The 144,179-nt window shown below is 41.7% G+C and overlaps 2 protein-coding genes and 3 pseudogenes across 2 annotated transcripts; 3 read left to right on the forward strand and 2 right to left on the reverse strand.

Annotated features, from left to right (window-relative positions):
- Positions 1-10,408: 10,408 nt before the first annotated feature.
- LOC142434030 (something about silencing protein 10-like) lies at positions 10,409-11,827 on the forward strand. Its single transcript, XM_075538703.1, has one exon. The coding sequence runs from the start codon at positions 10,409-10,411 to the stop codon at positions 11,825-11,827; it is 1,419 nt and encodes a 472-aa protein (XP_075394818.1).
- An 8,780-nt stretch (positions 11,828-20,607) lies between these two features.
- On the forward strand, positions 20,608-20,760 carry LOC142433658 (dolichyl-diphosphooligosaccharide--protein glycosyltransferase subunit 4-like; annotated as a pseudogene).
- Positions 20,761-46,527: 25,767 nt separating this feature from the next.
- LOC142433660 (E3 ubiquitin-protein ligase SIAH1A-like) lies at positions 46,528-47,956 on the reverse strand (the record flags this gene model as incomplete). The annotated part of the gene is made up of 2 exons (XM_075538438.1): positions 46,528-47,693; positions 47,812-47,956. Coding segments are annotated over 2 exons (777 nt in total), but the record flags the coding sequence as incomplete, so codon positions are not given.
- A 19,562-nt stretch (positions 47,957-67,518) lies between these two features.
- LOC142434261 (KATNB1-like protein 1 pseudogene) lies at positions 67,519-68,495 on the reverse strand (annotated as a pseudogene).
- A 1,479-nt stretch (positions 68,496-69,974) lies between these two features.
- On the forward strand, positions 69,975-112,757 carry LOC142433661 (ubiquitin-conjugating enzyme E2 variant 1-like; annotated as a pseudogene).
- The last annotated feature ends 31,422 nt before the right edge of the window (positions 112,758-144,179 follow it).

Genomic DNA, 144,179 nt, shown 5'->3' on the forward strand with positions numbered 1-144,179 from the left:
TTTGATCCCTGATTTATATTTCCCAGTTTCTAAGAAACACCTCTCCTTCCTAAGACTGGTCCACAGGTCTGGTAATTTGCAGTTAAACTGGCCTTTCAGAGTGGATGACTCAAGTACTTTCTCCTGCTCACCTAACAGATGTGTCCACTAATAAACATGTATAGAGTAAAGCCATTTCGTTATTTTTCTAATGAAAGGGCTCTCTAAATATCAGGCATTTTATATCAAATTTTCATGTTTCCAGTTTTGAGATCTCAGCATAAAACGGTTGATGTGGGTCCCCTTTGATGAATTCTAAGGGTCAACTCTAATAAAAATCGCACAGGTTCGCCTTTCCTACTTGGAGTAAAAGAATAAAATAAAAGAAGCAAACACATTTTTCTTACTGCCACAAGCTTTTCCTTAATCATTACTCTCATCTCTTCTGCAGAAACAGGTACTGGGTAAGTCTCATTAAATTACCTTACTGATGGAATAAATAGATAGACCATAGCTCGGCAGTCCATAGTAAACTGAGCAAGGGTCTTGATATCTCAGAGTTCTGCTTATTTACAGATATGTAAATTATTCTGGTTAAAATTAATGCTAAAGTCTACACGATTAGTCTTCCACTTCATGATCTCCACATGGGGCTGTTAGAGGGTGAGTGAGTTTATTGTGCCAACCTGGCAGATAAACACATGTGGGGTTAATTGAAGGGCGGTGGGATAAATGGCTCTGTGAGCCTTGCCTTTCTAGTTCTCAGTCCCTTGCCTTAGCAGTTCCCTGCTTTAGCTGGAAAGGCTGACTTCCTGCAAGACATCCCCAAGGAGAAGCCACATGAACCTACCCCAATGCAGCCCTGGGTGCTGGAGCAGCCATGTGGAGACCTGTGCCAGCACTGAGATGCTTACATATTCACTGACTCGGCTTTCTTCCTGCATTCGGCATCATTGCATCTGTTTTCTGAGATGAAGGAGGACTTCCTGGTTTGGTATTGGACATATGGGTTAATGGATTAATGTTGGACTTGTGGGCTTGGGCACTGGGTTGGGGTGTTTTCTTGATGCACACGTAACCTTTATATAAAACTCTCTCTTATACATGAATTTCTGTCGATTTGTTTCGCTAAAGTACCCAGACTAACACAGAGGGATAATGTACCATACAATACACGGTTTACTTTTAATTAATAGGAAAAATGTGAAATGAATATTAAATGTAGCCTAATGTGAAAGAAAGCTTAAATCAGTTTGGTTACTTATTAATTTTAAAAAAAACTACTCAGTCCTGCTTCATCATTAGCAAATATGTAACGCATTACCAAACCGGGTACCTGGCTGGGTCCTTTGGAAGAAATGGGAAGCTTTGAGATCCTAGCAAACAGGCACACGGTACTGGGCATGACAGACACAAAGAGTGTGCCTGCTTTAAGGAGACAACCAAGGAGCTACGCTCTGACCCTTTTGAATTGTAACAGATTTTCTGCTGTGTGTCTGTACTACCTGCTGATACTGTCCTCTGCTTCATACCATATGAATTGTAGGATTTGGTATTAAATCTTAGACTAAAAAATCATCAAACATAGCATTTAATTAAAACACAAGATCTGTTTGTGTTATAATTCAGTGTGTCAAAATTAATGCCTGTTTTTAATAAATGAAATTACCATTTCGCAACAGTTTATCACACTGTTACCAACCACAGACTTGAATTTTAATTATTTAACATTATTTATGGCAATGAAATGATTGTTTCATAATATTTTGCCAACAGCACAAGTTAGGATTTAAAAAGGAAAGCTCTATTAAATAATCACTTAGTGACGACCCTTTTGTCTCACTTGGCTCACCTAGGACAAGGGCAGGACCCTAGGAAAAGACAGAATGTGAACAATTCTGGTGAGGCGCTAGGAGATAACAAAGTCATTGACGATGGCACTTATTTGTAAGATTAAAGGGTTTGAAGTAAAGCCTGACATTAGTAACTTTCCATCTCCTTTTACCCAGACAGCCAGCATTTTGTAATAAAATAAAGACCTTCCACTTCCAAATCTTCATGGAAGGCAGACTTGGGCATTGAATGCTACTAAATTTTAAAATCTTCATATATTCTCAATTGTGATGTTATCCTTATAAATGATAGTAATGGTACCATTTAGAACCTAAAAACCAGCAGGCACCTCCAGTTGAATGGTTCATTTAAAGCACAGCCAGTGAATCCTTAATAGGAGAGGCTAATCAAGAAGACTCAGCTAGGACAAAGTCAGTAAGACATTTGACTTTACAGTTAGGAATGAGGGAGCTCGATGTGATTAGCAGAAGGAAGGGGAAATGCCAGTGCTTAACTTACAGAGAATCTACAGACCCCTTGGCAAAAAAAACACCCTGGCCTTGGAGACTAGTACTTCAGAAAAAATATCTGTTAACTTTTCTTATAGGAACACTAGCTCCAAATAGTTCTTTTCATTTTATCAGCAGGGATCAAAATGTACTGTGAGACAAAGATATGTGAGGCCATGAATGAACTAAGATATAAATACGTTTTCTTAAAAAATAAAATAAAAATAAATGTTTACTTTCGTGTGTGCATACACATGTGTGCATATGTGAATGCTTAAAAGAGCTTGTTAAGAAATATCTGTCCAACAATTCAGGTATGTTCCTCTGATTATTAAAACAACTTGATTTAGAATCTTTCAAAACTAGGGTCTTTTCAAGACATATTCTACCAGTCTTTTAATTGTCCTCATCATTAAAATAAATGATGTTGCTTTGAATTGATTGTCAGAATCATTTTAGTGATATCAACACTTGTTATGGTGTTAGAAGAAGAAATGTCTCTCTGAAATGTGGCCATTTTTTTGGAACATACTTGCTTAAAAAAAGAAAGAAAACATTAGAGGCTGTATTGTTTTTAGATGAACATTTTTACAAGCATAAATTGTGTAACCTTTAGAACTTTATTTTTGCTTTTTTCCTGTTTGTGACTTCACATTAAACGGTTTTAATAAGAAATAAAGAAAAATAATCTAGCTGTTAAATATTTTATTCAATGATCACTTTTGAGACAGACTAAATAATGAGATTAATAACAGATTCAACTTTAAGTCCAGGACACGAGTGTCTCCAGGACTTTCATGATACTGTTTCAGGTCTCATTAAATGGTAGTAACTTGCATATTATTAAAGAACTGCTGTTAGTGAACCATGTTTGGAAATGTAGAAATGGGTTATTTATTCTTAAAGCATTTTTATATATCCACCAATAAAGAGTTGTCACTTGTCCAGTAATTAGAAATCTGAACAATATGAGATCTTAACACAACTGCCAGCAGAGCCCCACACAAAAGAGCATTTGTTGTTAATTGTTTATTAATCCCATGTACCATTTATATACCCCATTGAAGTGAACATCTTTTGTACATGTATGTATATTGACAAACAGCATTTCAATTTACAGAGGACATTGGATATGACAGTGTTAGGGATTAAATTGTTTGCTCCCCAAATTTGTGTCATTATCTTGACCTCTATACCAATGGATGTAATACCATTTGGTAATGACGGTTTTTTTGTTTGTTTATGAGGCCATAATCAGTGTAAGTATATTCTGAACCTTATCGCTTTTAAGTGATATAAAAGAGTAGTTTATACAGAGACAGGAAAACCCTAAAAGTGGACCATTCCTGCCACCAACAATTGAAACTGGAAGCGATGAAGATTTTCCTCCAGAGATCAGAGAGAGAGATCAGGTGCCCTGCAAGCGGAACTCTAGCCTTCTAAACTGTGAGAAAATAAACTGCTGTTCTTTTAAGCCATCTACTTGTGGTATTTCTGTTACAAGGGCTCTAAGAAATTAAGCTAAATGGTCAGATAGAAAGCCAAAGAATATCTTAGGCCATAAAGATAAAGTGTCTCAGATCGGTAATGTATCCTTTTGTGATTTAGCTTTTTAAAAGAAACAGCCATGTTCCAAAGCAAATATGTATGACCTACATGGTTCAAGCATGGTCACTTGACTCAAAGTGATTGTGTAAAAATCTAACTTGCATTCATACCCTCTTACTTAGTCTCTGAATCCTCTGAGACCCAATGAGCACTACGTGAGATCAGATGATGACCTCATTTAGATCAGTAACACATCAGAAGGTATGGATTTTGAAGATAAATTTTAAGGGAAAATCAGTTGTGTGCATTCCTTTACATGGTTTTATGAGTGTGATCTATGACCACATTAAACAAACAGGACACAGTGAGAGGATCATGAAACTTTCTTTCTTCCATTGCTTTTCTAAATACTCTAGGAATGTAACTCATACCTTATCCCTGGAAGAAAGTTCAGGAAGGCCATATATCACTTTCCTGTTCATTTTTAAATTTAAAAAAAGGTTCTATTGTTTAAATGAATTCCAAACCCAATCTTAATCCATTAATTAAAAAATACAACACCCCAAACAATAAAAATAAAATTTAATCTTAAATCTTCTCCCAAGAACTGGAGGAAATCATGCTAAGTGAAGTAAGTCAGGCACAAAAGGACAAGTACAACAACAGCCCGCTGAGGTAAACTTTAAAAATAATGCAAAAGGGGCATAGGGAAAAGCTACTGTATACAAACATTCTTGGAGTGAGGGCCGTGTAGTATGGCAGGGACCAGATCAAATGCAGGGATGCACATGGTAGACAACTGGGGAGGAGGGGGGGAAAGGGGAAAAAAAGAATGAAAATAAGGAAGAAATGGGTAGTGGGGGCATGGGGCGCTAACCCACCCAAGGGGAAGGTATTGTTTATATCTCCACAGGAAAAGAGGGGCCAGACTTCAACCCAGTGCCCCAAGGTGTGAATGCAATATTCCAGTGTAGAGTAGGAAACTAGTGGAAAGGTCTGGTGGGCTGGCCCCAGTACCAAATACTAAATGGACACCTGTCCCTCCCCCCTGAAGAATTTATTTCAAAGGAAGGCATTGAATCTGCAGCTATGGGATTGGAGCACACGGGAGCAGATGAAGGGGGAGTAGTAGAGAGTTGAGCACATCCTGACCCTCCAAGTCTTGAGGATGATGACCCCAACTAGAGCAGCCAGTCCACAGAGAGGACCACATGGCCAGCCCCACTATGAGACAAGACGTCCCCCACTGACGCATAGCCCTGAAAGAGACAGCACCTGAGACACAGTGTAGGAATTGCGCCCAACCTGATCCCACCACACCGAGGCAAAGCACTGGGGGAGTGCAGCAGGACAGCAAGGGCAAGGTACTCAGGGAATGCTGAAGGCGGACTGGGGCCAGCGCGTGGTGCCCCAACAGACTGAACTGAAAAACACTCCTAAAGGCCAACAAACGATCCTTGACCTAACTACAAGCTTTTCTTTCTTGTTGTGCTTTTTTTTGGTTCTTTGTCAGTGGTTTGTTGTTGTTGTTGTTTTGTTATATATTGTTGCTTCGTTTTGCTCTGCCTTGTTTTTGTGCATGTTATTATCTCCGCAGGTGTGTCTAAATAAGATAGGCTGGATGAACAATCTGGAGGAAAAACAACGGGACCAACAGTTCCGGGGGGAAATTGGACAGGGGAAGGTGGTGGGTAAAGAAGTGTTGTTAACAAACCCAGGGACAAGGGAACAACAAGTGATCCAAATTGGTGCTGAGGTGGGTGTGGAAGGCCTGGTAGGGCATGATCAAGGGTAATGTAACGAAGATGTATTGCTGAAACCCAGGTGGGGTCAGAGTATGATAGAGGGGCAGGAGGAAAGTCAAGGGAAATAGAGGAAAGAGCTGGGAGGCAAAGGGCATTTATAGAGGTCTAGACAAATATATATATATATATATATATATATATGATGGGGAAATAGATCTATGTGCTTATATTTATAAGTTTAGTATTAAGGTGGCAGAAGGACATTGGGCCTCTACTCAAGTACTCCCTCAATGCTAGAATACTTTCTTCCATTAAATTGGCATTCTATGATGCTCACCCTCCCAACACAACCGCTGAACACAAAGTGGGTGAATAAGCAAATGTGAAAAAAACTGATGGTGCCCGGCTATCAAAAATATAGAGTCTGGGGTCTTAAAGGCTTGAAATAAACAAGCGGCCATCTAGCTCAGAAGCAACAAAGCCCACATGGAAGAACACACCAGCCTGTGTGATCACGTGGTTCTGAAGGGATCAGTTATCAGGCATCAAAAAACAAAAAATCATATCATTGGATACACACCTCCATGATACGATTGCTGAGGACAAATGGGTGCATAAGCAAATGTGGTGAAGGAAGCTAATGTTTCCTGGCTATCAAAAGGTATAGCGTCTGGGGTTTTAAAGGCTTGAAGGTAAACCAGCGGCCATCTGGCTCAGAAGCAACAAAGCCCACGTGGAAGAAGCACACCAGCCTGTGAGATCACGAGGTGTCAAAGAGATCAGGTATAAGGCAGCATCATAACAAAAAAATCTTACCAGGGTGAATGAAGGGGGAAGTTCAGAGTGGAGACCCAAAGCCCATTTGTCAGCCACTGGAGATCCCCTTGCAGAGGGGTCTAGGAGAGGAGATGTGTCAGTCAGTGTGCCATGTAGCACCGATGAAGAATACAGCAACACAGCTTACCTTTAGTTCCTAAATGCTTCCTCGCCCCCCCTCCACCACCACCCACCCACTATCATGATCCGAATTCGACCTTGCAAGTCTGGATAGAGAAGAGGATGTGCACTGCTGCAGATAGGATCTGGAGCCACAGGGAACCCAGGGCAGATGATAGCTTCAGGACTAGGGGTGTGAGTGGCGATACTGGCAGGGTAGAGGGAGAGTGGGTTGGAAATAGGGAACCGATTACAAGGATCTACATGTGTAGGAGGTCGGCTGGTCAAGGTGTTTATTGGTGGGTGACTAATTAGTCTCCTGTGCCTCTGTTTACCTTGCAACTAAAAGCATGATAAGATAACTCAGTTATTTATTACCTCTTTAAGATTCTCTAGAACCCTGCATGTCATTGTGCTTATCTTAGGATGTAGTGCTGTTTTTATTCAAGCGTTTAGACAGTGTGCCTAGTTAAATAATGTTTACATAGATAAGAGATTCAGAATGTTTTTCTTTAAATACGTGCTTTATTGTTTACTTTGTAAACATTCCCTTGTAAGAAGAGTATAAAAACCAAGCTTTGAATATACTAAGTACTTCAGTCCATCAGACTGTTGTCCTCCCAATCCCATACTTTGTACATGTCTCTTTTCCTTTCATCCGCACGCCTCATTTCAGATGCAGCTTGATGCGGGATAGCTGGTGTAATCACCCTCATACATGTGACCTCCTCCCTGGGGGATGGACAACAGAAAAGGGGGAGAAGGGAGACGTCGGACAGGGAAAGATATGACAAAATAATAACTTATAAAATATCACGGGCTCATGAGAGAGGGGGCAGTTAGGAGGGAGGGGGATAAAAGGACCTGATGCAAAGGGCTTAAGAGGAGAGCAAAAGCTTTGAAAATTATGAGGGCAATGAATGCACAGATGTGCTTTACACAATTGATGTATTATGGATTGTGATAAGAGTTGTGTGAGCCCCTAATAAAACATTTTTTTAAAAATCTTCTCCCAACCCCTATTTTGCCATAGGTGCATCCCAGGCACCTCTTTCGCTAAGTAGCTCAGCTCCCATTTCACCTTTCCCATTGCTAACTGAGATTTATGTTCTGGCAGCATTACAAGATGGGGCTTGGAAGAGAAGAAAATAGAAAATTTAAGTCTTGAAGTTTTTATCTGTGCATTATTGACCTCTGGAATATATTCAGTTTTGTGAAGCTTAATCTCCTTCGCATTGTTGTTTTAACGAACTAATTTTTATGCTCTGCCTTCATATAGTTTTCCTTGAAATCTTCACTCAGTATTAACTTCCTACTTGTTTTGTGATACATTCCATCTTCCTTTCGGCCTTACTTTATTATGGCATTTAATACTTAACATCACAAATAATTATTTATAAATCTGTATCCCTTGGTAGACTGTGAACCTGTGTTTGGGGGTTCTCCAGACCCTAGCACCTCTCTATGAATATAGGGAACAATTAAAATATAGCTATGTTGGATTTTTAAAACTCTCGTTTAGATAGTCTGGGCTGTTGTTGTTCTTGTTGTTATTATGTGCCATCCAGCCACTGCAGACCCACAGTGACCTTATGCACAACAGAATGAAGACATCCTCACAATTGTTCCTATGCTTCAGCCCATTGATGTAGACACTGTGTCAATCCACCTCTTTGAAGACGCCCCCCACTTTTTTATTTTTCCTGGTCCTCTACTTCTTGAAGTCCTTCTCCAGGGACTGGTCTCTCCTGACATGTCCAAAGTACGTAAGATGAAGTTTCATCATCCTTGTCTCTAAAGAGCACTCTGGCCTTCTTCTGAGACAGATCAGTTTGTCCCTTTAGCAGGCCATGGTACTTTGAATATTCTTCTTAAACAGCACAATTCAAATGCATTGATTCTTCTTCTGTCTTCTGTATTCAATACCCAACTTTCACATGCATACGTGGCAATTGAAAATATCATGGTCCAAAGCAGGTGCCACATAGACTTCAAAGTAGGATCTTTGTTTTTCGTTACTCTTCAGAGATCATGTGAAGATTTACCTAATGCAAGTGGGTTGTTTTGATCTCTTGACTGGGGCTTTCATGAACACTGATTGTTATTACAATCAAAAGAAAACCATGACAACTTCAATTTTTTTTCTCTATTTATTAGCATGTTACCTATCCGTGCACTTGTAAGGATATTGGTCTTCTTTACATTGAGTTGTAATCCCTACTGAAGAGTGCTGCAGTCCTTAAACTTCATCAACAGTGTTTCAGTCCTCCTTGCTTTCAGCAAGTAAGGTTGTGTCATCTGTGTATTGCAAGTAGTCGATAAGCCTTCCTCTAATTCTGATGCCACATTCTTCTTCATATATGCCAGCTTCTCTGATTATTTGCTCAGCAAATCAATTGAATAAATATGGTAACAGAATACAACCTTGTCATACATCTTTCCTTATTTCAAAGCATACAGTATTCCCTTGTTCCATTTGCAAAATTACTTTTTAATCCATGTACAAATTCTGCATGAGCTCAATTAAGTGTACTGGAAATCCCCCTTTTTCCCTCAGTTATTCATAGATTTCTTTGATCCAGTTGAATGCCTTGTCATAATCAACAAAACAAAAGTAAATATATCTCTGGTATTCTTTGTTTGCAGTCAACATTCATCTGACATCAGATATGATATACCTCATTCCACATCCTCTTCTGAATCCAGTTTGAACCTCTGGCAACTTTCTGTCAATGTACTGCTGCAATCACAGTTAGATGACTTGAAGAAAAATTTTATTGGCATGTGATGATATTAGTAATATTGTTCTATAATTTGAGCTTTCTGTTGGGTCACCTTTCTTTGGAATGAGTACAGACATGGATCTCTTCCAGGGCGTTGTCCAAGTAGCTATCTTCCAAATTTCTTGGCATAGGTGAGTCAGGATTTTCAGCTTGTTGAAACATATCAATTAGTATTCCATCATTTCCAGGAGCCTTGTTTTTGGCTAATATTTTCAGTGCCACTTGAATGTCTTCCTTCAGCACCATTGGTTCTTGCTCATATGCTACCTCCTGAAATGTTTGAATGTCATCTACTTATTTTTGTATAGTGGCCCTTGAGTATTCTTTCCATCTTCATTTGATGCTTCATGTATTGTTCAATATTTTGTCCATAAAAGTTTCCAAGATAGCAAGTTAAGGCCTGGATTTTTTTTCTTGAGGTCTTCCAGTATAAAATATGCTGAGCTGATGTACTGGACTGATATTTACCCTAAATAGAGTAAAATTTTATACTTATAACTCACTTGCTTTCCACTGTTTTATCTGTCCATAAAACTTGTGCTTAATGTTTGGGTTGATGAAAATGCTGGCACTCTCTAGCATCTTTCTAGAAAATACAAACATGTCATTCTCTTAGTTTAAATTTCCATTAAGCAGATAATCTTTGGATAGGAATTAATTTGCTTTGGGATAGTTTTGATATTAGATCAACATTTAAAAATTAATATGAAATTACATAATTTGTCAAAATACAATTAAATAAAAATCCAGCTCACTGCTGTGAGTCAATGCTGATTCACAGTGACAAGCTGTGGGTTTCCAAGACTGTAACTTGGAAACTGTCAATAGGAAAAGAAAGCCCAGTCTTTCTCCCTCGGAGCCGCTGGTCGTTTGGAACTGCCAACCATGTTGATCTCAGTCCAACACGTAACCAATAGGCTATAGAAAATTTGGGAGAGACCGGACCACAGAGCCAGAGGACTTGGCGTGCTCGGTGAGCTCCCGGCCTGTTGCTGACGCGCGTGGTGCGTGCGTCTGGGCGAGAGGTGACCGAAAATGCGGCTTCGGTTGTGGTTTCTGATACCGGGTGTGAAATATGGTTGGGCGATCCCGGCGGCACGGTGCGGCCAAGTGGGCAACTGTGCGAACCAATTCGGGCCCCGACCCTGCAGGCAAAAAGGAAGACGACTCCGAATTGCCACCATCACCCGGGGACTCCAGCTACTACCAAGATCAGGTAGATGATTTTGATGAGGCACGATCCCGGGCCGCTTTGACTAAGGGCTGGCATGAAATAGGCAGTGGAGACGAGGAGAAGGATGGTGATGAAGAGGAGGAGGTGCTTGGCCTAGATGGTGACGATGAGGATGATGAAGATGGTGAAAGTGTGGGGGAGGAGGATGGCGATGATGATGATAGCTCCATGCAGAGCGAGACTGAGGCATCTGTGGACCCCAGTTTGTCGTGGGGTCAGAGGAAAAAACTGTACTATGACACGGACTATGGCCCCATGTCCCGAGGCCGGAAGAGTCAACAAGACTTAGAGGAGGAAGAAAGAAAGGAGGAGGAGGAGGCACAGCTCATCCAGGAACGCCTAACCCAAGCCCTGCAAGAAGACGATTTTGGAGTCACCTGGGTAGAGGCCTTTGCAAAACCAGTGCCCCAGGTAGATGGGGTCGGCACACGGGTGGTGAAGGACCTGACCAAAGTTTCCGTGAAAGAGAAGCTGAAGATGTTGCGGAAAGAAGCACCAGAGCTCTTGGAGTTGATAGAAGACTTGAAAGCCAGGTTGGCAGAGATGAAATATGAACTGGAGCCTTTGCTACAGATGGTGGAGCAAGGACTTATTCCATTCAGAAAAGGAAGCCAATACCTGAGGACCAAGTACAACCTCTACTTGAACTACTGCTCTAATATTAGTTTTTATTTGATCCTGAAAGCTAGGAGGACACCTGTACATGAACATCCTGTCTTAGAAAGGCTTGCTACCTACAGAAATTTGATCAACAAACTGGCTAGTGTAGACCAGAGGCTATCTTCCGAAATCCGTCATCTACTCAAACTCAAGGATGGGACTGGAAAGAAGGAACTGCGTCTTAAAGTAAAATCCCTGACGGCTAAGCTAAAGTCTGCTCCAAAGGCTTTAGCTGCTGCCTCTGCTGTTACAGATGTTTCCAGTGATTCTGATGTTGATGAAACTGCACTGAAGTACTATAAAGAAATGGAAGACAGGGAGAATTTGAAGAGAGAGAAAGAAGAAAGCGCCACAGAGCAGGCTCTTGAAGATCCGAAGGCAAAGAGAGCCATTACCTATCAGATTGCTAAGAATAGAGGACTCACACCTAGGAGAAAGAAGATAGATCGGAATCCGAGAGTGGAACACCGAGAAAAGTCCAGAAGGGCCAAAATTCGCAGAAGAGGCCAGGTTCGTGAAGTTCGTAGAGAAGAGCAACGTTACAGTGGTGAATTATCTGGCATCCGTGCCGGAGTTAAAAAGAGCATTAAGCTTAAATAAAGTATTTTGCTTACTCTTTGTGACACTAAAAAAAAAAAAAGAAAATTTGGAAAAAACATTAATAATGCAGCTGCTCACAAAGAAATAGGAAAAACATTTTGATTAATAACTTTGGTTTAAGATGGCTTCCAGGAATAAGAATTGACTAGGTGGTAATGGGCTTGGTTTGGTTGATTTCCAGAGCTGTGTGTTGGGAAGGACTCTTAGGCCACATCTAGCTAGAGTTGTTGTCAACCATCAGGTAAAATGGAATGTCATGTGTACACCATCCTTAACCTCATATAACAAACTAATAATGACATTGGAATGATTTCTTTACACTCATATTCCCTTGTATGTGACTTATGCAATAATAGTTATAATGTTAAATTAAAGTGTCTTTTTATAGGTTGCCTTTTATAAGGATAATCATTTCCATAATTTAAATCTCCTTCTGAATTTATTAAAATCACCAAATATCTATGAATTACTCTTTATACCACTCCATCCTTTTAAAACTATACACACAAGCAAAAGTACTCATATGAAACCTGCAAAGAAGCATCTTTATTATGATGAATAGAAATATTTCATTAATATGCCCAACTTATCATGGAGCAAAAGAATGGAACATTTTTTATAATTTTCAATTCTAGTCAAAACCAATTAGGATGACATATTTTCTTTATGTTCAGATAATTTTGAGAAATTTTAATAAACCTCTGGAGAGAATACTTATCATACTTCCATATTTTCCACATAAAATAATAAGCTTTAAAATATTCTGGCAAAAGTTTACATAACAAGTTAGGCTCATAACACAATTTCTGCAAAAATTATTCTGTGATTGCACACTGCCATGTTTCAACATTCTCTGTTTTTAGGTTCTGCGTCCTTAATCTATTTCCAGTACTCTAGTTTCCCAGCTCATCTTTGCTTTCTACTCATTGTTAAACAGTTGTTCTTATATAAATGACATTGAAGAAGTTCAGTGACCTCATGGGTAATATTATTTAGTGTACCAATCTGTTATTTTGCTAAAAGGAGACCTCAAGGGATTGGTTGAATTCCAGGTTTAAAGAGTTTTATGAGTTTGAATTGAAGATATTGCATTAAGTTTGGTTCTCCTGTTTGGAAAGGTGGTGGTCTCCAGGAGTTTTCTGTACTGTTCCAGTTTGTCTGGCATATTTGTTGTTGTTTTCCTTTTTAGAATTTCACTTTTGTTCAACATTTTTCTCCCATTCTATCTGGGACCATCTATTTTGGCAATGGTTACAACAGTCAGTGATAGGATGGTAGCCAGTCATCTCTACTGTATTTTTATGCAAATGATGTTCATATTCTGTGTGAGCTTGTCAACCATGATTTTTTACCTGCCAAGGTTATTTTGGTAAACATGTTATGCCAATTTTTGTGCACATTTCTGTGTTGTTATTGTTGATGTTGCTGTTTTTAAAAGATTACCATCCTTACTGTGTTAGGTCAGGTTGACAAGAGAAACAAATCCAGAGACCTTCATATATGTAGAAGAAAGAGCTTCATATCAGAGAGTAATTGTATATTAAGTATATTAAGACAACATCTCAGCCCAGTCCAGATCAAGCCCATAAGTCCAATATTAACCCATAAGTCCAAAAATCCTTCTTCAGACTCACACAGCACATGTAATGATGCAACATGCAGGAAGATCACAGGCCAGTGGGAGCAAAGTCTTGTGGCTCCAGAGGTGGTGGAAGCATCTACAAGGCTCTCGCAAGCCTCCATGTGGCTTGTCAAGAGTCAGACAAGGGCGGAGAGAGGAGCTCCATGAAGGTCTCAGCAAGTCTCTGCATGCCTTGTCAACAGAAAGAGCAGAGAGAGAGGAATTTCCCAGAATCCTCATGAGACGTCCATGCCAAATAGGGGGCTAGACTCCACCCCTCCACTTATTTATCAAGGTGACATGAATTATGAAACTACCATCATTACTGAAACAGCCCATGGGGAGTAGATAGGGAGTCAAAAGGAACATTTGACAAGCAAAGGTACAGTAGGGATGTTATTTGGGTCAAACTATGGCAGTTCTTCTAATCTCAGGGTAGATGTCATGGCTTGTGTAGACTTGTTTCTTCTCTGAGATTTTCCTTCTTACTGTTTTGTTCCTGGTGAGGGAAGTCCAGTAGTTTTAGTTTAGGTGGCTGATTGCATATTTTGTTTTTTTTACGATGCAAACACTACACATTTCATGAGGCTTTTTGTGATTCATGCAATGGTGGTAGATTGAGTTGCCCATATGACAATGGTCCAAAGCTTTCAAACTCAGAGAAGCAATCTTAAAATGTGTTTAGTTATGTCCAAGAAATATCCATATTTTTTCCTTTAATAAATGTCTACCTTCACCCACATGTTTTTATTTACATGGACCTTTTGATTATTCTCTGGAGAACGCTCATAAAGAGTTTCTACCCCATTGTATAGGGTCACTATGAGTTGGCACCAAAATGGTAGTGAGTATAGCTACTTCTGATAAGTCCTAGTGGTGCTATAGGTTCAAACACTGGCCTGAAAACCATGAGGTCAATGTCTCAGGTCTGCTAGCTATTTGGCAAGGGGTAAGCAGAGACTGCTCCCATCAACATTGACAGCATAGGAAACCCTATCTGGGGTCATGATGGGTCAGAACAGATTTTATGGCAATGAGTATGGTAGGTTCGTAGATACTTCTCACCAATTATACACCATTACCTACCCATATGTAAATATGTTTATAATCATCCATCTGAAAAGTTTGGAGCTAAGAGATAGAAGGAACAGTGAAATTTCCATTTATAATTTTTATTACATCCATTAATTTAAAAATTGTGGCCTATCTCTTAATGTTACCCTTATAGTATCATTATCCATCAGTTGTGTATTGATTTTTTTCACTCTCTGATAGCTTTGCATACTCATGTGAACCTGTGTATCACCGTTTTAATATTATGGACTAAAGAACTTAGTCAAGAGTGTTGACAAAAGGAGACAGCTTGATTTAAGATAAGGTCTTGAAGATGTAGGCCAACATTATCCCTGTTCAAGATTTTAATTAATATATACTTTTTCTCATTTATTATTGCCATATTTCACACCATCCACTATACCCATTCTCATACAATTCTGTTGTTCACTCCCCTTGAGTGGAATTACACAGTCATCCATGCTATCAGCTACTCTTTCCCCCCACTCTCTTACTGTACCCTCGGGGCTGTAATTCTGATGTTTGGAGTTGGAAGGGGATGCAAGGATGTACAATTTAATCACCTTACTGCCACTGCCTGGGGGTGTCATCAGAAATTGACTTAGTTCAGTATCCACAGGCAAGGGAAGACAAGAGCTCTGTGGTGGATCTCCCGCCTGATCAGATGTTTCTGGCCTGCTCTGGATCTCCATCTAGAAGTCACAGTCTCTTGATTTTATCAGCATAAGGGTAAGGAATCTTGCCTCCATAATTTCATATTTTGATAGAAAACTGACACTGCTTGCTACAGAGCGCCAAGTGGAGAAATCGCACGGGAGGTGCCCACTTAATTAATGTATTTACTTATCCTCATGTCATTCTCAAATCTTTGATGTTCACTCTAGGTAAACTGATCTCTGTAAAATAAAATGGGATCACTTAATTCTTAAATTCTTATCCTGATTTTCCATAGTCTATAAAGATAAAAAATACAAATACTGTAAGACAGGTTCCATGATCTGATCTTGCCAACCCTTTATCTCTACTTTTTGCTAGTGTCTCCAATGTTATGCTCACAGCTTTGATGCTCTGGCTGTTCTTTAAACATGATCATTTCTGTTTTCCTAGCCTGTACTGTGATTTTCCTAGAGAGTCTTTGTATTGTCCCTTATAACTTAACCTAAATGGTTTCAGATATGAGGTGAATACTCTTATGTTGTTTTCCTAAAAAACTCAAAGTAAGTTTGGGTTTCCCCTTCTCTACAACTCTCTAGACAAGTCTCTACCACCCCATTAATATTACCACAAATTGTAGTTGGTTCACTTGTTCTCTTATTTTTCTTTTGTGTCTTTCTCCACTTAAGGAGTCCTGTGGCAATGTCTGTGGTTCATCACTCATTGGAAACCTTATGTAGCACAATGCACGCTGACACACAGGGGTCACCATGAGTTGAAAAGTCTCAATGGCAATTGGTTGATAATACATTAACATCATGTAAACATTACCTGAATAAATATATAAAACTTATCAGGGTGATATTTTCAAAAGAAGATCAATTATGTGAATGTGATCAGGATTTTGGAGTGCTCAGGAGATATGGATAATAGAGACTACTGGAAAACAAAGGCATGTTCAATGTGTCGAAGATGAAGGAGTAAAATATAGCTCTCTTCTTCCACGTGGGCTTGGCTGTTCTCACCTAGATAGCTGTTTTTTTACCTTCAGGCTTTAAGACCCCAGACACTATATCTTTTGATAGCTGGGCACCATCAGCTTTCTTCACCATATTTGCTTACACTAGTCTGTATGATAACGAAGTGTTGAAGGGATCAAGTTTCAGGAATCAAAGAACAAAAATTATATCATTGTTTGTTCACCTTCCCTATACAATAACTAAAGACAAATGGGTGCACAGCCAGATGTGGTGGAGAAAGCTGATGGTGCCCAGCTATCAAAAGATATAGCATCTGGGGTCTTAAAGGCTTGAAGGTAAACAAGTGGCCATCTAGCTCAGAAGCAACCAAGCCCACATGGAAGAAGCACACCATACTGTGTGATCATGAGGTGCCAAAGGGATCAGGTATCAGGAACGAAAAATCATATAATTGTGAATGAGGGGGAGTGCAGATTGGGGACCCAAAGCCCATCTGTGGGCAACTGGGCATCACATTACAGAAGGGTTGTGGGAAGGAGATGATACAGTCAGGGTGCAGTGTAGCAACAATGAAACATACAACTTTCCTCTATTTCTTAAATGCTTCCTTCTGTACCTCTCCCCACCTTCTGCTATCATGATCCCAATTCTACCTTACAAATCTGACTAGACAAAAGAATGTACACTGGTACTGATAGGAACTGGAAACACAAGGGAATTCAGGACAGATCATCCCTCCAGGACCAGTGGTCCTAGGAGGGTGGAGAGAAGGTGGGGTAGAAAGGGGGAACTGATTACAAGGATCAACATATAACCTCTTCTCTGGGGGATGGACAACAGAAAAGGGTGTGAAGGGAGATGTCAGACAGTGTAAGATATGACAAAATAATGATAATTTATAAATTATCAAGGGTTCATGAGGAAGGGGGTGGGGAGGAAGGGGGAAAATGAGGAGCTGTTACCAAAGGCTCAAGTAGAAAGCAAATGTTTTGAGAATGATGATGGCAACAAATGTACCAATGTGCTTGACACAATGGATGAAAGTTTGCATTGTGATAAGCATTGTATGAGGCCCCAATAAAATGTTTTAAAATATATGTAGCTCTCTTCAAATAGTCAAAGAATTATCATTTGAAAAAGAAATTAAATGACTTCAATACATACTTCAAGAACAAACAAAGAGGAAAATGTATGAATATTAGGGTCAAATAGTTTTTATGTTAACTATGCTGTTATTCTTAGATGTTTTAAAATAAACAAAACAAACTTCCTAACAGCAAGTTGATTTTGACTCATGGTGATGCTATAGGGCAGGGTTGCAACACTCTGTCCTACAAATTCTACATCTACAAAGGGTAGAACTGCCCTTGTGTGTTTCTAAGACTCTAATTCTTTACGGGAGTAGAAAGCCTATCTTTCTCCCAAAATTCTATCAAGTCGGTTCCAATTCAATAGCATTCCTGTGCACAATGAAACAAACAACACTTGTGGATTCTGCACTGTCCTCACAATTGTTATGTTTGATTCCCTTTATGCAGTTACTGTATCAATCAATCTCATTGAGGGTGTTCCTCTTTTTCACTTACCCTCTACTTCAGCAAGTGTGATGCTCTTTTACAGTGACTGGTCCCTCTTGGTTACATGTCCACAGCATGTGAGATGACGTCTCGCCATCCTCTCATCTAAGGAGCATTTGGACTGTACTTGAAAAAGGCTTGCACTGCTTACAGTTTGTCATGCTTTCAACAGTCTTCTCCAATGCCGTCATTTAAATGCATCAGTTGTTCTGCTGTATTCCTTCTGAATCGTCCAATTGCATATGAGGGAGCAGCCAAAAAAGCCCTGATTTTGTTTTACAAAGATATGTATTTAAATATTTTTACAAAACCATCTTATCCCCTTCAAAATACTCTTCATTACACTATGCATTTGCCAAATCTGTGATTGTATTCTTGGAAACACTTTTGAAACTCATTTGTTTGGATGGTGGACTGAACCTCCCTTGTATTTTTCTTTACCAATTATAAATCATCAATTGCTGTCTGTTCATATCCCTCTTCATTCACGGAAACAAAAGCAAGTCACATGGATCAAGGTCAGGTGAGTAAGGTTCATAGGGCAAGTCGCATTTTTGAGGGTGGGCGACAAAAACTGGTGCACTGAGATGGTTCATTGCTGTGGTGGCAAAACTAGTCCCTGATTTCCCACAAACCAGGCATTTTGTCGCACACTGTTAGGCAATCTTTGCAGAACCTCTAAATAGAAAGCTTGATTAACAGTCTGACCTGGTGGAATGAATTCCAAATACACTATGAGTTGACATTTTTGTCCATTTGGGAAGTTGACAGACATCCAGAACAAGGTTTGTCATCAATTGACATTTCACCTTTTTTGAAAGGTGAAAACCACACTCATGCACATGAGTTTTTCCCAAAGCACTGTCCCTGTACTCTGTGTTCAACATCACAACTGTTTGGGGACATTTTTCTCAAGTAGGAAACAAAAATCCACAACCTGACACTGTTTTCTTAAAACAGTCATCACAAAAAAAATGAGCTTCCAGCTGAACTGTTTTTCCAAAAAAATGTGCTGTGACCAGAGAACCTTCCCAGGTGATGTCACTGGGTGCACTCACAGCAAGTTTCTCATGGTCACTTAGGGTGGAAAAAATGTGTACTAGAAAAGCCCTTATCAGCTCAGTGCAACAATTCCATTTTTGAGGGGGTTTAACCCCCTTGTATGAGGCAATTGAAAGTAGCATGCCTTGCTAGTCAGGTGCACTATTGTCCTCAAAGTAATAATTTGTTCTTTAACATTTTAAAGATGTGTAGTAGCCCTGTGGCATAGTGATCTCTGTCTGGGGCTACTAACCACAGGTCAGTAGTTTGAGCCCACCAGCCTCTCTGAAGGCATAATATGAGGCTGTTATACCAGTAAAGATTTAAAGACCCAGAAGCACAAAGGGATAGTTCTACTCTGTCCTGTAGGGTCCCTATTAGTCAGAATTGACCCAGTGTCTTTGAGTATGAGGGCAGCAGATTTGCTCAATGCAATACATTGTTTGATTTCTTGACTGTTGCTCCCATGAGTCTTAGTTATGGATCCAATAAAATGAAATCCTCTACAACTTCAACTTTTTCTCCATTTGTAATGGTGTTTATTAGTCTAACTGTGGGGATTTGTAATCATATTGAAGGATGTAGGCTTTGATTTTCATGAACAAGTGATTCATGTCCTCCCAATTTAGAGCAAATAATGATGTGTCATCTGTCTACCACAGGTAGGTTGTTAATAGCTTAAGCAAAGCGACAGAATTTTAGGAGTTGGTGTCTCACAGAGCAATGAGTTCCCTGGAGTGGAAAGTATTTAACCAGCAGTATAATAATTAGGTGCAGAATTTCTTAAATTTGGTAGATGTTGGAGAAGTGATTGATAAAATGGTTCATGTAAAATCGTTTTTGGACAGATGAGATCCATGTACGGTCTAGGAGAGCTGATTAGATGAAATGTTCATGGGCTAAATGAGAAGCGAGTTAAAGTAGGAGGAGTATTTCAGGTCAGTACAGAGAAGGATAGATGGAAAAACTATTCAGAAGAAAAGGTATTAGAAAGTAAAAGTATGTACCAACACATTTCCGCTCAGGTTGGGATATTTTAAATAACCACTTAGATTTTATGGATCACAGACCTTTGAAATAGGAAGAAAAAGAAAGCTCACATGCATTGCTTTCCATAGCTTTCTCTTTATTCCTCAAATGGATATTGAGGTAAGAGGGGAAAAAATTATCTTCTTGCACAAGCTCCCTGATTTTTAAAGTGGGACTAATGACCTTAAATTTACAAATAACACATAGCTACAAACAAATACATTTTTTCATTTAAATATACCATATGGGCTTGCTTTTCTTTCAGGCAGATAATGGGTCATTTCCCTCATAGTTCAACTGACAAAGAATTGGTAGTTTTTCTCTAAAATTTGCTGTTATCCTAAAACTCAAAAGCAAACTCAAATGCCATCAGTGGTTTTAAGCTGTGATGTGTTTGATCATGGAAATTTGACCACTTCAAATAGCAAAATCTCCATTTCCATTAGAATATTATGAACTATGTGATTATAGATCAGGATAAAAGATGCACTGTTCTGTAGCCAGCTACTGTGCACCAGGCAAGCTGATGAAAACAAAGGCAATTATTTGTACTAGAAATGGCAGATTTTTTTAAGCATTCCATGCAAAAATATAACCACATTGATGTATATATTATGCATTTTTATCTATAATACAACATTTTATAAATTACAAATATTTCAGTCAATTGATTTGGAATTATTCTTAAAGTTGACATACTTAGAACTACTCATAAAAACAGATAAGTTGCCCTTCATTTTGTCATCAAAGGAGAGTAAAACGAAAATATTAGGAGAGCGTTGGAGCCAAGCCGGGCTGGTCAGGATGATCACGGACGTGTAGCTCACCATCTTCGCCAATACACTGGGCGTGTTGCTCTTCTTGCTTGTCGTTCTCTATCACTACAAGGCCGTCAACAATCCCAAGAAGCAGAACTTAAGAGTGGCGCTTTCTCAGCTCCAGGGTTCCAGGACCTAGTCTCAGGCAAGATGGAGGGTGTGAGGGCCCGCCCTCACCCTTCACTTCATCGCTTCTATCCATCACAACATACAAAGAAACTACATCTGGAATTTTACAAACAACTTTCATTTCCTCAGTCTTCCTTAACCCTATGGAACAATAAGCCACCACTGAATAGGGCCCACTATATGGGCTGCTTGCTTTTCTCCCCCCAATATAAAATTATAGATATATATTAATAAAATATTAATAAATTATTTCTACAGTTCAGGTAGTCCCTGGTTTAGAAACATCCAGCTTACATACGATCCAAGTTATGAACAAACCCCATACTCCCGAGAAAATTCTATCATATTTAAAATTTAAGGTATAACCATCCTGAGAATAACAAATAAATGATATTTTCAAAACATGGTTGCTATTGTCCAAATATTTCTTTAATTTTTATGCATAAAAGGGTACACAGAGTATATACTAAGACACACATTTAACTAACTGTGGTCTGATGGATATATAATTTTATGGCCGGATCAATGCCAGGCCGGCTTCTAGCAGCAAGTGACTTTGAATCTCCCCCACTCGTGCGGAGCTGACCAGAGCTGGCTGAAACAACTAGCACAAGTGGCCTTGACTCTCCCACCCACACCTGCAGAGTTGACCAGAGCTGGCTATGTAACCTGTCAGCAGCTTTGCAAGTTTTTTTCTTTCTTTTACTTATGGCCCGTTTTGTGCATGGCCCATTTGGCTCAGGGCTGACTTTGCTCTCCACCCTCCACTCTGCACCTGGCATGGCCCGTTTAGCTCAGTGCCTGCTTTCTTCTCATACACTGCTCTGCACCCGGCACAAATACACCCAGAACCAGGAAGACACCTTACATTCCAGAAACCTGGACATACCTGTCCATATGTAAGCACCACCCCTGTTGCCTGTAGTGTGACTCCCCGGCCCAGATACTGTGGACCATCGGACTTCGCCAAGGCTGGGTTTTTCTCCCCAATAAAGCCTGTTTGCTCTAATTTGACTGATTTGGTCTCTGGCGCCTCTCAACTTCCTTACAATAATCTTTTTCACTACAGTGTTATAATTCCCAACAAATGTCGGGTACGGACATTGCAAATAAGATGCTTGTGGTCCATGAAGGGGACTGGACAGCTTGCCACTAATGAAAATAAGGAGCATGATGACACTTTATGGTGATGGAAATATGAAAATAAGTTGAATGGAATCCCTAGCGGTGAGGCCATGCTTATAAGGTGTTTGGAGCTTTAAAGGGGAGATTGGTCAGAGGTTTTTGGCTTAAAACAAACAACCACAAACTACCACCAAAAAAGAATAATTAGGGATGGAGTGTTTCCTTTAGATCCACAATTGGATTCCTCCACTGAGCAATTCCTAGACTCAGGAGAGGACAGTGTGTGTGTGTGTGTGTGTGTGTGTGTGTGTGTGTGTGTGTGTGTGTGCGTGCGCGCGCGCTGGGGTGGGGAGTTGGAGTGGTTGGATAAGAAAAACTGAGGGGAGGTGACTTGTGACACAGAAGACAGTGGGAGATGGCAGTACAATAGTAGCCACAGCAACAGCAGCAGAAACTGACAGGAATGAAGAGATCAGTGAGACAGGTGTGGTGGGGTTTGCTAGCCCACAGAACTAAGAGTTGTAATAGCTTGCTCAGGAAGGACCCATATAGCAGAGGGTAGGAAAAGGCTGTCCTGATCAAGAATTTTATGTTCAGTTGGCGCTTTCCTTCTGGGTTGTTCTTGCTCCTGTTATTTCCTTAATAAACCCCACAATCATGAGTATTATCTGTGAGTTCATTGTGGCCATTGCAATGAATTACTAAATCCAGCAGTGAAATAGAAAATGCTATTGGAAAGGTGGTTGATGTCAGAATTGGTAAAAAGTTTGGCAAGAGGGGGTATATCTGGCTTCTACTTTATAGGACTCAGCCTTGGGCTGGTGCTGTATGTTTTTCTTCCTCTCCTGAAGTGACAGGAGGTCAGATGCCTCCACCACATCATTTTTACACTAAATGATGTTAGATATAAGATGTATCTACCTATTGTGACTTATATCACAAGAAAGGTTTCATAGATCTTTTACAATTTGCAGGAGTGTTAAAAATCCTTAGTAAGAATAGAAGGGGGCACATATGGTATTGTAAAATATTTGGACACATTGAGGCAGTTTTAGACTGCTAACAATGTAATTACACAATTATAGTTTGGAATTCTCAAGGTAGATATCAATGAATATAAAATCTAGACTTTTGTTTTAAAAAACTATGTGAATATAAAACCAAAAGTTTTAGACTTTTTAATCTTTTGAGCAAAATGATGAGCGTTGCATAATTAGCAAAATTGAAGGTGTCACAAAGTTTGCTCTCTTTAACATTCATTATTACTATTTTTTGTGTAGTTCAGAAGAACACATTTTCAAAGGAGGAGCTTTCTTTTTCTTGATTAAAAGTCTCCTAATACCTCTATTATGGATATAACACTTCACCTATTAGCAGTCTCTTATTGGTGCTTGTTGTCTGCATATAGATTATTGGAATGTTGATCATCACCAGAGTAGAACTGCCCCTGTGAGTTTCGAGGACTGTAACTCTTTATAATAGAAACCCTTATCTTTGTTCCACAGAGTGGCTGATGGTTTTGATCTGCTCACCTTGAAGTTAGCTTAGCAGTCCAACTCAAAGCCTCTACACCAATAGGGTTCCTGTGGTTGATGACCTAGACAAGCTGATTTTTTTGTTGCTGTTGTTCCTATGATTGTAGATTCAGAAATATTCACACTGCATAACTCCTGATGACACCCCCCCACCGCACCCCATGCAGTAGAGTTATGCTGTATCACAAAAACGCAGTTCTATGATTAGACTGAATTTGGAAGTTGCCTTGCCACTTCTTAGCTGTGTTACTTTGGCCAGTTACTTAACCATGCTGAGTTCCAAGTTTAACAATTCTGAGCTCCAGGCTTTTCACCACGGAATGTGGATACTAATACATAGAAAAAGTAATTATGTAAACATTATGTTAATGAATAAAATTAATGTAAGTCATTATGTTTGCTATTAGATTTCACATACATGTTTAAAAGGAAGAAATGTTGGCGAATTGTTGGATTTGGGGTCAAAATTGCATAGTATTAAGTTCCATTATATCGAGGCCTTCAGGACTACTGCTTCTTCATTTTCTTCTTTTTGTTCATTGCTTGGTCATTCATTCAACAAGCATCTGCTAAGTACCCAATAATGAGTTTCTGACATAGATCAACACCCAAAGTATATAGTAATGAATAGACTAAAGTTCAGTTCAACTTTCCATGTGCTTCCAGTGCTAGTGGGAGGGACAGATTCACAAACCCACAAAATTATGCTAAGTGAAAAGCTGAAGATGCAAAATGCTGAGAAAGTCAGGGAGCAATATTGAAATCTTAGAAATGTCAGGGAAAGAGTCCAAGCCTTGAACTCAGTCTTAAAAGATAGGCAGCATTTTGATAAGCAGATAAGGTTGAGTAAAACATTCCCGGAAACGAGTGCAGCATATACAAAAATCATGAAGCTAAGAAAAATTGCAACTTGGGTGTGGTAGTTGCATAATCTGGTGTCAGTTTAAGGATTTAGAGTGAAGGGGTGGAGTCTAGTCTGTCAATCGGGTAGTAGATTGGTGACCTCATTTGGAGGTACTAAGGAGATAAATAGCTTGGTGGAGGCAAGACACATGCTCATTCCCTGCAAGACATCCCTGTGGAGAAGACACATGGAGACACATGACGGTCTGATGGAGCCAGACCTCTGGAGCTGGAGAAAGCTACTTGGAGACCCCTGCCAGGGCTGAGATGCTTACAATGCCACTGGATCCATAAGACTTCCCACCCACTGGTTTGTGATCTTCCTGCATTTGGTGTCATTGCATGTGTTTCATGAATCTGAAAAGAGTTTTATAAATTGGAATTGGACATATTGGCTACTCTCAGACTTAAGTACTTGATCTGTCCAGGGCTAGGATGTTTTCTCAATATTCAACTACTTTTGTATATAAAGCTCTTTCTTACACACATCTGAGTGTCTATGGATTTGTTTCTCTAGTTTATCCAGAATAACACAATTGGCTGAATATGATTTTCTTATATGATATGAATAGTAGAGACTGATATCTAAAAAGTAATAAAGACCCTGATATCATTCCATGAATTTTGAAGGACGCTTATAGGATGTTAATGAGGAAGTGGATTTTAATTTTAATTTAGTATAAATTCACTGGCTCTAGTTTTAAGATATATCTGATGGATTGGGTGTAGATAACATGAGTAAGGTATAAACCATGAAAATTATTTGTGATGATGTACTATTAAAACACTGTCAATCCAACCCAATGAACTCTTACATATTGACATTGTTGATACTTGTAACTGTATCATTGAAATAGTCACTATTACTTTCAAAGGAAATCTTAAATATTTTGTTCTTTATAACAACAACATAAAAATAGAATTATGTGGGGAGAGGGGGAAGATGGCCGACAGGGACACCCGCATACTCTGAGAGCTCCTCCAAACAAAGCGGGATTGGCGACCAGGTAGCTGAATAGTAAGAGTCTGGTGAGTGAAATATCCCCCTGGGACAGCACCCCAGTCCTACCCCACGTATTTGTCCGGAGTAGGGGTCTAGGTCAATGAGGACCGGACTAGTGGGACATCTCTGGCCACTAAGCTGCCGTGAGCTCACTGGCGACCGGCTTAGGCTCCATCCCCAAATGGACGCCAGCCCAGAGCCACTTGCCTGCCCTGCCTACTCCAGCGGCCCACTCCCCACTCCCCATACGCGGATCTCCACTGGGAGAGAAGCTTTCCTCTCCCGCAGTTCCCCTCTCCCCGCAGGGCAGCGATCTGCCCTCGGGCCCACGTCCCTCCCTCCATTCATCCAAGCTCAGGGGAGCGGACCCGCGGGTTGTCTGGCGACCCCCACGGGGGACCATCCACCCGCACCGCTGCCGCGGACCTCTCCACCTGCCCTCCGTGCGCTGGCCTCCCACCCCCGCCCGCCCCCGCCAGCCCCTGGCAGCCTAGCGCCAGCTCCACTCCTGGCCGGGACCCTGCGCTGAGCACTTCCCGCCAACAGGAGCCATAGCCCAACCCGCGCCTGTCCCGGACCCTGAGCTTCCGCGGAGCGCCGCGCCCCGCGCTGCTGAGTCTGCCCACCAAGGGCCCCCCCCTGCGCAAGGCACAAGAGTAGGTGCCCTCCCCAGGGTGCTGCGGGGACCCCGGCGGCCGCGACTCTGAGCCTGAGCAGAGGAAGGGCGCCATTGCCCCCTGCGGTTTCGCGCCAAGCCTCCTTTGCCGGCGCCATTACCCCCTGCGGTTTCGCGCCAAAAGGGCGCCATTGTTCCCTGCAGTGTCCAGCCCGGGCAGATCAAACACTCCACCTGCAGTCTAGGCTTTGCAGTCCCTGAGGAGCCCTCAGTGAGCTCCAGCCAGCTCTCACCACCTGGGGCCCTGTTGGGTCCCCAGTGCCAGCCCTAAGCCTGCCGCAGCCCGCCCCAGCCACCCCAGGAGACGGCACAGTGGCCTGAGCCTCCACACAATAAGGTTACTCCTGTCTCCCAGAAGCATGGGGCCTATTAAAGGATCAAGGAAAAATCAACAGACCACATCACTCCCAACAAAAAAATCAGAAAAACGAGGCACTTTAACAGACCTAACGTCACTCATAGAAGAAACAGATATAGATCAGCCACAAAAGGAAATCTTCAGAACTCTGCTTGCAGTAATACAGGAGCTAAGAGAAGCAAACCAAAATAAGGATGCAACGATAGAAGGGATGAAATGCACAATAGAGGGGATGAAGTCCACAATAGAGGGGATGAATACTATCCACCAAAAGGAACTGCAGAAACTAACAGAGGAGGTAGCAGAGGCCACACAAAAGGTCACAGAAGCTATATCTAGGCTTGAGGAGGCTGAGAACCGTATCAGTGAACTCGAGGACGCTCAAAACAAACGAAGCAAGCGAGAAAAACAATCAGATAGGAAAATTAAAGAAACAGAAGACAGCCTGAGATCAATGACAGATGCTATGAAGAGGAAAAATATTCGAATAATTGGTCTACCGGAACACAACATAACACACAAATCGACCGCCAAGATAGCAAAGGAATTCCTGGAAGAAAATTTCCCCAACCTAACAAAGGAGAATCCGACTCTCATACAGGAAGCAGAGAGGACGCCGGCTAAGCTAAACACCAAGAAGAACACGCCAAGGCATATAATTGTAAAATTATCCAACTTAGAGGAAAAAGAGAAAATTCTACGAGCATCAAGAGAAAGGAAGACAGTCACATACAAAGGAGCGCAGGTAAGGGTATGCTCAGACTTATCAGCTGAAACCATGAAGAGGAGGAGAGAATGGAGCAGCATCTTCCAAATTCTGAAAGATAAAAATGCCTCCCCCAGAATCCTATACCCTGCCAAGTTATCCATTAAGATAGAGGGTAAGATAAGGGTCTTCCAGGACAAGGAAGAACTCAAAAAATATACTGCAAGTCACCCGACCCTGCAGAACATACTGGCTGACTCACTATGGCCAGAAGATCAAGCTCCAACTAGAACCTCCAGGAGACCACCATATATCCCATCTCCATCTAGAAGCCAACATGCCAGCAACACGTACCAGGACAACACGGTCTCAGATGGAAAAGAGGACAGGATAGAAACCCTCCACTCAAACGCAGTACACTGATATGAAGGAAGATAGGCAAAGACCCAAAACACAAAACAGAATATGGCAACCATGAAGCCAGAGATTGTAATAATCACTTTGAATACAAATGGGCTCAATTCATATGTTAAAAGAAAGAGGCTGGAGGATTGGATTAGAAAACATAACCCATCAATCTGCTGCCTGCAAGAGACACACCTTAAGCAAGCAGACAAGCATATGCTGAGAATAAAGGGCTGGCAGAAAGTTTACCAAGCAAATGGTAACTCCAAGAAGGCAGGAGTGGCTATCTTAATCTCCGACAAAATGGATCTCAAGATCCAAAACATAAAAAGAGACAAAGAGGGACATTACATAATGCTCAAAGGCTCAGTAAACCAGGAAGCAATAAGCATACTGAATATTTACGCACCTAATAATGGTGCGGCAAATTTCGTCAAACAAACTATTAAAAAAATGACAGAAGAAATCACGGAAACAACAATAATAGTGGGGGACTTCAACACTCCACTATCAGAGAAAGACAGGTCACAGGGAAAGAAGCTCAGCAAAGAGGCCAGAGAGCTAAACAATGTAATTAGGCAACAGGGCCTGATAGACATCTATAGAGCCTTTCATCCAAAAGCAAAAGGTTTCACATTCTTCTCCAATCCACACGGATCTTTCTCAAGAATAGATCACATGCTGGGGCACAAGGCCAGCCTGAGTAAATTCAAACACATAGATATTATCCAGACGTCTTTCTCAGACCACCATGCCATAAAGCTGGAGATTAATAGAAGGGCACCCAGAAAAGCAAGGGCCACCAATTGGAGAATAAACAACGATCTCCTGCGACATGAATGGGTTAAGGTCCAGATCAGAGAGGATATCAGGAAATTTCTAGAAACTAATGAGAACGAGCATACAACATATCAAAACTTATGGGACACTGCAAAGGCAGTTATCAGAGGTAGCTTGATATCACTGAATGCATACATGAAAAAAGAAGAAAGGCGTATGACAGATATGTTAACACAAAACCTCCAACAACTAGAACAGAGTCAACAGAACTACCCCTCCAATAGCAAGAGAAAAGAAATAATAAAAATCAGGGCGGAGTTAAACCAGTGGGAAGACAAAAGAACAATGCAAAGGATTAACGCAACTAGAAGCTGGTTTTATGAACGAATTAATAAAATTGACACTCCCCTGGCAAAGCTTACCAAAGATAGAAAGGAACAATCATCAATAGCCAGGATGAGGGATGAATCGGGGGCAATAACAACAGACCCCAATGAGATAAAAAGGATAATCACAAAGTACTATGAAGGTTTGTATTCTAATGAATTCAGAAACCTGGAAGACATGGATAAATATTTAGAAAAACAATCTATCCCTAGATTATCTGAGACAGAGATCAAGAACCTCAACAAACCCATAGCGAAGGAAGAAATAGAGAGTGTCATCAAAAACCTACCAAGGAAAAAGGCCCCAGGGCCAGATGGCTACACAGCAGAATTTTACCAAACATTCAGGGAAGAGCTGACACCGATCCTCCACAAAGTATTCCATAACATAGAAAAGAACGGCAAGCTCCCAAACTCATTTTACGAAGCCAGCATTACTTTGATACCCAAACAGGGAAAAGACCCCACAAGCGTAGAGAATTATAGACCAATATCTCTAATGAACATAGATGCAAAAATCCTTAACAAAATATTGGCCAATAGAATACAAAGGAACATCAAGCATATCATTCACCACGACCAAGTAGGATTCATCCCAGCGATGCAGGGATGGTTTAACATCCGAAAATCCATCAATATCATTCACCACATCGAGAAGAAAAAGGATAAAAACCATATGATAATATCCATAGATGCAGAAAAAGCATTTGACAACATCCAGCACCCATTCCTAATCAAAACACTCATGAAGATAGGATTGGAAGGTAAGTTCCTCAAGCTCATACAAGCTATCTATGAAAGACCAACAGCCAACATCATAGTCAATGGAGAAAAGACAAGAACAATACCACTGAAAAAGGGTACAAGACAAGGATGCCCCCTGTCCCCTCTTCTATTCAATATCGTTTTGGAGGTTCTGGCTAACAACATAAGACAGCGGAAGGACATCAAAGGGATCCAGTTGGGAGAGGAGGAGGTGAAACTATCGTTATTTGCAGATGACATGATCCTATACATTGAAGACCCCCAAAACTCCACAGTTGGAATACTTACAGCAATAGAGGAATACGGAAGAGTAGCAGGATACAAGATCAATAAACAGAAGTCGGTAGGGTTTCTATACACATCGGACAGGGCCATGGAAGAGGCGATTAAGAGGGAAGTACCCTTCACAGTAGCCAAGAACAAACTGAAATACCTAGGAATATACTTAACAAAAAATACTAAAGACCTATATAAGCATAATTATAAAACCCTATTACAGGAAACCAAAAGTGACCTTCACAAATGGATGAAGCTCCCCTGCTCATGGTTAGGTAGGCTGAACATAGTAAAGATGACAGTTCTTCCTAAAGCACTCTACAAGTTCAATGCTATACCAATCCAATTACCATCAACCTTCTTCAAAGAATTGGAAAAACTGACCACCAACTTCATATGGAGAGGGAAGAAACCCAGAATTAGCAGAGAACTCCTCAAGAAGAAGGACACAATTGGAGGACTCGCCCTGCCTGATTTTAATGCCTACTACACAGCTACAGTGGTCAAAACAGCATGGTACTGGCACAATGATAGACACTCAGACCAGTGGAAAAGAATAGAAAGCCCAGGAGTAAAATCATCAGCATATAGACAACTGATCTTCGACAAGGGCCCCAAAAACGTCAAGTGGGAAGCAGATGCCCTCTTTAATAAGTGGTGCTGGAAACAATGGATATCCACATGTAGAAAGTTGAAACAAGACGTCTACCTCACCCCATGCACAAGAATACACTCAAGGTGGATCACAGATCTAGAAGTCAAACCCCAAACCATCAGGACCATTAAGGAAGGAATTGGGACTAATCTCAGAGCACTGGCCCAGGGAGCACATAGGCTCACTGCAACAGGGAAGGGGACACACACAGGTGATCTGGAAATCGACAAATGGGATCTAATAAGAATAAAACACCTGTGCACCTCGAAAGACTTTGCCAAGAGGGTGACAAGGCAACCCACAGACTGGGAGAAGATTTTTAGTAATGACACGTCAGACAAAGGGCTCATTACTAAAATCTACAACACCATCATGACCTGCAAAAAGAGGAAAACAGTTAACCCCCTAAGGAAGTGGGCAAAAGAAATGAGAAGAACTTTCACTAGAGAGGAGATCAATATGGCCAATAAATATATGAGAAAGTGCTCGAAGTCCCTTGCCATAAGAGAAATGCAAATCAAAACAACCATGAGATACCACCTAACACCCCTGAGGCTAGCCCAGATCAGTAAATCAGAGAGCAACAAGTGTTGGAGGGGCTGTGGTGAAATAGGAACCCTCCTCCACTGCTGGTGGTCGTGCAGATTTGTACAGACACTGTGGAAAGCAATCTGGCGATACCTAAAGAAAATGGAAATCGATCTACCTTACGACCCAGCCATCCCTCTACTGGGCATATACCCGGTTGAAGCAGCAAATAAAACACGACCAGTCATATGCGCTCCAATGTTTATTGCGGCACAACTCACAATAGCAAAGACTTGGAAACAGCCTAAGTTTCCATCGATAGACGAGTGGATTAGCAAACTTTGGCACATACACACAATGGAGTATTATGCAGCATTGAAAAGCACCGATGAGCACATGAAACACGTTATTTCATGGGAAGAGCTGGAAGGAATTATGCTAAGCGAGGTAAGCCAGTCCCAAAGGGACAGGTACAACATGAGTCCCCTGAGGTAAGTACAATCAGCATGACAGAAATGGGGCATTAATCCACCCAAGGGGAGGGTATTGTTTATATCTCCACAGGGAAAGTGGGACCAGACTTCAACCCAGTGTCGCAAGGTGTGAATGCATTATCCCGGCGTGGAGGACGGAACCGGTGGAGAGGTCTGGGAGGCAGGCCCCAGCACCATAAATTAAGTGGATTCCTGCCCCTCCCCCGAAAAGAACTTGTTCCAAAGGACGACATTGACCCTGCAGCTATGGGAGATGGTCATATTTGACCAGAGCACACGGGAGCAGATGAAGGGGCAGGAGGAGAGAGTGGAGCACAGCCTGGCCCACCAGGCCGTGATGATGATGTTCCTGAGTAGAGCAGCCAGTCCACAGAGAGAACAACATGGCTGGCCCTACTATGAGACATGATGCCCCTCAGTGACTAAGGGCGATACAGGGGACAGCACCGGAGACACAGTGTGGGAATTGCACCTGACCTGATCCCACCACACCGAGGCAAATCACTGGGGGAGTGCAGCGGAACAGCAAGGGAATGGAGTGGCAAGGTCCCCAGGGAATGCTGAAAGTGGACTTTGGGGCCAGGGCGTGGTGCCCCAACAGACTGGACTGGAAAACGCTCCTAAGGGCCAGCAAAGATCCCTGAACTAACTACAAGCGTTTCTCTTGTGAACTGTTTTGTTCTGTTCTTTTTCAGTGGTTTGTTTTGGTTGTTTTGTTGTCCGGTTATATACTGTTGCTTTGTGTTCCTCTGTCTAGTTTTCGTGCATGTTAGTGACTCCACAGGTCTGTCTGAATAGGACAGGCTGGATGAACTATCGGGAGGAAAAACAACGGGACCGACAGTTCCGGGGGGACTTGGGGTGGGGGGTAGGGGGGGTAAGGAAGTGGTGTTAACAAACCCAGGGACAAGGGAAAAACATGGGACCCCAAAGGGTAGAGAAGGGGGAGTGGCAGGCCTGGTGGGAAATGATCAAGGGTAAGGTTGATTAGAGAAGAGGTATACTCTAGCCCAGGTGGCAATGAAGCATGGTAGTAGGGCAGGAGGAAGGTCAAGGGAGATGGAGGAAAGAGCTAGGAGTCAAAGGGCATTCATGGAGGTCTAGACAAAGACATGTACATGCAAATATATATAGGAGGTTGGGGAAATAGATCTTTGTGTCTATATTTATAGATCAAGTATTAAGGTGGCGGAAGGACCTTGGGCCTCTACTCAAACACTCCCTCTATGCATGAATACCTTCTTTTATTAAATTGGAACTCTATGATGCTCACTCTCCCGACACAACAGCTGGAGCCTACATGGGTGAACAAGTAAATGTGGTGAAGAAAGCTGATGGTGCCCGGCTATCAAAAGAGATAGTGACTGGGGTCTTAAAGGCTTGAAGATAAACAAGCGGCCATCTAGCTCAGAAGCAACAAAGTCCACATGGAAGAACACACCAGCCTGTGTGATCGAGTGGTCCCAAAGGGATCAGTTACCAGGCATCAAAGAACAAAAAATCATATCATTGACTGCACACCTCCATGATAGGATCGCTGAAGACAAATGGGTGCATAAGCAAATGTGGTGAAGAAAGCTGATGGTGCCCGGCTATCAAAAGAGATAGTGTCTGGGGTCTTAAAGGCTTGAAGGTGAACAAGCGGCCATCTCGCTCAGAAACAAATAAGCCCACATGGAAGAAGCACACCGGCCAGTGCGATCACGAGGTGCCCAAGGGACCAGATATAAGGCATCATGCAAAAAAAAAATATATAAGTGTGTGTATGTATGTGTATTTATGTGTATATGTATATATGTATGTGTATATATATATTATATTAAATGAAGGGGGTAGTGCAGAGTGGAGACCCAAGGCCCAAGTGTCAGCCAATGGAGATCCCCTCATAGAGGGGCTTAGGAGAGGAGATGGGTTAATTAGGGTGTGAGGTAGTATCGATGAAGAACACAGCTTTCCCCCAGATCCTGGATGCTTCCTCCCCCCAACTACCATGATCCGAATTCTACCTTGCAGGGCTGGATAGGACAGAGGCTGTACACTGGTACATAGGAGGGTTGGAGATACAGGGAATCCAGGGTGGATGATACCTCCAGGACCAAGGGAGTGAGGGACGATGCTGGGAGAGTGGAGGGTGAGTGGGTTGGAAAGGGGAAACTGATTACAAGGAGCCACATGTGACCTCTTCCCTGGGAGAGGGACAGCAGAGAAGGGGGGAAGGGAGACCCCAAATAGGGCAAGATATGACAAAATAACGAGGTATAAATTACCAAGGGCATATGTGGGAGGGGGGAAAAGGGAGGGAGGGGGGGAAAAAAAAAAAGGAGGACCTGATGCAAGGGGCTTAGGTGAAGAGCAAATGCCTTGAGAGTGATTGGGACAGGGAGTGTATGGGTGTGCTTTGTACAATTGATGTATGTATATGTATGGATTGTGGTAAGAGTTGTTGGAGTCCCTAATAAAATGTAAAAGAAAAAAAAAAAAAGAAAATGATTAGGGCAAAATATGTACAGATGTGCTTTATACAATTGATGTATGTCTATGTATGGATTGTGATAAGTGTTGTATGAGCCCCTAATAAAATGTTCAAAAAAAAAAAAAAAAAAAATAGAATTATGTAATATATCGAGGAGTTGCACATGTGATTTTATGTCTATTTAAGATATTTTCCCCCACCAAACTTTTCTATTTGAAAAATATAGCATATACACAAAATGGTATATCATATGACTATAAGAATAAAATGATACAAAATCATAGAAAACATAATGCAAAAAATATCAAATTATAGAGGTATTTTTTCACTTCTTTATATATCCATGATCAAGGTCTATATACTGCTGAAGGAGTTGTTTCTATCGCTGACCTTTCCCCAAAGAATTCTGTACTCTTTTGTTTTTAACACACCATTCTAGAAGGATTTAGATTGTTTTCCTTCTAAATGTTTTTTTGAGTTTGGGGTATGGATCCTTTCCTCATTGTAGTGTTAATGAGGTAAGGTTAACCTATGAAATTCTAGTATGGAAACCCTTGCTTACCTTCTGATAATTAGCAGGTGCATTTTTGTGATATATATATAATACATATTATATATATTATATATATAATTGATGAAGAAAATTAAGGAAAGCCAAGTTTGCTCGCTTTTTTCTCATCAATTCATTAAAAAAAATCTTTGAACTTCCTCATTTTAACCCCTATTATCAACCTTTGCTACTAGGTTAACTCTTCAGAATTCTAGAAAGAGTTGCCATATCTTTGTGTGCTGACCTGTCTGCCTTGAATTTAACTGGTCCAGGAGATCCCTGTGGATGCTGCTGTTTTGATTAGCTCTCGCTCTCTGGATTTATTAGAGTGGTAGTTACATAAACTGGTGTTAATTTGAGGATTAAGAGTGTAGGGCAGGAGTTCATCCTGTCAATCAGGATATAGCCAATGAGCCCTCTGTGTGGGTATGGCCTTCTCGTGAGGAATCTGGGAACTCCTGTATTTACTCCTGGAGGTGGGAAACACTCTCTCTTGGCTCACTCCCTGTGGAACACCTCTGTGGAGGATACACATGGAGAGAGGTTGATGGAGCCAAACCTCTGGAGTTGGAGAAAGCTACTTGGAAAACCCTGCCAGTGTTGAGATGCTTACAATGCCACTGGATCTGCAAGATTTCCCACCCACTGGCCTGGGATCTTCCAGGATTTGGTATCATTGCATGTGTTTCATGAATCTGAAGAGGGCTTTATAGATTGGTATCAGATATATGGGCTAATTTTGGATTTATGGACTAGATCTGGATTGGGCTGGGATATTTTCTCAATATTCAATTGCTCTTGTATATAAAGCTCTTTCTTATACACATATGAGTGTCCATGGTTTTGTTCCTTTAGCAGGGCAGTACTACTTTGACTTAAAATAAACTTTGAGTTTCTGTAAATTTGCCTTCACTGTGAAACAATTGATCCAAACCCTCTTGGCAACTAATTATTCATCACAACCACTGGTGACACTTTCAAATCATTGGAAGGATTCAAGACTCTTCTTGATCTAAAAACCAAAAGAGCTACTGAGTTAATTTTTACTTATAATAAATTTAGGTAAGCTTTCTGAGGCTTCATAAATTGTTTGGGGTACAAACCGGGGCTAGTGGGTTTAAACCACAATCCTGGCTGATAGTGTCATCTGGGCTCCTTTCTGAATAAACTCAGGTCAATAAGATCCACATGTACCTGTTCCAACTGATCTGATTTATAACTTCTTAAAGACACAGCGAAGAATGCATCTTGTTCTTCATCAGGGGACTACCTACAGATGCATTGTTAAAAATTTTTAAACATACTCCTGTGTCCTAACGCTAGTTTAAGAAATAAAAGTTTGACCAGTACCTTTGAAAGTCCTCTGTGTTTTTCCTTAATGAACCTTTCTTTTTTTAATGTTTTATTAGGGGCTCATACAACTAATCACAATCCATACATAAATCAATTGCGTAAAGCACATCTGTACAATCATTGCCCTCATCATTTTCAAGGCATTTGCTCTCCACTTAAGCCCATTGCGTCAGGTCCTCTTTTTTCCTCCACGCTCCCCCTTCCCTCATGAGCCCTTGATAATTTATAAATTATTATTTTCTCATATCTTGCCCTGTCTGATGTCTCCCTTCACCCCCTTTTCTGTTGTCCATCCCCCAGGGAGGAGGTCACATGTAGATCCTTGTAATCGATTCCCTCTTTCCAACCCACTCTCCCTCTACCCTCCCAGTATCGCCACTCACACCCCTGGTCCTGAAGCTCTCATCCGCCCTGGATTTCCTGCATTTCCAGTTCCTATCTTTACCAGTGTACATCCTCTGGTCTAGCCAGATTTGTAAGGTAGAATTGGGATCATGATAGTGGGGGAAGAAGAAGCATTTAGGAACTAGAGGAAAGTTGTATGTTTCATCGTTGCTACATCACACCCTGACTGACTCGTCTCCTCCCCGAGACCCTTCTGTAAGGGGATGTCCAGTGGCATACAAAAGGGCTTTGGGTCCCCACTCCACACTACCCCCCTCATTCACTATGATAAAAGTTTTTGTTCTGATGATGCCTGATACCTGATCCCTTTGACACCTCGTAATCACACAGGTTGGTGTGCTTTTTCCATGTGGGTTTAGTTGCTTCTGAGCTAGATGGCCACTTGTTTACATTCAAGCCTTTAAGACCCCAGATGCTATATTTTTTTATTACCTGGCACCATCAGTTTTCTTCGCCACATTTGCTTATGCACCCATTTGTCTTTAGCGATTGTATCAGGGAGGTGAGCACACAATGATATGACTTTTTGTTCTTTGATAATGGATCCCTTTGGCACCTCATGATCACAAGATATTTGATCTTGTAACATCTTTGTGTATGCTCTTTCCTCCCCACCATCCTAAGGTATGATTAAGATTTCTGGTGTCTATCCTAGGTCTGATTGACACACATGAGAATATTTCCTAGTTGGTATTATAGCACAGAGTTGGTGAGGTGAAAACCCATTTTATGTTAGCACAGACTTTCAAAAATACTTGGAACACTGGAATGTACATATGTTATCTTTGAAGTACTGCCAAATCATAAGGAAATGTAAACAAATATGAACACTACTATATAGAATGGGATACTGTCCTTGATATCAAACATTCTTTGTTGTGAGTCATTCATATTTGCTTTGAAAAATGACATTATTAATTACTACTTAAAGATTTAAAATTTTCAGGGTCAATACTATGTGACTCCCTAAGTAGGACACATTAGATAAAATCATCCTTATAAAGTTCATTTTACAGAAATTGGCTCCTAGAAATGCACTGATAAAGACTAAAGTACCCAGAACAGAGTAAGCACACAATATCTGTTATCTAACAATGTTTCAGCATTGTTGGTATCTTTGACACATCAGCTTCTCTAGTGATATACTATTTTATTGAAAGAAACCCAATTGTGGGAGATATTATCATATTATTAGGAAAAATATTGCTCTATGAATGTGCTTTCAAGATTTCAATATTTTTCATATCGTTAGGAATTCAGTGACCCTAGAAATAAATTTCTGTTAAATATTTCCCTTTTTTCCATTGATGTACTATCCCCTTTTATGTTATCTTTTTTCATATTGTTAAATATAAATAATCAGAAAGTATTTCTTCTGTTAATTGTTCTGTTTCATTTCATTTTGTGTTTTCCCTTCCTGAGTCAACCCTGTTGGAGCAGTAGGTGGGGTCACGTGGTTCATGCTGGCCAATGAAATCTGTTAAGTGTGGGTGGTGCCAATTAAAAAGTCCCCCAAAAAACTCTACTCTCCAGTTTTTCAATAGCAATCACAGAGGTTGTTCCTTTAAAGCATGACAGGGAATCCTTTTTTCCTGCCAAGGACCATTGGGATGTTTATAATATCATTCTAGGCTATTCAAAATTATCAGCTTAAATATCAGCCTCTTATATTTGGTCAGATATCCATTAAGTCACTCCTAATGAAAGAGTAAAATGAAGAAGCCTAAGGAGACCCAGTGGCATAGTGGTTTTGCATTGGGCTACTAACTGGAAGGTCTGATGTTCAAAACCACCAGCCACAGGAGAAAAATGGGGCGTTCTACTCCTATCAAGATTTACAATGTTGGAAACCCATGGGGCAGTTCTACCTTTTCCTTTAAAGTTACTATGAGTCCACATCTACTCGATGGCAGTGCATTTTTAAAATATTTTGATAGGGTCTGTGGGCCAGACATCCCTGCTTTAAACCATTGGTTACCAAACTTATTTGGCCTATAGCACCCTATTCAGAAAAGAAGTTTGCTTGGTTCCCTACTGGAGATGAAAACTTTTGAACTATCCAGGATCAAGTGCTTCACGTGGCCATCGAGTTGAAGCGACTCATAGTGACCCTAAAGGATAGGGTAGTAGGGTCCCTGTGCATTCCTGGATTATAACTCTTGGCTGGTGTGACTTGGGGGGTTTCGAAATTGCTGGCTTGCAGTTAGAAGCCTAACATGTCACCACTACTTGATCTGCCCAGTGCTCCCCAGAGGGCAGTATCACTCACTTTGAGAAACACTGCTTGGGAGAGTAGAGCAGCAAAATCAGAACAGCATAGGTTGTTGAGCTTCCACATACAGGACAGCTGCCCACGAGGGTGACCTGACCTCTAAACACTTTGTGTGAACCAAAAATAAAGGATAAGTTTGGAGCTCCTGAGATTTCAAAGTGGTTTGTTACCTACTCTAACTTGACTAATACAGAGATTGGGGCTGTGTTTCACGTACGACTCATACTGGCATTCTTTCCTAAAGAAAAAGATCACATTACTCATTTTAATGTACTATCTCTGTGCTTGTACCAGAAGGATGAAAATGTGGGAGAGAGATATTTATTGTTGCTGTGGCCACTTGTTTCCATTCAGCATTCTAATGGCTATTTCCAAATATTTAAGGAGATGTAATAAACAGACATCAACATTTACCAGTGTAAACACATGACACTGATAATAAGCTAATGATTTCCTGCAGGGATTAATGTAGACTCTGAATGTGAGTGCACATAAACAGATTAACATTTCTCTTCCTTTGGTATCATCAATAAAGTCCTGAAGATGAAGATCATCTTGTTATCATTCATGAGAAATGGGCTGCACGATGTAACTAACATCACTATAAACAGTTTGTGGATGACAGGGCTTTGTGGATGGAACACTGTTTACAACCACAACAAACGCTGATTAAACAGTTTGTGTCCAGCAGATTAGACTGCTTTCCTGCAGTGAGAACCAGCCTCAAAAGAAGGGGCTTACAACAGGGCTAACACTCCCATGTATTAGAAACTCATTTGTGTTGACTAGCCTCTGCTCTGGGTCATCTTTTTCTAGGAAGTAGAAAGCCTCACCTCTCCCCTGAAGACCTGGCTACTGCTCGAACTGCTGACCCTTGCAGTTAGCGGCCCAGTGCAAACACAGTGTCACCAGGACTCTTGTGTCATCTTCATTCTAGCATCCAGGCGGAAGGGATAACTTCTTTTTGGGATGTTGCTGGTCTTGTGACAGGCAGAAATTACAACACTGGAATCTTACGCCGGCTCTTAAACCTCTGCTTTGAAATCTCAAACATCTACTTTCCTTACATTTCATTGGACAATACACATTATATGTTTAGATCTGGTCAGTGGAGCAGGAAAAGATACCCACCCCCACCCCTACTCCACCCTCATAAGAAAGGGTCACAGATACTTTGGAAAATTATATATGTAGCCCCAAGATTGAGTAGGCAAGAGGACAGTATCAGAAAGGTAATCCTTGTGGTATTTTAAAGAGCATATGGCTAGTGCTGGCAATCCTTATAGCAAATTGAGCAGTTTAGCAGCCGTGATAAATAGAGCCTGTGAGAATATTGCAAAGCCTCTCCTGTCTTTCTTTCATTGTAAAATCAGAGAGCAGAAAGGTTGTAGCAATAAGAATGATAAGCAAAAGACACTTGGCAAATCAAGACCAGAAATTCTGGGAGAAATTCTAGTTTGGACTCAGAACTTTAAAAAAAATGCTCATTTCAAAAAAGAATAGCAGTGTTTCTCTTTTATACACTTAATCCATATTCAACATTTATTAAAATTTATATCACCGCACACTCTGTCTCTTGGATGATTTAAAGAAAAATTCAGACAACTTCAGAAAATATTTTATTGTTTATTAAGGTAAGTCTACAAATTCAAAGAAACGTTTATTAAGCAAAATATTAACATATCCTGCCATAGAACTATGCAAAGGAGCCCTGGTAGCGCAGTGATTACATATTAAACTGCTAACAGAGAGGTCAGCAGTTCAAAACCACCAGTCATTCTGTGGAGGAATGATGAGGCTTCTACTCCCATAAAGAGCTAGAGTCTCAGAAACACACAGGTACAGCTCTCCTACCCTGTAGGGTTGCTGTGAGTGAGAATTTACTTGGTTACAGTGAGTGAGGTCTACACACTTCTGAAAGTGGAGTTTCCATACCTCTCTAACACATCCAGAAGCATTTTCACTTCTTCATTTAAACAGCATTGAAACAGCAGTTTTGGAATCTTCAAGGTATTCAAATAAATTGACTGCCATTTATAGAGTCTAAGACTTTGAGGAAGACAAAGACATTTGAAGTGGAAAGATTGGGGCTGTAGGGTGGGTGGGGTAAAGTTAGTCTCTACTACCAAGCAGGTATATTGTGTGATTCAAAAATAAATGCTCATTACAACTTTCCTAGTCTTTTTTTCTCACCAATGCAGTTTTCAATTTTCCTAAAAGTTCTTCATAATAGTACTTCTTGATTGTCTTTTTTCCTTTGAAAATATTATTAATATTACCCTTTGGAATCCACAAACACATTCACTCAAACTTTTTAAGCTGATCTCTCTGTATTGATTAAGTGACTAGGATCCCCTTATAACCACTGCTTTGATTGCACCTTTTGTAAAGATACCCTACTGAGGAAAAGACAATTGAATGACTACAGAAAACATCCTCTGATTGAAGACACTTGTTTAAATATGTTTTGTTTGCACATGTGAGCTGGAACCTGACACGGAATATCTTTTCTTTTTAACCTGATGTACCTAAATATAAAGTGTCATATTTAAATAGACGCTATCATAATCACAAAGTTCAAAATCATAATTTAGTATGATCACAAACTGAGTTAGAGTTATCATTTCCCAATTATCTTTTCTTTCTTTTTCCTCTTTTAAAATATTTTATTTGCCTGAATGATGATCTAAATCAGGTTCACTTTTGATAACATTTGATTTGTCTCTTAAGATACTTTGAAACTCCCGGGCCCGCTCCCTTTTCATATTTTTTTTTGAAATTTTGGTTTTACTGTTGAAAACTGTTAAGTTCAGAATTTGTAATGGTATTGATTTCAAACGATAGACATTTAAGCAGAAGACCTGTGAGTTGCTAAATGGGAACATCTAATTTAACAGTGGAATATTTAGGAGCATTTCCTGAAGATTTCAGACAGAAATGGAGAGGTGAGACCCATAGATATGACCTCCACTTCTAGTATGCTAATGAATATGTGCTTAAGGATTTTGTAGTTATTGCTGTCATCAGAAACTAGAAAACTGTGACCTTAAAGCATTTCATTTCTCTCATTCACAAGTTTTAAGCAGAGAACATTGGGATCAGTCAATTAACCACATTGCCATTATAACGACGGTAGACTATAGTTTCAAAAACGACCTCAGCAATATGTTCCACTCTATATGTAGATACAGAAAATATGAGACAGGTAATGGTGAGCCACTGTTTTGGAGCTATCCCAGCTGACAGCCAACCGAGTGAGGGGTTCTCAGCAAGCCCTGCCTAAATTGTCATTTGTGACAAAAATTCACTTTGTTTTACTTTTAAATAAGCTCAGAGGTGCTTTGCTAGGGAACGCTTGATAAATGGAATGATAGTTAATTGTGCCTTGTGATTTTTGTGCTTTGACCATGCTATTATTACCAGAATTAGGTTCTTGCCTTACCAAGAGAAAGATTTCCTTTTGGAAGGAAGACATAGGGCATTATAGGAGAATTTTATGTAGAAGCTCCTAAGGGGACGCAAACTTACCAGCCAGCAAGGCTTGACTCTGTGTTTCTTGCTTCATGGATACACATCAAGATTTTTTAAAACAGTTCTGCTTGCATGGGATCCTCAGAAACTTCCATCAGGGTAGTAAGGACTTATGGGAAATGTGCTTGTGAGAGAGTCTCATGGACTGCAAATTTCCACTTCGCACCACACACCCTCTGTTTCAGAAAGATAATATGGACAGTTAGATAATTCACTGTATATGTAATATAAAAATCAAAAATGTGGGGGGGACGTTAACTGCTATTGATATTAAAGATAAATCCTGATAACCAAAATTTGTTTCTAAATTTTTGGATTCTTTATTTTTCTCTTTGTATTGTGGTGTGACTGTTAATCATACCTGATCAATATTTTTTAGGGGAGGCTAACTCATATAGTGAGCATAATACAAACTCAAATGAAAAATTCTCAACTGAGTTTATCAGAAATTTTTAACTGTAGGTTACTCTAGATATGAAAATTTTAGTTTATAGATTTATCATTTGTTTTCAACATTTTGTTTAACTATTTTAATGATATGACATCTGGAATTAGAATTTAATTCTCATACTCTGGCAAGTTCTATTACCTTTTAGAGATTGCGATTGATTAGGAAAAATCTTGATGTAGTCATCAGAAATGATCACACAACAATGACTGCATTTTCACTATTAAGCACCCCCCGTACCTGTTCCCACCAGGTATAGGTATAAGGTCTGTCACTCTGTTCAATCTTTATGCAAAATAAGCTCCCTTCTGCATGTTAGAATCTTGTTTCTACCTAACATGACCCCCATAAGAACCACATATACTGCCATGGGATCAATTCTCACTCAAAAGATTCCTGTAGAGCAAGTAGAATTGCATCATTCAGCTTCCATGACTAAATCTTTAGGAAAACAGTGAAGAAAGCATGAAACACTGCATTACCTGGAAGAATGTGGATACCACTATGCTGAGGGAAGTTCGTCAATCACAAAACGACAACTATTTTAAAAGTCCACTACTATAAGGAGAAACACCAATTTAGAGACCAATTCCCAAACAAAATGGGAAAATGTTTACCTACCAGACAAACCCTACATCACCTCTCATAGATACTTCTTTAGATCAAGATTGCTATTAATTTTATAGATATATAGATAGATAGAACACAAGAAATGAACTGTAAAATTATATACAGATAGATATATAATACAAGAAATGAACATTTAAATTATAAAGCAGTACAAATGGCTCTGTGCAACTCACTCCTAAGAGAGAGTTGTGAGACACTGGCAGTCCCTCAAGTCTTGAGGGCCGCCAGGTAGTCCTCTGTACAGAGAGCTAGGCTATCCCAGCACAGGCAGCTAACTGCAAGGCAGGTCACCAACTGTCAACCAGGTCAGCAATAGTCAGTCCCCAGCTCAAGAGATGTAAATTCCAATCGTGTGGTCTTAAAGGAACCTCAACTTACAGCAACATAGTCCACAGGCTAGGTGTCCCACAGGTAGTGTAGCCTGTAAATTGGGGCACAGAACAAGCAAGGCAGCCGCACACTGGTCCAATGATCAAAGAGCGAGAGACAAGAAAGGCGAGGCTCACCGAACCATTTATCTCTCCGCCCTTCAATTAATCCCACCTGTTTATTGGCCAGGCTGGCACAATAAACTATCTCAGCTGGTGTCACACCGTCAAAAGGGGGGACATGGAGAAGAGCATCCACCTAATACTACTATACAAGAGGGGTGCTCAATACATCGATCGCAAATGTAGTGTACATGACATTAAAAACTAGATGTAAGCCTAACATCTATTCTGTCACTTAATTGATATACAGTGCAGATGCAATCTTAGGTGTCAAATGCATGTGCAAACAACTGCGCTAAGTGCAGCAAAACTGACAAGCTAAGTTATCGCCAATTTTCAGATCTTGATTTTTTTTCTTGTAAATGTAAGAAAGGGTATTAAAATGAGTGGGGGAGCTGGACCAAGTAGGAAGACAGAAACGTATCACTTTCATACAGAGTGGGAGATTTTGACACTATAAGCCGACATTCAGCTGAAGTTCATAGCGCATGAACAGTTCTGGAACTTACTCGCAGAGGGAAAGTACCTAAACATGAGAAAATGTGGTACCTCCTTGACTGCATTAATTGGCTCTACTTATTGATGCGAGTCAGCCTTTTCCCATATAAAGATCATTAGGTCTAAGTATTAAGTCTAAGTACCCTTCCACCATGACTGATAATCATTTGGAAGTGTGCTTGAGGCTGTCTGTCATCAGCTCCTCTCTGGACTATGCATCCCCGGCTCATTCCATTCAGTGCAAGTCATCAGAGTAAACTCAGATAATGACAAAAAAGGTACATAGTTAACTGTGTTGTGTTGTGCAATATGGACTCATGAGGTTATGCAAGGTATATAAACATGCATTGTACATAAAAGGAATTCTCAATTACATTTATGAATAAATGTAATAAACAAATAAAAATGTTTTGTATTTTTATAGTTGGTAGGTCATTTTGACTTGATCATTTTATAAGTAGCTCCCATACTGAAAAATTGTGAGCACCCCTGCTGTACATTGACACACAGTCCTCCATAGGAATGAAAGGAGAAACTTACTGGAAAATCATGTCAAGACCAGGAGAGGGGAGCATCCCCATTTCAGAGGAGGCCCTTATATTTCTGTTGGTGGGGATAGTGGGTAAATGGGGATGAACCATCTCATATAGGGAAGTAATGCTGAACAAAAATTGTAGGGAGGCTAAGTGGAGCCAAACCCTGGTCGACACTTTCAATATATTTCTAGTCAGATGAAACCTCTGGCAGATCCCCTATGGCCATAGACCAGGGACTCAAATAACTTTACTCTCATACAGAGATGGTTGTTATCTTGATTATAATAGATCCAAACATGGTATGATATGATAATTGGAGGGATGTCATCCATATTGACCCAATATGAATTTACTCTGAGCTCATATATTTCTTTTTTTTTTTAACATTTTATTAGGGACTCATACAACTCTTATCACAATCCATACATATACACACATTAATTGTATAAAGCACATCTGTACATTCTTTGCCCTAGTCATTTTCAAATCATTTGCTCTCCACTTAAGCCTTTTGCATCAAGCCCTCTTTTTTCCCCTCCCTCCCTCATGAGTCCTTGATAATTTATAAATTATTATTTTGTCATATCTTGCCCTATCCGGCCAGCATCTCCCTTCACCCCCTTTTCTGTTGTCCATCCCCCAGGGAGGAGGTCACATGTCTCCATGATAAGATCGCTGAGGACAAACGGGTACATAAGCAAATGTGGCAAAGAAAGCTGATGGTGCCCGGCTGTCAAAAGAGATAGTGTCTGAGGTCTTAAAGGCTTGAAGGTGAACAAGCGGCCATCTAGCTCAGAAGCAACAAAGCCCACATGGAAGAAGCACAGCAGCCTGTGCGATCATGAGGTGTCAAAGGGATCAGATATAAGGCATCATCAAAAAAAACATCTTACCATAGTGAATGAAGGCGGACGTGCAGAGTGGAGACCCAACGCCCATTTGTCAGCAGCTGGTGATCCCCTCACAGAGGGGTCTAGAGGAGGAGATGAGACAGTCAGGGTGCGACATAGCACCAATGAAGAATACAGCCTTCCTCCAGTTCCTAAATGCTTCCTCGCCCCCCCCCCCCTACCATGATCCGAATTCTACCTTGCAAGTCTGGATAGAGCAGAGATTGTACACTGGTGCAGATAGGAGCTGGAAGCACAGGGAATCCAGGGTGGATGATACCTTCAGGACCAGGGGTGTGAGGGGCGATACTGGGAGAGTAGAGGGTGAGTGGGTTCAAAAGGGGGAACTGATTACAAGGATCCACACATTTCTCACTGGGTCCACCACAGAAATTTCTTCTCTGACTTTTGAAAAAATTATTGGTGGTCTTTTCTTTCTTACTATTTATTGTTATTTTCATCTTTATATCATTATTATTTTCTTCTTGTGGTTTCATTTTGTTGTGGTTGTGTATTGTTTCTGTTAGGTTTTCCATTTGATGAAGCATAGAGAAAATAACTGATGGAAGGTTTTATTGGAGATAAGGGGTGGGCAGGGTGATGGGAATTGAAGGGCAAAAAATGAATTTAGGATAAAGGAGGGACACTAGAACTGATTGTGATGATATATACACAACTCTTGTAAAAAGCTAACTATGGAAATATAGGATATGTGAACATTATATCAAGAAATCTACTTTAAAAAATAACTGAAGTTGTGGAATAGCTGCTATGAATAAAATTAGAAGTTTTGTTTAGGGGGCATTGAGTTTATGTTAGTGTTGGTGGAATCATTTCAAAAAGGATATCAATAATGGTTGCACAACATTTAAAGCATAATTAATGACACTGAATTATCCATGTAGAATTTGTTGAATTGGAGAATGCTTTTTGTTTATATTCTGTCTCAATTAAAATATAATTATATCAATAACAATGACTTCAAGAAAGCAGAAAATGTTATAAAATTGATTGTGGTCAAGATTGTACAACACTTCTTGATATGATTGAATTATCACATTTTTGGATGAAGGGCGAATAAAACTGTTGCCAATAAAATGCCTGAATTACAAAAAATCAAATGTCTTTATTAAATGAGAAAGTAAAATTAATAAATATTAACAACCAACCCTGCCCCCCAAATACACACAGCAGACCTCTGTAGTGACTTACAAAGTGCTCCAAAGCACTTCACATGGCTTGTCAGTTAAACGCAGAGGAGAAAACCCATAACCGTATAACCTGCATGCAGATGCACACATCAAACAAAAACTTTATTTTCAGTTTCTAAATGGTACTAATCAATCTACAATAAGCAAAAATTCAGAATTATTTTACAATGCACCCTATAGAATCAACTTTTAATACAAATTATGCCTGACTTGGGAATATATATATATAGTTTTGTAAGTATTTTATGTTGACATAGTTACATTATATAGGCATTGATAGATGCTATTGCTTCATGTATTAACAGACTTCATTTTATTTACCTTCATATATCTAGCTTCCACCTACTAAAACAATTCAGACTAGCTGGCTACTGGGTACATTAATTCTCTGTGAAAACTGAATGCAATGGTTTTAAACACTGGCCAGATCAGGTTTCATTACCGTTTGAACACCTGGAAATAGTTACATTCATGCTTAAGGTGTCATTTTCTGCAAAACACTGTGCAACTGTGATGTCAAAACCTAGGCAGTCATGATTCAAAATGGCTGTTCTAACTCCCTCGCGAATAGATCTAGGATGGGATGTCCAAGTCAAACGCCGCCCAGGACTACTTAGCTCGAGTTGACAAGCAAAATTTTCAGCTTGTTCCCGTGTTCCTATCAACTGTACAAGTGCGAAGATGGGCTCGTGGCCATACAATCCTACTTGTTTCTCCATTACTATCATGAACTGAAAGCCAAAACACGACTGTATCATCACCCAGTCCACAGTACCAGGAAGATCAATGTCCGTAGCATGTAAAACTGCATTTGGTCCCTCTACCATTGTAATGGGTGTTCGATGACGCATCAGATGGGGCACAACAGCATCCACAGGGCCTTTCCATTTACAGCAAACACCAGGAAGCGGACAGGAATAAGGCCCGAACTCACAGCGCACTTCGTGGGTTGCTTTTTCCCCATGCGGCAGAGTTTTTTCACATCCGGAAGCGGCATATTGACAAGGGAAGAGTGCTGAATCGGTCATGTTCTCCATAGCCACGTTGCGAATGGATCCTCCTGCAATTTGGACAACAGGTGAGCTTTGGGCGGCAGTTGCTACAAACAAGACGAGCTTTCTGACACTGGAGGACGGGTGGTAACGCAGTCAGAGGGCTAGACAAGCACAAAGACTCACCAAGTCCTGGAGTCGGCGGTTGTGGCCGGGCAGCGCGGGCACCCCCTGGGATGGTGTACAGTAGGAAAGCTGTCGCAGTCTGAAGGCTCACTTCCGGGAGCAGCGAGAGCGCCCTGGACCCCAGGCCTCGTACAAACGCGCTCTGTCACCCACACTTTTGCCAATTCCCTCCAGCACAGACAATGCTGCCACTTTTTCAAGGTGCGAAGACTGAGGAGACACACTGGGCCACCGAAGGTGACACTGACCAGAACGGTGGTGCTGACGCAGCCGTTAGTCGCCTCAGATAGAGAGCGGCTTCGCAAAGGCTGCTGGGATTCCCTTCTGGCCTTTCCCAACCTGTTCCGCATCTGCACTTCCGCTTGATACCACACACTGAAGCACCGAGGCGCCTGCTCAGTGGGGCGTGGTTTAGCTCCCTGAAAGGGCGGGGGAGGGAGCAATTGGGCGGTAGGTCTGTAGCAGGGGAGTGGCGGGTCCGGTAAGAAAAAGCTCTTCTTTTTGATCTCTGAAAGCTTTAGGTAAGACTTCCAGTATCGTGATAAGGGCACGCATTGCTGATCTTTCAATTAAACAAACTTCTGTCTACTTATCTTTATGCTGAGAATTTTCGTATCCGGAAGTATAGGATATCTGTCTCCATGTCCCCTTTGTGTACTTGTCTCTGAGAAGTCCCTCCCAAAGGTGCTACTTCCTCCTCTACAGTTATTTTCTTAAAGAGATGACATCTCAAATACCTGGAATGCCAAGAACCTCACATGTATACATTATGCAGCCCAGTATAAGACAACAAAATGAAAGAGACTTTAAAAATCTAGAGATCATGTGCATTGGTTTAATATATTAAAACAGAAAAGAAAATAAAGGGACTCTGTGTACCAAGGAAAAGCATCTGGACATTTAATTTAGTTATCTTGTGATATAGTTTATGACTATTTGATAATCAGATTGTGTTTGAATTAATCCAGATTATAGTGAAATTATCTTGTAATTCACTCACTTGACATTTAGTTAGACAGGCCAAGTAAAGGCAATATTATACACACTTATATTTATCATGGGGCACTAGGGCAAGTGACTTAGCTTTACTCTAATGATAATGGTCTCTGTCCTTGCCTCCAGAGTAATAACCCTCAAGTTAACTGGTATGCCATTGTCTGAGACTTCCAGGTGACACTTGAGGAATTGTGCTGGTAAATGTTGCTGTTGTTATGTGCTGTGCTAGGTTGGGCAGACTAGAAAAACAAATTTATAGACACTTATGTGTATTAGAAAGAGGTTTATATACAAGGGAAATTGAATATTGAGAAAACATCCCATACCAGTTCAAAGCAAGTTCCTAAATCTGATATTAGCCCATGTGTCTGATACCAATCTATAAAGTCCTCTTCAGATTCATGAAACACATGCAATGACGCTGAATGCAGGAAGATCACAGGCCAGTGGGTGGGAAGTCTTGCGGATTTGGTGGCATTGTAAGCACCTCAGCACGGGCAGTTCAGGGCACTAGGTATTTCCATGTGTTTTGTCAGCTGCAATGTCTCCCAGGGAGTGAGCCTGTGTCCTGCCTCCAGCAAGCTATTTATTTCTTTATTGCCTCTAAGTGAGGTCGTCAAACTGCGACCTGATTGACAGGACAAACTCCAACCCTTCACTCTTAATCCTCTCAAATTGACAACAGATTATATAACTACCACAGGTGCCATTGAGTCAGTTCCTACAGAGTGAAACTAAATACACCAGAATGAAACACCCACAGTTCTGTGCCATCCTTACAATTGTTCTGATGCCTGAGTCCATTGATATACCCATTGTGTCAATCCATCATGTTGAGGGCCTTCCTCTTTTCAGCTGCCCCTCAACGTTACCAAATACAATGTCCTTCCCCAGTATTTAGTCTCTCCTGACAATATGTCCAAGGTATGTAAGACAAAGTCTTGCTGTCCTTGCCCCTAAGGAGCACTGATCTTACTTCCTCCAATACATATCAGTTTATATTCTTTGAGCAGTTTATAGTACTTTCAATATTCTTCTCCAGCACCAAAATTCAATGGTGAATGGGAACTGGCTAAAACTAAAAAGGTCAAGTAGGGAAACCAATATTAATTAGCCTCAAGAGATATGATTTATCTTATCCTGCAGGACTGACCAATAGAAGCCCAGAACTATCAGGCTCAGAGAGAAATTTCCTGAATGAAGGGAAGTTGTGTGCTTTCCATAAGACATGGAGACTATGCACTGGAAATCTGCCCAGACCTTGCTTATGAATCTGTTCTTTATGATGATCCAGATTTATATGTTTCTTAATTGGGGGGCTTCAACTTTTTGTGCTTGGAAAAACGAAGCTAGAAGATAATGGCTCTTTTGTTTGCACTCTGAGTGCACCTTGTATAACTGGCAAGGAGTAGTTGTTACACATTGAGTTGTTAACTGCAAAGTCAGCACTTTGAATCCACCAGCCACTTCATGGAAGAAAGACAGAGTTTCCTTGTTAAGAGTTACAGTCTTAGAAGCTCACAGGTCTACTTCTATCCTGTTCTATAGGGTTGCCATCAGTCAGTATCAACTTGATGGCAGTGTTTTGTTTACCTGGTAGTTGTTACATATAATGCCTTCTGTGAGTTCTGAGAGCTCTCCTAGCACATTAATGGACACAAGACAGCATCACCTTAAACTACTAGGTTTGATATAGCCCTGCAGACACTATGGACAGCCAGCCACAAAGAGAGTCATGTGATACAAGTGTCAGAAGTGGTTAAAGAGCAAGATAGCTGAGGTATGATTATTTTTTTGCCCACTGGAATTGGTTCTGATTGTCCTCCATAAAGCTATTCTCACAGGCATATTATGGAAGATACAAACCACTATATCAAACAATGTTCCCCTTATGTGTACCCACTTGGGAAATTTATCTTGGGTTTTTAGCTTCTCAGTTTCAGGAAATACTGTACTTTTCCATTATATTATGGAGCTATTGGATATTGCAAATATTTGTTTTATTTCTTTTCTTAGACAAACATAACCTATAATTCTTAGACATGAGACAACTCAGAGACAAATGTGCGGCCCATCTCTGGCGTTCATACAGGAATGCATGGTATTTTGTACACGGATTTTATTGCAGGCTTTATTTTACTATCTTTTTTCCCATCACTTCCATTTCTGTCTTATTTGTTTTACAATGTTATAGCTACCATTCATCCCATGTTACTGAACAGAATCATCTTATATTATAGAGGAGAGATTGAATATCAGAGGTGAGGTTAATTAGCTTAACCTAGAGGGTCACTATGAGGCAGAATGTTTTCATAGCAGTGACTGGAGTTGTTGCTGAGGTCATGTAAAGACACAATTTGAGCTCATTTAATCTGGTACTAAGAGTCACATGCTACAGACAATACATTACACTGCCTCCAATGATTTGAGGAGATATTTTACTCAAACTTCACTTTGGAATTAGATATATACACACATGCATAATTTTATGTACATATATATTTCCTTTGAGTTAACAGATTGGCATGAGAATTGAAGAATGCCATGGAAAACACAAATGTTCATAGATTGATTGCAGAATATATTGAGAAATATCCTTAGAACTCAATTTCAACTTGTTATATATTCCCTCTGAATTGAGGAGTATGTTATTTTCAGATAAATTACTGTCAGGTCTGAGTGACATGGGTGTATTCGCTCAACTTACTTAACCCCTGATGGTTAGTTTTGAAACGGTGAACCTGGGGTAATAATGATACTAAGCAATTGAGTTGATTCCCATGTGTCAAAAAGAGGAACTGAGTTCTAGAGAGTTTTTATGGCTGTAATCTTTGGCTGGTATATGCAGATGACAATTTTTAAAATGTTGCTTGGCACTCACACTGAACCCAAAGGAGTCTCTGAGATATATGTATTGTACAATAGGGTTGGTAAGAACGTTACTACATGAACTAAGGGTCATCTAACAGGAAGTCTCAGATACAGACATTATATTCTCACTTCTGTGTCTTTACTTTCATCCTACTTAAAATATTGTATTTTAAATTGAAATATAAATCTAAACTCTTTAAATTATCTCCAGATTATAGTCTCAAAAGACAAGCAAAACAGGGAGAAGGCTCAGACTAAAAGGGTGGTAATGCTTTTTAACTTGCTGTAACTACCTGCCTTGCCTAATCTAATGTTGGTTCATCATTTATCCTGAATTCAAAGAACAGTCTATTGCTTTATTTCATGATTTATAAGAATATAAATCACATGGCACACAAATTAAGCTGGTTTCTCCAATATGATATCCAACATAGCAAAACTTGAACAGATTGAAGTGAGAAGAGGAAACACACCACATCCTTGCACTGAATTGTAAAAAATAATACCAGAGTGGGAAAGAAAAAGATAAGCTGAGGATTAAATCTAGAGTAACAATACTTTCACGGGCAGAAAAAAGTAAACAAACTCATTTCAGTGAGTGTCTTTTGCCATTTATTTTTCTTAAAGGACATAGTAAAAGTCCAATATATTTCAGCTCATAGAAAAATTATCATTGTTTGAAAACTTTAAGAACCAGGAAAAATAAAATGACTATAAATCCAAAAATAACCATTAATAATTAAACAGGAAAAAAGTACTAAACTGTTGTTGTTGCTTATTTACTATTTCAAATTGTTGGGAGCCGATAACCATTAAGATCCTGGCCTCAGACATGTACTAGAAACTTGGCCGCTTTCTAACAGCAAGGCTTTATTTCCTGCCCAACTTCGCCCCCACATTCCAAGCTACTGTAGCATGGGCAGTTCCGATAACTGACCTTGTTGCCATTAGTCAAAGTATTGAGCACCCATTGAACTGCAGGTATACCATATTAGGAACATCATGATAAGTTCACCCGGTACGTCACCACGACGTCTTTGAGTATTGTTGCTCACCCTTTGTACCTTTTTGGGAACATGTGGCTGATCGGTTGTTGTACAGTGTGCGGTTGTTACACAGTGTGCTTCATTGGAATATGTGCCTCCCACTTCCTTCTCTGTTGTGAATATATACCCAGAGTTTTGGCAAAATAAACGGGCTTGATCAGCACTTGTCTTGCCCCATGTCTCTCTTTCTTTTTCCCATCCAGGTTCGTTGCCCCTCCGGGTCACCGTGTGAGGGTCTTGCTGGACGAGACCCTAACATCAAATCATCCTATCTTAACAAATTAACAGCCCATGACTTTAATTCTGAGTGAATTGGTGTATAAAATAGACATACACAATGTGATAGGTATGTTTATTGGGCCAACCTGGCCAATTAAAATATGCGGAATTAATAAGGTGGCAGTTTGATTGGAGGAAAAAGAAATAAATGGCTCCACAAGCCCCGCCTGTCTCTCTCTCTCTCGTTTTCTGGTAATTGGACCAGTGTGTGGCTGCTTTAATAAGTTCTCTGCCTTAACTTGCGAGCTACACTACCCATGGGACACCCAATCCATGGATCACATTGCTAGAGCTTGAGGTTCCTTCGAGATTTGCTTCGCCATACTGCTGGTGTATACATTGATTGAGCTGGGACTGTCAGATCCTGTCATCTGGCTGACTGTTGGTGACCCACCTTGCTGTTTGCTGCCTGTGGCCGTACTGCCTGCATTGCTCTAAGGAACACTCCTTCCCAGCAGCCCTCTTGAATTGAAGGACTTCCAGTATATTAACTGTTTCATGGAAGTGAATTCAACTGAGCCCTCTATATTGCTGTGTCAACTAATTAGCTGTTATATTCCTTCATGCTCTATCGATCTATCTATCTATCTATCTATCTATCTATCTATCTATCTATCTATCTATCTATCTATCTATCAATTCATGTGTCCTGATGTTGTTTCTCTAGAGAACCCTGTCTCACACACAACAACAAAATAACAGATATTCAGTGCCTGAGAACATAGTAGAAGTAAAATGAGAATTACAACTCCAAAACTGTCCAATTCCCTGCGCCCCTCCCCCTTCAACTGGAAACAATTTGATGGTGAATGTATAGGTGATAGCTGGCAGTTCATCTCAATGGTTTATATGAAATCTATAGACATGAAACCTTATTTGACAACTCTTCATTTAGTTTAATTTACTGGAACTCACATATATTAATATCCTAGTAAGTTCTCTGGCAATGTGTGCATGTCTCATTTGTTCTGTGTGGGATTCCCTTGTGAAATCAATGGGAACTCAAACATGGAAGACATCAGGAAGGGTAGGATGATGCTTAGAGGGGTTGTTCATTTATACACACACACACACACACACATACACACACATGACTAGATAATCTGTTACTCAAAAAGTGATGAAAACAAAGTTTGTAAAATATACAAAATGACTAATACTATATTGTGTTGAAAATATGACCAGCGAATGAATGCAATACTCTTTGTTTTTTTACCATTTCATTAATGACCATCGCAGATGTTAAATTCATACTATTTATAATCCAGTGTGCTATATATTGCAGTCCTGATGACAGTGGGCTATGCGTTTGGCTGCTAAACATAAGGTCAAGAGTTCAAATCCACCAGCTGCCCTCAGAGAGAAATATGAAGATTTGTACCCCCTTAAGAATTTCCAGTCTTGAAACCCTATGGAGGTACTTCTGCTCTGTCCTGCAGGATCACTAGGAGTCAGAATTGCCTTGACAGTGAGTTAGGTTTGTTTGCTTTATCTTTTTTTACCTACATGAAAAAATAGACTCATTCCACAAAAAATAATTACAAATGCTTGATAAGATATAGTTTTACTCCTCACTTCAACCTTTCTTCTCTCTATCCCACCTTTCTTCTGGATGGCTCATAAGCACTTATATTCAAAAGGGAACAATGTCATTCAATATTCTTATATTTTTGTTGATTTTAAATTGAATTCATTTTATGGTTCTTTTCTTTTTCTTATTTTCAGTTAAATATTCTTGGTTGTTTATTTTCTTAAGTTAGAAGCATAACTAATTGAAGTTAGACCTTTCCTCTTTTCTAACATCAGCACTTAATATTTTTAAATTCCTTTTAGAAGTACTTGAACTTTATTAAATGAAACTTCAAAAAATATATATATTCAGCTCAAAATATTTTCTATTTTTTCTTAAATATATTTCCCCACCCATTGGTTATTTAGAAGTTGGTTGTTCTTTTTCCAATATTTGGAGATTTCTAGTTAATGCTATGCGCTTGATTTTTAGATTAATTTTATAATGATTAGAAAAAGTACCCTGCATTAATTCTATTTAAATTTGTTGAATTCATTTTGCACCCTAGTTTGTGCTTCATCTGGCTAATTAGTCTATGTGTATGTGAAGAAGTATATTCTTTTGTATCTGCATTAGTGTGTTTGCTAAATGTCCGGTCAAGAAAGTTGAGAGTGGTTTTCAGGTTTTGATTTTAATTGTTTTACTCATTTTCTCTCTACTTATTCTCTTAGATTATAGAAAGTAGAATTGAAGTCTCAAGTGTAATTGTGGGTTTATGTGTTTTCCTATGAGATATATGCAGTTTTGCTACAATGAAATATGCAATGTTCATACTCACATTTCATAGTTTATTTAAGATTTATATTTTGAAACCTTATAGGAAGCCTTACATGCATATAGGGCAGCTTATCCTTCCTTATTTATCTTTTTCTTATTGCATTTATTAAAAACATGAAATGTTTACATTTTGCTTTCATAGTCATATATATCTTAAATGTATGCCGTTATCAATTCAAATACATTTGAGACTATTTTCATAGGGGTGTTAAGAGGAAATCACAGTGTAAAATATTTTACCTCTATAGTTAACATTTGTGTTGTTTCTGTATCTCTGAAACCCTTTAAATTTCTTCTGGCATTTTTTTTAAACAGCATGCAGAACTTTACATTTATTCTCAGAAAATCTTTTGGAAAATAATTCTTTTAATTTCCCTTAATCTTAGTTTGAATTAATTTCATAATAATTTATGAGGGATATTTCTACTGGGTATAAAATTCTTTGTTCATTTATTTTATTATTTCAATTATACTACTCCACCATCTTTAGTATCTATATTTTCTTGGGGAAAAAAACGTTTTAAATACATTATTGCCCTTTGATATAGCTAAGCAAGCCTGAAATCTGTTTGACAAGTAGTCAAAAGAGAAAAATTATTAACAAGCTACAACCACAGAGGCATGGGCTGAAACTATTTTTCACAAGCCATATCAACTTTTCTCTCTTCTTGGGAAAAGCTATATTCTCTCTTAAATTTTGCAGTTGATTTAATCTGGACTACATGGGATAATATTTATAGTCAACAATTTAAAAACTTTAGTTACTTTTAAAATATTCCCTACATACATCTATATACTTCATTAGATGACTGGGAGAAGGTGTGTTTATACTACAAAATGGAAACCATTTTCCTTTATCTCTGAAATTCTTATTAAAGAATATTTAATGCCATGTCCTAAAAGGACACATACTAAAAAGAGAATTTTGAGAATTAGTTAAGCCTACTAAAGTTGACTTACTGCAAAGTCAGTATAGATATGCAATGATTGCTCTTTGATTGCTGACACCAATAAGTTATAGTTTCTTTTTCTTTATCATTCTTAGTAAGATTTTTATAAATGTATTAATACTTTTAAATAATTAACATTTGGCTTGGTAAATTCTCTTTCCAAGTTGTTTGCTTTAATTTTTGTTATTCAAAAACCATTGTTTTATGTCTCCCTAAACTTTTGAAGTAAACATTTTATTATTATTCAGTCCAAAATAAGTTGTAATTTTTCTCACCATACTTTTTTCAAGAATGTGTTGATTAACTGCTGTGTGCTAATGTTTTTCTCAAGATATTGTTGGCCTTGTTTTTTAGTGCCATTATTTTCATTCCTTATGACATATTTATATTTGTAGAGATTATAATTATCTTTGTGTTCCTCACAAATTTGAAATAGATGCCTTAAAGACATTGTGATTCTTACATCTAGTTTCTCTGATGTTAGACATTTTTATGTTTCCTAGAACAGTGCCATATTTAGAGAAATAACTTATTCAATATTTTGTTTTGCTGGTGTGCAGCAAGCATTCTAATTTGGATTGACCTTGTTTCATGTTCATATTCTTCTGCTTATTTGCATGTTTAGTAATTTTTGAGTGATTACTGGGTATTTTAGCCAATTTATTATGAGATCTGGGGACTTTGTTTTGAAGTATATTAGGTTTTTGTTTATTTTGCAGTTAACTGAACTCAAAGTGAATTCATACATTTGAAAAGGACTGTAATTTTTGTTCAGTATTTTCTGTTGTCCAGATTTGACTTAGAAATCATTCCTATTCATATCCACAATGGAGGTCAACCAAAACAAAGGTTTAAGTGGCAATTATAGGCAATATTTAGGGCTTCTCCTCTTGTGTCCATATTTTACCTGGGATTCTTCCTTTCACTTTCCATCCATTTAAGGAACCCTAAATTCTATCATTTGTTTTACAAGACAAAAAATTATGACTTTTACTTGAGTTTTAGCTTCCCTGTGCAATAGGAACTAAAAAATTCAACTTAAAAAATGTAATCATACTCAGTATAAGGCCCGTCATTCATTGGTTGGCCCTTCTGTTATTTATGACTACATTTGATAACAATTTAGTACCCTTACCAAACTGTAAGTTGTTCTCTATTTTTCCTCCAGAGTTTACAGGTATTATTTGTAGAAGGCTTAGTTTGACAGAAGACATGCTGTTATTACTAGAATCAATACTGACCTTATGAACATCTGAATGAATATTGCATATACTATTTGTCAGACAAGTATTTTGTGTGTATACATACACAGCATATTTATATTACTTAATTTTATTAATTAAATCTTGATATTCTGCGATGCCAACCCCAATCCCAACTATGGAAAACCCACATCCCCACCACCACTCTGGACATCAGAAGAATGCACTACAGAAGACAGCACTGAAGATATAGCTTGGGGAGAGGGGCACTTCTGATCAGAGCACACAGGAGCAAATGAAGAGAGAAGGAGAGTGAGTGGTACACATCCTGGCTCACAAAGCCCCAAGGATGATATTCCTGCTCAGAGGAGACAATGCAGAGAGGACCATAGGGATGGCCCTACCATGAGACACCACATCCCTCACTGAACCATTGCACTATGGGGGACCACACTGGAGACATAACGTGGGAATTGTGCACAATCTGACCCCATCACACTGGGGTGAAACACTAAGGGCATGCAACAGTGCAGCAAGGGGAGCAAGGCAATGAAGTCCCCAGGGGAATACCAATAATAGACTTTGGGGCCAGGGCAAGGGACTCCTTCAGACTCGACTGGAAAATACTCTTAAAGGTCAATAAACAGACCTGGAACTATTTTTAGGCTTTTCCTTTTGTGTCATTGGATTTCTTTTTGTTATTTTGTTATTGCTTTTCTTTGTCTTTTTTGTCTTCCTTTGTGGTTTTGTTCGGCTTTGCCTTGATTGTGCGCTTATTATTGTGTCTGCATGTGTATCTGGAAAAGATAGACGGGATACACATTTGGGAGGAAAAAACAACAGGACTGACAGTTTCAGGGGACATGGGAGATTAGGAGAAGGGAGAAAGGGAAGGGGGTGTCAACCAACCGAGGGACAAGGGAACAACAAGTGAACTAACATCAATGGAGAGAAGGGCATAGGATGCCTAGTGGAGCTTAATCAAGGGCACTGTAACTGCGAGGAATTACTAAAAACAGAATGAAGGACAAAAATAATAGAGGGACAAGAGATAAGTAAAAGAAAATAGAGGAAAGAAGTAGGAGGCAAAACACAGTGTTAGAGGTCTAAGTACATACATGTACATATGAAAATATACTTATATATAACGATAGGGAAATAAATCTATGCACTTAAATGTATATGTTAAATATTAAGGTAGCAGATGGACATTATACCTCGACTCAAGTACTCTCTCATCGAAAGAACACATTATTCTAATAATCCAGCAATATGTGATGCTCACCTTACTGACATGATCGCTGGAGACAAAATGGGTGTATAGCAAATGTGTTGAAGAAAGATGATGATGGCCGGCTATCAAGAGATAGATCTTCTGAGTTCTTAAAGGCTTGAAGATAAATAAGTGGCCATGTAGCATGAATAGCAATAGCACCCACGTGTGATCTGGAGGTGTCCATAAATCAAGTATCAGGCATCAAAGACCCAGAACAAGAAATTATATCAATGTGAATGGGGGTGTGTGTGTGCATGGAGTGAAGACCCAAAGCCCATCTGCAAACAATTGGACATTCGCTTACAGAAGGGTCACAAGGAGGAGACGAGCTATTCAGGGTGCAGTATAGCACCGATTAAACATACAACTTTCCTCTAGTTCTTCAATGCTTTCTCCCCACAACAAGCATGACCTCAATTCCACCTTACAAATCTGACTAGACCAGAACATGTGCACTGCTAGAGATAAGAGCTTGTAACACAGGAATCCAGGGCACAGAAACCACTCAGGACCAATAATGAGAATAGAGATACTAAGAGGGGAAGGGGAAGGGGACGGTGGGGAGAGAAAGGGGGAACCAATCACAATGATCGACATATAACGCCGCCCCCTCCAGGTGATGAACAACAGAAAAGTGGGTAAAGGAAGACAGCAGATGGAGTAAAATATGAAAATAATAATAATTTATAACTCATCAAGGGTTCAAGAGGGAGGGAGGGAAAAAGGAGGAGTTGATATCAAGGGCTCAAGTAGAAAGAAAATGCTTTGAAAATGATGATGGCAACATATGTACAAATGTGCTTGACACAATGGATGGAGGTATAGATCGTGATAAGAGATGTATGAGTACCCAATAAAATGATTTGATTTAAAAAATCCTGATATTCCTTTTCAATTTTGTTAAGTTCCATTTCTTCCTTTTTAAAAAAAATTTGAGTCTTCTGATTATAATTTTCTACAATACTTAGTTGTATATATTATAACACTACATTATTCAATGCATAAAGATCTGCGATTTTTTATAACCAAGTTAAGGTAATGTAACCCTCTCTTTGTGCTTACTGTATTCTTATTTAATTTTATGCTGCATCTATTAATGTTCCTCCATGATTTACTATTCAGATACTTACTCAAATCAGAGACTTTATTAATCTTTAAGGACAAAATGTATGTTGATAAACAGATTTCCATTTACTAATAGCCTTATGAGGATTGCATGATGGTGGTAATATGTTGCTTAATTACTACTAAGCACTAGCATTGGGAAAAGTGGGATTTTCATAAGAGAAATAATGCATGTCAATTTCTTGAAAAATTCCCATACAAAAATTAAAATATTTCTCTGCAGTTTTAATAGCAAGTTTGTGAATATAGCAACTCTAGGACCATACTTCTCATTTTATTTTATTTATTTATTTTGTGATCTGAGGTTTTTTTAAGTCTTAAGATTTAAAACATTATTTTTTTCTCCACTATTTTATTTTTTAATCATTTTATTGGGGGCTTGTACTACACATCCATTGTGGCAAGCACATTTGTACATTTGTTGCCATCATCATTCAGAAAACATCTGCTTTCCACTTGAGCCCTTGATATCAGCTTATTTCCCCCCCTCTCTCCCCTCGCTCCTCCCTCATGAACCCTTGATAATTAATAAATTATTATAATTATTTTGTCATATCTTACACAGTCCAACATCTCCCTTCACCCACTTTCCTGTTGTCCATCCCCCAGGGAGGAAGCTATATGTAGAGAAGCTATATGTAGATTCTTGTAATCCGTTCCACCTTTCTACCCTACCTTCCCTCCCAGTCCCATAGCATCTGGGGTCTGAAAGCCTTGAAGGTAAACAAGTGGCCATCTAGCTCAGAAGCAACAAAGCCCACACAGAAGAAGCACACCAGCCCATGTGACCATGAAGTGTCACAGGGATTAGGTATCAGGCATCAAAGGACAAAAAAATCATATCACTGTAAATGAGGGTGAGTGCAGAGTGGAGACCCAAAGCCCATCTGTACTGAGGGGTCACAGGGAGGAGACCAGCCAGTCAGGGTACAGGGCAGCAACAATGAAACATACAACTTTCCTTCTAATTCTTAAATGCTTCCTCCCCCCACTATCATGATCCCAATTTTACCTTACAGAACCCAGTTGAATTTTATGAAAGGTGAAAGAAGCTTCAGGTTTACACAGACACCTCAGGGCACTTCACACCCACACGTGGAATCCTGAGGCCATACTTCACATTTTCATAGAACCCTTTATATTAGTATGTTTGGTTTGTTATATGTTAATATTTATTCTGATTGTGTAGAAGCCATTTTGTTTAATGAACTGTTAAATAAGAGCAGAGACAGTACTTTGTATCAGTTATAATTCAATAAATTTTACAATCTAAAGAGAACTACAAATTTTCCTCACTCTTAAGTAGTTCAGTATATTTTCATTTTAGATAATTATCTTAAAATCAATGATCTGAAAAGGAAGGTTTAAAATTAAAGAAGCACTTAATGGAATTTATTAGACACTTTTCATTAAGTATATTATAATTTTATATACTACAACACATTTTTCCTGAAGTAATTTTTATGGCCAGTGATAAAACAGAGTATTATAATTTTACTAGAGAAAATAGTGATTACATATTAACGTACATAACACTACATTTAAAGAACTATAATGCATTATCTTATATTTTAAAATTTTTTGGAAAAAAATGAACTCATTTTACGGCTTTTATTTTTGTTTTACTTGGCACTTAGGTAAGGATCAAATCTTTTCTAATCTATAACTATAATATTCAAACAATAACATGGATGACATAGATTTTAGATGGATTATAATACTTGGTTTGGCTTTGTCTATAGCCATTTAGTACTCAATAATATAGTTATTATTAAATATTTACTACCACACATGGAATGGACCACAATGAATACATTTAATAATAAATCAAACAATGACACTTTCTTTTTCCATTATGAATATTAAACAAAACCTATTAATAAAATAATAAAATTATAAGAAAAGGGAAAACAATATTCTAAATACTATGATGATTTAGAGTATGTAGATGATACCTGTTTTAAATTATTTTCCATTATATGGAGATAATATTATATTATTATACTATTAAAATATAATTAAATAATCATGAAACTTAGGAAACTTGAATGCTATGTCTTCATTGTTCACCAGTGTTGTTTTTTAGTACATATTTGAATATAATCTTTCAGACGGGACTAATAGTTCCTCTTATCAAACCTTCACACAATTGTGAGAATCAATTCAAATACATTTAAGACTATTTTCTAAAACTGCAAAGGAATACGCGTCTATTTTTATTTGTAGATACAGTTATTTATAACACATTCTTTAATGGTGTGTGTTCTCTTTTAAGACATTTTAAAATATATTTTAAAATATTTATCTTTTCTGTTGTGTTCTTCTGTTTCTAATTTCCTTTATCTTAATCCATTAAAATTATGTATAAATTTAAGTTACGCCATGATTACATTTTCATGAGAAGAAAATAAAGCTGGATGAAACATACTGTAGTTGTTGAAGTAAAAAAAAATGCTGTTTTAATAGACCAAGGGTCAGCAAACTGTGGCTTGGGAGCCACATGCAGCTTTTTCATTATGTATATGCGGCTATAAAGTAGAATTGAAAAATCTTAAAGGACATTATGCAGATGATGGTTATTTTTATTTATAAAATGTATTTATGCATTTTTAAATTGTAAGAAACAGAATTGACTATTCTGTCTCAAAAACTTGCCTCCCTTTGTAATAGACCATACAGTTCTCATCTCTCAGTGAACCTAGACCCTACCAGGCACTCCCTGGAAGAAAGGAAAAACTGTGTGCTCTTGTACAGATTTACAGCCCTGGAGACTCAGAAGGTCAGTGCTACACTGTACTAGAAATATCATTATGAGTGCAAATGAACTCTATGCCACTTCCATGGCAGCTAGAAGCACAATTATTTTGCCTTTCCCTATCAAAATGTAAGGACTTTTTCCTGATTCTTTGATTTTGGTCAGGGCTTTGATTTCTTTTTTAACATTTTATTAGGGGCTCATACAACTCTTATCACAATCCATACATTTACATACATCAATTGTATAAAGCACATCCGTACATTCTTTGCCCCAATCATTTTCAAAGCATTTGCTCTCCACTTAAGCCCTTTGCATCAGGTCCTCTTTTTTTCCCCTCCCTCCCCGCTCCCCCCTCCCTCATGTGCCCTTGATAATTTAGAGATTGTTATTTTGTCATATCTTGCCCTATCCGGAGTCTCCCTTCCCGCCTTCTCTGCCGTCCGTCTCCCAGGGAGGAGGTCGGTCACATGTGGATCCTTGTAATCGGTTCCCCCTTTCCAACCCACTCACCCTCTACTCTCCCAGTATCACCCCTCACACCCTTGGTCCTGAAGGCATCATCCACCCTGGATTCCCTGTGCCTCCAGCTCCCATATGCACCAGTATAGAACCTCTGCCCTATCCAGTCCTGCAAGGTAGAATTCGGATCATGGTAGTTGGGGGGAGGAAGCATCCAGGATCTGGGGGGAAGCTGTGTTCTTCATTGGTACTACATCACACCCTGACTGACCCATCTCCTCTCCTAAACCACTCTGTGAGGGGCTCTCCAGTGGCCAACAAATGGGCTTTGGGTCTCCACTCAGCACTTCCCCCTTCATTTACTATGGTATATATATATTTGCATGATGCCTTATACCTGGTCCCTTTGATACCTGGTGATCGCACAGGATGGTGTGCTTCTTCCATGTGGGCTTTATTGCTTCTGAGCTAGATGGCCGCTTGTTCACCTTCAAGCCTTTAAGACCCCAGATGTTATCTCTTTTGATAGTCGGGCACCATCAGCTTTCTTCGCCACATTTAGTTATGCACCCGTTTGTCTTCGGCGATCGTATCATGGAGGTGTGCAGCCAATGATATGATTTTTTGTTCTTTGATGCCTGATAACTGATCCCTTCTGGACCACGTGATCACACAGACTGGTGTGTTCTTCCATGTGGGCTTTGTTGTTTCTGAGCTAGATGGCCGCTTGTTTATCTTCAAGCCTTTAAGAACCCAGACGCTATCTCTTTTGACAGCCAGGCACCATCAGCTTTCTTCACCACATTTACTTGTTCACCCGCTTTGGCTTCAGCAGTTGTGTCGGGAGGGTGAGCATCATATAGTGCCAATTTAATAAAAGAAAGTATTCATGCATTGAGGAAGTGCTTGAGCAGAGGCCCAAGGTCCTTCCGCCACCTTAATACTAAACCTATAAATATAGACACATAGATCTATTTCCTCATCCTCATATATATATTTGCATGTACATGTCTTTGTCTATACCCCTATAAATGCCCTTTGACTCCTAGCTCTTTCTTCCATCTCCCTTGACTTTCCTCCTGCCCTACTACCATGCTCCGTCCCCACCTGGGTTACAGCTATATCTCTTCTTTACGTAACCTTACCCTTGATCATTCCCTACCAGTCCTGCCACTCCCCTCTCACTACCATTTTGGGTCCCATGTTGTTCCCTTGTCCCTGTGTTTGCTAACACCACTTCCTTCCCACCCCCCACCTCCCCCAATCCCAAGTCCCCCCGGAACTGTCGGTCCCACTGTTTTTCCTCCAGATAGTTCATCCAGCCTGTCTTATTTAGACAGACCTGTGGAGACAATAATATGCACGAAAACAAGACAGAGGAAAACAAAGCAACAGTATACAACCAGACAACAAAACAACAACAACGAACCACTGACAAAGAACAAAACAAAACACATCAAGAAAGAAAAGCTTGTAGTTAGTTCAAGGATCGCTTGTTGACCCTTAGTGTTTTCCAGTCCAGTCTGTTGGGGCACCATGCCCTGGCCCCAAAGTCCACCTTCAGCACTCCCTGGGGACCTTGCCACTCCATTCCCTTGCTGTTCCGCTGCACACACCCCCCCCCCCCAGTGTCTCGCCTCAGTGTGGTGGGATCAGGTCAGGCGCAACTCCCACACCGTGTCTCCGGTGCAGTCCCCTGTATCGCCCTTGGTCACTGAGGGGCATCATGTCTCATAGTGGGGCCAGCCATGTTGTTCTCTCTGTGGACTGACTGCTCTACTCAGGAACATCATCCTCACAGCCTGGTGGGCCAGGCTGTGTTCCACTGTCTCCTCCTGCCCCTTCATCTCCTCCCGTATGCTCCAATCAGATATGTCCATCTCCCGGAGCAGCAGAATCAATGTCGTCCCTTGAAAGAAATTCTTCTTGGGGAAGGGGCAGGAATCCAATTTTTGGTGCTGGGGCCAGCCTCCCAGACCTCTCCACTGGTTCCCTACTCCACGCCGGTATGTTGCATTCACACCTTGCAGCACTGGGTTAAAGTCTGGTCCCACTTTGATTTCTATAATGTGGTGGGAATTATTTTGTGAGTTGGAAATTAACAATTCCATTCTCAAGAGGTCGGTCACTTCTGATTTCACCCTTCTCTCCGTGGCCACCATGTACGCAAACCTTTCTAGGAGAATGAGAAACCACGTGGAGAATAAATGAGCCAGAACCATATCCAGATCAGTCATTGAGGTGATCTTAAATACTCCACATTAGCCATCCTACTGTGATGGCAAAACTATCCTAACTATCCAACCAACCCACAGACCCCCATGGCAATCAATAAGTTAACATTGTTTTAAGCCCCTACATTTTTGAGATGCTTCTTTAAACGGCAACAGATAACCTATCTGGTTTTCAAGGAGGAGGTCAAGATACCTTACTATTTCCCCATATGTAGTTTTGACCATGTTCCGAGTAATATACAACCTTTTTGTATGTATGCTAAAATGAAACTCTGGCAATGTCATTTCTTTGTTGGTTCTCAGTTAAATGATACAAATTAGTAATGATTGGATGATAATCAGAAGTAGTTGTCCAACTCCATGTACCTATGTTCAGCTTGAATCTTGCTGGTAAAATAATTATTTCTATTTCCAATTCAAGAGCAATAAGGGCCATGGTAGGCTTATAGACTTTTTGCCTTCTAAGTGAAAGGTTTTAGCTATTTGCACCCTCATACATGAGAACTTCAAAAGTTTCATGGAAAGATTTAAGAAAAATGGAAATTTTCTCACCAACTTTTTGATGCTGTCTCCTATGGTGCCCTAATAAAATCTTGTTACAGATTGTGTTCTACCTTTACAAGATTTCAGTGCACCAAATAATTTCTCTTGGCTAATGTCTAATTATTATTTTATGTCATGAGAATTGCTTGAGATAGTAGGAGCCTGAAATGAATAAGAGGCAGTATTTTGTATTATTAGAATTACCAAAATATTAATCTTGAGTTGTTAGTATGAGTTGGTTTAAAATGTCAGTAAAATAAATCCATGATCTTTAAATTCATTTTTACATATATATATTTACATATACATATATATTTAAAATATCCAAAATATTCCCACAATAATTTTAGATTCCAACTCATAATGACCCTATATAGGGTTTCTCTAAATTTCTACAGTAACAGAAAGCTTCACCTTTCTCCCATTAAATCATTGTTGAGTTTGAACCAAGCACCTTGTGATTAGCAGTCCAATGCTTACTTGACAGTTACCTGGGCTGTAGAAAAATGTATTAAGCAAAAAATGTATGTATGAAGCCATTGTTTCTCCATATTCTCAATATATCCTCCATCTATGAATATATTAATCTATACAAGAGGGATATATATACAAGAGGGTTTCAGAAATGTGTTGTCCCAAACACAATTTAATTTTTTAGTTAGGTTCTAATATTCAGTGTAATCCAAGTGAGAAATATTCAGGGTACAATTGTTCACCAGAACATATTATAAGGTTCTTTCAGGGATGCTAATACATTTCCAAAACACATACCATAAGCTTCAAACTAAAGGCCTGCAGCTCAAGCTCTGTAGGTGAGTAAACTCAGCTCCTTGAGTTAATTGCTTAGAGTACCACACTTGAGTTAGTTTCAGCCCGAAGGCAATCAGCTTGAACTTCCAGGGATCAGCAAATGCCTAGACCAGTGGTTCTCAACCTTGCTAATGCTGCAACCCTTTAATACAGTTCCTCATGTTGAAGTGACCCCCCCCCCCCATACAATTATTTTCTTTTTTTTTACATGGATGTAAACCTGTGGTTTAATTCCATGATTTTTAACACGTCAGAAGCATGGTTCGTTTTCTTTTTTTAAAAACTGATCTTGGTATTTTAACACGTTGGCTTATTAATAATTAAGGCATTTTGCACACACAGTAGTATCTCAGTGTGAAGGAAAACAATTTAATATGGATTATTTGCTATGATGTTTCAAACTTTCAGTCTTTTCAACATAAGACAATAGCTGCACACATTTAAGTGTATTCTTATAAAACACAATCTTAAGAAAATTCATGATGATTGGTCTTTGTGGTTCCTAGTATTAAGTCCTCTGTTACTTTTCCACATAGTATAAGTTATCTTATGCAATATGCAGGAGTGCATTAAGATCCAGTAGTTCTTAAACATATAAATTCCAAACGCAGCAATGGCCAACAATCTTCATAGTGCACTTTCACCTCATTGAAGTTGAAGTTGCTCCTTTGGGATATTTTCCCACTTCAATGTGAAGTAGATTGTTAGGATTTCATTAGTGGTTTCATTGTGTGACTATTTAAAAGAAAAAAATGTTTTTTATTTCTTCCATAGTTCAAAGTTTTCAGAAGAGACATTTTTTCCCCCGGGAAATCATACAGTCCTGGGATGTTCTGGACCACCACGCATTCTTTAGTAGAGGAAACTTCTCAATGCAATTGTAATAAATAAGCATCGATATCCTTAGCTATATTACCAGTGTATCCTGGAACCAAAGTCAGATGGTTTTCCTGTTCCCACAACCCACTTAACTGTTGTTTTAAAATCTGAATATTTCCATCATTTTTAATTTCTGTTTTGGATGACAATTCTGACCACCACCTCTTTATAACTGCTTGAAGCCAGTTTAAACCAACTATGACATACTCTTCAAATTTGCTCTTAAGTAGTGACTTTACTAGAGGTAACAAGTCTACACAGCAGCCAAGTGACTTAGATGTATTGTTCTTCTTCCTGTAAACTACTGGTGCGTATAGGAAGTCAATCCACCACAACCCCAAGATCTTCTATCCTCACCAAATAGGCTACAAGTTCACTTATACTTCTCTTCCTCCAGAAGGTCAAAGCTACATTTAACCTCACATTTCTGCTGAACAAAACTTGCGCCATTGTTTCATGGTCCTGAGAAACCTCAGAAAAAAAGCCACTATATTTTGATGATGGGCCTTCTGTCTGTGAAGAACCAGAATCACTGGAGTTAATCAAATATGTTCGACTATCATGGCATAATTTGTCAGGTAGGTGGCCTGCACAAGCCAGTTCATTTTCTTTATTTGCCATGACACAGCCCCCACTTCTAGGGGCCTGTTTCTTTCTGTAACAAGGACTGGGGAGAGGACGATGAACTTTCTTTCTGTAATAGATCGCCTTCCGTAGTTTATCTGGGTTCTTCACAGCTAGTCCAACTGTTCTATTTATGTAAGCAGCCGACTGTTTCGGAGATTTCTTAACCTCCTTCATGTTCTTATTAATGAAATCAGAATTCCTTTTTCTGGGAAGATCAGTGGAATGATCCTCAGAATTATTATAAAAGTTCTGTTTTTTAACATTGTGGGTTTCAGATTCCATCATCTCTTAAATACTGGCGCCTCATGGTACTGCGGCGCTTCAGACCAGCTGTACGGCTCGAGAAACCACTCGTGTCCGCCCAGACCAGAGAGTCCCTGGGCTCCCGGCTAAGCCCCACTGCCAGCCATTCAAACACGGACGCGCGCGCCCATAAAATTATTTTCATTGCTACTTCATAACTGTAATTTTGCCACTGTTAAGAATGGTCATGCAAATATCTGATATACAAGCTATATTTTCATTGTTACAAATTGAACATAATTAAAGCATAGTGGTTAATCACATAACAATATGTAATTATATATTATGAAATGTTTACAAATAGGTGAAATTTTGTCTTGAAGTGTGGTATAGCATGATTAACAGTCTTCATGCCAGGTACTACTTTGTGGGAATATCTGCATGTGGGCGGACCCATTTGGAGACAGAGGAGTGGTGTCTTGGTTCCTAAGACCATAGGAAATATGTTTTCCAATGGTCTTTGGCAACCCCTGTGAAAGAGTCATTCAACCCCCAAAGGGGCCGTGACCCACAGGTTGAGAACCACTGGCCTAGATGCTCTCTGGAAATTACACCACTGTTTCGTGGTCTGGCTCCTGGTTCTGCTCCTATTTCTTTGGTACCAGAGCTGTCCTGTGGATCTAAGTTCACAGGGTTCTATGGGTCCAGAAGATGTGCTCCACTCCTGACTCTCAATCATATTGAATATCTCAGAGGGCTTATTTTAAACTGAGCAGGATGATATTCCAATGGATGTTCTTCACAACTCTTTACTGATAGGATGCTCTTTGAATCCTATCAGTATCTTCAGATTCAATATTGCTATTCAATTTTGTATTTTATAATAAGCAGCTAAGACTATACAGATATGTACATTACATATAGAAATATAGATAAAGATAGATAGGGTTAGTCTGGGTACTTTAAAGAAACAAATCCACAGAAATTCATATATATATATATATATATATATATATATATATATATATATATATATATATATATATATATATATGAGAGAGTTTTATACTTAAAGGGTAAGTGCACTTCAAGAAAATATCCCATCCCAGTGCTGCCCAAGCCCACAAGTCCAACATTAACCCATTAACCCATATGTCCAACACCAATCCACAAAGTCTTCCTCCATCTCACAAAACACACACTATGATGCCGTCTGCAGGAGAAACGCTGAATCAGTGAATGTGTAAGCATCTCAGCACTGGCAGGGGTCTCCACATGGCTGCTCCAGCACCCAGGGCTGCCTCAGGGTAGGTCCATGTGGATTCTCCTCAGGGATGTCTTGCAGGAAGTGAGCCTTGCCAGCTGAAGCAGGAACTGGCTAAGGCAGCTGCACCCTGGTCCAACTAAAAGGTGAGGCTCACGGAGCCATTTATCCCTCTGCTCTTCAATTAACCCCACATGTGCTTATCAGCCAGGTTGGCACAATAAACTAACATATATACATTTGTAGGCTACAATATGGCAGCCACCACAGCTTTGGGAGTGAAAGTCCCTCACAATTTCAGACTTTTGGAAGACCTCGAAGAAGGTCAAAAAGGAGTAGAAGATAATACATTTAGCTGGGCTCTGGGAAATAATGAACACATGACACAAGATGGTCAGGGATGATAACTGGGCTACCAAGAACAATTTATGAAAACTGGGCATAGAGCCTTAAAATAGAATGTGTATCTAGATACTTAGAAGCACACCCCTTTGTAAGATTTTTACCCCAAATTAATATGGAGTCAATAGTTCTAATGGAGTGGTGGACCCAAAACCCCCATGAGTACTAGCAAAATGGTAGAATTCCTACAGCATCAGAGTTATCCTACAAAACCTCAGGCACCTAATTATGTCTAAAGAAAATATGAAACTTGGTCAGTCACTCAAAGGAGAGTGTTAGAGCAATATATTGCCAAGAAAAACCACAAGTTTCCCCTCCCTCCATTCAATTTAAGTAGTCTTCATTTTCCACAGTAGTACATTTTTAGGTACATCTTATAGATTTCAAGTGTTTGAAAGGAAGCTCCCATTCAAGGACAAGTTATCTTAAGATTCTGTGCATGCTACTTACTTTTTGACCACTTGAAATACATGTGTTTGGGCCAGGTCTGGACCATGCAGCTGCTTCTCCCAGCTCTCCCAAAAGATAGCCTGCTGGACTGTGCGGCCCCTTCCCCGGCCTCTCAAGGCCAGAGCTGGACTGTGCAGTTCCTACCTCCAGCATTCCAAGGAGCTTATCTCTCTGGGCTGGGTCTGTACAGCCCCTTCCCTCAGGTTCCGGCATGATTTACACACAGACCACATCCTGACTCAGACCCTGCAGCTGCAGCATCAGAAGGCCTTCCAGTACATACGTCCTTGGCTCAAGCCCTATCTACGTCCCACTGCCTCACTGCCAGACGCGATTTCCCTGACCTAACTTTTTGGTTCTCAGAACCTGCCCAGGGGCTCAAGATGCCCCAGGAAGTCCCTTTTTCTGCTCTCCTTTCCCTCCCGGGAGTTCTTTCCCTGCCTTAATAAAATCTTTCTCAACTTCACATTCCTAGCTAAATTCTATCTCTGTTCCATGTCTCCATCTCCAACCTCTCATCTTGGTGTTGAAAGACCCGGGAACAACAGGAGGGGGCCTCGTTGCTGCCCCGGCCTTCCTCTGGCTGGTGCGCAGCACCATCTTCCATTTTCAACCTCTCATCTTGGTGCTTGCAACCCAGGAGGCGTAAGGTGTCCTGACGTGCCCCTGCCCACATATGGGGGAGGTGTGACACCCCTCTGTCCTCCATCCCCCCTTCCCTTGAACCAGGACCTCTCAGCTGCCATCCTCCCATCTACAAGTGAGTGCCTAGCAGTCACTGCACCTCTGACTAGACTGCAGAGTGTGTCTGAGCTTTTTCTACCTGTTTGTGTATTTCGTGCTGGCAGGTCTATGTTGCCTGCTCTCAGATTTACTATAAAATCTACTTCCTCCTTCTCCCTAGCAGTTCTGCAGTGCCGGTTCTCAGACCTTATCTACAAGACTTTCATTCAGCTGGCCACAGAGCCAGGCCTGTCCCCCTCCCTAGCTTCCTGCTGTGTCTTTCACTGTCACTGACCAAAGGTCCCTGTCTGCCTGTTAAAGTTGTGGGCCTGCACCAGGGAACCTTCCTGTTCTAGGGAGTCCAGAACTCTCCCACTGGGCCTGGACCAGGATGCCTCTGACTGGGACACCTCTCAGGGTGACCGGGCCACCTCCTGACTGACGGGTACGGACGGGGATCAGGAGACATCCTTCTCTTCAGACTGTACCTCTTGTAGTTAAGACACCACAGAAACCTCACTCTCTAAGCCTCCTAGAGACAGTCCCTTGGGATGCCTCCCGACCAATCTCACTGAACTGGGCCTGGCTCCATATAATCTCCCTAAGCATCCGGTCTTTTTCTGTAACCCAAGTGTGGCCACAATCCCAATTGGACAATGAGTCACACTGGCCAGGACTTTCGATTCCAACATTCTCTGCAACCTCAACAATTTTTGTCACCAAACTCAAATATGGTGTGAGGTTACGTATGTTCAGGCCTTTTTCTTTCTCCGTGCCCATCCCTCTCTATTTACTGCCTGTCACCCTGCTCAAGCTCTATTAATCAAACATTCTCAATCAGGCCCCTGACAGTACTCCCCCTCATCTTTCTCTGAACCCCCTGGCTCCTTTTCTGCACCCCCAGTAAGGCCTCCTCCATATTTTGGATGCCCCTCATCATCACCTCCCTCCACTACCCCCTCAACTCCCAGAGGCTCTGGCGGCTGCATCCCCAACACCCGTCCCCACTCCCCAGAGCTGGACCCGTCCAACCTAGAGTCTGTCTGTCTCTCTCTCTCTCACACACACACACATCTCTCTCTCTTCCCCCTTCCAGGATCCTTCCCTACTCAGCCTCCTCAGAGGCAACACCTGCAACCTCCCAAACTTCACAATTGCCATCACCTGTCTCCTGTTGCCAGCCATATCCATTCCCACCATAACCTTGTCTGTCCCCTCCCTCTAATCTGCCAGAGCAGAAAAGCCGGTCAGGTCCCATACACCGTTCTTCCTGACAGACCTCTCCAAGATATAAAGGCAGGTAAATGTTTTCTCACAAAACCCCATCACCTTTATTAAAACATTCTAATCCCTTACTCAGGCTTACAACTTCACTTAATATAATATTTAAACTTTAGAAAGCTGAGGATGGCCCTCAGACCCCCATCCGCGACCTGGTAAACATGGCATTTAAAGTTTTAACGCCTGAGAAGAACAGGCTGGGGCAGTTTTGGAATCCCCAGCCCACCAAGGTACAAGCTGGCAAGCCCAAGTCTTGATTGCCACCCTGAGGCTGGCGGGAGGAAGGGGTCAGAAGACTTCAGAAAACAGCAACTTCAACAGTAACCCTAACAGTAGCCTGGTGCTGGGACCCTGCTCCACATGTGACCAGGAAGGGCAGTGGGTTAAGCATTGCCACATCTCCGGCCACCCACTGAGCCTTGCTCATCATGCAGTCAGCAGGACCACTAAAGAAGTGACTGCCCCTTGGCGCTGAGTCATGGAAGGTCAGTCTCTCCAAACCTTGAATTGCCATTAACACTGCTTGACATAGCCACGGACAACAACTGACTAAGCAGCCCCTCACTCAGCAACCTCAGTTACCCCCCACTACGCGGTGCCCAGGGTAGCGATCGTGGCAGCAGGTAAGCTGTTTTCCTTTTTGTGAACACAGTCTTTTCAGTCCTCCCTCCTTCTGGAGCTCAACTTCACCTTCCCTGTTTTTGGTTATGGGAAGAGAAGGTCGTCCATCCAAGGCTTTAGTCACCCCACCTTTAATGACGCCTTTTATTTTTTTACCATCTCCCTTAATCCAGCTGCTCAGCATTCATTTGCCTTTACCTTCAGCTTCTCCTAAAACAATTCTAAAGCAGACACAGCCCTTGAGGGGCTGGCCCCAATTCCAACTATTACGTGGACACCTGCCCCGCCCCCCATAAGAATTTATTTCAAAGGACAGCACTGAATATGCAGCTCCGCGAGAAAGACATATCTGATTGGAGCACACGATAGCAGATGATGGGGGATGAGGAGAGAATGGAGCACATCCTGGCTTACCAGTCCGTGAGGACGATATTCCTGATTAGAGCAGCCAGTCCACAGAGAGGAACACATGGCCAGCCCCACTATAAGATATGAGGTCCCTCACTTACCCATAGCCCAACACCGGAGACACTGTGGGAATTACGCCCAGTCTAATCACGTCGCACCAAAGCAAATCATTAAAGGGCTGCAACAGAACAGCAAGGGAATGGAAGGGTGAGGTCCCCAGGGAATGCTGAAGGTGGACTTTGAGGCCAGGCATGGTGCCCCAACAGACTGGACTGGAAAACACTCCTAAAGGCCAACAAACAGTCCTTGAACTAACTATAAGCTTTTCTTTCTTGTGTTTTGTTGTCATGGGTTTGTTATTTTGTTGTATGTTGTTGCTTGGTTTTGCTCTTTCTTGTTTTTGTGCATGCTAATATCTCTGCAGGTCTGTCTAAATAAGATAGACTGGATGAACAATCTGGAGGAGAAAACAACCAGATTGACAGTTTTGGGGGAACATGGGAGAAGGGGAGGTGGCGGGAAAGGTAGTGGTATTAACAAATCCAGGGACACGGGAACAAGTGATCCAAATCGGTGGTGAGGAAGGTGTAGGAGGCCTGGTAGGGCATGATCAGGGTAATATAACCAAGAGGAATAACTGAAACCCAAATGAAGACTGAGCATGATAGTGGGGCAAGGGGAAAGTCAAAGGAAATAGAGGAAAGAGCTAGGAGGCAAAGGCATTTATAGAGGTCTAAATAAAGGCATGTACATATGCAAATATAGTTATATATGAGGATGGGGAAATAGATCTATGTACATATATTTATAGGTTTAGAATTAACAGAAGGACATTGGATCTCCACTCAAGTACTCCCTCAATGCAAGAATACTTTCTTCTATTCAATTGGCATTGTAGGATGCTCACCGTCCCGACACAACCACTAAAGACAAAGCAGGTGAATAAGCAAATGTACTGAAGAAAGCTGATGGTGCTCAGCTATCAAAAGATATAGTGTCTGGGGTCTCAAAGGTTTGAAGGTAAACAATTGGCCATCTAGCTCAAAAGAAAAAAAGCCCACATGGAAGAAATACACCAGCCTGTCGAAGGTGTCAAAGGATCAGGTATCAGGCATCATCAGAACAAAAAAATCTTATCATAGTGAATGAAGGGGGCAGTGCAGAGTAGAGACCCAAAGTCCATTTTTAGGCCACTGGACATCCCCTTACAGAAGGGTCTCTGGGAGGAGACGTGCCAGTCAGGGTGTGATGTAGCAACGATAAAACATACAACTTTCCTCTAGTTCCTAAATGCTTCCTCCCACCGATTATCATGATCCGAATTCTACCTTGCAAGTCTGGCTAGACCAGAGGATGTACACTGGTAAAGATAGGAACTGGAAAAATAGGGACTCAGGACAGATGATCCCTTCAGGACCAGGGGTGTGAGTGGCGATACTCGGAGGGTAGAGGGAGGGTGGGTTGGAAAGGGGGAAACGATAACAAGGATCTACATGAGACCTCCTCCCTGGGGGATGGACAAGAAAAAAGTAGGTGAAGGGAGGCGTCGGACAGGACAAGATATGACAAAATAATAATTTATAAATTATCAAGTGGTCATGAGGGACAGGGGATCAGGGAGGGGGGGTGGAATGAGTAGCTGATACCAGGCTCTTAGGTGGAGAGCAAATGTTTTGAGAATGATGAGAGCAATGAATGTACAAATGTGCTTTACACAATTGATGTATGTATGCATTGTGGTAAGAATTGTATGAGCCCCTAATAAAATGATTTTATAAAAAAACAGACACAGCCCAACTCCCTTAACTTCTCTTTCTCTCCAAGACACTCTTATCTGTTCAGCTGCTGTTTAAGACTGCCCCATGCCCACCACTCAGAGTTTAACTCTAAATAAACACTAAGTCATAAAGAACCTCCAACCACTGACTTTGAGTGAACAAATACTTTACATTAGATCCCCAATTTCACCCTTATAACTAAACCATTATACTCCCCATGGGTGTTCGCAGCAGTCTTCATGAGTTGCAACCAAAACGACTCCCAGCAGACCTTTAACCCTTTCCTGAAACTTAGTTCATAAAACTTACATATTCAGTTGAAGACAGTGTAAAGGACATCAAACTGATAGTTTCCAGGGAACACAGGGAAGCAGCAAAGCAGACAAGGTATCTACTTCATAGCAGCCACCCCTGCTAGGCTTCTAAAATCAATTAAACAAAGCAACCTTGTAACAAACTCCAATAAACTCTCCTCAAGTCTCTGCCTTTACATTTACCAAAGCCCAGTAAACCTTTCTTTCTCTACACGGATAGAAGGCAGGGCTCAGCAGCTGCAGTCCCGACTCAGCCCCTAGGGTCCACCCACTCTCCAGTAGCTTATCTGTCCAAACAGTTAGATATGACAGTCAGAGGCTGGCAGCCATGCCTATGGGCCCTGGCAGCAGCTGCCGCCCTTACAAAAGAAGCTCTCAAACTAACACTAAGAGAGCCTATCAGACGTTATCTACCCACAAACTGCAAAACCTTCTCTCACACCAAGTCCTGTCTTTACTGTCTTCCAACCGCCTACAAAATATCCACTTTATATTTATTGAAAACCCAAACATAACCTTGCACTAGGCTCCCTCTCTAAACCCAGCGACTCTCTTGCCTCAGCTCCTGGACTCACCAGAACCTAGCAGTCTCTCCTATCTGCAAGCAATTGAAGAACTAACACTACAGCGACCTCAACTTTTCAATCAGCCCTATCCTGATCCAGATCTAACTTTGATTGTTGGTAACAGTTCTGTCGTAGCCACCTATACTGTAGTTTCACTTGATCAGTTCTGGGAAGCTGCACGTCTCCCAAATGGAACCACTTCTCAGAAAGCAAAACTCATTGCTCTCACTCGAGCACTCCACTTAGCTAAAAAAAAAATCCTAACAACTAAAATGTCCCCCATCGTAAACAATAAGTAAATAGCTCTCCCCACCAACCCAGCCGAAGATCTGATCTATCAAGGCCACCATTCCCTGCATATAAAGCCCCATGATCTTCTTCAGCTCCTACAACCTGTACTTTGTGTCTCAAATCACACAAGCGTCATTTTCAATAGATATTCAGTGGTGCCTACATACCCCGTAGACTTCGAGCCATTAAAAAATAAAAATCAAACTAACGCTAAAACTATATCAGTCATCAATAACCTGCCTCCACTAGCCCTACTTGAATCCATGCCACTCCTCGCTCCCCCTTTCCTATGCCCGTTCAAGTTAATGTATGGCAGGCCTAATTTAATCAACCATACTTACCAGTCACACTACCACCACTCGCAAACGACTTATCCCTCTCTGAAAAACTTTTCTCTGAGAACACACAGACAAGTGTCTACCTGCCCCTGATCCCGTATAACTTGACCTACCTGTAATGAACCCAGAAAACTCTGTTCTGCTGAAAAATCTCCATCCTCGACCTCTGCAACCCAAGTAAAAAAAAAAAAAACAAACGCACATCGTCTCCACATGTTGTGTAATAACTAAAATATTTGTTGGCATTTTAAAATACTGAAATATAATTATATTAGTGGATTTATTTCTGAAGAAGGAACCGTATATTCAAATTTGAAACTAGTACCTTGTAGGAAGCAAACTCATTTTGAATAATTTTCTTCCTTGAGAAATGTTTCATGTATTAAGAATTAACTTGCTCACCTGGGCATCCTATTCTAAGGCTACAAAGTTGCTTTTTGGCCATAATTCAAACCATAACCTTCCTGATGGTACTTGTGGCTAATCACTGATTCTTTAGGAGAGGACATTATGAGTTTTTCCCCCAAATTGGAGGGCATACGAAAGTATATATTGGAGCAAGAATGCTGTACATGGCTTGTGGGGGAAAGGCGAGCCCCCACGACTAACCATGGACTTGATAGATGCAATTGTATGGTAAAAATATATAAAGATTATAATAAAGGCATAGGGACCATGAGAGATAGAAGAGAGTTTGAAATAATGGAGTCAGACACACTTCATGGTAACATGCTCACCTCAAGCCTGCTTGGTGGTCTTCTTGCAGATGGGAGACTGAAGGGCAAGAGAGGGGGAGGGGAAGGAGGATAAGGGGAAAGGGAATGGGGGAGCGAGGACACAGGGGAGAGAGGATGGGGGAGTGGAGAGGGGCCAAAGGGCATCTTTATTGCTAACAGAGGCTTATATATCTTTGGGGGGGGTGCAAAACCACTAATCACAAGTAAAGACATACGTCACAGGAAGGGGTTGCACTATAGTTTATACAGCAATGAGAGGGGGACAATCTAGGGATTTAAATGCAATAGGAAGGGGAGGGATTCGGGGCACACATGTGACAAGAAGGGCGGATCCTAGATTCAGGATGGCAGCCTAACTTTGGAGGTCACTGAGCAGGTTTGACCTGTTCTCTGTCTCTCCATAGAAACCATTGTCAATAGGGTGTAAACTCCACCTACAGGAACCAAACTGATGGTCCCAAGCCTTTAGGGAGAAGTAGCCCATTGTCCTTAACAGCAAGGAGTGGACCCTACTTATGGGAGGCCCAGACAGTAGTCTGGCAACTGACTGTCTCTAAGCATCTAACCTTCTACCATATGCTGGCACATAGCCTCTAATGTTTGGCATATATTTGGGGGAGACAAAGCTGAGAAGTCTTTTTATAATCCCACAATGGCTTGTCTCAGCACATTTTTTAACTTTTCATTTTAAATGTCAATAATTAGAAGTTACCAGTAAAGATTTTGCTCTCAACTTTTTTTCTCAGGTTCAATTCAAATTTATAAGAGGGATGGGTCAAAGAAAGTCTTAGGTTTCTTTTCTTTGTCATCTTTGGGATTTAATGGTTGCTTCAAGCAAACCTTTTTCTTCCTCTTATACAATTTACTGTATTTTCTGTGACAAGCTGGCAGGGTTTTAATTCTTTTAAGTAGCTTTACAAAGTAGATTGACTTGGTTGGCAATTTGTGAACTTTTAGCACATGTGTTAGTCCTTTAATATACAGTGTGTTCTAAGGAATTTTTGTTCATCTCATTCACAATCCAATTTGTTAACAATAAACTGAAAGTGTAATGTTTTCAATTTCATAAAGTGAAAATCATATTCCACACAAAGAGCCCATTTGGACCCTCCCGAAGGTCCTTGCACATTTCTACTTTATCTTTCAGCATCTGTATGAATTGGGATAGACTTAACAGCAGTGAGTGGATATATTATGCTTATAAATAAACAAATAAAAATCCTAAATAGATATAACACTATTAAGATTTCCAAGCAGACATTATATAGTTGAGATGAAAATTCTACTTGAGCAGAGAAATGAATAAAATCCCAATGAACTAGAATTTAATAGGTGTGGTAGTCACCTAATCTGGTGCCAGTTTAAGGATTAAGAGTGTAGAAGTGGAGTCTAGGCTGTCAATCTGGAGATAGCCACTGAGACCTCTGTGTGGGCATGGCCTTCTCCTGAGAATTCTGGGAAATCTGGTACTTCCTCCTTGGAGGCGGAAGACACTTTGCTCTGTGCCACTCCCTGGGAGACATTTTCAGAAGACAAGTCACATGGATGCAACCAGACCTCTGAAGCCAGAGAAGCCACAGAGAGATGCCTGCCAACGCTGAGATGCTTACAATGCCACTGGACCCAAAGACTTTCTACCCAGTGGCTGGTGATCATCCTGAATTTGGTTTCATCGCATGTGTTTCATGAGTCTGAAGAGGATTTTATAGATTGGTATCAGACATATGGGATAACACAAGACTTATGGAATTGATCTGGACTGGGTTGGGCTGTTTTGTCAATGTTCAGTTGCTTTTGTATATAAATCTCTTTGTTAGACACATATGTGTGTGTCCATGGATTTGTTTCTCTAGTCCACCCAGACTAACACAGGTTATAAAACTAGGCAGAGAGTTTTAAATTGGTTATTAGCCTTTCCCGCTGGGTTTGATGCCATTTAAAGGCAAAGTATTTCAGAATATGTCAGCATACTATTACTGGCTACATTCCAGGTAGGTCTCTCTACATTGTCTATCTTGTCATGTTTGTCTCAGAATATATTTTCCTTAATAACAAATGCATTGTGAAGAGGGAGTTAAACTTTAGACTGTGCAATGTTTCCTTCTATCATATATAGGCCACTGGCAGTTGGAAGTACCCCACAGCCCTTAACAATAACCAATTACTCATATCTACAAATTTCTGATTTTAAATATAATTGTTTCCTCCTGTATACAATGCAAACTCTAAACAATTATAGCACACTCTTGTTAAACATTGAGTTCTTACATCTTTCTTCATTTGATCCCAATTTGTTTTGATTTGGTCAAATACACTTAAATAGAGACTTGAATTTCTCAATCTGTATTTTTTTTTCTTTTTTTCTTTCAGACTCTTATTCTTAGCCCTCAGTATATTAATTTCTCAGTATATAAGGATTCAGTGCTGGAAGACGAACAGCTTCATTTATTTAAAATGGCATTAAAGTGTTACAAAGATCTTCAGCACCTGGAGTAAAGTAGGAAAATACAAAAATAGCTGCAATTATGAAACATTACAAGTAAAAAAGTTAACTAATTTCTTTCATTTCAGATTTTCAAGCTACTGACTTTGTGTTTTCTCTGGCTCTCTGTCTTACACTGACATGTGCAAAAAGGTAATAGCTGAGAAATTTCAGAATTCTTATAGGTGCCAGGCCAATTGATACTAGGTTAATTCTGTCAACAGGAAGACTTTTGTTAACATGAATCTATTATTTCTTAAAGATATTTTTAGTCTAGGAATTCTACATTATCAAATTATATCTATAGGTGTTAGTTAAATTAGGAATTATTATTTTTTTAATTATTAAATGTTATTTAAATGCAAGCACTATTTCTACAAGATCACTGCAGTATGCACTATCACTATATGTTCATAAGTACAATTTGCTAGATGGCTCTTGTGGATGATAGCCAGTGAAACCAGGTTTCATCAAACTAGATGTTGGCGGTTCTTCTTGTAAAGGATTGTATTTAGCCATTTCTTTGTCAAAAAAAGGGATTCAAAATAGTGGTGAGGTGGGTGAGGCAGGCCTGGTAGGGAATGATCAAGGGTAAGGTAATGAAGAGGTATGGCTGAAACCCAGGTGGGGACGGAGCATGATAGTGGAACATGAGTAATGTCAAGGGAAATAGAGGAAAGAGCTAAGAGGCAAAGGGCATTTGTAGAGGTCTAGACAAAGACATGTACATATGCAAATATATATATGAGGCTGGTGAATTAGATCTATGTGCCTATATTTATAGGTTTAGTAATAAGGTGGTAGAAGGACATTTGGCATCTACTCAAACACTCCCTCAATGCATGAATACTTTCTTCTATTAAATTGGCACTCTATAATGCTCACCCTACCGACACAACCGCTGAAGATAAAGCGCGTGAACAAGCAAATGTGGTTAAGAAAGCTGATGGTGCCGGGCTATCAAAAGATATAGCGTCTGGAGTCTTAAAGGCTTGAAGATAAACAAGCGGCCATCTAGCTCATAAGCAACAAAGCCCACATGGAAGAACACACCAGCCTGTGTGATCACGTGGTTCTGAAGGGATCAGTTATCACATCAAAGAACAAAAAATCATATCATTGGGTGCACACCTTCATTATACAATCACTGAGGACAAACGGGTGCATAAGCAAATGTGGCGAAGAAAGCTGATGGTGCCCGGCTATCAAAAGAGATAACATCTGGGGTCTTAAAGGCTTGAAGGTGAACAAGCGGCCATCTAGCTCAGAAGCAACAAAGCCCACATGGAAGAAGTACAACAGCCTGTGCGATCACGAGGTGTCAAAGGGACCAGGTATAAGGCATCATCAAAAAAAAATCTTACCATAGTGAATGAAGGGGGAAGTGCAGAGAGGAGACCCAAAGCCCATTTGTCAGCCACAGGAGATACCCTTGAAGAAGGGTCTAGGGGAGGAGATGAGTCAGTCAGGGTGTGATGTAGCACCTATGAAGAATACAACTCCCTCCAGTTCCTAAATGCTTTCTCCCCCTTCCCCCCCCCCCCACACACTATTATGATCCGAATTCTACCTTGCAAGTCTGGATAGAGCAGAGGATGTACACTGGTGCAGATAGGAGCTGGAGGCACAGGGAATACAGGGTGGATGATACCTTCAGAACCAGTGGGTGAGGGGCAATACTAGGAGGGTAAATGGAGAGGGGGTTGGAAAGAGGGAACTGATTACAAGGATCTACATGTGACCTCCTCCCTGGGGGAGGGACAACAGAAAACGGGGTGAAGGGAGACGTCAGACAAGGCAATATGTGACAAAATAATAATTCATAAATTATCAAGGGCTCATGAGGGAGGGCGGAGTGGGGACTGAGGGGGGGAAAAAGAGTACCTGATGCAAAGGGCTTAAGTGGAAAGCAAATGCTTTGAAAATGATGAGGGCAAAAATTGTACAGATGTGCTTTACACAATTGATGTATAGATGGATTGTGATAAGAGTTGTATGAGTCGCTAATAAAATGTTTTTAAAAAATTTCTTTGCCTTATAAAGTGACAAGAGTACAAGTTAGTTGGCCTTCAGTCCTGAGATCTTGAGTCAGGCTGTTGAAAAAAGTTCAGTGGCTAAGAAAGAGGGCAGTGATTAGTATTCCTAATTTGTTTTCTGATAATTTTATCATGCACGTGCACTCTGAAGCCTGGGTTGCAGATGATAAGTGGAAACAAATGAATAAAAATATGTAAAACAAATTCTGTCAACTTCCAATGCAAGGTATTTGTTACATTTATTTAGATGAGTATGCATTTATGAATTAACCATAAAAAAGAAAGTGGACAATGCAAAATTTTATCAATGCCATCCCTTTTAGAATTTTCAGATCTGACTGTAAAAATTACAGTGAATTTAAAAAGCCATTATAATTTAAAAATAAACAATTTTTACTTGGTTTTCCCTGACATTTTTTTGTGTTTAACTTTTAGGTTTTTAAGCAATTACTTTATCTGCTTTATGTACATCATACAAGATTTGTAAAACATCTTTTCTAGTAATTTGCAGTTTTCCTTTTACTGGTAAGTGTAGTCCTGGTGGTGCATTTGTTAAGCACTTGTATGCTAACTTAAAGGTCAATGTTTTGAACTCCCCATCTGTTTCATGAGAGATTGAGGAGGCAGTCTTTTTCCAAAATGATTTACAGCCTTGGAAACTCTATGGGACAGTTCTACTTTGTCCTTTACGGTTACTGAGTCTGAATCAACTGAACAGCAGGGGTTTTGTTTTTCGGTTACTGTTAAGACTTGGTCTCTTACTATTTTACCTAGATTTCTCTATTATAAATTCTAACAACCTTACTTTGGGGCCAAATGCTTTTTACCACTTTAAAATTCTATATGGAATTTTTGAGCTTTTCCCATAAATGCTGTTTTAAATTTACTTGAGAAAATTCTTAGTATATAACCACAGCTCATAAAGAGTGTCTCACCAAACAGTAACAATAAAAGTAAGATGTTATCTGCAGGCTGTAAATATTACTGAAATAAAATTAGGAATATATATATATATATATATATATATCAAAAGGAGACACTAAAGTTATTCTGCAAATGATTGCCTTTCTCCCCCCATCTTCCCCTCACCTTCCTGGTATGACTACACTCAATATTGGTTCCAAGGGATTGATCTGTCCTGGAATCCCATAGCTTGAAACACAGGTGCTGGTATGCTTCTGTGTGCACTTGATGATGTCTCACTTAGACGGTTGCTTTGGAGATAACCCTTTAGGTCCTCAGACACTTCGAATTGATGAACTCATTACTTATTAATAGTTCAGATTAGTGGCCTTGCTCAAGTGGATGGGGGATATTCTAGCCATTACATGCACAGCTGCAGGTGCTTATTCAAGAGAGTATGTGTTTCTTGCTAACTGGGCAGGCAGGGTTTGGTCTTTTAAAGAGTCAAGGTCTTGTTGGAAAAGCCAGGAGAGAAGGGGGGCTGCTGTCAGGGGTTACAGGCAGTTTGGAAACAAGATGGGCATTTCTCATATTAAGCTATGTTACTACACAAGGTTCCAATAGATCAGGAGATTCCAAGTCAATGTAAAAGTTGCTGTGCAAAACTTTTAAACTATTTACTGTATTTTATGAAATCTAGGTCTTTAAGTTGATTCAGAGGTTATTTGTACAGCCTGGGTGCGGGGGATAAAGGGTGTGGGGGCTTAGCAACTTTGCACTAATGTCCTGGGAGAATGATTTTTTAAGTACTTTAGGGGCCACAGGGTGCAACAAATATGTTGAAGAGGGAGGGGGTGGTTCCATTCCAATCTGGGCATTTCTCCCATGTATATTTCACACTAGCATGTTTGGTTAGGTCTCTGCTGCCCACAGGAGGGGTCTGGCTACGGACAACTTATTCTCAATAATACACTATGTGTCACGAGGGTGCACTTAAAATTGCCATGATAAAAGTGATCCAAGATTGGGCTAATATCCTCATTTTTCTTTCTTTTTTATGTGTATGTTTAAAATCATTTTATTGGGGACTCCTACAACTCTTATCACAATCCATACATCCATCCATTGTGTCGAGCACATTTGTACATTTGTTGCCGTCATCATTTTCAAAATATTTGCTTTCTGCTTGAGCCCTTGGTATCAGCTCCTCATTTCCCCCCTCCCTCCCCACTCCCCCCTCTCTCATGAACCCTTGATACTTTGTAAATTATTATTATTTGGTCATATCTCGCACTGTCCGATGTCTCCCTTCACCCACTTTTATGTTGTGCTTCCACCAGGGAGGAGGTTATTTGTAGAACCTTGTAATCAGTTCCCCCTTTCTACCTGACCTTACCGGCACCCTCCCCGTATCGCCACTCTCACCACTGGTCCTGAAGGGGCTCATCTGTCCTGGATTCCCAATTTTTAAGGAATCTCACAATGGTTAGTCATCCCAAACCACGTAAGTATTGCATCAAGTATTACGGGGATGCTGTCCCACATACAACAGTTTCTCCGTTGAGTCAACCTTGTGAAGGTCAGCGAGGACCGTCAACCTCCACCAATGAAAACCCCAGCTTAGGTCAGAAAGGCGTGGAAGACTAGGACTGCCTACTGATGCAACCACTCCTCACACTGGGGTCCCACAAACAGCTCCTCACACTGGGGCCCCCACCCCCACCACCCTTCGGCGGGTGTCTTCACTGCACAGGAACAGCAGCAGCAAAGTACTGGCAAGGATTGGTTTCAGTTAGCAGTACAGCATGGATCTCAGCAAGCTCCAAGCACTCCTATTTCCTCATGAGCCCTTTGAAGCAACATGCAAGGGAATGAAGCCAGATTTGGGGGAGAGAATCAGGACAAAGCCTTGTTTTACCAATTTCATCCAGCAGGAGCAATCCTGATCAAAGCAGTGGCTTCCAAGGAAATTCCCTGGGCAGTTCAATTTAAGGGACAGAGGTCAGCTCAAAAGGTTGGGGGGTGGGGCGTATTTTAGGAAGAGTTCTAGAGTTTTCCTTAAAGGACACAAGATCCTGACAGGTTCATTCTGAAGTAGTTTCACACCCACAGAGCTGCCATTGGTCAGAGAAAGGCCAGGAAATAGCACCCAGGGATTTCTATTCCATCCCAATGCACATGACCCTTGAGGGGAAGCAAGCACTGTCCTAGGAGTGTGACACTGGGAAACCTTACCCCTCCCACCTGACAACCCTCATGTTTTATACTTTGTTCTGAATCCCCAGTCAACACTGGAAAGGACCCAGGTTCCCTACCGAGTCTCAGTACTGTGGATCACACCTGCAGGAGTCTCTTCAGGAGAGCAAGGGAAGGGAGGAGACAGTACCCTCCGATCTCTAGTCAGGGAGGCCCTGCTGAGGGAATCAGCTGGTTCCTGCTCAGTTTTATGTGCAGAGGCTATTTGCATTATGCCTCCAAATGGCTCTTTGCTGTGGGTACCAGCAGTGCCCTTTTGCCTTGGACTGAAGGGGTCCTAAGCCAGTGCAATGAGACACCCTGAAGGGCTGTCCGACATCCTCCTAGGATGTCCTTGTAACTAAGACATTAAAGAGTTTATCGTCACTCCTAAATGCCAGGAAGACAGGCCTACGTGCCACTTCCCACTGCTTCCACCTTATATTGAGAACACCCAGAGTTCAGTAATGGTGTAGGAATCCGCGTGGCTGTTGACAGCATGCAGCAGGACCTTTGAAATTAAGAAGCATGGGAATGCCTGTTACATTGCTGAACACGGCCATGTGCATCAGCATGCCCCTTGCAGGAGGAGCAAGGGTAGCTCACCGGGCTCCTGCCATTAACTGCCCCCACCCCCAAATAAACAGCCCAGGCAAATCACCTTGGTGTATTGTGCAGAATGCTGGCCTCATTCCCTATAAAACCGGGTGCTTTTTCCTGCCATCAGCTCTTCAACTCGAGACCCCCACCCCCTGTTTGTTCTCTCCGTGTGCTTTTGCTTGCTCAATTTTTGTGCTCTGCTTTACGTCCTATGGTTTCCCTGTCATACACGGCTCTCTTGAGCCAGCTCCTCAGAAGGAAAGCCAGAGCAACATCAATACATGGCAATAAGGATTTTCCAGTCTGGGAAACCCCTCTTACGTATAGAGGAGTCTCCATGTCAAAATAGGATCAATGGCAATCAGTCATGAGGGCTTTTTAACCTCTTTGCTCCTGAGAAACAAAACTCCTTGGAAAGACAAACTTCTAGGTCCGTTTGAAGTACTGCGAGAATGTTTAAAGCACTGAGTGACTTCAGGCACACATCAGTCCACAGCTGGCCTCTGCCTTACAGAAGTCTGAGCACACCCTACTTGATCCTGCCCTTTAAGGTGGTCTTTTCTTGGGACCAAACTCTGGGAAGGTAAGAGCCCACCCAACAACCCTGGAGGAAAAGCTGCCTGAATGTTTGGGAACGAACACCAGCTACAGAGGTAAGCATCTACATGCTGAAAGCACGTGAACTCCAGACCAGAACATGACAGATTTCACCACGGCACATGTTCTGTGCTCAGTCTCCACGCACCCTGTGACTGAAGACCGGATGGGATGTGAGAGAGGAACTCTAAAGCTAAACCCCACATGCACACACATGTGAGAAGTCACCTGCCATAATGTCCCAAACCACCCAGGCTCCCTGTCTCACACAGCTGGCCAACTAACTGCTCCAGAGGGGACAACGTGTGGGCCCTGTCACTATGTGCCAGGGGTTGTCTTCAGGGACTCAGATCCCCAATTTCTCCCGGAGGTTGTAGGGGGGCTCCTCTACAAACTGGCAGTCAGACTCCCAAAGTAGCTTGTTAGCAGACTAATAGCCTGTGAGAGGTAGGTTCAGTGTGCCAACCTGGACAAGAAACACATGTGGCATTAATAAGGTTGCAGTTCAATTAAAGAGCTAAGGGAACTGGCTCAGCGAGCCTCGTCTTTCCGTTTCTTGCTGCTTTCTGGTGATCAGACCAGTGTGCGTGGGTGTTTAGCTAGTTCTCTGCACCAACCTGTGAGCTACAGGACCTGTGGGACAACCAACCTGTGGTCTGTGTCACTATAATTTGAGTTTCCTTCGAAACCTGCTTCACCAAACTGCTGGTGCATCCATCACTTGAGATGCGGACTGTCGGAGGACCCTGTTATCTGGCTGACTGTTGGGGAACTGCCCTCCCGTTTGCTGCCTGTGTAGGACTGCCTGTAATGCTCCACGTACAGAAGACTCAGCTCCTTGACTTGCACCCAACAGCCCTCGTCAGTTGAAGGACTGCCAGTAAATTAACTGTCTCATGAGTACCCTGTGTAAAGATTGGTACCCAGAATGGGTAGCAGTTGTACGAGTTTGTGACTGGAGAAAACATTCTGAGATGAAAAAAAGCCCTACGGTCAAGTTCCCCATTACTGAGACTCTGGCTCTGCATCCACAAAGCACCCAACTCTCCCAATACTGCTAACTCCACCTTTCCCAGTCTCTCTGACACCACGGAGTCCAATCAGCCCCATTGTAGGCAAACGTCCTAGTTCATGTAGGGCAGTTCCCACTGTTAATCCTGGTGTATGTGAAAGAGCAATCACAGGAGACTTCAGAGACTCTGGGGCCCACACTACGCAAACTTGATCCTTGTGGTTGTGGTGAAAGGTTTGTGCTAAGGACACTCCCTTTGTGGGCCTAGGGGAGTCTCCTGATAGATCCCAATTTCCCTCAGCTTTTGGATGCCTTTGTTCTACAGTGTACACCAAGGGAGTTTAGGTTCTCTATCTATCTATCTATCTATCTATCTATCTATCTATCTATCTATCTAATCTCCATATATACTATAAAATCTTAAGTGTCCTAGTTTTGTTTCTCCAGAGAACCCTGTCTGACACATAGCCCTTCTTTCGGTTGTAACAGAAAGTTCATTTTTATTGTTAGTTAACAGAAGGTTCAGGAGCATCTCACCCTGTCCCACCAGGAGCGCCACCCTTCTGTGATCCTATGAATAGTGTGTAACAACATGGCCAGAGGTTGTTGGAATTCATGTTCTGCCTATTTCTATTCAAAAGACTTCCTTCATAAGCAGCACTGTGCACACTCAACCCCTGCACATTAGCTATCCCATGAGATGACCTTAAAAAGCCTCAGCTCAGTCTTGCTCATATTTGGTTCTGTTGACTTGACTAGCAGCAAGCCTACCCTCTCTGTCACACACACACACACACTACATATTCACCAGCCTTTTAGAGCACACCTGCAGTATCATAGGCCAGGATACATCACACTTGAGATGAGGCCACAGACCAGCACAGTCTTCCGGAAACTTGGTGGCAAGTTGGCATAGCATTGTGCCCCTCCCTCCTCCTCCCAGGATACCATTGCACAACAGCCCTAAGAGGAGGGTGGATTCTTTGGCACCGTTAAGTGGGTTGAGTCAATACTACAGCCTTCATGTGAGGTTTCTGAAGTGTGCTAGCCCACAGGGGGTGCATTTTCAGGATGCAGATCCATGAGACATCCACCGGAGAGCAAAGCATGGATGATCATAGTACCAGGTATCACTGCATACTCACTTTTCTGTTTTCCCCTTCAAATGCCATTTCCTACCGAATAAACCTTGTCTAGAAGAGAATGCTTCCAGGATGCACACCTTCCTGACACAATTGCTGAAGAAAAATGTGTGCATAAGCAAATGTGATGAAGAAAGTTTACAGTGGTCGGTTATCAAAAGATATAAGATATGGGGTATTAAAGGCTTGAAGATAAAGAAGCAGCCATCTAGCTGAGAAGCATCAAAGCCCACATGGAAGAAGTACACCAGCCTGTCTGACCATGAGGTATAGAAGGGACCAGACATCAAAGAACTAAAAATCATTTCAGTGGGTGCCCACCTTCCTGATACAATTGCTGAAGACAAACGTGTGCATAAGCAAATGTGGTGAAGAAAGCTGATGGTGCCGGGCTATCAAAAGATATAGCATCTGGGGTCTTAAAGGTTTGAAGTTAAACAAGCGGCCATCTAGCTCAGAAGCAACAAAGCCCATATGGAAGGAGCACACCAGCCTGTGTGATCACGAGGTGTCGAAGGGATCAGGTATCAAGCATCAAAGAACAAAATATCATTGTAAATGTGAGTGAGTGCAGAATGTAGACTCAAAGCCCATCGGCAGGCAACTCAACACCCCATTACTGAAGGGTTCTGGGGAGGAGATGAGCCAATCAGGGTCCATTGTAGCAACGATGAAACATATAACTTTTCTCTAGTCTTTAAATGCTTTCTCCCCCCACTATCATGATCCCAATTCTACCTTACAAATCTGACTAGACCAGAGGATGTACATTGGTACAGATAGCAACTGGAAACACAGGGAATCCAGGCCACATGACCCCTTCAGGACCAGTGGTGAGAGTGGTGATACCTGGAGGGTGGAAGGAAGGTGGGGTAGAAAGGGGGAACTGATTACAAGGATCTACATATAGCCTCCTCTCTGGGAGATGGACAATAGAAAAGTGGGTGAAGGGAGACGTCAGACAGTGTTAGATATGACAAAATAATAATTTATGAATTATGAAGGGTCCATGAGGGAGGGGGAGTAGAGAGGGAGGGGGATAAATGAGGAGCTGATATTAAGGGCTCAAGTAAAAAACAAATGTTTTGAGAATGATGCCAAAAAATGTACAAACGTGTTTGACACAATGGATGTATGCATGGATTGTGATAAGAATTGTATGAGCCCCCAAAAACATGATTTTTTAAAAAAGAAGAGAATGCTGTGGTTTTAATACTTGAACTTGTAGCAGACCATCAAATGCAGTGGTGGGGGGGGGCGCAACAAAAGGCCTATGCTTGTTTGCATGGAGACATCGAGAATCAAGATCTTCTAAGAAACTTCTTTGTAGCCGTCTTGGCAAAATAATGAACTATTCCATACCCCACCCCCAGTAAATTTACAGCACACATTGAGAACAAGATACCAGAGAGGTAGTGGTAGTGAAGACTGAAGATCCCAGTACCAAAGGGCACCCCCCACACCCACACACACACCTGTCCCTCCCCAGCATCCTTTCCTCTCCCAAGGTAAAGTCTGGAGATAATTACCACATTCAACTCATTGTGAGCCCACAGGGAAATCAGAGGGAGGTGGACACGAAGCTTTTTCTACACTTGATATGTTTCTGTCACTGCATATCATATTGAACAGAAAAACGCAAAGACACCCCCTCCCCAAGAGACATGGCCACAATGTTTAGGTTTATCCACATTATGTCCACTCATCCCACTTCCCCTATGTCCTCAGGGTCCATTCCCCAGCTGAGCACACAAGCCTCCCCAAGGGTGAGCATGTGTTAGAGGCCATTCACACTAAGGATACTTAGATTTCTGCCATAGTTGCCACCCTCCGTGTGCCTTGTCCCGCCCCCATCCTAGGGTCAAAGAACCCCTGAAATGTTCATGGCATTCATAGGGCACTATGTACTCCCATCAGGGGCCTGGGCTTGGCTTCTGTTTCGCTCATGCTCTGCTGAGATGGGGTAGTTGCGTTCCAATAGCATCACCTCTTGCACAGCGAGACAGATCCACCCAGTTCAATTACCAGTCAGGCTCCAAAATTCTACTGGGTTTTATGACCAGCCTTTTAGTTCAGGTGCCTCCATGTGGTGCTGACTAGTGGGGTGGGGGGCAGAACAGTCAATGGCCATAGCACCACACGGAGCACAGGAGGTGGAGACACCCCACGCACACTGCCTCTGCTTGTGCTAAGGACAGCATGGTTCAATCAACACCGAATATGCTCCCAGGGTACTCAGACATAACATTGGAAAGCCCATAGGGAAGTGAGGTCAGGACTGGGCGCTTCTTCATTCTCTTCAGTGACACAGTGAAGGTTCTGAAGTGAGCCCCACAGGCCCTTCAGGGTTCCCCTGTGTATATGCCAACTCTAACCCAGAGGGTACAACCCAGGCCATGTCACACTAAGAAGCATCTCAAAAGCTGTCCACATCACTAAAGCAGTGCTTCTGCCCCTCCTCCCCCCCCTGATCATCACCGGATTTGAGAGCCCACCAAGAAGGACCCCAGCAATAACAGCCTCTCTAAAGGTGTTGTCAACATGTTTGTGGTGTAACATCAGGCTGGGGGTGGGGCTTTCTTCAAGGTCCAAGCTATGCCTTGCGTTCCACCTAATCCCTGACCAGGGGTGTCCAGGACATGTAAGGACAAGTGCCTTCACTGCCACAATAAACCATTTGTTGTTCCTGAGTGGCAGGAACCAGAAAGTGTGAAGCTTTTGCTGCTAAGATTGAGGGTGCTAGGCAAGTTTGCTCTGATGGCCCAGATTAACTCTTGATCCCAGTTAGAGGTGGCAGAGCCCTTTCAAAGCCATGTCAATAACAGGTCACAAGATGGATGTCCCTGCTTAACTTTTCATTATACCTACTGGCAGCAGAAGTGCTTCTAGAACAAGCATTTGGTCCACTTGAGTTATATCACGGTTCCACCGAGTCCACCCACCACAGATCCAGAGTGCTGTGAAAACCACACCCCATATATCAAGGATGTACAGCCAAGGCGGAGGAGGGTAAGGGAGCAGAAGAACTGCCAAGTCCAGGACAAACTAGAGATCAAGACTGAGAAGTGCCTAGAGCTCAGCTGTCTCACAGTCAAAACTCCCCCTCACTGGGTCCTCAGTGATCCACCAGTGTTCTCCTGGCATGCCCAACAAATGTCATGGATAATGGATCAACCCACTGGCTCTGGTAAACCAAAGCAGTTCAGCTGGAGCAAAGTCTCACCCTAGGCCAAAAGCATTTAACTTAGAACTGGCAGTTTTCACAGAAGGACAGCATACAAAACCCCACATGGCCAAAGGGACCCATCACATCTTCAACCAGGGGGGTGTCCGGAATATATAAGGACAAGTGACTTCACTGCCACAAGAAGCCTAGGTGGCAAGAACCAGAAAGGTTGAAGACAGATCATCAGACCACCGCAGCTTCCCCCACAGCGCTCGCATGCCCACCCCGAAGACAGTGTTCTAGACATTCTACTCCTTAAGACAACAAACAAAAATGCCATGTAGTCAGTGCCAACTCATAGCAACCCTACAAGGACAGGACAGACTCCCACACACCCCACCCTCCCTATACCTTTTCCACATGGTAGAGGAGGGTAGTTAGGAAGTCTTGTCTTCTTCCCTCAGAGGAGCCAGCCAGTAGTCAACAACTAGTGACCTGTGTTTAGCAGCCCAAAGCAGAACCATTATGGCACCTCCTTGCCCCCATAGCAAATGAGATGGGCAACTCTTTATTATTTTATATGGACCTTTTGCAAATATTTTAACAACTGATAATTCAATTAGATCAAGCATAATTATGTAATTGTTGCCAAATTCAAAACATTCATTCTTGTTGCACTCATATCAGCTCCCCTTTATCTGCTCTTCCAGCAGCATACCCTCCCCCCAGAGAACATTATAGGTTTAGTTTCTGCTGTGTCTTTACAATTGTTACCTATTCCACACTCCAGTGGGTTTCTACAGTCACTACTATCTGCTCCACCCCCTCCTCCCCTGCCCCTTCCCACACCCTCAGGGAATCATTATTCCCCTTACTATTTCTGAAGGGTTTTCCATCTTGGCTTTCTGGCATCAAACAATATGAATTATACAAATGGACATACGCAGGTCTTTAAAAGGATTAATGATGTAAAACTAAGACCATAATAGTAAGGGGAAGAAATATTAAAAAAACTAAAGGATGGTTATAGACTGTGTTTCATCCATGCTATACCACACTCTGGATAAATCTTTCCTTCGGTGTGGCCCTTCTGAGAGGGTTGTCCAGTTTCCTTGCTGGTGGGTTTTGGGTCTCCACTTTGTCTGTGCTCCACATCCATATAATTGCTTAGTTTTGAAATTCTGATATTTATTCCTATTGACACCTCATGATCACACAGGCTGGTGTGCTTCTTCCATGTGGGCTTTTTTGCTTCTCTGCTAAATGGCAGCTTGTTTTAAATTCAAGCCTTTAAGATGCCAGACGATGTATCTTTTGATAGCCAGGCACCATCAGATTTTTTTTTACCACATTTGCTTATGCACTCATGTTGTCTTCAGTGATTGTGTCAGGCTTATATCATTCAGTGCCACATTATTAGAACAAACTGTTCTTGTACTGAGTGAGGTAAGATTTAAGTAGAGGCTCAAAGTCCATCATCCCTTCTTGCTATATACATTATCTACATTTATACTTGTATCATTTATACTTTGTTCTTTCCTCTGCCAAACCCTCATGGTGACCCATCAGTTCACTTCTAATTCCTCTCAGATACATTCCAATTGATCAAACACCACCAGGAATGCTCCTACCCTCCTCACTGTCAAATTTTGATCCCTTGCTATTTCCTTATTGACTCACTGCTCCCCTCTCCCCCCCGCCCCCATCTTCCAATGTCAAAGGAACCCACTACCATTGGTCTAGTTTATGTCTATTTGGGATTGCTTATCCTGTCTATTTCATATACAATTTTTTAAAAAAATTAAGACCACACAACTAATAGTTCCAAGTCTTATTATCTGACCCAGAGTAGATGAGTATTTGTCTGTTAGATAGCAAACAGCCAACAGGCCCTTTTATTATCTATCAGTCCTATCCCCTTTTTGAGATCAATATCCCAGGACCTGCTTACCTAACACATAACCTTTTTTGAGTCCTCAGCATCTGCCCAATTTTCATAAGTGGGTTATTTGCTTTTGTGGAGTTGAAGTTCGTATAGAATTCAGAAACAATCCCTTGGCTGATAGCTCATTGCCAGATATTTTCCCCAGTCTGTGTACTCCTAATTTAACAAAAAGTTTTCATGCACATGAGTCTTCACAGGATTTTTCCCCCATAGGATGTTTTTTACCCATGCTGTATACCACCCGTACGTTTCAATAATGATCTGTGGACGCAAAAATCTAACAGGAAATTGGAGCAACTATATGGCTGTGTCCCAGAACTATAAATGGTAGGATGATTTTCATGTTCAGCAGCAAGCTAGACCTGTAGTGGTGTTTAAGGTTAGCAGTTCAAAATGACCAAGCCACTCCTTGGAGGAACAAAAATGAGGCATTCTACACCTATGAAAATTTACAGCTTCAGAAATCCACAGGGGCGGATCTTACTATGTCCCATTCTGGTAAGGTTGCTATGAGTCATTATTGGTTAAATGACAGCACTCAGTTTGCCTTGTCAAGTTAAGTGCTTGTAACACAAGAGAAAGTTGGTGTTTAGCTTGTGCTGAACAGGAGTACTGCCGGCACTGTCAGGTACATGGTAGTACCCCCAGTTTCACCCCAACATCAACACATCTTAAAGCCCCACCCCATGCCCCTGGCTTTGCTGCATATCCAATCCATTCATTCCACAAGTGCTAATGAACACCCATGGATCTGAACCAGAGTCCTTGGTGGAGTAGTGGAAATTTGGCATTGGGCTGCCAACCACATACAAGGTAGGCAGTTCAAATGCAGCAGTCCCCAATCTCCACCACCCACCTCATTCTCCAAGAAAGGCTTTCAAGTTTCCACATAAGGAGCCCTTGCTGGCATGGTAATTATGCCCTGAGCCGTGCGATCTACAAGGTCCCAAGTTTCAATCCAGCCCCTCTCCATGGGAGACAGGGGATTATTCTACTCCAGGTTCAACAGTTCACTGGACACAGGGACAGGTCCACCCTGTTATAAGGGTCAATATATCTGAGTAAGCACTGATGCCAAGTATCTTATTTCCATTCTCAAAATCTGACTTGGAAATACACAGGGAATCACATCATGAGTCAGAATTGACTCAAAGGCAGTTGAGTCTTGTTTTTTGTTTTTGTTTTGTTTTTCTCTACCCAGAAACCATCTCCGGCAGAGAAGTGTTGTGTCTAAGACTAACTCTGCCCACACCTCCTCTCTCCCCCTCCACTTATACCCCTTGTGCTAGTACTTTCCACACATATTCTGCCTATCAGTTAATGAAGCCTGAGCATCATAATCCTACAGTATTTTCTGTTAGTAGTTGGCCTTTCCTCTGTCTTTACTCAACAGCCCCCTTTCTTTCCAGGGAAGGCTTCTTTCACTGGTCTCAAAGGGCTAGAGCCCTTTCCTTATGTCCCAGGGAACACACAAGTGCAGTCCTGGCCTTCAGGAGCAAACAGTAGAGGACAATCAACTCTGCCAACTCTGTACCCAGTTGGATGCACAGCACCCGCTCTCAAGAGCTGGGCAGCTCAATGCCCAGGAGCAGCTCTCCAGACATCCCGCTTGTGAACTGTCAAGCAGTGGAGTTTGAAAAGTGCAGCAGCTGTGTCAAGTCAGCCTGTGATAGCAACCCCTCCTCTCTCCCACTCCAACTTCCTCATAAACGGTAAATACACTAGAGAGCAGGCATCCTCAAACTACGGCCCACATGCAGCCCTCCCAGGCCATTTATCCAGCCCACCAGGTGTTTTTGCCCCATTTTATTTTTTTTTTACTGCAAAATAAGATATGTGCAGCCTGCATAGGAATTTGGTCATAGATTTTTTTAAACTATAGTCTGGCCCTCCAATGGGTGTGAGGGACAGTGAACTGACCCCATTTAAAAAGTTTGAGGACCCCAGCTATAGGGGTTTGCCTAGCACCCCACAACTCATTCAATTTGAGACCCCAAGTTTACTTTGTGGTCCCCTCTGCAGCAGTTGAAGAGCCAGAGCGATGTGCTACGAGGCTTCATCAGCTCTGCAATCACATCCCAAGCAGTCCTAGTTCACTTCCCTTCTCCCTGGGCTGGGAGCAGCCTTCTGGTGTGGAAGCACCAAGGACAGCCATTTCAAGCTCAAGAGTCTCACAGCACTTATTTCATTACATACCGGTCAAGTACTCTGGCTGCTTCGGTATGGGACCACGGGCCGTGCATAAACTCTGCACAGCCATTAGGATCTAAGGTTGAGAATGTAAGGTAAGGTTAGCTGGCATGGCATGACTAAATGCCATTTTCAAGGCAGATAGGAGCAGGGAACACTCAGCGATGAGTGTTGAGGAATAAAGGACGTGCAGACATGCAGATCATCAAGGCCCAGGGGAGGCAGGAGTCTGGGCCATTTCTGGACCAGTTGTTTGAGAGTTAATAGTAGATCCACAGCCTAGAACTGTGGATAAAAAAAATTGCAGTGCGATAAGTTAGGAAAGCCTTTAGCTTTTATTCTAAGCCATTACAGGGTGCAGTGAGAGAGAAATAAGGCATGCTTGCTTCAGTACCTGTTACCTATAACCTAAGAAAACCTTAGTGGGACAATTCTGCCTTAAGGAACCCGCTTTGAAGTTGGAACCCATGAACAGCCGAGTTGGGGTGGGAATGGGGAGTGGGGTTCTGAAGGCTTTTGAAGGTCTGGCAGCAACAGAAATCACACAGAAAGGCCGGCTGCTTCCAGACCAAGGTTGACAGAAGCCTCAGAAATTTGTACTCCAGGGACGAACACGAACTGGATTTAGTACAAGGTGGGCTTTGACCTGCAAGGCCAGCAATTCAAAACAAGCAGGCACTCCTGTTGAGATTTTAGTCTCAGAAACTCCTGGTGCTTCTACCTACTGTCCTAGGGACAGTGAGTCAGTAACTCCGAGACCACCGTGAATTTTTGGAAGCTACAAAGGATTTCAAAACCTAATTCTACACACTTATTCAGGCTGTTGGTGACGTAAATTAGTGACACAGTCGAAGGAGGCCTGGTAATTAATGTGAGCTTAAGTGTCTACACCACTAGCGCCACGCTTCTTGGAAAGCCTCCCAACGCCGCTTTCCCCCACCCCCTCACCCGCCTTCTCTTGCAGGATTGCCTTTAGGTTTCATTTCGGATCCCATGGCATGACCCCACCCTTACTTTACTTTCAATTTTACTACCTAAAGCTTCGCTTTCTTAGATCCTATTTTCCCTTTTAGCTTCATAGCTTTTTTTTACCATCTAAAACATCATTTCTTTATTATACAAGAAGTTTGAACACAATAAAGAGGCAGTGTCTGAAATTTCAGGTGATGTAAACAAGTCCAGTAGAGCCAAAATAGGACATGAATTTCAAGAACGCAAATTTCAAGAAAGAGAGCTGATGCATTGAACATTAATGACAAAAGACCTATTGGGTTATGGGAAGACATCAAGATTACCATTCATCGAGAAGGCAAAAAGGTCATTAAGATACAGCAAAAAAAGAAAAGATCAAAGTAGATGTTGGAAAAGGCACTGTAAATCGTTATAAATTGAATAATAACTAGAGGAAATGGAAGAAAGACTGAAATAAAAGAGCTGAATAGAAAAACTCAAAAGGAAGCTAGAGAAGATAAACATTACAAATAGTACAAACAAATGTGAAAAAACACCATAGAATTAGTCAACTAAAAGGGAAGAACATGCTCAGTATATCACGCACTGAAAGAACTCAGCAAAAAAAAATCTAAACGTTGAGTTACAATCTTCAAAGGTTTTCTAGGAAAGATATTGAGTGATGCAAGAAGCCTCAATAAAAGACAGAAAGAATGCAGAATCCCTGTAGGAAAAAGAACAAGTCGACATTCTACCATTTCAGGAGAAAGAACCTATAGTGAAGGAAGAAGCTGAAGCTGAACTGAATGTATCAGCCAAAATCAAGGCACCAAAAATGTACAGAATGCCACATGTAATGTTTCAGGGACATAATAAAACACTTGCAGTGCTCACTTGTATATGGCAAAATATTTGGAAGACAGCAACTGGGCCGACTGATGGGAAGAGATCCATATCGGTGCCCATTCCAAAGTTGGATGAACCAACACAATGCTCAAATAACAGAAAACCATCGACATCTCATTCAAGTAAGTGTTTGCTTAAGATCCACCTACCAGAAATTCAGGCCAGATTCAGAAGAGTATGTAGAACAAGGGATATCGTTGCTGATGGTTTTGTATGTCTTATTGACGAAGCAAAGGCATTCAACTATGTGGACCATAATAAACTCTGAATAACTTTGAGAAGGATAGGATGTTCAAAACACCTTAGTATGGTCCCGGGGAACCTTTACATGGACCAAGAGACAGTTGTCCATACATGGATCACTGCATGGTTTAAAATCAGGAAAGGTGTGCACCAGGATGGTATTTTATCACCAAATCAAACCATTTATATGCTGAGAAAATAATCAGAGAAGCGGGGTTTTATTAAGAAAAATGTGGCACCAAGTTTGGAAGACGGCTTAAAAACCTGCTATATGAGATGATACAACATTGCTTGTTGAAACTGAGGAAGAATTGAAGCACTTGCTTATCAAGATCAAGGATTGCAGTATAGATTATGACACAATGTAAAAAAGACCAGATTACTCACAGCAGGACCTGTAGCTTCATGTTAAATGGAGAAAAGGTTGAAATTCAAGGATTTTTCTCTTGCTTGGCTCCAAAAACAATTCTCATGGAAGGAGCAGTCAAGAAATCAAAAGGCAATTTGCATTAGATAAAACTCTTGACCAACACCTCTTTAGAGTATTGAAAAGCAAGGATGCTACCTTGTGGATTAATGGGAGCCTGATACAAGACACAGCATTATAAATTCCATCATATGTATATGAAAGTTGGGCATTGAATTAGGAAGACAAACTCACACTATAATTATGGCATCATAGTAATCATGTGACATCAATGCAACATTGTGACATCACAGTAACACTTTGTGACAGAATATGAAAAATTGTGACCGACATCACACTATCATTGTGACATCATACTCACACTGTGAAATCACCCTAACTTGATGACAGCATAGTTACCTTGTGACATCATAGTAGCAATGTGACATCACACTAATAACATAACATAGTAAAATTGGTCTAACACACTGTGACATCATAATAACATTGAGGCATCACACTCTCATTGTGATATCAGTAACATTGTGACATCACAGTAAATTTTGATATCATCATAAAATTGAGAATCACATTTTGATATCATGCTAACTTGTGACATTATACTAATAATGTGACATCATAATAATGTGGTGACATCACAATAATTCACTATGACATCATACTAACAATGTGCTATCACGTTAACATTACATCATGGAAACTGTGAAACATCATACCGGAATTATGACATTACAGAAACACAATGGAACATCATATTAACATTTTGATATTGGATCAACACTGGAACATCACAGAATTAGAATAACATCACACTAATACTGTTACATCAAAGTTATTATGACATTATGGTAACATTGTGACTTCATCCTTTTTTGGCATCTCACACTCATTGTGACGACAAATAAATATTAATGATATAACGACAGCACTGTACCATCACATTAACTCACTGTGACATCAGAGAAACAATATGATAACACCTTAAATTGGTGACATCCTACATACACTGTGACCTCATACTAACCAGTAAGACTCCGCAGTATCTTGGAGACATCTTAGAAATTTTGTGACCTCATACCAATATTGTGACATCACAAAAATAACGTAACACTGCACTAACACTGTGATAACATCCCACTAACTTGTGACATCATAGCAAAATGGTGACATCACAGTAACACACTGTGACATCATAACAGAGTTATCACATAGTGATATCATACACCAATTGTAACATCACACTTATATGATGATATCTCACTAACATTTGGAATCAAACCAACACTATTACATCACAGAAGCATAGTAACATTACACTACTACTACTGTGACATCACAATATTATGACAGCACAATAACATTGTGATTTCAAAGCCACACTGTAACATTCTAGAAACCTTTTGACATCCTACACATATTGTGACCTCACATGAAACTTGTGACATCACAAAAAATTTATGACATTAAACTAACATTATATTATCATACTATCAGAGACATCACATTATGACCTCTTCACATTGTCACGTCATGGTAACATTATGGCATCATATATACTTTGTGACATCATACAGGCATTATGACATCACACTAATGATGTGGCATCTTACTAAAGTTATGGCATTACACTAATACTGTGACATCTCACAAACACTATGACATCATCCTAACATGGTGACACCATCAAACACTGTGACATAATATGAGATCTCAGTAACACATTTTAATGTTACATCAACCATTAGATATTACTCTAACATTGTGAGTTCATTCTAACTTTGTGTAATCATGATTTCCAATGTAGTTTTCTAAAGTATTTACAGAACAAAAGGATTGTTGTGGTAGCCCACCAGTATCCTTGTAGGATGAATATTATTCTATTAGCTAGTTTACAGAGTTATGGTGGCATAATATATTAAGAACTGTGGGGATAGCCATAAGGGTGGCTGTTTGACCCCAATAGACACTCTGTTAGAGAATGATGATTCTTTCTGCTTCTGTAAAGTTGTCCAACCTTGAATGTTGGGAGCCATCCCAGCCATGCTGTCTAGCAAAGCTACAGCATGGAAGAAGCATTTGCAGAGCAGAGATTCCCAGGGAGGGTGTCCAACATCCCTCAGATATTTTCTGTTGTTAAATTCATTCATGAGAATTTTGTGCATTTTCATGTTTACTGCACCTGGAGTGGATGCAAGGGCAGTCTTGAGAAGTACAAATGAAAGAAACCAGATCTAAAACGTGCTTCAATATAATGGGGCTTTCTTTAACTGAGATATTGGAGAGGCTTAGCAAGACATCTTTGGGAATTCTGAGGAGGATATGCGGGAATTGAATGAGGAAGAAACCCAAAAGTTGAGGTCAGAGGAGAAAATGAAATCCACCAAAAACCCCTGGATTCCATTCAGATTAGGTAGTGGAAGACTCTTTTGGCCTCCCCGATATAGAGGACCTTATAGACTACCTCCCCTTACTGATAACCCTTTATCTTGGACAGGGGCTCACACAGAAGGAGAAAGAATGTTTATCATTAATAGAAAACATGTAAAAGGGGAAACATTATGTCTTTGGTAGAGTCAAACGTGTGACCTCCTCCTTGGGGGACATACAACAGAAAAGTGGGGGAAGGGAGATGTGGGACAGGGCAAGCCATGACAAAATAATAATTTATCAATTATTAAGGGTTCATGAGGGAGGGGGAGGGAGGGGAAAATGAGGACCTGATGCCAGGGGCTTGGGTGGAGAGCAAATGTATTGAAAATGATGAGGGCAACGAATGTACAAATCTGCTTTACAAAATTGATGTATGTATGGATTGTAATAGGAGGTGTATGAGTCCCTAATAAAATGATTTAATAAATTAAAAAATGAAATAAAATAAAAGAGACATAGGTAGACAATGGAATAGTTACCATGGTAAAGTTTGTAAAGGAAAACATTTCACTCTGAGAAGCATTTAACTCTGCTTGTAGAGATTAGGCTTTGAAGTAGCACATGAGGTAGTTTCATTATGTTAAGTTAGTCAACCAGAAAACATTGTGAGCAAAAAATAGGGCAGTGAGTAGGCTATGAGTCTAAGAAAATTTTCTGAACACCTCAATCAAGAGTAGTATGTGACGTATAAGACAAGCAGTACAGGGGGAAAGAACCAGGAAGGGGACAGAAAGTGATAGGAAAAAGCACAGACCTTATCATGGTTTTTCTTCAGGTTTTAGTGGAAACAACAAGGGTGAGTTTGCAGTTAATCATAAAGCATTGTTTTTATGTAGTGGGCTTCATAACTTTTTATGGTATAAATTAAGCTGTTTGGAAGAACTCAGCAGAGATTGCTTCCACCAGCACACCTCTCGTGTCTGTCTTGTCTGTGTTGGCCAACTCCACACTTCCTTCAGGCATCCAGTTCAACCGTCCGGGAGCTGGACTCCGTCAAGTGGCACTCCCGAACAGGGACCTGAAGTTAATCTTTTCTTGTTTTCGGTGTGGACAGGACTTCACCTAGGGGACTGCAGACTCCCTAGCACAAGGCAACCAGGTAAGTAGGGGTGAACAGATGAAGAACCTGAGAAGTCTGGGCCACAGTGCATCTCAGGAGAGAAGACTGTTGTTTGTAGAAATTCTAAAGCAAATTCTTAACAGAAAAGGAGTCCAAGTGTCGACTCATCAGAAAACAGGGTTTTAAAATTTTGCCCAGCAATGCAGTCCATGGTTTCCTCAAGAAGGTACCGTCAGTTTAGATACATGGACTAAAGTAGGGGAAGAATTCAAAGAATACTATAATGAACATGGGCCTGAAGATATCCCTGTAGAAATATCTCCTTATGGAGCTTAGTGAGAGATTCCTTAGACCCCTTACAAGAGGTTATTGGACTTTCCAAGAAACTTTCTTTGCAAGATGAGAAAACGCGTTAAAGGTGGAACAAATGGAGAGGAAGCTGACTTATACTGTTGAAACTGGCTCAGGGGAAAGTGATGATAAACTTTCATCTGAAAATGAAGCTGACTTAGAAGAAGCAACTGCCCGATATCATGACAATGAATGGGATTCCCCCTTAGTTCACTCAAAAGGTCATTGTAAAAAAGCTCCATTATGGCTCGCTGAATAATTTGGCAAGTAAATCTAAAATTAAGAAGTCTAAAGGCCAGCCTCCACCCCTGCCTCCTTTGGGTTTCAGGCTTTCAAAGAGCCCTGCCTTGTGTCAGAAATATGTAAGTGCAGTCTTGCAATCAATTAGGGATAAATATTTAGAAGCTTATGTTATCCATTATATGGATGCTATTCTTTTAGCCCATCAAAGCCGTGGTCTATTGCAAAATATTTTACAAGATACTATAATGGCTCTAACTCAACAGGGACTAAAAATATCCCCAGAAAAAATAAAAAACAGACTCCCTTTTTCTTATTTGGGGAGGAAAATATTGGGAGAGAAAACAATTACTCAACCTATACAATTAAGGCAGGATTCATTAAAAACCTTAAATTATTTACAAAAATTATTAGGGGATGTTAATTGGATTCATCCTTTTTAAACGTAACCACTAATGATTTGAAACCTTTATTTGCCACCTTACAAGAGGATCCTAGCCCTAAGTCACCTAGGGCATTGACTCAGGAAGGAAAATTGTCCATTGAAAAGATGCAAGAAGCAATAATGAATAACCAATTAACAAGATCAAACTACTTAAAACCTTGGTCTTTGATTTTGCTACCTACTGTCCATTTCCCTGTGGGATGTTTGTGGCAGAATGGACCCCTGGAATGGTTATATTTAGCTTCCAATTCTCCAAAAATGGTCACTCCTTATACTTCCTTGATAGCATTGCTTATCATAAAGGGAAGAAAAAGGAGTAGAGAGCTGTTTGCTATAGAAGTCCTCCATATTATATCACCTCACAATGCTCATCAGCTTGGAAACCTTTTGAAATCTGATCCAGACTGGCAGGTTGCCCTTGCAAGATATACAGGGATCCTAACCTATCATTTACCTAACAAGCCTTTGTTACAGTTTATAAAAGAACACCCTGTAATATTCCCTCAAAAACCCTTAAGGAACCTTCTGACACTCCACCGGCGTGCCTTGTTTTCACTGATGGATCCTCTAGTGGCACAGCTGCAGTTAGAATTGATGATCATAAGACTGCATTTTCTATTAATCAGAAGTCCGCTCTAAAGGCTGAACTTTATGGCAGTAATATATGTATTTGAAACATTTTTAATACTTTGTTTAATCTTTATTCAGGTTCTCTGTATGTGGTTAAATTGTTTCCATTCATAGAGACAGCATCCATTCCTCCCCAGAAAAACACTATATTTGATTTATTGACCAAATTACAAAATTTAATAAGCACACGTAAATTACAATTTTTTTCTAGGGCATGGTAGATCTCACAGTAACCTGCCAGGCCCTATACATGAAGGGAATAGGCAAGCAGATAGCTTAACATGACCCATGATTTTATCCATAGAACAGGCCTCCAAGAGTCATGCTTTACATCATCAAAATGCTAATGCTTTGAGATTACAGTACTACATAACCAGAGAAGCCGCATAAGAAATTGAGAAAAAATGTTCCGTGTGCCCAACTCAGGCTCCAACCTTACCAACTGACGTCAATCCTTGAGGATTGATGCCTAATGACATATGGCAGATGGACGTTATTCACATGCCTAGTTTTGGTAAACTTTCCTTTGTACACATATGAATAGATAATTTCTCGCACACAGTCATTGCCTCAACGCATACCAGAGAAGCATTTAAGAATGTAATTCAATATTTATTTTACTCTTTTGTCATTTTGGGACAGCCTAGAGAGATAAAAACTGCTAATGAGTCTGCTTATACCTCTACTTAAGAGCTTTTGTTCCACTTTTGGGGTCAAACGTATTACAGGAATTCCATACAACCCTCAAGGACAGGCCATAGTAGAAAGAACTCATCAAACACTTAAAAACCATATCCAGAGTTTGCAGGAAGGAGAGCTTAAATATCACTCTCCACATCATATTTTACAGCATGCTATGTTTGTTATAAATCATTTAAATTGTAATTCAGAGGGCTGCACACCCATGTATTTACATTTCCAGGGTCCTGACATTACACCTAAACCACTGGTAAAATGGAAAGATTTATTAGCTGGGACCTGGAAAGGCCCAGACGTCTTACTCACTTGTGGGCGAGGATATGCTGGCATCTTTCCACAGGGTGCTGGCTCTCCTGTGTGGATTCCAGACCGATTCTTTCGTCCCTATGACGGGCCTGCCGCCTCCTCTTTCTGCCTCACAGCAGTGTCACCTGCTGCTTGGAAACCACGAGGGAAACCGCTGGCTCCTCTCCTGATGAATTCCGACAGGCTCCGTGTCCAGCCCCTCCGACTAATACTCCAGCGCGCTATTCATCTCCTCCCCTCACGCGAGGAGCCATTTCCCTCCTTGGTTTCTCCTTTCCAGTGTATGTCTCTTCAGCCAGGTCATAGAGATTCTGGGCCTGGGTCTATTTGTCACCGCTGCGCCCTCTCCACCCGCACTGTTTTCCAGCCGACCTGTGGAAATGAAGAAGCTCAGCAACAAAGCACTTGACATTGTTGCTTCCCAAGGAATGGAACCCACCCCAGAGGTTGTTTTTACTGCTGTGCTAGCAGTTATCACGTGCCAGGTATTATTCTCAGATTAGATGCAGCTGAAACCTATTAGTCCTACATACCTGAACCTCCTGTTTTGCACCTTTTCACTTTGGAAACACCCGAAGTGCCGGATTTTACAAATGATTCCTTCCTCCTGGGGGGTGGGGGGGTCACTCAAGTGCCTTTATTAACCCTAAAAGTTCATATATTGTTACCTACAGGAGTAATAGTTCCCTGCCTCCTATTTGCGAATCCCATCACACACCACTTCCAGCGCCTTGTGTGTCACTGGGGATTAGAACTCTGGTCACGGATTCCCCTGTTACTAGAGCCAAGCAGAGACATCTTTGGATGCTAGCAATTATAATTCCGTTTCCAGATTTTAAATACATTACTACTTCTACTTTACCTCCTGATCAAATTCCTGCATGTGACCCTTATCCAGAAGCCGATGAGAGTTGGTTTGCTGTCATTAGGAAAACAAGATTTCCAATATGGCATGATTGTGCAATTGTGGGAGCCACATCAGACAGAAAAGGAGTACAGCATCCTTTAAATGGTACAGATTTGTATGCATATGATTATTCCATTACATCTCCCACTGATGCTGACGGTGATTTAGTCAAACTGAGAACAAGATTTAATTGGTCTGATGCTTGTTTACCCACCCCTGAACCCTTGGCCAGATGGTTTACCCCAGGTGGGTTTCTCCTATTTTGAACTTTTTCAGCTCCAATGATCCAGTAGTTCAAACATATTTGTGGAGGCTTGTGTTAGACAGGGTTCTCTAGAGAGACAAAACCAGATTGCTAGCAATTATACATATATGTGTGTGTGTGTATTTATAAAGATAGATAAATAACACAAGAAAATGAACCATTAAATTATGTACATATAGATAGATAATACAAGAAATTAACAGTTAAATTATAAAGCAGTAAGACACAAGCAGTACTTTAAGTCTTGAGAGACACCAGTCCCTTTTCTGTAGAGAGAGCTGGGCTATATATACCCAGGCAGCAAACAGGAAGGCAGGTCACCAACAGTCACCAACTGTCGGTCCCCAGCTCCAGAGATGAACATTCCAATCGTGTGGGCTTAAAGGGACCTTAACTTACATAGACGCAGTCCACAGGCTAGGCATCCCACAGGTAGTGTACCCTTTAAATTGAGGCACAGAACAAGGCAAGGCCCACCAAGCCATTTATCTCTTCACCCTTCAATTAATCCTACTTGGGTTTATCGGACAGGCTGGCACAATAAACTATCTCAATCTACCCCTTGCCAAGCTGGCACCTGTACACAATTCTTTACCCATACATACTTATATAATTTCCAGACATTAATGAAATCACACTTATACTTATCATCAATCATCTATCATATCTATAAATGAAAACACCCTATGAGTCCAATTGTATCTAACACATCACACCTGGACAAAGGAAATATATGCAATAATCACATACAAAGAAAATACATCGATAATTACAAACCTTGCTTTCGCCATTGATCACGTGGTCGTAATTGATAGGTAGAACTACCTTCTACTGTTACCCATTCTGTATTACCTTTGCCCTCAGCAAGCACCTCAGCTGGCTGTGATTTTTGGCCTGGCGGGGTGACCCAGACCTTCATTCCTGAGGGGTCTGGGTCATTATCAGTCCTGTCAGGACTGGGTTGCTGTAACTTACCATTTACTTTAATAAGAGGGCATGGTAACACTAAGAGTCGGCCTATGGGTTCTCTGGGATTCCAGACATATTCTTCTTTACCTCCATTATGTAGCACCAGTCCAACGTCGCCTTGGTAATCAGGATCAACCACACCACTTTGTACAGTGACACCCTTCCTGACCTGTTGATCCAAAGCCATGAGAAGCCCAAAGTGGCCAGGGGGCATTCTCAGCTGCCAGTTCAGTGGAATCTGTGCTGTGTTTCCAGGTGGGAGAGTTCCTTCCTTCGAGACCAGGACTTCCAGTCCTGAGGAACACAGGGTTGCTGGGACAGGAAGCAAAAATGCTGCAAGTGGATCACTAGGAGTAAGAGTGAGTGGTGCCACTCCAGCTTCCACCCCTTGGTTCCTGGACCCATGAATTCTGGCTATTGGAGACACAGCACCATATATTGGCCACTGGTTTAGAGCATACACAACTTCCTGGAGAACATTGCCCCAGCCCTGCAAGTTGTTGCCACCTAGTTGGTGCCATTATTGTGTCTTTAGGAGCCCATTCCATCATTCTATCAAGCTAGCAGATTTAGGATGATTAGGAACATGATACGACCACTGGATTCCATGGACATGGGCCCATTGCTGCATTGCATTTGCTGTGAAGTGAGTTCCTTGATCTGAAGCAGTGCAACGTGGGATGCCATGTCAGTGGATGAGGCATTCTGTAAGTCCACGAATAGTAGTTTTGGCAGAAGCATTGCGTGCAGGGAAGGCAAATCCATACCCAGAGTAGGCGTCTATTCCAGTAAGAACAAAATGTTGTCCCCTCCATGATGGAAGTGGTCCTATGTAATCAACCTACCACCAAGTTGCTGGTTGATCTCCCCGAGGAATTGTCCCATATCTTGGACTTAATGTTGGTTTCTGTTGCTGGCAAATGGGACACTCAGCAATGGAAGTGGCCAAGTCAGCCTTGGTGAGTGAAAGTCCATGTTGCTGTGCCCATGCATAACCTCCATTCCTGCCACCATGTCCACTTTGTTCATGTGCCCATTGGGCAATAGCAGGAGTAGCAGAGGAAAGAGGAGGACCAGTCTCCACAGCGCATGTCATCTTATCCACTTGATTATTAAAGTCCTCCTCTACAGAGGTAATCCTTTGGTGAGCGTTCATGTGAGATACAATTAACTTTACTTCCTTGGCCCATTCAGAGAGGTCTATCCACATACCTCTTCTCCACACCTCCTTGTCACCAATTTTCCAATGATGGTCCTTCCAATTCCCTGACCATCCAGCCAAGCCATACGTCACAGCCCATGAATCAGCATATAGTCTCACATCTGACCATTTTTCCTTATATGCAAACTGAACGGCCAGGTGCACTGCTTGAAACTCTACCCATTGGGAAGATTTCCCTTCACCAATGTCCTTTCGGGAGATCCCAGAAAGGGGCTGTAGTGCTGCTGCTGTCCACTTACGAGTGGCACCTGCATATCGTGCAGAACCATCCATAAACCAAGCATGACTTTTTTGGTCTTCACTTAAAGTATGGTAAGGAACTCCCCAGGAGGCCATAGGTGCCGACTGGGAGAAAGGAGGCAATGTGACAGGAGTGGAGACTGTGGGCATTTGGGCCACTTCTTCATGCAGTTTACTTGTTCCTTCAGGTCCTGCTTTGGCCTGATCTCATATATACCACTTCCATTTAACAATGGAGTGTTGCTGCGCACGTCCAACATTATTATTACGTGGGTCAGACAATACCCAGGCCTCATGGTGACTTGGTGGCCCATGGTGAGGGGGTTCAGTCTCCACCAAGGCCCAGTAACAGGCCAATAACTGTTTTTCAAAGGGGGAGTAGTTGTTTGCAGAGGATGGCAAGACTTTACTCCAAAATCCCAATGGTCTACACTGTGATTCACCAATAGGGGTCTGCCAAAGAATCTACACTGCATCTTTATCTACATCTGACACCTCTAGCACCATTGGGTCAGCTGGATCATATGGCCCCAGTGGCAAAGCAGCTTGCACGGCAGCCTGAACTTGTTGAAGAGCCTTTTCTTGTTCTGGGCCCCACTCAAAAATGGAGGCTTTTCATGTCACTTGATAAATAGGTCGAAGTAGAACACCCAAGTGAGGGATATGTTGCCTCCAAAATCCGAAGAGGCCCACTAGGCGTTGTGCCTCTTTTTTTAGTTGTTGGGGGCGCTAAATGCAATAGCTTATCCTTAACTTTAGTAGGAATATCTTGACATATCCCACACCACTGGACCCCTAGAAATTTTACTGATGTGGAGGTATCTGAATCTTCATTGGATTAATTTCCCAACCCCTTGTACGCAGATATTGTACCAATGAATCTAAAGTCTTTGATGCATCCTCCTTAGTGGGTCCAATCAGCATAATGTCATCAATATAATGGACCAGTGTGACATTTTGTGGAATAGACAGGTAGTCAAGGTCCCTTTGGACTAAATTATGGCACAGGGCAGAAGAGTTGATGTACCCCTGGGGGAGAGTGGTGAAAGTATATTGTTGCCCCCGCCCGGTGAAGGCAAACTGCTTCTGGTGGTCCTTTGAGACTGGTATTGAGAAGAAGGCATTAGCCAGATCAATAGCTGCATACCAAGTACTAGGAGAAGTATTAATTTGCTCAAGCAATGTAATCACATCTGGAATGGCAGCTGCAATTGGAGTCACCACCTGGTTGTTATGATAATCCACTGTCATTCTCCAGGATCCATCTGTCTTCCTTACAGGTCAAATAGGTGAATTAAATGGGGATGTAGTAGGATCACCACCCCTGCATCTTTCAAGTCATTGATGGTGGCACTGATCTCTGCAATCCCTCCAGGAATGCGGTTCTGCTTTTGGTTTACTACTTTCCTAGGTAATGGCAATTCTAATGGTGTACACTTGGCCTTTCCTATCATGATAGTCCTTACTCCACATTTCAGGGATCCAATATGGGGGTTCTGCCAGTTACTAAGTATGTCTATTCCAATGATGCATTCTGGACCTTGGGAAATAACCGCAGGATGGGTCTGGGGGTCCACGGGTCCCACAGTGAGGTGTACCTGAGCTAAAACGCCATTGATAACTTGACCTCCATAAGCCCCCACTCTGATTGGTGGGCCTTCAAAACATTTTGGGTCTCCTGGAATTAGTGTCAGTTCTGAGCCAGTTTCTAGTAATCCCCCAAAAGTTTTATTATTTCCTTTCCCCCAATGTACAGTCACTCTTGTGAAAGGCTGCAGGTCCCTTTGGGGAAGGCTAGAAGAAAGACTAACAGTATAGACCTTCAGTGATGTAGCAGGGTCCTCCTTCCAAAGGACCTGGCCTCCCCCTCATTCAAGGTGTTGTGGGTCTGTAAACTGGCTCAAGTCTGGGAATTGATTGTTTGATCATGACTGTCTATTCTGCTGTTCACCTGATTTACCATTCTTTTGCCTGTACAGATCACGTAAATATTTAGTAGGTTTGCCATCTATTTCACTCCTAGGGACACCGTGGCTAAGTAGCGAATGCCATAATTCCACATGAGACAGGTTGCTTTGATTACTATTGAAAACTTGTTGTCTATTATAACCACGCCCACTCTGTCTCTGTTGATTCAATGCTGACACCTGCCCTCTACCATCATGGGAACCAATCAGCCCCATTTTGGGCAAATGTCGGAGTTTGCTTAGGGCAGTGCCCACTGTTAATCCTGGTGCACATAAAATAGCAATTACAGGAGTCTTAAGAGATGCTGGGGCCCACTTCACAAACTTGTTCCTTATGGTTGTGGTAAAGGGTATGTCCTCAGGACACCTCCTTTTTGGGTCTATGGGAATATCCTGAAATATCCATTTTAACATACCAATTTCTCTAAGCTTTTGGATGCCTTCCTCTACAGTGTACAAAGGCAGGTCAGGTACTCCAAGTTGGCCTAATCTAGGCCATCTGGCAGTCCATGCTTCATTGAACCAACCAAATAATTAGATCCTTTTTTAGCCTGTCTCACAGAGACATTGAAAGAAGAGTCTGTGCTTAAGGGTCTCATATCCAGAAACTCAGAGAAGTCTAATATTACATTTCATGCACTAGTATCCCATACCCTTAGTAACCATTTCCAGGGATATTCTCCAGGCTTTTGCTTGTACGTATTTGAAAACTCGAGCATGTCTTTATGAGTATAGTGCACTTCTTCTTGGATAATCATCTTAACCTCACCTTTAGGAGGTTTCTGAGACTTAATTTTAGTGACAAGTTTAGCGGAAATAATAGGTGGTGAGGGTGTTTCCTGGGTGCTCTCAGCAATATCTTGTAAGGCATCTCCCTCAGGCAATGCTACTGATGCAGCCCTACCTGGCATTTCAGCTTGAATAGTTTGGCTAATCTGCTCAGGTGTTTCTAAGGGCTCAATATCCTCCTCTTCTGGATCATCAGCCCATATGTTCCCACCCCATGTTTCTGGGTCCCAACTTTTCCCAATTAATGCCCTTACTTTGGTTTCAGACACTACTCTAGATCTGCAATTCAGCTGCCGTTGTAATTCATCCACTTGTATAATCAGACTCTGGACCTGGTTCTCAGCAATGTCAGTTCTTTTACTAGAGGAGAGAAGGCTTTCCTTTGTAGCACAGATGGAAGTTTTCAAATCCGTTAGTCTGCACCTGAGGAGCGCTTTTGAGGCTTTGAGATCATCCCTCTCCTTAATCACACTTTCCTTTGTAAGAAGGACCAGCCAACCAGCTTCCCTATATTTGTCATCATTACAAAACTCCTGGAAAATATCAAACATACGATCACCCAGAGCATCTCCTTTAACCAGCAACTCATCTATCAGTGGTGCTACTTTAGGTATTTTCTTTGCTATTTCACATCATGGATTAGTAGGAGTAGCAGACGTATCCATGCTTTGGGTTGTTGAAGTGCTCTTAAGACTAATCAGGTTGGAAAGCCAATTTAAGAAACCCACATTTATGGTTTATTTCTCTAGAAGCACTTCTGGTACCAAAATGTGTTAGACAGGGTTCTCTAGAGAGAGAAAACCAGATTGCTAGTAATTATATATGTGTGTGTGTATTTATAAAGATACACAACACAAGAAAATGAACCGTTAAATTATACACAGATAGATAGATAATACAAGAAATTAACAGTTAAATTATAAAGCAGTGAGACACTAGCAGTCCTTCAAGTCTTGAGAGCCGCCAGTCCCTTTTCTGTAGAGAGAGCTGGGCTATATATACCCAGGTAGCAAACAGCAAGGCATGTCACCAACTGTTGGTCCCCAGCTCCAGAGATGAACATTCCAATCATGTGGGCTTAAAGGGACCTTAACTTACAGAGACACAGTCCACAAGCTAGGTGTCCCACAGGTAGTGTACCCTTTAAATTGAGGCACAGAACTAACAAGGCGAGGCTCACCGAACCATTTATCTCTCCGCCCTTCAATTGATCCTACTTGTGTTTATCAGCCAGGTTGGCACAATAAACTATTGCAAGGCTCTTTATGGCTACCCAACCTGCTGGTCTAAAACGACCCAAAAAAGAATACAGATACAGAGCCCTTCAAGCTTGCGTGCGCTCCCCTTTTGCTGTTCTATATCCTGGTGATTTGGGCACATTCGAAATTTGAAAATAATGGGGTCTTTGTTACTCAAAGTAAAAAGTGTGTTTTAACCAATTGTATTTATTCTCGTTTGAATGTAACTTCTTTTGCCATTGTTCAACAACCCCCTTATGTTATGTTGCCTTTAAAACTGGATACCCCTTGGTATGATGATATGGGACTGCATGCCTTACAGTTAATGTCAGATATTTTGCAAAGAAAAAGAAGATTTGTTGCCTCTTTAATTTTAGGTATTGTATCATTATTTGTTATTATAGGTTCCTTGACCGCCTCTGCTGTCGCTTTGGTCCAAGAAGTGCATACTGCTGAATATGTTGATGAATTCACCAAAAATGTTACCATAGCCTTAATGGCACAAGCAAAAGATGACCAAAAACTCGACACATGAGTTAGTGCCTTAGAAGAGGCAGTAGTATGGTTGGGTGATCAGATTCAGGCTCTAAAACGAGAATGATGATTAGATGTCAATTGCAGTTTAAATTGGTCTGTGTCACTCCTTTAATTTACAATGAATCAGAAGTCCCACGGGAAAAGGTTAAGAATCTTGTATTGGGAGTACGGAACCATTCAGACATTTCCTTAGATTTAGCCTCTTTACACGCCAGTGTAACAGCCATCAGTCACTCTGGAAGCTCTGTATTACCAGCTTCAGAAGTGGCCAAATCTTTGTTAGAAAAATAATTGGATATGTTACAAGAAAAGTCCTGGTTATCAATTTTTCTTAATCTGGGAGTTTCAGCTTTGATAATACTTCTTGTTCTTTTTCTTCCAGTTGTCTTCTGATTGACCTTCTGCAGTTTACGCTTGGTGCAGACAGAAATCCAAAGGCTTCATTTGAAAAATAATTTTAAAAGGGGAGATGTTGGGAGCCATCCCAGCCATACTGTCTAGCAAAGCTATAGCCTGGAAGAAGCATTTGCAGAGCAGAGATTCCCAGGGAAAGTCTCTAACATCCCTCAAATATTTGCTGTTTTTGGATCCATTCATCAGAATTTTGTGCATTGTCATGTTTACCTCACCTGGAGTGGATGTGGGGGGCAGTCTTGAGAAGTACAAATGAAATTAGATCTAAAACTTGCTTCAAAATAACGGGGCTTTCCTTAACTGAGATATTGGAGCGGCTTAGACAGCGAGACATCTTTAGGAATTCTGAGGAGTATATGTGGGAATTGAGTGAGGAAGAAACCCCAAAGTTGAGGTCAGAGGAGAAAATGAAATCCACGAAAAGTCCCCGGAGTCCATTTATATTAGGTAGTGGGAGACTCTTTTGGCTTCCCTGATATAGAGGATCTTATAGACTGCCTCCCCCAACTGATGCCCCTTTACCTAAGACAGGGGCTTACACAGAAGGAGAGAGAATTGTTAACATTAATAGAAAACATGTAAAAGGGGAAACATTATGTATTTGTCAAAGAATCAGATGGTTTGGCTCCCCAAGGTGCTTCAGGAGTATAAAAAATAAAAGAGACATAGGTAGACAATGGAACAGTTACCATGGGAATGTGTGTAAAGGAAAATATTAAACCCTGAGAAGCAAGGACAATATTTAACTCTGGGAATCATTTAACTCTGCTTGTAGATATTAGGTTTTGAAATAGCACATGAGATAGTTTCATTATGTTAAGTTAGTCAACGAGAAAAGAAACATTGTGAGCAAAAAATAGGGCAGTGTGTAGATATGAGTCTAACAAAATTTTTTGAACACCTCAATCAAGAATAGTATGTGACGTATAAGACAAGCAGTACAGGAAGAAAGAACCAGGAAGAGGACAGAAAGTGATAGAAAAAAGTACAGATCTTATAAAGGTCTTTTATCAGGTTTTAGTGGAAACAATAAGGGTGATTTTGGAGTTAATCATAAAGCATTGTTTTTATGTATTGGTCTGCAAAACTTTTTATGGTATAAATAAAGCTACTTGGAAGAACTCAGCAGAGACTGCTTCTAGCAGAACACCTCTCGTGTCTGTCTCATCTGTGTTCGCCGGATCTGCAATTCCTTCAGGTAACCAGTTCAACCCTCCCGAACTGGACTCCATCACTTGGAAAGACTTTATTGGTTTCTATGTGTCATAATTGACACGATGTTTGTTAGTAGATGATCTTCCCTAAAGTTTATGCCCTCCAAATCACAAAGAATAACTTATTCTCTGCACTTTGGAGTTGCGGAGATGAAATAGACTAAACAGCAGTAGTTAATTGGGTAAGCAATATACAATTACAGAACACAAACTTTCAAGAATGATTATTTGAGTTTATTATTGCCTTATTGGTTGAGATATTGCATCTGAAAATATGTTTTTGTCAGGTGCCTTCGGCACAGTGCCAACTCATAGCAACCCTTTGTTAAACAGAAACAAAGACGACCCAGTTCTGCACAATCTGCTCAATTATTCCTGTGTTTTATGTTTGAGTAAATTGTTACAGTCATTCTGTTAGCCTACATCACTACAGGCCTTTCTCTTTTCTGCTGCCTCTATATTTGACCAAACATCCTGTCCTTCTTCAGGGTCGGATCTCTTCTGACAATATGTGTAAAGAATGTAAGATGAAGTCTTGCCATACTTGCCTCTAAGGTAAATTCTGACCTACTTCTTCCAAGATGGATTGGTTTGTCCTTTGAGCAGCCCCTAGTACTTATATTCATCTCCAGCACCACAGTTCATAAGCATCTATTCTTCTATGGTCTTCCTCATTCAATGGCCAACTTTTGAAAATGTGCCAGTCTGCGGTGACTAGAAAAACAATACCAGAGACAGTCATAAATGTATAATAAGGAGCTTTATATAAAAGATCAATTGTGTATTGAGAAAAAATATCCCAGCCCCGTCCAGATCAAGTCAAAAAGTCTAATATTAGCCCATATATCTTAAATGAGTCCATGAATTCCTCTTTAGACTCATCCAGTACATGCAATGATGCAGAATGCAGGAGGATCACAGGCCAATTAGTAGATCTTATGGATCCAGTAGAAAATACCTTTTCTCAACAACACTGAAGGTGAGAACCCCAGAATGAATAAACATACATCAAGTGGACTACATCAGTGAGAAGAAACAATTCAGAAGCTCAATATCAACAGCTAAACCTGGGCCAGGGGCTGAATGTAGAACAGACCATCAATTGCTCATATCTAAGTTCAGAAGAAAACTTGAAATAATGTATACAAATCCAGTAGAGTCAAAGCAGAACGTGAATTTCAAGAACATCTCAAGAACGAGATTTGATGCATTGAACACTAATGGCAAAAGACCTAATGAGTTCTAGGAAGACATCACGATTACCATTCATCGACAAGGCAAAAGTTCATTTAAGATACAGATAAAAAAGAAAAGATCAAAGTAGATGTTGGAAAAGGCACTGTAAATCGCTATAATTTGAACAATAGCTAGAGCAAATGGAAGAAAGGCTGAAATCAAAGCGCTGAATAGAAATACCCAAAGGGCAGCTACAGAAGATAAAGTCAAATATTACAAAGAAATGTGAAATTTTAAAAAGCACCATAGAATTAGTAAACTTAAATGGAAGTACATGCTCACTATTTTATGCACTGAAAGAGCTAAGGAAAAAATCTAAACTTTCAGTTACAATCTTCAAAGATTCTTTAGGCAATGTATTGAGTGATGTAAGAAGCCTCAATAAAAGATAAAAAGAATACAGAATCCCTGTAGGAAAAAGAACAAGTGGACATTCGATCATTTCAGGCAGTATCATGAGAAAGAACCAATAGTGAAGAAGCCCATGCTGAACTGAATATATAGGCCAAAATCAAGCTCCAAGAATTTATGGAATGCCAAATGAAATGTTTCAAGAACATAATAAAGCACTTGAAGTACTCACTTGTCTATGGCAGGATATTTGGAACAGAGCTACTGGACCAACTGACTGGAAGAGATGCATATCAGTGGCCATTCCAAACTAGGATGACCAACACAATGCTCAAATAGTAGAAAACCATTGACATCACATTCTAGTAAGCATTTGCTTAAGATCCAAATACCAGAAGTTCAGGTCAGATTCATAAGAGTATGTAGAACAAGGGATATCATTGCTGATATTTATGTATATCCTATTGACGAAGCCAAGGCATTCAACTATGTGCACCACAATAAAATATGAATAACTTTGAGAAGGATAGGATGTTCAAAACACCCTAGTATTGCTCATGAGGAACTTTTACAAGAACCAAGAGGCAGATGTGCATACAGGAAACACTGCATAGTTTAAAATCGAAAAAGGTGTGTACCAGGATAGTTTTTTCTCACCAAATCAAACAATTTTTTTGCTGAGAAAATAATCAGAGAAGCTAGGTTTTATTAAGAAAAATGTGGCACCAAGTTTGGAGGACGGCTTAAAATCTTGCTATATGAGATGCTTGTTGAAATTGAGGAACAATTGAAGCACTTGCTGATGAAGAACAAGGATTGTAGTATGGAATATGACACAATGTGAAGAAGACCAGATTACTCACAGCTGGGACAACAGCATCATCATAAAGGGAGAAAAGATTTAAATTCAAGATTTTTTCTCTTGTTGGGCTCCACAAACAATACTCATGAAAGGAACACTCAAGAAATAAAAAGGCAATTTGCATTAGATACATCTGTTGAACAAGACCACTTTAGAGAATTGAAAATCAAGAATGTTACCTTGAGGATTAATGTGAGCCTGATATAAGACATGGTACTTTAAATTCCCTCAAATGTATATGAAAGTTGGGCATTGAATTAGGAAGACAAAATCACACTACCATTATGGCGTCATAGTAATCATGTGACATCAATGCAACATTGTAAAATCACAGTAACCCTTTTGACATAATAAGAAAGATTGGGACAGACATCACACTACCATTGTGACATTATACTCACACTGTGAAATCACCCTAACTTGGTGACAGCACAGTACCCTTGTGACACCATAGCAGCAATGTAACATCACACCAAAAACATAACATCATAACATGGTGAAATCGGTCTAACACACTGTGACATCATAATAACATTGAGTCATCACACTCTCATTATGATATCAGTAACATTGTGACATCATAGTAATATTTTGACAGCATGGTGAAATTGAGAATCACATTTTGGCATCACGCTAACTTGTGATATTATACTAATAATGTGACATCATACCAATTTTGTGACATCACAATACCTCACTTTGGCATCATACTAACAATGTACTATCACATTAGTATTATGACATCATGGAAACTGTTAAACATCAGACCAGTATTATGACATCACTGAAACACACTATGACATCATAGTAACATTGTGACATAACAAAACATTGTGCCATCATATTAACATTTTGATGTCGGATCAACACTGGAACATCACAGAGGCATGATAACATCACACTAATACTGTGAGATCAGAGTTATTATGACATTACAATAACAATGTGCCATCACCCTTTTTTGGCATCGTACTGTCATTGTGATGACAAAGAAACATTAATGATATCATACCAACATTGTACCATTACATTAACTCACTGTGACATCAGAGAAACAATGTGATAACACCTTAAATTGGTCACATCCTACATACACTGTGAACTCACACTAACATTAAGACTTCATAGTAACTTGGAGACATCTTAGATATTTTGTGACCACATACCAATATTGTGAGATCACTAAAATATAGTAACACCACACAAACACTGATAACATCCCACTAACTTGTGACATCATAGCAAAATGATGACATCACACTAACCAACTGTGACATCATAACAACAAAGTTATACAACATTCACACTGTAGTGTCATGCTGCAATTGGAAAATCACATTAATATTGTGATATCTCACATTTTGAATCAGACCAACACTATAACATCACAGAATCATGGTAACATTACATTATTACGACTGTGACACCACAATAATATGATAGCACACTAATATTGTGACTTCAAAGCCACACTGTAAAATCCTAGGAACCTTTTGATATCCTACGAATATTGTGACCTCACACTAACATTGTGACATCACAAAGGAATTATGACATTAAACTAACCTTATAATATCATACTATCAGTGACATCACATTGTGACCTCCCCGAATTGTAACATCATGGTAATATTGTGACATCATTGACACCTTGTGACATCATACCAGGATTGTGACATCACAATAACGATGTGCCATATTAATAACTTTATGGAGTTACACTAATACTGTGAAAGAAAAAACACTATGACATCATCTGAATATGGTGATGTCATAAAACACTAACATAACAATATTATGACATAACAGTAACACATTTTAACGTTACATCAAAAATGAGACATCAGTCTAACATTGTGACTTCATTCTAATTTTTTGTAATCATGATTTCCATTGCAGTTTTTTGAAAATATTTACAAATCAGAAGTGTTGCTGGAGTAGCCCACCGGTCTCCTTGTACAATAAATATTATTCTATCAGCTAGTTTACAGAGTCATGGTTGCATAATATATTATGAACTGGAGTGATAGTCATGAGGGTGGCTGTTAGACCCCAATAGACACTCTGTTGGAGACTGATGGTTCTTTCTGCTTCTGTAAGTTGCCCAAACTTGGAAAGCCTTTATCGTTTGTGATGAGTCATAATTGACACGATGTCAGTAGATGATGTTCCCTAAAGTTTATAGCCTCCAAATCTCAAAGAAGAAGTTATTATCTGCCCTGTGGAGTTGCTGAGATTTAATAGACTACACAGCAATAGTTAATTGGGTAAGCAATGTACAATTCCGGAAGACAAACTTCCAGGAGTTATATAGGAAGGGTGATTATTTGAGTTTATTATTGCATTCTTGGTTGAGATATTGCAACAGTGCCAATTAGTTGCACCCCTTTGTAAAACAACACAAACACACTCCAGTTCTACACTATTCTCTCAATTTTTCCTATATTTTTATGTTTGAGTCCATTGTTACAGTCATTCTGTTAGCCTGCATCACAAAGGGCCTTTCTTTTTTATGCTGCCTCTATATTTAACCAAACATCCTGTCCCTCTTCACGGTCTGATTTCTTCTGACAATATGTGTAAAGAATGGAAGATGAAGTCTTGCCATCCTTGCCTCTAAGGAACACGCTGGATTTACTTCTTCCAAGATGAATAGGTTTGTCCTTTGAGCAGCCCCTAGCGCTTATATTCTTCTCCAGCACCACAGTTCATAAGCATCTATTCTTCTATGGTCTTCCTCATTCAATGGCCCACTTTTGCAAATATGCTGGTCTGGGTTGACTAGAGAAACAATTCCAGAGACGGTCATGTGAATAAGAAGAAGCTATATATAAAAGAGAATTGCATATTGAAAAATAATTAAACAAAAAATAAAAGAGAATTTCATATTGAGAAAAAATAGCCCAGCCCTGTCCAGATCAAGTCAAAAAGTCTAATATTAGCCCATATGTCTGATCTGAGTCCATAAATCATTCTTTAGACTCATGCAGCCTATGCAATGGTGCAGAATGCAGGAAGATTACAGGCCAATTGGTACAAGGTCTTGTGGATCCAGTGGCAAATATATTTTCTCAACAACACTGAAGGTGAGATCCACATATGGAATACACAGAAATCAAGATGACTACATCAGTGAAAAGAAACAATTCAGAAGCTCCATATCAGCAGCTAAATCTGGGCCAGAGCTGAGTGAAGAACAGACAATCAATTGCTCGTATCTAAGTTCAAGAGAAAACTGGAGATAATGTAAACAAGTGCAGTAGAGTAAAAGTAGAACGTGAATTTCAACAACATCTCAAGAAAGAGATTTGATGCATTGAATAGTAATGACAAAAGACCTAATGAGTTATGGGAAGACATCAAGATTACCATTTATTGAGAAGACAAAAGGCCATTAAGACAGAGCAAAGAGAGAAAAGATCACAGTAGATGTTGGAAAAGGCACTGTAAATCGCTATAAATTGAACAATAGCTAGAGAAAATGGAAGAAAGGCTGAAATCAAAGAGCAGAATTGGAAAACACAAAGGGAAGGTAGAAGAGATAAAATGTGGGGGAAAAAACCCACCATAGAATTAGTAAACTTAAAGGGAAGAACATGCACAGTATATCATGCACTGAAAGAGCTCAGGGAAAAAATCTAAACTTTGAGTTACAATCTTCAGCGATTTTCTAGGCAAGATATTGAGTGATGAAAGAAGCCTCAATAAAATATAGAAAGAATACAGAATCCCCGTAGGAAAAAGAACAAGTGGACATTCTACCATTTCAGGTGTCATGATAAAGAACCGATAGTGAAGGAAGAAGCTCATGTTGAACTGAATGCATTAAGCAGTATCAAGGCTCCAAGAATTTATGGATTGACAAATGAAATGTTTCAAGCATACAATAAAGCACTTGAAGTACTCACTTGTCTATGGCAGAATATTTGGAACACAGCTACTGGGCCGACAAATGGGAAGAGATCCATATCGGTGCCTATTCCAAACAAGGATGACCAAAAACAATGCTCAAATAATAGAAAACCATTGACATCACATGCAAGTAAGTGTTTGCTTAAGATACAAATACCAGAAGTTCAGGTCAGATTCATAAGAGTATGTAGAACAAGGGATATCACTGCTGATGTTTATGTATATCCTATCGACGAAGCCAAGGCATTCAACTATGTGCACCATAATAAACTATGAATAACTTTGAGAAGGACAGGATGTTCAAAACACCTTAGTATGCTCATGAGGAACTTTTACATGGACCCAGAGGCATCTGTGCCAATAGGTAACACTGCATTGTTTAAAATCAAGAAAGGTGTGCACAGGGATGGTATTTTATCACCAAATCAAACCATTTATATGCTGAGAAAATAATCAGAGAAGCGGGGTTTTATTAAGAAAATGTGGCACCAAGTTTGGAGGATGGCTTAAAAACCTGCTATATGAGATGATAAAACATTGCTTGTTGAAATTGAGGAAGAATTGAAGCACTTGATGATGAAGAACAAGGATTGTACTACGGATTATGACACAATATAAAGAAGACCAGCTTACTCACAGCTGGACCAAAAGCTTCATGTTAAATGGAGAAAAGGTTGAAATTCAAAGGTTTTTTCTTACTTGGCTCCACTAACAATTCTCATGGAAGGAACAGTCAAGAAATCAAAAGGCAAATTGTGTTAGGTAAATCTGTTGACCAAGACCTCTTTAGAGTATTGAAAAGCAAGGATTAATGTGAGCCTGGTACAAGACATGGTATTTTAAATTCCCTCATATGTATATGAAATTTGGGCATTGAAGCAGGAAGACAAATGACACTACCATTATGGCATCATAGTAATCATGTGACATCAATGCAATATTGTGACATCACAGATACTTTTTGACATAATATGAAAATTGTGACATCACACTACCATTTAACATCACACTCACAATCTGAAATCACCTTAACTTGGTGACAGCATAGTAACCTTGTGACATCATAGTAGCAATGTGACATCACACTAATAAAGTAACATCATAATATGGTGAAATCGATCTAGCACATTGGGACAACATAATCACATTGAGACATCACACTCTCATTGTGATATCAATAACATTGTGACATCATAGTAAAATTGAAAATCATTGTGACATTATACTAATAGTGTGACATCATACCAATATTGTGCCACCTCAATAATTCACTGTGACATCATACTAACAATGTGCTATCACATTAACTTTATGACATCATGGAAACTGTGAAATACCATACCAGTATTATGACATCACTGAAACACATTGGGACGACATAGTAACTGTGACATAACAAAACATTGTGCCACTTTATTAACATTTTATATCAGATCAACACGATAACATCACACTAATATTGTGACATCAGAGTTATTATGACATTACAGCAACAATGTGATATCATCCTTTTTGGCATCATACTTTCATTGTGATGACATAGAAACATTGATGATATCATACAAACATTGTACCATCACTGTAACTCACTGTGACATCAGAGAAACAATGTAACATCACCTTAAATTGGTGGCATCCTACATACACTGTGACCTAACACTAACATGTTCACATTATAGTAACTTGCAGACATCATAGAAAGTTTGTGACCTCATACCAATATTGTGACATCAAAGAAATATAGTAACACTACACTAACACTGTGATAACATCCCACTAACTTGTGACATCATAGCAAAATTGTGACATCACTGTAACATCATAACAACCTTGTGATACAACATTCACATTGTGACATCATGCTGCAATTGTAACATCACACTAATATTGTGATAGCTCACTAACATTTTAAATCAGATCAACACTATAACATCACAGAAGCATGGGAATATTACACTATTACTACTGTGACATCACAATACTATGTCAGCACGCTAATATTGTGATTTAAAAGCTACATTGTAACATCCTAGAAACCTTTTGACATCCTAAAAAGATTGTGACCTCAACACTAACCTTCTGTCATCACAATGAAATTATGACATTAAACTAACATTATAATATCATACTATCTGTGATATCACAATTTGAACACCTCACATTGTGACATCATGGTAACTATTGTGACATCATAGACACTTTGTGACATCATACCTTGCTTGTGACATCACAGTAATGATGTGACATCTTACTAACATTATGGCATTACACTAATACTGTGAGATCACACAAAAACTATGGCATCATACTAACATGGTTACAACATAAAACACTGTGACATAACTATTATGAGATCACAGTAACACATTTTAGCATTACATCAACTCCAGCATTATGACTTCATTCTAATTTTGTGTAATCATGATTTCCAAGGTGGTTTTCTAAAGTATTTACGGAAGTATTGCTGTGGTAGCCCACCAGTCTCCTTGTAGGATAAATATTATTCTATCAGCTAGTTTACAGAGTCATGGTTGCATAATATGTTATGAACTGGGTGGCTAGTCATAAGGGCGGCTGTTAGACCCCAATAGACACTCTGTTGGAGAATGATGATTCTTTCTGCTTCTGTAAAGTTGTCCAACCTTGGAAAGTCTTTATTGGTTTGCTATGAGGCATAATTGACATGATGTCAGTAGATGAGCTTCTGTAAACTTTATACCCTCCAAATCTCAAAGAAGAAGTTATTCTCTGCCCTCTGGAGTTGCAGAGATGGAATAGACTAAACAGCAATAGTTAATTGGGTAATCAACATACAATTTCTGAAGACAAATTACCAAGAGTTATATAGTCAGGGTGATTATCTGAGTTTACTACTGGTTTATTGGTAAGAATTTTGCATCTGCAAAACATGTCTTTGTCAGGTGCCATCTGGACAGTGCCAACTCATAGTAACCCATTGTAAAACAGAACAAAACATGCTCCAGTTCTACACCCTCCTCTCAAATATTCCTATATTTCATGTTTGAGTCTACTTTTACAGTCATTCTGTTAACCCATATCACGAAGGGGCTTCCTCTTTTCTGCTGCCTCTATATTTCACCAAACATCATGTCCTTCTCCAGGGTCTGGTCTCCTCTGACAACATGTGTAAAGAATGAAAGACTAAGTCTTGCCATCCTTTTCTCTAAGGAACACTCTGGCCTTACTTCTTCCAAGATGGATTGGTTTGTCCTTTGAGCAGCCCCTAGTATTGATATTCTTCTCCAGCACCACAGTTCATATGCATCTATGCTTCTATGGTCTTCCTCATTCAATGGCCCACTTTTGAAAATGTGCTGGTCTGGTTGACCAGATAAACAAATCCAGAGATAGTCATATATGTATAAGAAGGAGCTTTATATAAAAGAGCAATTGCATATTGAGGAAAAACATTCCAACCCAGTCCAGATCCCTTTCCCTATGTTGGCCAACACCTCTTCCCTTCACCTACCTCTCTCTCTCCCATGTCCCCCGGGATCGTTGGTCCCGTTGTTTTCTTCTCCACATTGTTTATCTAGCCTAATTTATCTAGCTAGACCTGCAGAGATAATCATATGCACATAAAATTGCGGATGGCCTCTACAGCACCAAGCAACGTGGCACATAAAAACAAAGTGATGACGATGGCACCAGCACCAACAAACTAAGAAACGAACAAGCCACGGACATACAAAATCTAAAAGAATTTTAAAAAAGAAAAAGGGAGAAAGGAAGAAAGAGAGAAAGAAAGAAAGAGAGAAAAGCCTGTTAATAGTTCAAGGTCTGTTTGTTGACCTTTAGCAGTGTTTTCCGGACTAGTCTGATGGGGTGCCACGTCCTGGCCCCAAAGTACATCCCTGACACTCCCTCGGTACCTCCTTGCTCTGTTCCCCCCTCCACTCTATTGCATGCCCAGTGTTTTGCTTCAGTGTGGTGGGGTCAGGTCGGTCACACATCCCACACTGTGTCTCCAGTGCTGTCCTATGTACAGTCATGGGTCAGTGCAGGATGTCACATCTCGAAGTAGGGCCAGCTCTATGGTTCTCTTTGTACATTGGCCGCTCTGAGCAGGGCTATTGTCTTCTGAGCTTGGTGGGCCCTGGTGTGCTCCACTCCTTTCCTCCTCCTTCATTTGCTTCAGCTTCCTTCTGGGTATGGTAGATTGCTTTCTTTCCCTCACCAGATGATCTAATTTCATTTTCTGTGGTACTCCCTTTCATGGTGGGGTTCAGGCTGATTCTGATTGCAGCCTGGCATATAGTCCAGTCTCTTTGTATATTCCTCTGCACATTACGTTGCACTCCTGGTTTGGTGTATCATGGTGGGGTCTGTATGCACATTCCAGTTCTGTGGGGACACAACCAATACTCTATCCCTGGGTGGATTCGTGCCCTGCTACCCCCGTGTCATCATCTCAGTTTCTCACCACCAGATTCTCCCTCCTCCTTCTCCCTTTCCCCTTCTTTATATTGGACTCACATGTACCTCCCTGGGTGTGGTCTGCCTTCCCCGCAACTACCTATGTTTCCACCCGTTTATTGCGAGAAAAATGTCTATTCTTCTATTTCTGCTGTGCTGATTTTACTTAACCTCAGAGGACTCATGTTATACCTGTGCTTGAGATTTGGTTAACTCTCTTAATATGATTCCTTCCAACTCTTCCCACGAAATGACATGTTGCATGTCATTATCCATGCTTTTCAGTGCTGCATCATACTCCATTGTATGCCCCAGATTTTACTAATTCACTGGTCTATCATTGGAAACTTAGGCTGTTTCCAAGTCTTTGCGATTGTGAACTGCGCCACAATAAACATTGGAGCGCAGATGACTGGTCGTGTTTTATTTGTTACTGTATAGCCTACTGTCTGTTCCCAGAAAGTGTTGTAGCATACTGTCCGTTCCCAGAAAGAAAACAACCCAGACCGCCGACAAGTTTAAAAGAAAAAAAAATTTATTTCCTGCGCAGAGACCATCAGCCCTCTTGAGAGGGGACTCGGCGGTGCCCCCATTTACTTTTCCAAAGGTTTTTATACTGTTGCAATGAGCTGGTTCACAAGCAAGCCAAGTACAGAAGCAGGATATTGCGGTTAGCCATTCTTAGTTAAACAATAACTGCTTTTAGTTGAGATCGTTCTTCCAAGCCTTCTGAATGTACATTTCCTTCGGTACATTCCGGTGTGCTTGTCAGCACAGCTGCCTCCCTACTATCAGCTAGTTCATGTATGGTTCATAATGGCTTCTGTCAGCTCAAAATGGCTTCACTCTTGTCAAGGATGATTAAGCCTTTCCTAGAGCTACCACATTACCTCCTCTGAGTATATGCCCAGTAGAGGGATGACTGGGTCATAAGGTAGATCAATTTCCATGTTCTTTAAGTACCTCCAGATTGCTTTCCACAGTGGCTGTACAAATCTACACGACCACCAGCAGGGGAGGAGGGTCTGTACTGCCCCACACCCCTCCAACATTTGTTGCACTCTGATTTGCTGATTTGGGCTAGCCTCCGGGGTGTTAGGTGGTATTTCATGGTTGTTATAATTTGCAATTCTCTTACGGCTAATGACCGGGAACACTTTCTCATATGCTTGTTGGCCATATGGGTCTCCTCCCTGTGAAAATTCCTTTCAGTTCTTTTGCCCACTTCCTTAGGGGTTTAACTGTTTTACACTTTTTGCAGGTCAGGAGGGTGGTATGGATTTTAGTAATGAGCCCGTTGTCCGATGTGTCATTACTGAAAGTCCTCTCCCAGTCTGAGGGGTGTCTTGTCACCCTCTTGATAACGCTAATTTTCATGACATATACCACATCTTCCTACAGGGACACATCAGAAAAACAAAAATTAAGGAGTCCAAGGGGCCATTGTAGCTCCATACCACCTAATTTGGCACAGCTTTTCCCATTCATCCCCTGACTGTTTTCTTTGTGAGGCGGTGCTCTGTTGGGATTGTTGTTATGCAATCCTGTATCCTCTATAACCGAAAGAGTTCATACGACATGAACCAGTCAGCTAGCATTCAGAAGGAATCAGTGAAGTGGAAGGGATGACCAGCATGGCCTTGTCTCAGCCATCTGCAGTTGGCACAGCAGTCCCATGTTTTAGAGTCAGCTATTTGAGAGAAGGGAGTGGTTAGAAGAACTGTGTGTGTCAGGAGAAGGAGAGACCAGGCTTCAATCCGACGTGCCAAGACGTGAATACAATACACCGGTATGTACCAGGGAACCAACAGAGAGGACTGCAGGGACGGTCCCAATCCCAACTATGTGAACACCCACCCCCCACCCCCGCTCAGAAGAATGCACTTTAGAGGACAGTACTAGGGCTACAGTTTGGGGAGAGGGGCATGTCAGATAAGAGCACATGGGAGAAACACAGAAGGATGGAGAAGGAGGAGAGGACATCCTGGTCCATCAAACCCCAAAGACAATGTTCCTTCTCAGAGCAGACAATGCATGGGGAGGACCCTAGGGCTGGCCCCACCACAGGAAATGGCATCCCTCACTCAACTATGGCGCTGCAGGGGGCAGCACTGGAGACACAGGGTGGGAATACTGCACCATGGCCCCATCACACTGGGGCATGGCACTGAGAGCATGCAGCAGAGTAGCAGGGGAAGTAAACTGATGAAACCCCCGGGGAATACTAAAATTAGACTTGGGAGACAGTGAGGCACTCCATCAGACTCAACTGGAAAATATTCGTAAAGATCAACAAAGAGACCTTGAACTATTGACAGCGTTCTTATTTTTGTCAGTGGCTTTCTTTTTGTTATTGTTATTTTGTTCTTGCTTTCTGCTGTTGTTATTGTTTTGTTGGTTTTGACTTTCTTTGTTTATTATTTGGCATTGCCAGGTTTTTGTAATTATTAATATATCTGCATGTCTACATAGATAAGATAGGCTGGATAAATAATTTGGGGATGAAAATGATGGGACCAATGATTCTGGGGGATACAGGAGAAGAGGTGGAGGGAGAAAGGAAGGTGGGGGACAAACTCAGGGACAAAGGAACAACAAGTGAACTCAAATCAATGGAAGGAAGGCCATAGTATGCCTGGGGGGCTCAATCAAGGTCAATGTAGCAGCAAGGAATTACTAAACACGAATGAAGGCCAAACATGATGGTAGGACAAGAGGGAAGTAAAAACGAAATAGATAAAAGAACCAGGAAGCAAAGGACATGTATAGAGACCTACATACAGGTATGTATGTGTGTGTATATATATATATATTTATATATATATGTATATATATATATATATATATAGAGAGAGAGAGAGAGAGAGAGAGAGAGAGAGAGAGGAAAAGAAATATGTGCTCTGATCTCTATTTTAAGAATTAAGGTTGCAGATGGACATTGGGCCTCAATGCAAGTACTCCCTTAACACGAGAATACTTTGTTCTAACAATCTGGCATTTTGTGGTGCTCATATTCCCAATATGATCGCTGAAGACAAAATGGATGCATAAGAAAACGTGGGGAAGAAAGCTGATGGTGCCCAGCTATCAAAAGATATAGTGCCAGGGGTCTTAAAGGCTTGAAGAAAAACAAGGGGCCATCTAGCTGAGAAGCAACAAAGCCCACATGGAAAAAGCACACCACCGTGTGTGATTATGAGGAATTGATGGAATCAGGTACGAGGCATCTAAGACCCAGAATAAAACCACACACAAGGTGAATGGTGTGGGGGGGGCATGGAGTGGAGACCCAATGCCCATCTGTAGACAATTAGACATCCCCTCACAGGGGGGGGTCACAGGAAAGACATGAGCCAGTCAGGGTGCAGTATAGCACCGATGAAACACACAGTTTTCCTCTAGCTCTTTGGTGCTTCCTTCCCCCCATTATCATGACCTCAATTCTAACTTACAAATGGGATTAGACCAGAGCTTGCACACTGCTATAGATAAGAGTAGGCAATATAGGCAATCCATGATAGATAAACACCTTAAGGCAAACAAGGTGAATAGAGATCCCAGGAGGATTAGGGGAGGGAGGGGAACAGGGGGAAAGGGGTAATTGATCACAAGGATCAATCTAGAAACCCCTCCCAGGGGGAATACTAATGGAAAACTGGGTGAGGGGTGAGAGAGGACGATGTAAGATATGGAAAGTATAATCTATAACTTATCAAGGGTTTGTGAGGGAGGGCGGTGGGGGAGTTAGGGGTAAGAAATGGGGAGCTGATATCAGGGGCTGTAGTGGGAAAAGAATACTTTGAAAATGATGATGGTGGAATATATTACAAATGTGCTTGAGATATTGGAATAAAACATAGACTGTGATAAGAGATGTAAGAGTCACCAATATAGGTATTTTAAAAAAAACTTTGTGTGTATATATGTACAAACAGTCTCCCTTTTCATTGACCACATTCCCGAAAAGCAGTTACAAGTTGTGCCCCTTTCATTTCCCCAGTCCCCTTCTTACCTCACTGTGAAAAAGAATAGTCCACTCCAAGTCATACACTGACTTCAGGGACAGAACTGTGGGTTTCTCAGTCTTGACTGCATCAGTGTTCAATGCAGACACGCTTTCAAATTAAACAGCTGATAGCGCACAACCAAAAAGAAAGAAAAACAGGCAGAACTTTGACTAGAATATTTTGGACTCTTTTAAACATTGGTCTGATAATGTAGTGGGTTATGCACTGGCCTGCTAACTATAAGATGTGTGGTTCAAACCCACCAAATTCTCCGTGAGCGAAAGATGAGGTTTTCTGCTACTGCAATGATTTATAGTTTCAGAAACCCACGGTGTAATTCTGCTCTTGCTGGGTCTGGATTCTGCATCTGTCTCCTTGACGTTTGGTCCTTTAAACAGTTGAATACACTGTGAGGCAACCCTGGGTGCTATCAGCATCCTGTCATATTCCTGTTGCCCTTGGATTCATTCATTTCTGCAGCCTCAAGCCTGACTTGCTCACCTTGGATTCATCCATCTTGGTATCCATCAGTCTATGGTCTTCCTGGTTCACAAGTCCCACCAACTACGTGAGGCTGGAAAATCTGCAGCTTAACTTTTGACCCATGGGCTTGAGCCCAACTCAATTTACCTGGTTGTACAGTGGTGTGAACCATGAATGACAGCCAAGTAACATGGCCATTCTAGCCATATTCCTTATGTGATATAATATCATTCTGGATTCTGTGCTGATGCTTAAATCCCATTTTATAGGATGTTCTCTACAATACTACTGTATAGGACTAGGGTAGCATTAATAAGACCCAGCTTGAGTAGTGAGTGTGAGAAGTAAGTCACCAGGCTGCCCCATCTTCAGCAAATGGAGAGAATAGTATCAGATAGTTATTAAATAACCAGGGCACCAATTGATAACCATTAGAACAAGCACTAGAGCTCAGGGCACCTGGGGTATGGAATGTGGAAGCCAAATGAATTCAGAAAATGTGGGTGGGAGAGGGAATATGCTAGGGGACAATTGTGGTGGCAAAAAGAACCTAGGAGATGTTTGAGAAAGATTTTTAATCCCACAGTGCTCAATGAGGCACTGGGGGAGGCAGCGTGCGGATTTGGGTATAAATGCTTGAGGAAGGGCTACGAGGCACAGTCCACCCTTTTGGCCCATTTGTCTCTGTGCTTATGGAGCCGATTTAACCAAATTGAACAATAAAAGCCTCTCTTTTGCTAAAATGAGTACTGATTCAATTTCTTGAGTGCTTGTCACTTAAAATCCCATGATAGCTCATTGGAAACTGACACTGGTTAAGAGAGTCAGCTCCGTGCTCTCAAGAGAGACCCATCAGGCTGTGGCTCAGGTCAGTGGTTTATACTGGCCTGCCAGCTACCCAGAGGAACCAATACGGTGTCCAGGGATTCAACATGTTTATCACAGCGGGTATAAAAAAATCTCACCCTTTGTTTTCTTTGGGAGGATGCTCACCTAAAAGACAAAACCCACAAATCCATCAAAGCCTTATCACCATTTTTTGCCTGAACTGTGGTAGAAGCATGAAGACTTGCTTTGGCATTTTGATATTTTTGCCTTCTTGCTCTGGACCTTGCATTTGGCTTGCCATGGTCTGACCTCTGGATTGGAACTGAACAGCTCCCACAACCACATGAGACACTGCCATAAACGTTTTGTGAGCTTCTATGGGACACTCTAGAGAACTGGAGAAACCAGAAATGTGAGGGAATATCCTCAAGGGAGAAGTGGGGCCAGGGGGTTGGGAAGGGAAAAGAATAGAATCTAGGAAGACTTCGGCATTTGGGACATCTTTAATCCCCAACGCCTTAGGACTCAGATTTCATGACCTCTAGTCAATTCTTACTCACGGTGAACCACAGTGACAGAGCAGAACTGCCCCTTTGGGCTCCCAGACTTTAAATCTTGACTTTAAAGACTTCAAATCATGCCTAGCCTGCTGAGGAGTAGAAAGCCCCATCTTTATCCTGACTAGTATGGTATCAATTCTTCTAAAAGGATTGTTATCACAACTAAGTGACTTCCTTGATCTAAACACCACCAGTTTTGCTTGTCTAGAAAACCCAACATAACATACCATCTTATTCTCATTGTTCATGATAGGATCTCAACAACTGAACACTGCAGAGAATATGAAAACAAAGAGAAATCAACAAAGTAGTGTAAATATGGGTGTGCTAGAAATCTAGGGCTGCTGGAGCAAATCACCTCCAATTGCATGGCTTAAACACACAAAAGTTATTCTGTCACAGTTGCAGAGGCCAGCATCAAGGAGCTGACAGTCCTATGTGTTCTGTCACCGCCTGGTCTTTACCAAGGACCTGCCAGGGTGCCAGTGCCTCCCTAGGGGCCATTCCCTGAGGGCAGGAGTGCTGGGGGAAATCCACACCATTACCTAAGTGTGAGGCATCACTGAGCAAAAAGGAGAAACAGCCATTCCGAATATTTCTAGGCATGATGGTCCCTTGATATTTTTGACCCTGCCACACACACTCCCTACCCCCCACAGAGCAATGTACTCTCCTTGCAAAATGATGTTCACAGAGTAGACACACATGTAAATAGAGAAATTGAATTGAACTGCATTCTGGCCTTCCACGTCAGAGATCAGGGTTTAATTCACAACCAGTGCCCTTCAAGTATGGCCACAAGCTGTCTGCCAGCAGAGGATTGCCTGTTGCTGGGGACTGAACCGGTTTCAGAGGAGCTTCCAGGCTGAGGAGGACTAGGACAAAAGGCCTGGTGAACTACTGATGAAAATCAGCAAAATAAAAATTCTGTGACTCATAATGGTCCAACCTGAACCAATCCTGATGATGCTACAGGACCAGGTAGTATTTCCTAACAATGTGCACGGGAGTCATCATGCACTGGGGAGTGGGGGAGGAGCCTGCTACAGGATGGTTAATCATAACACCCTTTCTTCCAGGAAGAAGAGACACAAGCAAGACAATTCTTGGGTTCTCACAGCATTGTGATTTTTATACCATGTTCTATTATCCATTGCAATGAGCACACAGAACCCACAGACAATGCTTATGAATGTGGAGTTTATTAGGGAAGTTATCAGGTTACAATTCAAGCGAGAAATGCTCACGATACAGTTCCTCAGTCGGGAAAGGTTTTCTGTTTTGTTTCTGCCATGTCCACAAGCAGGCCTCTATCTTTAGCCTTCAGCCTCTTGGCCTGCCATCTTCCCTGCTCAGATAAAGTTTCAAAGCTTTTTATGGTTGCTAATTAATGATCAACAGGGCATTCCACTCCAGTTAGGGTCAACGTGAAGGCACTTATGTCCAGATCCATGGATCAGCAATCCAGCTCCCCTGAAGTAAGTGCCCAGGGGCACTTCATGCCACAAGCCAGCCTCCTGCCTCAAAGAACTCTGTTTTACTTGCCCTCTGGACAGGAAAGTCCACTGTTCCTCTCATACTCTGGCTCCTGGTTCCACTGCTGCTGTGCCTCTTTGGATAACGTTCTCTACTAGATCAAGGATGAGCCTCGGACTGGGATCTCAGGTTCCATATTACATGTTAAACTCCTGACTCTCCTTAAAGGTAATAAAACCACCGCTTCCTGCTTTGGAGAAGGTAGAGTTTATGTGCAGCAGGATGACAGTCATCATTAAGCCTATTAACAATCACTCATTGATGAATCCTATATTTTAATCTGTAGTGTCCCCACCTTCTTACCCAGATGCATCAGGAAAATGAAGGACATTTGTGGAGAGGAGAAAAGCTTGTGGCTAGAGGGCCTATATTAAATCATTTACTGCGTTGCAGAGAAGCAAGTAACAACAATCATAAACAATCGCTTACCCAGCTTCATAGGCTCCTGTGTACCCTGGTAGTTATTTGATTGCTATTGATTGTGAAGATACAGGCAGCCCCTTGGTTATGAATCTCAGACTTACAATCTGTAGGTTCCAAACAAGCTCCATAATAAAGCCTGCCCTATTACAGTTTTGAAGTAAATTTATACAATAATACATAGCTTATATCCAAACCTTACTGTGTAAATCAGTTTATGTTAAAGATATTTCAGTGTATCTGTGAGTTCTTCTATAATGTTATTTTTATGCATAGAAAGGTACACTACATATACACGATCTAGTATGACAAGCATTTGCTTAACTGAAGTTAGATGAGAGCCTGTAAAAGTGCGGTGATGGCAGCCCCAGTTATCGTCACCCTCAGTATCAGCTGCCAAACCCTGATTCCTATGAGGTTCCTATCCAACAAACCTCCTCTCAACAACATTTTTTTTCTTTTACCAATTCTGACACCAGCCATTCATCCCACAGCACTCTCAACTACTCAGCTGGGTTAGAAAATCTGTTTCAATGGTCACCCGCAACTCACTCACAGACAATATTCACCTGCAACTCAAACAATATTCGTGGCAATGGAGTGTACGAGGACCTTCAGGATGGATTGCAACTCCCTGTAAGAAAGCACACATCCTCAAAGTCGGACCAAGTAAATGATAAAAGTGAAACAATGAAATTGTCCAGGATTCCATTCTGTTTGGAATGAGAATCAATGCTCCTGGAGGCAGCTTGCAGTCAAGAGGTCAAAGGACACATTACAGTAGGGAAATCTGCTGCACCCAGCTCCTTTAACATATTGAAGAGCAAAAATGCCAGGTGGAGAAGTAAGGACTCAAGCCACAGTGTTTTCAGTCACTTCATAGCCCTGGGAAACCTGGACCATGAAGAAAGAGGACGACAGCAGAAGAACTGATGCATTTGAATTATGATACTCATGAAGAATATTGAAAAAAACATCAACGGCAAGAAAAACAAACACATCTGTCTTGAAGAAGTACCCCTGGAATGTTATTAGAACAGAGTATGACAAGATTTCCTCGCACATATTTTGAACAGGTAATCAGGAGAGATAAGACCTTGGCAACAAACCCTCTGTTTGGAAAAGCAGAGGATAAATGAAAGAGAGAAGAACCCGGATAGGATGGATTGACACCGTGGCCGCATCAATGGGCTCAAGCACATCTCATTCAGATTGGGAAGCTGTCTGCCCCTAGAGACAGTCTGGTCTTTCTCCCCTTGAGCAGCTGGTCGATTTGAACTGCCAACCTTGAGGTGAGCAGCCCAAAGCCTAGCTCACTGCCCTGCCAGAGCTCCTGCCCCCCACCATTTTTTTTTATTCACTGCCATCAAGTGGATTTTTTACTCACAGCACCCGTATAAGACAGGGTAGAACTGTCTCTGTGGGTTTCTGCGGCTGCCAGTCTACAGGAGCAGACAGCCTCCTCTTTCTCCCTCTGACCAACTAGTGGGTATGAACTACCGACCCCGGTGATCAGCCCAACATCTGACCCACTGCTCTGCCAGGCCTCACCCAGACACCTTCAGACCCAACTAGCCGGTTGGCCTGGAATCTGCTTGGGTTCAGGACGCCCCCACGTGCATTGGAGGATAACTGCACCGTGTGGTTTCAGCCCAGAGCCAACCCTGCCCTGGTAGAACTGCCCTGTGGGTGTCTGCACAGAGCAGATGGCCTCCTTTTTATCCCTTGGAGCTGTTGGTGGGTTTGAACTGCTGATGCTGCGGTGAGCAGCACAGTGCCTGACCCATCAAGCTACCAAAGCCCTGGCTGTGTTTCCATATCCCAGGCTAACCCTTCTGTGCAACTTGTTGCCCTCTGTCCCTGAAGGTCCTTGGAGTGACTGTGCTCCCCAGAAAGCACAAGCTGCTGTTCCTTGAAGATGTTACCCCTTCTTCCCGGCCCAGTCACAGTCGAGGACACCTGCCCCATCCCAGTCGATGCACCCCAAGGCCACTGGGAACCCCCAGAACCCTGGTCTCCCCAGAGCATTCCTGAGAAGGAAGTGTCCAGGACACAGCCCACTGAACATCCTCCTGGGAAAAACCAAGGTCCTGTGGGGGGTGAAAGGTCAGCTGGAGTCAGAGGGAGCGAAGGCGCCACCACATGGTCTCCAAAATGGCCACCATCTGTCACATTTTGGAATGTTCCACACAGGACAGTTGGAGCTGTCCTCCACAGGCAGGACTGCCCTCCATCCTAAGAACTTCGGCCCACAGGGCCCTCGGGAGATGGCCATGGCCGCTGACGATGGGCAATTTCACAGGGAACCCTGGTGCCACATCGCCCAGGGGTCTGTGTGCTGCCCATGTTGGGGGGGGGGGGAGGGGTTCTTTGTCACGCTTGTGCAGGGTCTGTGGAGCTGCCAGTGTTCAAGACAGTTCTGCTGTAGTGAGTGCTGCGTGCTGAGCGGCTTCATTTCAGGATAACTCGGAGTGAGCCTGAGCAGTGTCTGAGGGCTGGTGCCTTCTATGGGATATAAAGACTCTTGCCCAGCTTTGTCTTCCTCAAACATATGCCAAATATTAGAGGCTGTTTGCCAGCACGTGGTGGGAGGTCAGATGCATTCAGCTTTCAGACTACAGTCTGCTCCCACCCCAGGTAGAGCCCACTCCCTGCTGTTAGGACAATGGATCATTTCTCCCTGAAGGCATTTGGTCCACTAAAGGTGGGGCTCACACCCTACTGATGAGGATAGTATTGTTTCCATGGGGAGCCAGGGAAGGGGTCAGACCTGCTCAGTGACATCCAAAGATAGGCTGCCATCCTGAATCTAGGACTGCCCATCTTGTCACATGTATATCCCTAGATTGTGCCCCTCTCATAACTGTATTACCTATAGTACAAACCCTTCCTGTGACATATGTCTTTACCTGTAATTAGGGGGCTTTCACGCCTCCCCCTAAGATATTTAAGCCTTCATTAGAAAAAAAGAGCTCTTTTTGGAGCCAAAGCTTAGCACCCCATCAGACTCAACTGGAACACTCTCCTGAATGCCACAAACAGTACTTGAGCTAACTATAAGCTTTCCTTTCTTGTTGTGTTTTGTCATTGGCTTGTTGTTGTTTTGTTTCATTTCCTTGCTTGGTTTTGCTGTCTTGTTTTTGCGCATGTTATCTCCGCAGGTCTGGATGAACACCCTGGCAAAGAAAACAACCGGACCAAAAGTTCCGGGAGAAAATTGGAGAGGGGGAGGGGGAAAGGAAGTGGCGCTAACAAACCCAGGGACAAGGGAACAAGTGATCCAAATTGGTGGTGAGAAGGGTGTAGGAGGTCTGGTAGAGCGTGACCAATGGTAATGTAACTGAGAGGAATTACTGAAACCCAAATGAAGGTTGAACATAATAGTGAGACAAGAGGAAAGCAAATGGAAATTGAGGAAAGAGCTAGGAGGCAAAGGGCATTTGGAGAGGTCTAAATAAAGGCATGTACATATGTAAATATATTTATATATGAGGATGTGGAAATAGATCTATGTGCATATATGTATAGGTAGCAGCTGGACATTGGGCCTCCACTCAAGTACTCCCTCAATGCAAGAATATTTGACTCTATTAAACTGGCATTTCATGATGCTTACCTTCCCTACACAATTGCTGAAGACAAAGCAGGTGCACAAGCAAATGTCAAGAAAGCTGATGGTGCCTGGCTAGCAAAAGACATAGCGTCTGGGGTCTTAAAGGCTTGATGGTAAACAAGCGGTCATCTAGCTCAGAAGCAACAAAGCCCACGTGGAAGAAGCACACCAGCCTGTGTGATACGAGGTGTCGAAGAGACCAGGTATCATCAGAACAAAAAATTCTATCATTGTGAATAAGGGGGAGTGTGGGGTGGAGACCCAGAGCCCATCTGTAGGCATTTGGACATCCCCTTACAGAAGGGTCCCCAGAAGGGAACCACTTACAAAGAACTACATATAACATCCTCCATGAGGGACGGGCAACAGAAAAGTGGGTGAAGGGAGACCACGGACAGTGTAAGATATGACAAAATAATAATTTATAAATTATCAAAGGTTTATTAAGAGGGAGGAGGATGCAGGGAGGGGGTAATGAAGAGCTGATGCCAGGTGCTTAATTGGAGAGCAATTGTTTTGAGAATGATGAGCAATGAATGTACAAAGGTGCTTTTTACAACTGTATGTATGGATTGTGATAAGAGTAGTATGAACCCATAATAAAATGATTTTAAAAAGACATGCATATAATTAGGGCTTCTTAGCTTTCATAGCTGTATGTAGCTGTGTAATGTATAATGTATGCTGCATAATGTATGAATATACCACAGTTGACTCATCCTAGTTGATGATAACAAAAAGAAAAATAGCTCTCTCCCCCTGTAGCCCCCACCCCACCTGGCACTGTCTCCCTGGTCCTCGCTCCCTTGTCCCCTAGTCCTCCTTCCCCTCCTGCTCTCTCTCCTGCCCTGTAGGAGATGAGGCGAGCAGGCTACCATGAAATGTGTCTGACTCCATTATTTCAAATTTTCTTTTCTCTCTCCTTATCCTCTACGACTTTATTATCATAAAGCATACAACTGCGCCTCTCGAGCCCTCGATTACTTGTGGGGGGCTGGCCTTCCCCCACAGCCTTCAACTGAACCACCTGTTAAGGTTTTAAGGCCGGTTTCAGATTCGGCGGGGCATTTGAAACCCGGCGGACCTCAAGCACCAGTGTGGAGAGCCCCCACCACAGTGGCCCGTGGGCCAGCCCCGCTCCTGCCCAGCACCCAGCCTTCTCGCCCTGCCCTCCTCCACCTGGGCCTCACAGGCCTCTCCATCTTACCGGGCGCAGAGAGCGGACCGGGAGCGGGGCAGAGGTGAGTCCGTGGGGCCGGCTGACACCGTTACCGACGCTGCTATAGGCTTCTAGAGTTCTGGGGAGACGAAGAAGCACTCTGGTCAGACATACAGGCAACAGTCGGGCGTTTTTCTTAAAAGCTCGGGAAGGGAAGCACTCCACCTCAAAGTCGGCTTGTTCAGTAAATGGCTTCTCCTGCGAGTCCTTGGCTTAAGAGTTTAAAAGACTCGCGCTGGGCGTGAGGGATTCTGGAAGTCATGACATCATTTCCTCCGATTGGGGGTGGGGTGGGGAAGACGACGCCTGGTGTGAGGGATGACGGGCGTTGTAGTCCCGCCCGCCCACCCACAAAACTGTAGTCCGGAGTGGTTTTTCTCAAGGCGGCTCCTGTGCAGGGCATGCTGGGAAATGTAGTCCCACTCGCAGACGACGCTCCTTTGGCTCTGTCCCTGACCAAGCGGGCCCCTCTGTGCCCCCTGCCCTGTTGGAGTAACCCACCGCAATGGATCCCAGCGTAACTACACTGCAGCAGTTCAGTGTAGTCATTTCGGCAATGGAACTATACTGCGTTACTTAACCGGAATCCAACCATTTTGTCCAGACCCAAGTGCCGCCACTTTGCAACGACTGTAATTCCTTCTGTAACTGCTGACCCGTTGCTTATTTTGAAATTGCTAATGTTGTTTGTAAAGACCCATTTGATTTTTAGAATTTCCTGTTTTTCCCCGAGGCGCGATGCCCCCTGCCCTTATGCCGTTTCATCCACAGTATGAAAACGTCCCTCTTTAAGCACTCCTTGTCGCGGAAGACCTAAGCTCCTGTCGTCCCTTGCCTGCTGGCTAATGAAGGCTCACCGACACCGACGTTACAGTTGCCCGTGGGTCATTGATCTCAAGGGGGACTCCACTCGCTGTGTGCTCCAATGATGCTCCAGCAAGGCTGTTGTCAAGAGCAACAGTGAGTGGGGCAGAGGGGCAGACTGGCAGCAAGGCTGGCGTTTGAGCCCACCCTGCAAAAGGGAGCCCACATCGGCTTTCAGGAAGAAGGCGGCCCAGGGGCGGCGAGGACTCCCTACAAGGAAGGGTCTCTGGGAGTGGGGTCTACACTAGGGCACTGAGCCTCAGCAAGACTCTTTCAGTAACAGTCAGCTGGTCGGTGGAGGACCGCTTGTGTGAGCCACTCCCAGGAACTCAGGCCTGGCCTGACGAGCTTGGCGGCCATAGGGACCCCTGAGTCCTGGGAAACACTGGGGGTGGGGGTGGGGGTATGGTAATAAGAGATTATGGGATTATTACCATAATCTCTCTCTATATTAACTGTACTTCCTCAGTGAGCAGTTCTACTCACGACCCTCATCCCTGCCTGCCTCCCCAGTGTTCCCCCCAGGGCCTCTTCCCCCCCATCCCCATGGCGGCCCCTGCTTCCTGAAGGGAATGCGAAGATCTCGCTCGCCTCCCCAAGTCCCCACTCCCACACCCGTCTAACATCATGTCCAGGGCAGGCAGACGGGTCCCAGAGGAGGCACCCGTACATCCATGTGGAGTGACTGTCTCATCTGCCTAATTGTGCAGCCCCAATGTCCGCTCACCCCATCTTGCCGGTCACCACTGGTCAGGAGGCTGTGGGCAATGGTCGGGGTGTGGTGAAGACGGTAGATGTGGTGACAATGGTCAGGGTGGCTTGGGAAGTGTTCAGGGCGGGAGTCACGTTTGACAGGGTTAGGGCGCTCCTCCTGGCCCTGGGACAGGTGGTGGATGCCCCCCAGCCTCAGGGGTGAGCCAACAACGAGGACCCCCCATTCTGGGGTTTGGGGGCGGTATCCATCTGCATGGGGGCAGCTGTGGGGCCGGGGTCCCGGTGGCGGCTGACGTGTGGTGGCAGGCGGATGGATCTCTGGGGTCATGGTTTGGCATAGATCCCTGGGGCCTGTGTCTTGGCGGACCCCCGTTGTGTCCTTCCTGTGGAGGGGGCCCTGGCCCCTAGGTGGGTCTAACCCCTGGGGAGCCTCCCTCGGAGGAAGAATCAGGGTCCCCGTGCTGAGTTCCGTTCCTCGAGGGAGTCCACCGGGACACACAGGACCTGACCCAGGCTCCCACCACAGGGAGGACAGGCCCGCCCGGGACAGGAGTCTGGACCCGGGTCACTCTGAGCTGACCATAACTGCCGCGGGCAGACGGGGCAGTGAGGTGGCTCCCCTGGCAGGAAGCCACTGGTCACGCAGTCGGCCTCCTCTGCTAGCTGCCAGGCTCTGCTCAGGGGGAGGATATAGACACGCTGGCCCGGCGTTCTGCTCAGCACTGAGACGGTGGCCACAGCGCGGTCACTGCCTTGGGAGGCCCCAGATGGGCAGCTGTTGCCGGGAAGGGAGTGTCCACCCAGGCGGGCCAGTGGGGCGGCTTCAGTGACACAGACCTTACTGAGGGCAGCGGCAGGGGCAGCGCAGAGGAGCAGCAGCTCATGCAGTCACCATGCAGACAGGAGCCACAGGACAAGGACAAGCTGGGAGCTCAGCGCTGAATAAAAAAGAAACTATCCTCCTTAAAAACGCACATCGTTCCTGTAAAGACCGCCCGAAAGCGCGATCTGTGCGTCCCAAGTCTGTGGGTTCTGAGCCCGCCCCCCCCTCCCCCCACTGTTACTGACCTGCCACCCAGGGTCACAGTGCTGCGGGCTCTGTCCTCTGTTTCGTGCAGGTCTGTGGTGCCCAGCGCGGCCTGAAGTCCAGCTCGGGCTGCACCTTGGGGTCCACAGGGCTAAGCTCAGACTCACACCTGGGGCAGAGGCCATTAGTGGCAGGGCCGCGACTGAGAGGCCTTGAGGGGCAGGCCTGCAGCCAGGGGCTTGTGGGAGCACAGCCAGAGCAAGGCCAGCACCTGGACCCTAAGGCCAGCACAACGCGCAGGTCCGGACATCACTGTTCCCGGGGCCCTTCTCGCTCAGCTGGTCTCTCTACACGTGGACGTCTCAAACGTGAGACTTCACAGGTCCCTGAGTGATGAGAGCACCATCGAACTGCCTTGCAAGACGTTGAACGACTTTGCAGGGAGTCCAACCACCCTAACGAAACAAACACACAAAACTCCACTTTAGAGAAGAAATAAAGTGTGACATTAGGGCCCAGCCAAGAAGTTGGACCATCGCCAAGAATCAACAGATGGTCCAAGGAGCCACCACAAAAGTGTGGGGAACCCCCATAAGACTTGGCCGAACCTGACTGACACCCCAAAGCCAGCCAAGCCAACTAAAGTTTGGAGAAGCCCATGAGACTTGAGTGGGACAGTGAAGTCGTTAAAGAGCCAGCCAGGCTGTCCATTGAATCCCGGGCAGAGACACTGACTTTTTGGAGAGGTAGGAACCAAGGAGACATCAACTCCTGCTCTCTCCACCTGTACCCTGGGTGAGTACACCGATGAAGGCCATGCTTATTGGGCCTCTGATGCTAGAATGATATGTGGGAAGACGCCTGTTAGTATGCCCTTATGCTCATACTTCCCCCAATACTTTTATCAGTAGTAATTTGAGTTATTTTCAGATTGTTTGATGTGTGTTTGCACTGAATAAACCGAGCATTCAAAAATGTCTAAGAGTGTTAAGTAATTATTGACTCTGAGGCAGGCCAGAGGTCAGCACCGGGGGGTTCCAATAACAGGCCACTCACCACAGAGGAATACCAGTGAGGACAGAAACAGACACCAGTGAGGACAGAGAAACGAACTGGTCAGGTCAGAGAGATGGACTAGTGAGCACAGAAAGACACGAGTCAGGACAGGGAGACCAGTCAGAACAGAGAGACCAATCAGGGCAGAGAGACACCAGTCAGGACAGAGTGGGCTCAGGGTGCAGGAAGGCAAGTCACTCAGCTGAAGAACCAAGCAGAGTGTTAACACCTACTTCCTCCCCCCCACCCCTCTGCCCTCCTGTGTCCCCCTGGAAAGGTCATTCTTGGTTTTTTCTCCTCAAGATTGTTTATCCTGGCTATCTTATCTAGATAGACATGCAGAGAAAAGCATAAGCCCCAAACAAGACAAAGCCAAACAAAACAACAAAAGAAGAAAAACCAAAACAAAACAAGTAACAACAACAAAAACCAAGGACAAAAAACAAAATCTTATAAGTAGTACCAGGTCGGTTTGTTGACCTTGAGGAGTATTTTCCAGTGGAGTCTGATGGGGTGCCACGCTCTGGCCCAAAGTCCATTTTTGATATTCTCCTCCTTTTGTTGCTCCATATCATGCCTTTCATGTTTCGCCCCAGTGTGATGAGGTCGGATCGGGCACAATTCCCATAGTGTTGTCTCTTGGAGCGCTATGGGTCAGTGAGGGATGTCATGTCTGTGTCTCATCATGGGGCCAGTCCTATGGACCTGTCTGTGCATTGGCTGTTCTGAGCAGGAATATCGTCCTCAGCTCAGGGCTTGTTGGGCCAGGATGTGTTCCAATCACTCTCCTTCCCTCTGAGTTTGCTCCTGTGTGCTCTGATCAGACGCGCCCCTTTCCCCATGCTGTACCTTCAGTGCTGTCCTCTGAGGTGCATTCTTCTTGGGGGAGGTGAGTGGGAGGCCCCATATTTGGGATAGGGGCCGGCTCTGCAGGCCTCTCTAACGGTTCCCTGCTTCGTGCCAGCATGTTGTATTCACGTCTTGGTGCAGGAGATTGAAGCCTGGGCTCTCCCTCTCTTGTGGAGACATAAACAACACCCTCCCCTTCGGTGGGTTAGTGCCCTGTTCCCCCGCTACCCATGTCTTTTTTGTTGTTTCCTCTTTCTTTTCCCCTCCTTTTCAGTTGGCTGCCATATGTATCCCTGCATTGGGTCTGGCCCCTGCCATACTACCTGGAACTCACCCCAGGAATGCACATATTCAGTAGCTTTCCCCCTATGCCCCCTTTGAATTTTTTAAGCTTACCTCAATAGACTCATGTTGTACTTGTCCTTTTGTGCTTGGCTTCCTTCGCTTAGCACAATTTCCTCCAGATCGTCCCATGCGGCAATGTGCTTCATGTGTGCATCTCTACTTTTTAGGGATGCCTAGTGCTCCATTGTGTGTGTGTGTGTGTGTGTGTGTGTATAAATAAATAAATTAATTACTTAATATGTTTTTTGATCCATTCATATGCTGATAGAAAGTTTGGTTATTCCCAATTCCTTGTGATTTTGAACTGCGCTGCAATGAACATCGGAGCAGAAATGTCTGGCCATGGTTTATTTCTTGTCTCTTCTAGGTATATTCCCAGTAGTTGGGTTGCTGAGTCATATGGTGGCTCAGTTTCCATCTGGTTTAGATATCGCCCAATCAATTTCCACCGTGGCTGTACATACCTATGGGTCCACCAGCAATGGAGACGAGTTCCTGTACCACCACAGCACCCCCACCCAACACTTGTTACTTTCTGATTTTTTGAATTGGGCTGTCATTGAGGGTGTTGGGTGGTATCTCATAGTTGTTTGAATTTGAATTTCTCGTATGGCTAATGATCGGCAACATTTTCTGATATGTTTATTGGCCACTGAGATTTCTGGCCTTGTAAATCTTCTGTGCAGGTCCCTTGCCCTCCTCCTCAATTAGTTATTTTCTTACTGTAAGCTAGCAAAGTATTGTAGATTTTAATTAAAAGCCTTTGATGTATCATTCATTGCTAAAGATCGTTTTCCAGTTTGAGGGCTCTCGTAGTACTCTCTTGGTGAATTCTTTCAATGTACACAAGTGTGTTATATTCAGTATCTCCAACTTGTCAATTTGTTCCTCCTCTGTATTTGTGTCCTTCATTATTTCTGATAGCTTATGTATTCTCTGCACCAAAGTTCTCAGGTTTGTTGCAATTCCCTCAGTGATGGCCCAAATGGTTTTGTGTTTTACCTCAAGGTCTGTCATCAAACTTGAGTTTATTTTTGTGCATGGAGAGGTAAGAGTCTTGCTACATTTTTCAGCAGATAGATATCCATTTTTCCCAGCACCAATTGAAGAAGGCATCTGCTTCCCATTTGATATTTTGGGGGCCTCTTCTCAAAGATCAGTTGTCTGTATGCTGATAATTTTATTTATGAATTTTCCATTCATTTCCAATGGTCTGAGTTTCTGTCATTATACCAATATCACACTGTTTGACCACTCTGGCTGTATAATAAGTGCTAAAGTCAGGTAAAGCAAGCCCTCCACTTTGTCCTTCTTGGGGAATGCTCTGCTAATCCTGGGCTTCTTCCCTCACCACACTGGGCTTCTTCCTTCTCCATATGAAGTTGGTGTTCAGTTTTCCCAAGTCTTTGAAGAAAGATGATAGTATTTGTATTGGGATAGCATTAAACTTATATAGTGCCTTGAGCAGAACTG

This window comes from Tenrec ecaudatus, chromosome X, assembly GCF_050624435.1.
Source record: "Tenrec ecaudatus isolate mTenEca1 chromosome X, mTenEca1.hap1, whole genome shotgun sequence".
Classification (NCBI taxonomy): domain Eukaryota; kingdom Metazoa; phylum Chordata; class Mammalia; order Afrosoricida; family Tenrecidae; genus Tenrec; species Tenrec ecaudatus.

Coding starts and splice junctions, on each gene's coding strand:
- LOC142434030 (XM_075538703.1), top strand. CDS start 10,409: ATGGTTGGGCGATCCCGGCGGCACGGTGCGGCCAAGTGGGCAACTGTG.